General features: G+C 49.9%; 7 protein-coding genes across 9 annotated transcripts; 4 read left to right on the forward strand and 3 right to left on the reverse strand.

Annotated features, from left to right (window-relative positions):
- Positions 1-30351: 30351 nt before the first annotated feature.
- Positions 30352-41124, reverse strand: WDR93 (WD repeat domain 93; the record flags this gene model as incomplete). The annotated part of the gene is made up of 15 exons (XM_083870583.1): positions 30352-30481; positions 31574-31775; positions 31902-32058; positions 32901-32961; positions 33616-33847; positions 34360-34491; positions 34813-34899; positions 35373-35440; positions 35643-35820; positions 36411-36498; positions 37912-38032; positions 38881-38963; positions 39205-39269; positions 39925-40120; positions 40861-41124. The coding sequence occupies 15 exons, from the start codon at positions 41122-41124 to the stop codon at positions 30370-30372; spliced, it is 2046 nt and encodes a 681-aa protein (XP_083726709.1). The 3' UTR covers positions 30352-30369.
- Positions 41125-41894: 770 nt separating this feature from the next.
- Positions 41895-47238, forward strand: PEX11A (peroxisomal biogenesis factor 11 alpha). The gene is made up of 3 exons (XM_083870584.1): positions 41895-41999; positions 42535-42650; positions 44174-47238. Exons 1-3 carry the CDS (start codon positions 41944-41946, stop codon positions 44737-44739), a joined length of 738 nt encoding a protein of 245 aa, XP_083726710.1. The 5' UTR covers positions 41895-41943; the 3' UTR covers positions 44740-47238.
- Positions 47239-50427: 3189 nt separating this feature from the next.
- Positions 50428-56504, forward strand: PLIN1 (perilipin 1). Of its 2 annotated transcripts, XM_083871203.1 has the most exons (10): positions 50428-50507; positions 51130-51188; positions 51820-52018; positions 52145-52227; positions 52596-52848; positions 53033-53349; positions 53863-54009; positions 54689-54922; positions 55416-55706; positions 56248-56504. In XM_083871203.1, exons 2-10 carry the CDS (start codon positions 51144-51146, stop codon positions 56317-56319), a joined length of 1641 nt encoding a protein of 546 aa, XP_083727329.1. In that variant the 5' UTR covers positions 50428-50507; positions 51130-51143; the 3' UTR covers positions 56320-56504. The 2 variants fall into 2 exon arrangements, with proteins under 2 accessions (XP_083727329.1, XP_083727328.1); XM_083871202.1 differs by having other exon boundaries at positions 55416-56504.
- A 259-nt stretch (positions 56505-56763) lies between these two features.
- On the reverse strand, positions 56764-59700 carry LOC310914805 (ras-related and estrogen-regulated growth inhibitor-like protein). Its single transcript, XM_083871226.1, has 4 exons — positions 59529-59700; positions 59058-59111; positions 58717-58793; positions 56764-58165 (listed from the first exon to the last, which is right to left on the reverse strand). The coding sequence occupies exons 1-4, from the start codon at positions 59665-59667 to the stop codon at positions 57740-57742; spliced, it is 696 nt and encodes a 231-aa protein (XP_083727352.1). The 5' UTR covers positions 59668-59700; the 3' UTR covers positions 56764-57739.
- Positions 59701-60655: 955 nt separating this feature from the next.
- On the forward strand, positions 60656-71455 carry KIF7 (kinesin family member 7; the record flags this gene model as incomplete). 2 transcript variants are annotated; one of them, XM_083871270.1, is made up of 18 exons in its annotated part: positions 60656-60956; positions 62513-62713; positions 62958-63369; positions 63894-64410; positions 64812-64949; positions 65095-65319; positions 65728-65930; positions 66220-66326; positions 66632-66787; positions 67091-67293; positions 67411-67608; positions 67816-67941; positions 68413-68589; positions 68896-69111; positions 69310-69516; positions 69979-70177; positions 70270-70419; positions 70625-71455. In XM_083871270.1, the coding sequence occupies 18 exons, from the start codon at positions 60656-60658 to the stop codon at positions 71008-71010; spliced, it is 4122 nt and encodes a 1373-aa protein (XP_083727396.1). In that variant the 3' UTR covers positions 71011-71455. The 2 variants fall into 2 exon arrangements, with proteins under 2 accessions (XP_083727396.1, XP_083727397.1); XM_083871271.1 differs by having other exon boundaries at positions 70628-71455.
- Positions 71456-73155: 1700 nt separating this feature from the next.
- Positions 73156-90319, reverse strand: TICRR (TOPBP1 interacting checkpoint and replication regulator; the record flags this gene model as incomplete). Its single annotated transcript, XM_083870658.1, has 22 exons — positions 73156-73567; positions 73911-74015; positions 75201-77496; positions 77698-77855; positions 78596-78751; positions 79541-79602; positions 80133-80223; positions 80711-80851; positions 81592-81664; positions 81858-81954; positions 82376-82612; positions 82937-83016; positions 83183-83276; positions 83633-83727; positions 84418-84566; positions 85225-85437; positions 86114-86256; positions 86998-87133; positions 87646-87889; positions 88139-88380; positions 88838-89126; positions 89672-90319. 22 exons carry the CDS (start codon positions 90317-90319, stop codon positions 73449-73451), a joined length of 5868 nt encoding a protein of 1955 aa, XP_083726784.1. The 3' UTR covers positions 73156-73448.
- A 4712-nt stretch (positions 90320-95031) lies between these two features.
- RHCG (Rh family C glycoprotein) lies at positions 95032-103200 on the forward strand. Its single transcript, XM_083870962.1, has 10 exons — positions 95032-95374; positions 98930-99116; positions 99580-99730; positions 100055-100202; positions 100576-100742; positions 101376-101513; positions 101868-102004; positions 102494-102618; positions 102845-102918; positions 103007-103200. The coding sequence occupies exons 1-10, from the start codon at positions 95188-95190 to the stop codon at positions 103070-103072; spliced, it is 1380 nt and encodes a 459-aa protein (XP_083727088.1). The 5' UTR covers positions 95032-95187; the 3' UTR covers positions 103073-103200.
- Positions 103201-139537: the final 36337 nt, after the last annotated feature.

Here is a 139537-nt window from a genome sequence, read left to right on the forward strand (position 1 = left end):
TCCTAGTGAGAGTGATCCCTGTGTGCTGCTAATGCAGAGACTGATGGTGCAAGAGCATGGCAAGGGCAGGTCAGGTGAGTCCCTGCACCATGAGCAGCACAGAGCAGCCCTGCTGCACACACTGGGTGAGACATGTCCCACCCCAGGAACCCTCCAGGAACATCCCTCCACATCCCAACACATGCAAGTCTCAAATTCAGTACAGGCTGATCCAGCCAAGACAAGGAGCAGCAGTGATAGAGACACAAATAATTTTAGTTTTGTTTGACATAGCTTCAATTTTCTACTCCTCCTGAGAAGCTGAGCAGCAGCAGTTGATCCTAATACACACACACACACACACACACACATATATATATAGAACATATTCCTGTGATGGATGTCTCCTTTCCCTACCACATCTCTCAGTCAGCACACAAATTAACTTCAGTCAATCAATCATTCTGCTGCCTGCACCTATCACCATATATTAATTCCAGTGATAAGATAGTGATAAGATGAAGTTTAGATATAGGCCTCTAACCTCTGGCTGGTGCAAATGAGTTTACCCAGCCCACACTTTCACAATCCCATGAGAAGAAATAATACTTACTACCTCTGGTTTAATGATGAGGACAGACTGCATTTCTGTACTTTTATAGACACCCTGGAGAAAGGTGAGGGAAGGTGCACTCCATAAGCATATTGATGAGTTATATAGAAGTGCTCCCAGTACCCATTAGACACTCTAATATGTTGTACTCTATTAAGAGGAACACAGGCTGGACAAATCACTGCACTCTGTTACTTTACAAGTGATGGGCAGAGAGGCCATGGATAGAAAAAAGTTCTCTGACTAAAATTTAATCAGACAGGAGACAGTGCACAGCAGGGTTTTTGCTGCTGTTTTACCCATCATCCCTCAAGAGGAGAAAAACAATCTCTGCTTAGCTTTGGTGGCAAAGAAAAATTAATGCCACACTGGGGGAGAGGGTTGAAGGCCATTTCTCCACAAAACCATCCCTGAGAGCTGTTCTTTCTCTTTTGCCTCTTCCCAAAACCAGTCATATCCCAAGCCATCCATTGCACACACCCTCAAAATGGTGTCATTTGTTCCACTGCTTGGTAAAGTCCATTTTTTTGCCTAAAAAAGCAACAATTTAGCTAAGCAAAATGAATCCAACTTCTTTTGGTAGATGAAGTGTATCGGTCATAGAAAAGATCTGCAATTTTCCTCTCTCTGCCTGCAATTGCAAACTGTCCTTGGCCTCAGGTGGTTTGAAGCATTCATGTTTAGAAATCCTGGTTGTCTGCAATTAAAATTGTGCATTGGCATTCAAGAGAAAATGCAAAGTTTCTGCCCAAAGGTTTTGCAGGTGCCTGGCCGACCATACACCCCTCCAGACCATGGAGCCATCTCAGGAGGCATCACCAGTGACTCAGCTGTCATTCCCCCTCAGTTTGGTGAATATTCTCTATCCCAAGGTGGTAATAACCAGAAGAAATAACCCATTTCAGTTGTGTCACAGCAGAAAGCCTGGAGAGCATCAATTAAGGTCAAGGGAAAGAGCTGGGAGGGTTAAGAGCACAGGAGCAGTCAGCAGCAAAATATTGCCAATTAACATAAAAAGCACACAAGTTGTTCATTCTGTTTAAGCTTGTTAAACATTGAAATTAAGTGTTATGAACTACTAAATAAAATTAAAGTCAAAATTGACTGCCAGACATGCCATGCTTTGCCTTATAATGGCTCATTAGTGATGCTCGCCAAGGAGCATCACCCCACACACAGCACCAACGCTGCTGCCCCTGGGATCTGCCTGCAGAAAGTTCCTGTGCATCAGGCTCCCAGAAAAGCTGATGGGCACAAGTTGGACACTTGTGGATCAGAAGCCAACCTTGTCCTTCTGAGCCAGATACAGCTGGAGAGGCATAATAACCACCAACAACCTCCTGAACGTTTCAAGTGACAGCTCTTCTCAGAGCAGCTTTAAAATCCCCCCCTCTACGTTTGCTAATTAGTCACACCTAAAAATACATCACTTGCCCCAGAGACCAAGAGGATTAAGTCACTTTTTTTTTTTTTCTCTAAAGACATGATATTTTTATAAGAAGAAAATTTGGTAAATATATGGAAATGAACCAACTCTCCTAAAAGGTTCCCTGATTTTAAGTGAAGACTGTTCTGCATCACCAGCTGTTTATGTGCACTGATTGAAGGCATAATTGACAAGGGATAATTGCTTATTCTTCCTAATACGTGGTGAATTGCATTTTTCTGACTCAGCACACCATGCTGATGAGAAGCTTTGCAAAACACTTGCAACAGAATCAGTTTGGAGGGCAGGAGCCAGACACACTTTTCAACAGGAGGGGCCACTTGGCTTGAGCACCGGAGAGCCATGCTGTGTCCTCAAGAAAGCTGTGACACCACCCAGGAGGGCTGGATCTCCTCGGGACTACAAAATAGCTCAGTTTAAAGTGCTACAGAGCTTACCAGCACATCATTCCTGGTACAAATCTGCCATCAAACACAGATGTATTAAAAGTACAACAGGATCAGAGTTCAAAACTGTGAGAGGGTTTAAATATTGAGTATTCATTAATCAGGTGAATGTAAGATCTACTTAAGACCACAAGCATTTAATAATGCTGATAAAAATTAGCAAAGGCTGATAATTGCTTTGCAGAAAATACAGCCCAAGGAATGAGTGGGAGGAGGATTTAAACCCCTGTAGTATTTGAAAGGAGAATATTTTTGTCCTTAAAATGCTTCACAGCAGTTTAAAGGGGGCAAAGAGTTTTCAGAAAGGGTTTTGGGGATTTGAGAAGTACATTTGGAAGTTTCTCCAAAAGTCTTGGCAATTAAGTTGGAAGAAGGTATTATTGAATGTCCTCAATCCAACCAATTCCCCAGGCTCAGCCCAAGAGCAGAAAATGCCTTCTTGTTTTAGCACTGCTGGCAGGATGGTACAAGGTCTGGTCAGTGTTGACACAGGGGTTCTGTACAGACAGGACAACAAAACTCTCCCCTGATCAAACACTAATTTGCTCAGGCAAATGTTTCACACAAGCGAGGCCAGGATAGTATTTTATGGATGTTCTCACAACCCACCCCAGCCCTCCTGACTTCAGAGACTTTGGATGAGTATCTTCAGCTTTATCAGATAAGAAGCTTATTTGAAATTCAAGGCAAGGATATTCCAAGGCTCTTACTTTTCTGCCTGTTCATTCTGTTTTAATGGAAAGATATTTTATCTAGTGCTTTTTAATTCTGGCTACAGAGTATAATTGGCCAAGACTGGAAGATAAGCAGTTAAAAATCTCCATTTCCTTTTTAAATTAAGGCTTTCTTGAAAACAACCTAAATCACATTTAATGAACTCAAAATATTTCATGCTTATTCAGTAAATTTCACGGGAATTAATTTTTGGTTTATAACCAAACAACATTTCTGATTGTTGAAATACAGTGTGCCTTCAAATTAAAATCTGCTGGTGGGAGATTTCATCTAACATTTCCTTCAGATTAATACCAACACTGGAGAGAATATTTATTGAACAACCTTACTGCTCCAAAGAGCTAATAAAGGATGTAAAAGAAGTTACATATGCAGAGGTGCAGAGTTCATCCTCTCAGAGTGTTCCTCTTGCTGGCTCTTCCATCCCTGCACATCAGGGGTGGCTGCTGAGCACAGAAAGGTCCAGGTTCACTTTTCATCACCACAGCAGGACAGGGGTCTCTGAATGGCCAAAAACTGATCAAATCAGGGTATTTTTTCTAAATCTGCCTCAGGTGAGCAGCACCTAAATCATCAGGTGAGCTATTAGCTGATAGAAAGGGTTAGAAGATGACTCCAAGGCAGGCAGATTTGGCATTTCAATAAGGGACCTCTAATTAGGGCCATAGGCTGGGGACAGCAGAGGGACAGCAGCCTAAGACCTGGCACAGCAAATAGCTCACATCAAACTTGTGTTTACAGGGACCACTGCTCCTACCCAGGGTCATGGGAACCTGAGCAGAAGGCTCAAAACAGGCTGAGAAAATGAGTAAGGAAAGTGAGCGTGTCAGAGATGCAGACCATGTAATTACAGAGACACCTGGATGGCTTAACAGAGGTAAATGAATTTAATTTCATTAAGGGTCTAACACAAGATAGCCAATGATCTCAAGTGTCAGTACTAAATAGGGTGGAGGAATTCAGCTCTTCAGGTCCATCACTGTTTGTTTTGCATATCAGGATCCCAACAGGGCTGCTGGGGCACAGCTGGGAGTGGGAAGCAAGCAAGAACATTTTCCTGCAAGCTCATATAGAAAGGACAATACAGGGAGACCAGGAAAAACCAGGAGTTCAGCCAAGGCATGCACAGCAGGGACTTTGCAGTCACAAACCTCTGTCTCAGCTTTGCAGCTGCTGGGAGATGCCTTTCTTCATGCAGCAGCTCTGGCTTATTGTGGCAGCCTTGTGCCACCAGCCCCACAGCCAGACAGAAAATGCTTTTTCAGCCCTGAGCTCACAGCACTCAAGGGGCCACTGACCTTGTGCTGGCCAACCCTTACCTGATGGGTTAAAGAGACTGTGCAAGGAGCTCAGAGGGGCAGAAAGAAAACCCTCAGAGAGGCTCTGGGTTCCAAAAACACACTGGACTTTTACTACCTTCTTCACACTAGACAGCTGTGAAAAAAATTTAGACCAAAAGCTGGGCCAGCAGGATTGCAGCAGCACACTTTGCAGCAGCCTGTGTCCAGTTTGTGCTGCCTTCCTGCTCTGTCCTTACAGAGAGACTCTTCAGTGCCAACCAACCACCTAAACAGAACAAACATTGCAAGAAGGCAGAGAAAAATCCACTTTCCTAGATCATGTCAGAGCTGTTGGCAAAGAAAAGGAGAACCTGAGGCATCCTTCTCGCAGGAGGTGCTGAATAAACACCAAGCTGCCCAGCAGCCACACCACTGAGGGCTCTGGCTGATTTGCAGAGCTGGACCCTGAGCCATGTGCTGCCACCTCACCCTGGTGGCACCTGGTGTCCCAGAGCCCAGTGGGAACCTCCCCTGGTGGCACAGGTGCTGCCAGAGGAGAACAAGCTGCCTCATTCAAAGAACAGAACTTGAATTCCTGCCCAGCAAACCATCCCTCTTGAAAGGGAACTTTCAGATCAGCATTTATTAATTCTGGGGTGCGATTTTGTTTCCAAGAAACTTTCTGGGCTGAAACAATGAAAAAATCGCTGGTTTGGCAAAGTTTCTGATTGAGAATTCAAGTGACAGAGCAAGTGTTTTGCTGATAACGAAATCATATACATTTTTGTTTTACAGCCACTGCTATTTGCTGCAGAATATTTATGGGATGTGATTAAAAAAAAATCTACATGCTCAGCACAGCTCAAACTTGTTTCCACAGACAGGACTTTACCCCATCAGAAGTTCTGTCAGGACAGAGTGGTTATCTCTCAGAAGCCCAAACACACACATCTGCTGCACAAGTGGGACAACTCTCCCTTCTTCTGCATGGGACCAGGGCTGCCAAGAGCAGCTAGGAGCTGCACAAGACTCATCCACGTTCTTGAGTTCCTGTTAACCAAACAAATTCCACCTGGGGAAGTAATCTGAAATTCAGTTTAGCCAGAGCAACACATAGTTGGCCTGCACAAAGCACATAAAACTCCACTCAAGAGCTCTGTTTCCCTCCCATATTTTAATTTATATTAAATCAACAGTAAGCCAAATAGATGCTCTCATATGAGCTGTTCATAGGCAGCCTGGATTATGAGTGTGATTTTATATGACTTGAAATTCCTTTTTCTTTTCTTGTTTTTTAAACCTCTTGCTGTTAAGAATGGAAGCATAAGGAAATTTCCAGCTCTGGCTCTTGTCTCGCTCGGTTTGCCCAATAGATCTTCAGGCAATGGTGCAGATACTTGATTGTGGCTAGATCTCACACTGCCACCTCTGAAAAACTGTGTGTCGACAGACACCACTGACTGGAGGTCAGAGCAAGCAGCTGGCAGATGGCTACCAGCACTGCTGTGGGGGAAGCAAGACTATCAAGCCTGGAGTATTTATCAGACTGCAGGAGAGCTGACTTGCCTGCTAAACAGGGTGGGTTGGGTTTTTTTCCTCCATTCAGATGAGGAGGGAGTTGGAATCTCATACAGCTATTTGCTGGAAAGGAACAGCTTTCCAATCTAGCAGTAGCAGCCCTGCCCAAACTACTGCCCTGACAGCCAGGATATATTGCCTTACTACTTTTGCTAGGAAAAAAATCCAGAGATTTGCAGCTACAACCCCCACCATTAATCATCTGGGTTCAAAGATTTTACTTTTGTGCACCTCCAGCAGAGCCCTTTGATATGCAGAAACTGCCTTAACTCCCAGGTGATGGCTCTGATGTGGGGAGGTTCAAGGGCACAACCCAAGACCACAAGTTTCCATTTAGACGAATGGCCAGGACAGGAGTGGGGGGCACTGTGAAGAGCCAGGAAATCTCTGAGGCCTGCTTTCCTTAAGAATATGCACAGGCTGGAGATGAAGTCTGACTCAACTGAGCATTTAAGACCACATCCATCAGGTCAGGACCCCCAGCTGATCTGCCCAGTTCTGTGTTTCCCAGGTGAAAGGATCCCAGGCATGTGCAGAGAGAAGTTGTGATGTATCTGCCACCATTACTGAACACAGCTGGCTCCCTTCATTGCTCAGCTCATCAATCCATGGAGAGGCTATTACTGTTATTGATGTGCCTCAGACCTCAGGAGTCCTCAGACTTCCAACCCCAAGAGCTTTAAAGTCATGAATTAAGCCCTAAGAGTCATTATTAAAAAAGCTGCAACCATTGCATTATTTTCATCTGCCGTCTGTTTAAATGCTTTAGGCTATACTTAGCTCAAGGTTTCTCTCCACAAGAGCTAGAAATTTACTTGCTCTAAATGAAAAAAAAAACCTCCAATTGTCCTGGAGTTATGCAGTGATTTGAACTGAAGTTTTCATTACTGTGATACTTGCAGTATAGGCAAAATGCTCCAGTGCTTCCAACTTGTCCTTGAGAATGTATTGCTCAGGGTGGGGAAGGATGAAAATCCAGGATCTGGCCAGAGCTCATCTCACATCATTTTTTTTCCCATATGCCTTTGGAAGTCAAGTGCAATAATCCACATCAAGGCAGTGATTTCCTCAGGTGTTTTCCTGCCTTTGATATTAAACCACTAGATCAAGAGGAGCTTAGTTTACCTTAAGTTTTCCAGTTGGATTAATTTTCAGGTCATCACAAGTGAATTGAAAAGTAAACCACAGATTCAGTTTCCTAATCCACTCTGGTGGATCCACTCCATTCCTCACAAACAGCCTTCATTCACCTGCTCTCACCAAGAGCAACACTGATAGGAAAAAAAAAAAAAAAAAAAAAAAAAAAAAAAAAAAAAAAAAAAAAAAAAAAAAGAGAGAGAGAGAGAAAGAAATAAGAATATCCACCCCCAAAAATATGGCTTTTCTTTAAAAAAATTTTTTTCTTCTATACTGAATTCCCATTTCCCAAGGTCCTAAAGCGGAGCAAAGATCAATTACAGTTGATTAAAAGACATTCTGTTTTGCAGCCACAATATTTGAAGTCCTCAGACCTCAGCCAAATACAGTCCACTTAGATTTTAATTGCTTCTAACTCACATAGTAGAAAGTTTGTGGTTACAAATTAGGTATGGTTACAAACTCAGTGCTCCTTGAAATCAGTGAAAAAATGGCACCAAGATCAGACTTTGGCCATGCAAGAAAAAAATAAAAACCTTTTTCTTTAAGAATAGCTTTAATTTCTACATTCAGTAAGAATTCAAGAAAAAAGCCTAATATGCTTCTCAAGCCAGAGAGTGCTCTGTTTTATTTTCTGCTTTATAAAATAAACCTACTGGAAACATCTCTCTGCATACATTCAGTAACTTTCTTCCAAGAAAAAGGAAGCCCTACCCAATACTGCAGATAGCTTTAACAAATATTGAAAGGATTGATCTACAAACACTACAGCCCTGCACAGAATCCAGAGCAGCACGGGAAGGTGGATGATGCATCATCCCCAGACAGGAGGCACTGTCCTCCACAATTCCCTTGCTATGCAATAGTCCCCTCTATGGGTATCAGCTTAGCCAACAGCAATATAAAGAAGATTTATTGCAAGACACCCACAGAAGAAACTTAGGAGGAGCACAGACATTCCCACTGCTGGTAAAGTAATTGTTCCATTAGGGAATGAGACCTTTCAGGGAAGTCAGTGCAAAGGGTCTCATTTGTAAATGAGCACCCACAACAGCAGATATGCCTTGTGTATCTCACAGGGACTGACCCTTTAGGAATTGTGACATCTGTGGGTCCTTACACCCTTGAGGAGCACCAGGCCCTTTGCATGGCCCCCATTGCAAATTTTTGGGTGGCTAGATTCCAAGAGGAAAAACACAAAGACTAAGTTGACCTGGGTTAAAGTAATTTGCAGATTCAAAAATCACCAGTCCTGGCTGAATCAATTTGTATTTCCTCCTCCTGATGCCAAGGTTTCCTTTCTGAGATCACCAAAAGCTATAAAAGCTGTACCACTCACAAGGGCAATAACAATTCCTTTAATATGTAATTTTAAACCACCCACCACACTCAGTCATTCAAGTCTTTGATACTCATCTGCTGCTTTACTGAGGCCCTTTGTTTAGGCACAATGTGATAGACCTGAAGCTCTCTAGGGTGAGCCAATTTTCACAGAATGTGGCTTTAACAAATTCTATGTAGCCAACTGGAAAATTAAGAACTGTCTTTTTTTTCTCTGGAATTTATTAAGGTTGAAGTAGTCTTTATAAGTGTCTTCTCAACATGTCAGTACTGTCTAATCAACTGAAGATAAATTAAGGGTTTGATCAGATTTTCTTTCACAGGAATTGACCTGATGATTAGAGACAATACTTTGTGTGTTACTTCATCCAAGCCAAGAGGAAAAATCAACTGTACCTTGCTACAAGTGGCCAATTTTGGGTACTTGAGGCCACCTGACCTTAAGCATCATTCAGTACCCACTGTTGTCTAAGAATGACTGTACAACATACTTGCTTTGCATTTGACTCTGACTTTTGTTATTTAAATAGCTTAAAACTGGGACAGCTTGAAGTGCAGCAGGGCAGACTGGACCATGAACACCCAAGCAGTGCCACACAGCCCCCTGAGGTCACTAATGCCTCCTCTAAAGCCTTCTTGAGACCAGAGACAAAGGCTGGATTTCTTTACTCAAAAAGACAACACCACAGTCTCTGGGTAGTCAAGAGAGACCAGAGGTAAAGCCACTTTAAAATCACAGAATCCACTAAGGTTGGGAAAGACCTCAGAGGTCTTTGACTGCAGTGGTTGACACAGCACCACCGTGGTCACCACTAAACCCCATTCCTCAAGGGCCACATTCACTTGACTTTTGAACTCTTCCAGGAATGGTGATGCCACTTTCACCACTTCCCTGGGCAGCCTGTTCCACTGCCTGACTACCCTTTCAGGGAAGAATTTTTTCCTATCTACTCTGTAAACTTCCCCAGCACAGCCTGAGGCCATTTCCTCTCATCCTGTCACCTTCACACATCCAAATTCCCACTTCCACCATTTCTTAAACCAGGTAGGGAAAAGGTTGGAAGGCCCACACCAGTCTTCCCTCCAGCCAACCTGCAGGATTGGCAGAAATATCCCTAACAGGGAGGGGAAAATCTTCTCCACAGAGGCATCTTTCCAGAATCCCAGTGCAGTGCTTCCATCCCTCACCAGGCAGAGACACTGTCCTTAACACAGCTACTCTGATCTGCTGTCCAGGAGCCAGGATTGCTGAGCAATACTGACAAATCTGGTGAAATCCTTCACCCTGAGATGCTTCTTAGGCACACAATCCTGATGGCTGCCAATCTCCCACATACCCACAGAGATCCTGAAACAACCCGGTATTCATTTCAGAGAAAGAGATGAAACAAGAATAGTAAAAAATAACCCACAAGAAAAAATAGTTTCTATTTGAGTGTGATAGATGCCCTGGGAAGATGACAACCTTTGTGTATTTGTTGATAGAACAAGCGCCTGATGTGACTGGGCCACAAGAGAGGCTAATGAGTTTCTGCAATTATTACAGAAGGTCTGCTCAGGAGAAGCTGAAGATCAGTGTTATTGCTCAGGCCCAGGAATCCCAATTTAGGAGAGATCTCATTCAGACTGTAACAGGTACAAAGAACCATACATGTTTAGTTAATCTCACAAAAGAAGATTAAAAATAACTCATTTCAGTTTGCAAATGAAAGTCTAGTGGTACAATTGCAGTCTTTGAATAGATCAGGGAGATTACCAGCATCAGACCTTGCCTATTTTTACACTGCGAGCTGGAGTGACCCTTGAGTCCACCAACAATGTGCAAGACAAAAAGCAGTATGGGCACAAGAGGAATTTTTACATTTAATTTCCAGCACAAATACATTGGCTAGTTAAATGTCCAAGTGTTAGATGAGGACATAGCTGGAAAACCTTTCCCATAGGAGAGGGGAAAATAAGCATCCCTTATAAAAAGGACTCAACCTGTTTGCAAGTTCTCTGAACAGGACTGGGATTCTTCCTTAAGCCAAGACACTGAGTTAAACTTTCAGTCACTTCCCTTCTTCCCTCACCCCACAAAGCAATTTGTGTGGATACCAACAGCCCCAGTAGCATCTCCAAAGCTGTTCATGTATTTCAGTCTCCTCATCACTGAATATTTCCATGAAACATTTGCAAGTTTTCTGGAAGAGGGATGGGGGAAAGCAAGTTTAATATACTGAAAAATTAAAAATTTAGGGGCAGGATAAAACTAATTGAATCTTGTGTTAAATTATACCACTGCAGGGATGCCAGTGCAATTTTATCATTCATACTTAGTCTAATAAAACTCTCAGACCTTTAATTTATCTCCATTCCAGCACCATACTGCATCATGAGAGGGTTTTGCCACAGGGCAGAGGTCAGGCTGAGGAGCACCACAAGCTGTAAATACAGCAACTGGCTTCAGCTTCTTCCCCCATGGAAATTACATCAGGATGCTCTTTTCTAAGGATAAATCAGAGATGAGCACAGCACCTGAGAGCTGACTTGCTTTCATGTTCTGTACAACTGCTTTGCTCTCAAAAGTGGACATAAAACTGTGCAAAGCAAGGGTGGGGAATTCTCAGCTGGCCCCCAGCACAGTGTCCCCCACAAGGATAATTCAGAGCTTCTGTGGTTGGTGCTCATCAAGAGGACAGGAGAACAGCTTTACTTTCCCCAAAGCCATGATCCACCCCCTAGTTCTGAAAGGTGTTTAAGACATCCTCAGGATTTAAGCAGCTTCCTCAGGCCAGTCCCAAATTATCTGTTGCCACATCTGACCCCAGGAGACAGAGCAGATAGTGCTGGAGCTTGCATAGCTAGCAAAACATGCTGTACTTCAATCCTCAGGTCTAGAGGAATCTGTGACTGATATTTTGTGCATCTTCTGAGCTAGAGATTTATTGCCCAGCTGCCTGAGCTCAGTGTGCCAGCTGTTCCACATTAGCCCCTTGCCCCTGTACTCATTTGAAGCCCTGTTTTGAGTTGATTGTCCCAAGACGGGAACTCAGCAAGTTCTGGAAGATCTGTGTGGCTTCACCTGCCTGAGATCTGGGTGGATTTTAATTTCACACAAAGTTGCTCAGTGAAAACTTCCTGCTCCATATCTATTTCCCAGCAGGTTTCACAGGACCTTGCACTTGAAGGAGCAATGATCCCTGTCAGCCACCCACCCCACTCAGCACAAGCTCAGTCTGTGCACCAGTCCCCACAAAACAGGCAGGGTAAAATTTCCACAGTGCCTTTTAAGACAGTTTCAACTTTAGAAAGCCAACAAGAAAATGAACACCTGACTAAACTGTTCATGGTTTTGAGGAATTATTAATTTCCCTTATTGGTACAAGCTATGCATTCATAAGCAGCTCAGAGCCTCACCAGACTCCTGCCAGACTGAATCATTTTAGCTGGAAGATGAGAAACTGCAAAAGTTCAAGGTTGCCACAACAGCAATCAGGCTTTAGTTCAGGAAATGCTATAAACAAATATGCAAAAACCCTGCCAGCCTCAAGACACTGGAGATTCAATTCCATCTTACAGAGCCAGGTACACAAGATGGGCTGGAGGTGGGGATGGGACCTCTGCAGTGGCCCCATCCCAAAATGACAGAGGAACACAGGGATTTAGTGCCCGTGGGGTGGAAGGACCCACCAGGCACCAAAGGGTACCGTGGAGACATCAGTAATTTCTTTGCTCCAAAGATGCCCTTCAGGTAGTCCTTACAACTTTTAACCTACCCCAGGATGAAAAAAGACCATTGGAGCATCTTCCCCAGGCTGAGAAAAACAACACAACTGCTCTGTCCTGCTGCCTCTGCAGGGATATCTCAGACAGCAACCTGTAGAGCTGCACTGAGTAGGTACATATGGCCAGGGACCACCTTCAAAACACGGCAGCTTTAATTATTCTTGCTCCTGTGCCAGACATATGGCATTTCACCTTCAGTTTAAATGCCATCAGCTTCTATTCCCATATTGTTTCTTTCAAAAACTTGTCCTTTCTCCCCACTTTAATATTTTAAGCTGCAATGGAACTAGATTTTTCCAAAGGAAAAGTTTGTAGCCAAGCAAATATGTCCATGTCATAAGATGAATGACTATGCAGCTAAAGCAGTGATGTTTTCAGGATTAATCTTGCCTAAATATTTCATTTCTTCACTTTGAGTTATGAACATCTTTTTACATAAGTACTGATAGAGTTTATAGATCATTCCCAAAAGGAAAGCTTGATTAAAAAACTAGAAAACCACTTGAGGAAGAGGACTTCAGTCTTATCTGAAGGACAGTTTTTGCCACCTACTGAAGGGCCTATGATGAGATGATAGGCCGTTTATTTTTTATAGTGTTTTTATTTTGGAAGAAAAGGACCATCATAAGTCTTGTGCTACTTGGCCATTGTTGGATTAATATAATGAAACATTTGCTGGAGTCTAAAACCATTAGGCATTGTTGGAGAGTGTCTGGGACTCAGCATTCTGCCAAGATTTGGCACAACATGCACCTCCTTGTACTAGTGGAATTCATTGAGAGCTGTCGATACAATTTCCTTCAGGAAATCAGAAAGCATAAGAAACCCCGTGGCAGACAAGATGCAAGACTGATGAGCTGCAATCAGTATAAATTAGCACCTGCAAAGGATAAATCCAATGCACAAGGAAAGAAAATATCTATTATGACTATCAGAAAAATTCCAGGTGCAACATGAACTTGAGGAAGTCACAAGGTTGTTATTTACAGCTAGACCTCTTCAGCAGCTGAAGTTTTGCAAAGAAAAACAAGACAAAACAAAACCAAGGCTGCTGAGATCTTAGACACCCTGAAAGTGGGTGTACACCCATCAGGGCACCAACCTTCCTGGCTTATGTTATTTAACGTACCAGAACTCCTGGAAATGCTCAGCCCCAGCTGGGAGGTGGTGGAGGGCTGGCTGGACAGGGAGAAGTGTTGGATCTGCCAGAGGAACAGCTCTGGGGGAGGTTATTTGTATGTTCTGTAGGAACAACAGAGTCCATTTTCCTCCATGCATTGCTGTGTAGCCAGGACAGAGACCTAGAGTGGGCAAGAAAAGTTTTAATAGACCAAGCAGATGAGAAAAGGAAATTGGTGTCAAGGACAAGCAGAGCCCAGTGTCACCAGGCATCCCAGCAGGTCACATAAACCCTCTAAGTTACGGATTTCATTTAGAGCTCCTTGTTCTTCCTACACCTGCAAAATCCAGATACTGATCTCGTCCAAGAGCGCCTCTTAACTAGGAGATAAGCACCATTAATTACCTGCAGGCCCGAGGACATCTCCTTTCGCTGCTAACGCACTCTCCAGTGCTTTGATACATACCGAGTTTCCTCTTGCAGGGGGAGGGATCCTATCTGCAAAGTGTTAATAGTCTAAAGCCACTTTCAAAATAGCGTCTACCAGCTGATAAGTTTATCCTACATCTCAGCACTTCGCAAACAGCAGCTCCAAACATTTTTCCCCGACCAATTTATGAAGATTTATATCAGATTTGGGTTCTCTGCTCCAGCTTGACTTTCCCAATATTTCAGCATTCTGTAATCAAACCCCGAGAGGCCCATGACTCCTGGGTATGACATCTTCTGCTTTTCAAGATGCTCCTGTGCTATGAAATAAAGAGGTAACTGTGCCAGGCAATAAGCAGGAAGAGAATATTTCAAGAACACAAGAGAAATAATTAAAACTCAGCAATTTATTTGGGAACACATATGTGCTTTTGTTAGTAGGAGAATGTCATCCATGGCTTTTTTAATCTCGGGATGCACTGATGTATTGTGACACTTGGTGCTTTTCGGTGCCCTGCATTTCCATCCATTTCCTTCCCTCAAGTGGGGCAGGCTTTCCAATGGGTTGTCACCATTTAGTAATTACAAATATAAATGTCACTGCTGTCAAATAATATAACACACCTCACGCATCAGGACACAAGCTGTTTAAAATCGAGCTATTATAGCAAAGCCACCGCTGTGTGAACACGCCTTGATTAAATTCACAGACATTAATCATTTTAAATAAAAACTGAATTTTGTCAAGGCAGCAATGAACTTTCCAGAAGATATAGGAGTGAAGTGATGTTTCCAGAAGGCACTGTTCCTCCAGGCATTGCTTTAACACTGGAGCACAGTTGGAGTACATAATGTATAGCTGCAAAAAGCAGTTTTTAAGCACGAGTTCCACGGAGGAGTTCAGCACCACAAACCCCCTGAAAGCTGCAGCCCTCAGCATTATGGCAACTGCTCACCTGAGCACAGGCAGAGCCATCACAATCAGGAGTGTTGTCTATACAGGCAGAGCCCCAGCAAGCTGAGACCAGAGTCCAGGGTAATTGGTTTGGCCACGCTGTCAATCCCACCCCCAGGAAAAGATTTCCCTGCCAGCCTGCTCAGTGCCAAGGCAGTTTCTGTTTTCCAGACTGTCAGTCTCAAATCCTATCAGATTTCAGGCTACAGAAGACAGATTATCTGGGCAGCATTATGACAGATGCACTGCTGAAGATGTCCACTTACTCAGAGAGAAAAGGGAAGATTTCTCCCCCTGCTCCTTTTCTGTCCATGTCAGACCCATCTGCCATCCACTGCTGGGTTCATCTTTGTGGTGCCTGGGAACAACTCCACCAAAGGTCTGCACATGCATTAATCAGGTGGAAACCTAGTTTGATGGAAAGATTTAGTTTCTTTATCTTCCCAGAGAAGGGATATCCTGGGAAAACAATCTGTGATTATTTCCCTATATATTAAAGAAGTTACTCTGCATAGGGATCAAATTGCAGTTTCAGACTGGAACAGGCACTTGGCACAATGATAGATTGCTGTATCAGTCATACCTGTGAACCTTATTTACAGAAGCACCACAAAAATATTTGAGCTGGCAGCTGTTCCACTTTGAGAACAAATATAGCTAAAAAGGTTTTCTATTTTACAGAATTTCCAACTCTTTAAAAAAAAATCCAAAACACATGCAGAACACATCTCTCCTCACTGTCATCCAGCTCCTGCCCAGCCCTTTTGATGAAGGGTCTCCTAAGTAGGAAGCATTTGCTAAAATGCAGACAATGATGCTGCTGTCACTGTTCAGTCTACTTATGAGAGTCCAGAGCAAGCTCTGAGATCAAGAGCAGACTAAAGAGGAGAGAAATCTCATTTGGAGTCAGATGATGCTCAGCCCCAGCTTGCTGCATGTCCAGCCAAGTTTTTACTCCATCACTGAGTCACCTTGCATTTACTGATTTCCCAGGTGGGACTGAGCCTTGCCCAGTTTGGGGTGAGCAGACACTGGTGCCAGCTACAGGGACAGCAGAAGACCCCCAGGGCCACGTCAGAACTATTGCAGCAAGCCAGCATCAGACCAGCCTCAGAGACCAAATTTCTTACCCTTTCATTTCAAATGGAAGGAGAGCTCAGTGCCCTCACAGGAATTGAACACAGACAATACACGGCCCTGCTGAACCCTCCCCTGCCCTCAGCCCTGTGCTGTTCACTCCATCACTCAACTACAGCTGTACATGCAGCTGCACAGAAACGGCAGACTGAGTAACTGATCTGGGCTAAAAAAAGAGGCAACTCCTTTAAAATGAACTCTTAAATTTAGCTTCAAAATTTGCAGCAAAACTCTTCTTGATTGAGGCTGGTGTGCTGGGAGTGAGATGCCTCCTGGCATGGATCACCCAGCCTAGCAGGCTCAGCTCTTCCCTGGACATTTGGGATTTCTCTGTGCTGCCCTGGGACACATCAGCATCGTGCACTACACAGCCTGTGGTGCCCAGAAACACCATGGTCCTCCCTGGGCTGCCCCCACCAGGCACAGCCTCACCAGACAGATAAGAGGCATTGCAAGGCCACTTATCTAACTTGAGGTACCAGGCAGCATTATCACAAATCCTTAGGCAACAGTAAAGCCCCTAGGTTTTGGGGTTTGCTTTTTTTCATAAGCTGAAACACACATGCATATGTTCCATCTCTCTGTTGCCAAAAATAACCAGACAGGTAAAACACAAAAAGGTGAAGCTTGTTATAAATGCAAAAGCCAGAGCCCACAGTCCTTGCTCTTCTATCCCTCAAGCTGAGTCAAGCACATTAACCAGCCCTGCCACTCAGCCTCCTCTTCCTGTTACAAATGTATAACAGGAGAGAAATTGTGATCCAGAACACATTTTCCACCTACCAGAGTCAGCACTGCACTTTACACCAGAAAATTCTCTCCTGGGCACTCACTTCAAACTCACGTCAACATTTGACTCCTCCAGCATCAAGTGAAGCAGCTCTACTGAAAGTTGCTTGAACTAACCCTCTACCAGAACTTGTTCCCTGAAAGACCAGAGAAGCTCACCATACAACATCTTCCCCACCTAAAAGCTTTTACCCAACTCTCCTGGATTGCCCTGGGAGGAAATGTGTGGAATTTGTGACAAAACATTTGTGTTCCTCCACAGAAGGCAGAAGAGAGATCAACCTAAAGGAAAGGGATGGCACAAATGAAAAAGTTTTATGGTTTGGGTTCAGTTTCTTTTTTTTTTTCTTCTCTTTATGGATAAAGAAAACATTTTCTATGCAGAAGAAGTGTAAAAGTGTTAGGGGTCAAATCAGCAACAAAGCACACATCTTGCACAAAAAAAAAGAGATAAATACGTTTGTACAGAGATAATAAAAGCATCAAAGCCTTGCTTTTCTCTTCAGCAGTGGAAAAATACCCCTGAACTCTTCTTTGCCTCATAAATCACTGGCACAATTGTCCTGTGCAAAACACTCTCACTGCAGCCAGGCTTGGGGTGGCAGGAAGGGCAGGGCTTGGTGTTGTCACCCAGTGCAGTGGCCAGCAGGGCAGGTTTGCAGCCACAACCTGTGAGAATGAGGCCTCAGACTATGGTGTGCTGTCTTGCCCTTCACTTTTCAGCTCCTGTTTTCAGTAGGCAGGATTAAATTCTTTGCATCAGCTTCAGAAGCAAGAACAGGTCCCCAGCACTACACACCTGAGAGCACTTGCAGCTGGGTGCAATGTGACATCCCCAACTCTTATCCACACATCATGAATGAAATTCAGAGTAACAGCTGTGCTGTACAGTCAAAGGGAACCGTCTTGTGGACCATTGCAGAAACAATTCTCTGCAAAACATGTTTTTTCCTTGAACATGCAGAAGATGAGCTCACTCAGACCATACAGGCACTGGAGCCTCAAAGCCCCAGTGTGTGGCCAGCCTGGGGCAGCAGGGTGGGATGTGTGCTCAGCATGGATGTGCACCTGGATTCTCCCTCCCATGGCAATCCAGGGAGCACAGCATCCTGCTCAGGTCCATGACCCCTGGAGCAGGAGCAGGAGGAGGGAGCAGTGTGGGGCTGGGAGGGCTCCAGGAGGTACCAAAGCAGTTTTGCTGAAGTCACAGCCACACACAGCACGTCAGCAATGGCACAGCCACAGACCTGAGCTCTGACCTCCACAAACGCCAGCCTCCTGATGGGAATCTGAAACCCTTTAAAAACCCCTTTCATACACCTCAATTATTTTAACCACTTAACCATCACGTTCCAGTATTGATTTGAACGCATACAAATTATTTAAGTCAATTGCCTATTAAAATTCATTTTCGGTGGAAGGTCAAGCCTGCAAATTGAAACCAGATGCAGTACATTATGCCTATCAGTACTGTGATCTGCACACAAGTTCATTATAATGTTTCTGCAGATGTAATTTCTCTTGTCAAATTTTGCTCTGTATGCCACTGTGGCTATTACAAGCTCTATTAATTAAGAGGCCTCTTTACTCTTATTAACAGAAAGTTTTAAATACTGCAGTCTCAAATAAAGATATGTAAAAAAGCATTAGGGCTTACTCACCTTATAGCATGCTGCTCCTGGAATTCAGAGAGAAAGGAAAATGAATTTATTTTGTAGCTGGAAGTGCATTTCATTCAGTTACAGAAGATCCGAGCAGCTTTCAGGCTCCCTGCAGTGAGTAACAGTGACAAGTAGCACCCTCTCCTGAAGACACCAGCAACATCCCTGCATCCAAGACTGTCTTGCTTGTAAAGTGCAGTGACTTCTGGGCAGCTCTTAATCCACTTGAAGTCCATCAAGAGAAAAAGGCCACAGGAATGGCCTCTCTGTGTCACCTTGATGCCTGATGAAAGGCAGCAGAAGTACAACAAACCTCAAAGCAGCCCCTAAGTGTTTACACTGCTCTCTTCCTCAGCAGCCAGAGCTGGGAAATACCACCCTGACTTGATTTGGGTTGCATTTGGTTTTAAATTCCTTGAAAAATAAAGGCCAGTTACTCATGGCTTGCTCTGACACTGCTTGCATGAGTCTTGCCCCAACACACACACTGTCCTTTGTGTCTTTTTTTATGTCTTTCTTTGCTGCTTATGCAGCAAAGGGGGCAATGGAACACAGAGGGGAACATGGCATTTTCTCCCCAAGTCTCAGAAGTGTTTTGTTTTCTTTGATACTGTCCCAAGAGAAAAATTAGTTTTCCTCCAAAGTAAAAATCATTTGAAAGGAAGGCTGCCGTTCCTGTGGGAAAATGATGGGGTTCCTCTTGGGAAAACTGAAAACAAACCAAAATGGAAATTTTCATTTCATTTTAAAATGCCAGCTGGAAATAGGACATTTGCATTTCTGCCCTCCAATAGCAGGCATGTTTTCCCTATTAAGATGTTTATAAAAACATTGTGTTTTGGGAGAAGGAGGGGGTGTTTGATATTTCTGATAGGGAAAGCTGATCTCTGACCATCTCTGAACATCTGAAAGTGTTTTGAGCTCTTTGCAGCCTACATTGACATTTCAGAGTGTTGAAAGTTGCATAGATCAAGTCAACAAATTTCAAGTATCTTATGAGTAATTCAGTTCATAGAATCTTTCCCAGCCCAGGAAATCATTTCACTGTATGTTACACTAACACAGACCAAGGCTGTACTTTAATTACAGCATCTTCCAGAGTTCTTCCAAGAGTTCCTAACAGCTCTTTAAGACAATTGCCAGGGAAAAGTGGAAAAGAAGAGCCAAGACAAGAGGAACTGCTCTCAGTGCCAAGTATATTCAGCAATTCAGCAGACACACACAGACACATCTTTTCTTTGCCAAAAGTTAAACCTTTTTTTCTTAAAGTTCTCATTTTCTTGCAAAAGTATTTCTTTTCAGTGGAGCTCTGTAAAATCTGTCCAATTTCCTTATACTGTATTTGCTGGAACCTGTGAGTCCCCAGTGATTCCCCCCAGAGGCTGATGCCTCAGGATTTTAGTTTTTATATTTTTTAAATCCTGTACTGCTTTAGGGTATAACTCTAAACTCCATATAGAGTGTTAGTTAACTGTCTTCACATTTTGGTCAGATGAAACAATCCCTCTAGGCCTGATCCTGATCAAAGTGAGTGGGAGCCTGTGGGTGTCCCGAGGAGAGGGCTTGGGTGGCTGCACTCAGAGCAGATGTCTCTCTGCAACACAGCTCATGGGAAATGAGAAGGTGTCTCCTCCCCTGAAACTTTGATCATTGTGTGAGCAACCACAGAAAAGGGGCTGAGGATGGGGAAAGGCACCAAAAGCAAGAGTCCTGTTTGAAGAGATGCAGTGGTGGTCCTGCTTCTCGTTGAGTTGGGCTTAACTCGCCTCTCTCTAAAGTTATTTGAAAGTGATTCTGTGGACACAGCCTCTGGGAAGAGCCAGTGGAAGGGATCAAGCTGCTGTCTCAGCCCATCACGTTCCCAGCTCAGCTGCAGAGGTCTGCAGGCAGGGCAGGGCCTCTCTTGCCTCGGGATCTGTGACACAGGCACCATCCTGCTGGGAAGAGAGTGGCGTGGCCAGGCCAGCAGCTCTGGCAGATGGTGAGGATCTTCCATCTCAGCAGAAGCTGCAGGGCTCTCTCAGGAGGAGGCGAGGCTTGACACCTGCTCTTCCAGTCACACAGGGCTCTGTGCAAGCAAAGAGATGATCCACAGGGGGGACATGCACTGCCCAGGGTGCCACCTCCCCAGCTGTGGCTGCTGAGGCCATGGCAGGAGTTCTGCAGGGCCATGGCTTTTGGAGCACCCCACTGGGATTTGAAACTGCTCCATTTAGTCAGAAGAAATCATGGCAAGTGCTGTGGGGGCCATGCAATCCATGGTTTAAAGAACAAATTCCAGTATCATCCCTCCACCTCTCTTCTTCACTTTCTTGGAAAAAGGATAAGTAAGAACCCAGCCCTGGGCAGGGCTTCAAAGTCCGTGGCAGGCAGGTGTGGGCTCTCTGAATGCAATTCACAGGGGGGAGGCATCTCAGAGCAGCTTCCAAATGACCAACATCAGGGAGTTCTCACAACTTGGCTGAGCTCATCCCAGTACCAGTGTGAACCAGCTCCAGGGTAGGGTGCACAGCTGATGCAGAACTGATGCTACACTTGATCTCAGCTGAAAGGCCATTACAGAGAAATCAGAAAAGACTGGCTAAAAGCAATTTATGGGGTTACAAAATGATGTATTACATGCACCATGGCTCCAGGTTTGCAGTAATTTAGGCTGGTATTGATTGAGGAGAGACTGGGGCATATTCCACCACCTTTTTAATTTCAGTCTGATTTGGCCACTACTTGCAGGTCAGCAGGCAATTTGATGAGACAAAAACAAACGAAGCATTAGAGAAGCCTAAATCACAGGCTTTTAGAAGTACCTTGTAAATAACTTTTAAGGCTGAACAAGGAGAACAAAATGAAAGAATTGGCTATTAAGAAAATAGAGACTGAAGTTTCAGGCTCAGAAAAAATGGTTTCATGGCACAGCTAAGAAAGAATATCACTCACACCTACCATCATTGCCTGCCTGCATTTTCCCAAACAAATATGCTACCTTTTTCCTCATATTACAGTGCTAATTCTGTCTCAATGTGTACTGATTCAATTTTACCAAAACAAAGCCAAAGTTCATACAGTTTCTTACAAAGGCCCCTAATGATATTATTTCAACAATGGGATGGATGAATTGGTAGGATTCCAGATTATTCAAGCCATGTAATGGTGGAGTATTGTCTCTGCACTCCAATGAAAGGGACAGCCTGTAAATCTGAGTGTAAAACTCCTGTAAGGGTAAACCTGAGATGATTTTTTTCTCCTGGAGGTAGTGATTACAGTATTAGTACATGGAAGAGCACCCATCAGTACTTGAGGTGGGGAAATTGCCCAGTGATTTCCATCAGGGAGGAAAACTTGTCACATACCATGTGATATTGAGGAGAAAAGGCACAGGCAGAGGAAGTGGGAGGAAAAGGTTATTTAATTCTTCATTATTTCTTTTTGATTCTGGGCTTGAAGGGGTCCCCTCCTCACAAAATTACCTTAAAGTGCATGAAATCTCAGATCCTTTTCCTTTCCCTCCTAGGAATGTGCCCTGTAACTCATCAGGCACACCCACAGTGTCATAGGGTGAGAAGGTGGTGGAGGCACATGGTAAAGGGGGAATTGTTCCAAGCCATAGAATGTGTCCAACTGCAAACTGCCTGAATTCAGCCCCAAGCTCACCTCTGCTGTGTTTGCATATTGATGTTGTGTAGGACATGGGCAAAGGTCTGAGCAAAGCAGATTGATTATGTCACTTACACCAGCCATCAGGTGTGGATATAAATGGATTTTCTGAGTTTGCTGTGACTATCAAAAGCTTGAACTCTGATGTGCACAGGTAAAGAGAGATACAGGAATCTCTGATTGGAGTAATTAGCACTTTCCTGCAGAAGGCTTCTCTGATCTCTAATTGCATGTTCATTTCAGTCTTTTAATAGCACACTTGTGAGATGCTTTTCTACTTGCTGCAGGTAAAGGGAGACATGACCTCGTATTCCAACACACAAGCTGATGGAGCAGATGTGATGTCCAGGCTTGCTGAAGTTTGAGAGGGAGCTGGAAAAACCTCTGAATTTACTTCAAACCCAGCAACTTCTGAAGGCCCAGTTCTTAATTCCTGGCTAGCAGGGAGTTTCTTCAAATGGCATCCCAGGCAACATGAAGTCCCACTTCATGGTTTGTCTCATAATAAAATCAAGTTGAGTGATGTGAGGGAGGATAACCTCTCCTTCCTTGGGCCTGTGGGAAATGATAACCTGCTCCCAAATATATACAAATGTTGGCACAGTCAATCAGGCTCTATGGACTGTCACAGACACACAGAAAGTGCAGGGCTCGGCTGACAGTGAACCTCATTCCACCCTTCTAATAATTCATTCACAACTGAATGAAACCACCTGAGCATCTTCTTCCTTTGTCTCAACTCCAGAAGTCAAACCCCTCAAAAGTTATTGGCAGTTTTAATTAAAACTAGCTTTGAGACACAGAGCAACCTATAATGGTTATGGCTCATTCTAGATAATACTGTAATAACCCTCTCTCATATTAAATATAGCAGCAATATTGTTCACCAGAGATGAGGACATTAGCACAAATAATCAGCCTCACTGTTGTGGGGAGGGGACTGAAGCCAAGAGGGGGTCTAAAATGATTGCATAAAATGCATTTGCTCCTGAAAAAGAGACACCCTGCAGCTCCCTGCCCTCATCAGCATCCTTCCCAGAAGGCCCCTGAATTTCCAGTAGATTTAGTTCAAACTCCCCACTCTATCTCAGCAATGTGCTGCTAGTGGGAGGTCATTTCCAGGTTCCTGCCCCTGCCTGGGCTCTGCCTGCATTGTCTCTGCCTCATTCACAGGAGCCACTTGTCACCAGCACAGAGCTGTGCAGGGAGGGCTGTGGGCTCAATGGCTGCAGATGTGTTCACAATTTCAGTCCCATTCAGATTTTCTGATCCCAGGCCCTGGGCTGTGCCCCAGGAGTTGCAGCAGAGACAGGGCTCAGCTCAGAGAGCTCAGACAAACAGAATCACTGCTTTGCTGCATTTCAGAGCTGGGCTGGCCACGGCACTCCAGCAAAGGGGCTGTGGGTGGAAGCCCATGAGCTCTGCCTTGGGCTGGAGGTGCAGAGAGCCATGGCAGATTATCACACCTTTGTTCTGAAACAGTGAAGCCCAATGGCTCTGCAGGTGCACCCCTGATGCAATGCCTGAGGAACCTGCCTTCTGCTCACCTACAAATCCTCAGCACGGCCGTAATTAACTGAAGTTCCCTCCTGTTGATTTAAATAGGAAATAATTTTTTCCATGCTGCAAATCCACTGAAGTCAACACATCCAAGGAAGCCACACAAGGAGTGAGCTTGACCCGGGGCAGTTCATGTCACAGACTCAGGTGTACACTGAAACTGCCCAATGGCCCTTGGAGTTCAGCCCACTGCAATGCTAAGGGGCAGTGGAAAATTCAGTTGTTTCTTGGAATGCATGACAGCCAAATCTTCAGTGCATTTTCTAGAGAGATCTAAGGTTCATCTGAAAATCTCAAGCCATTCTGATTTGATTTGATTTGATTTGAAGGAGGCCTTTGGGGGACAGCGAAAATAGTCCATTTGAGAAAACTCTGGCTGAGTATGTGAGGTAAAGGCATCTGAAATCATTAATTTCTTTTGCAAACCACAACTCCTCTTTCTTACAGTACTGAGGATGTGCCTGAAAACACTGAAACAAGTTTTTCTTCAAAGATCATTTCAGTGAAAAGGATTGTCATTTTTTAAACTAATGAAACAAAATGCAGCAGTATTTCTCCTCTGAGAAAAATAAAAAAAAAAAAAACCTTTTTCCTTAGAGTTCTTATTTCTCTTTCACCCTGTGTCCGTAATTAGATAATAAAGACAAGTGAAAAAGTACTGGGCTGTATTCAAAATTTGAAAACCAGAGAATTTTTACAAACTTCTTGGGGAAATGTTTCGCTTTCTGACAGATGATACAAACCTTACTCATAGAACCATAAGCTCCTACTAACTTGAAATCCCTTACATATGAAATGCACTTCAGTGGCCATTCTGGTCAGGAACAGTTCATCCTTGGGAAAATATTATTGCTGGAATGCTACAGGAGTCCACAGCTTAGAGCTGGAGGATGCATTTAAATTCTCTAAAGAGGCTTTAGGAATTCATAACAGCCCTTGATCTACCTTTGGGGAAGGGAATAGGGGTTTTTTTTGTGCTGCAACAGCTGAAAGCATTAATTGGCTGATCCTTTCACCAACAATTCATTGTATTTCATTACGTGCCATTTATGTGTCTGTTGTGTTGCCCCAGTGCCTTGCTAAATATTTCCTAGATGCAGCATGGCATCTCTGAAAGAGGGAGAGGGGCTCCAGCCATCACTCTGTTCCCAGAGAATGAAAGCAGAATCAAAATTAAATGGGAAAACAACCGTCACCACAATGATAATCAAACTGCAGGCTGCATTAGCATTTTTCCTACAGAAGCTCTGGTATGAGGCAACAAGATGCATGTCTTTCCACAAAATAATTATGCTGTAATGAGACTGTCTTAATGCATTTAGAAAGAAAAACTGCTGTTGAGGCTGACTAAATGGAAGTACAAGAGCAGAACAGGTAGCCTAAATGGCAGCTAGGCTTTATAGTTTCTTTCCCCAGTCTGGAAGATTAGGATTAATGTGATCATAGCGAGATGCAAGTGTAAAATCCAGATCTGGATTTCAGGTTTTCCCTCAAGAGGTGGAGAATATACAGAGGAAGGCTTCTGATTCAGATTAATTTTGTAGAGGAAATGTGTAAGTCTCTATCTGTTCACTCTGGTTCCAAGTAAATAACTTCGGCCTCTCTGATCCCCGTGGAATGATGATTTACAACACTGGTAATGTGCACTGAAGAAAAATACAACTTGTTCCTGAAAACCACTGATTAAAGTGATCATAGCAAAGCCAAATAACTCATGGCTTCCTCCTTTTATCACTCAGAGCTGCCTTACCCCTTGTTACTCCACTCAGCAGCACTGACTCTGATTTAATCTGCTGGAAGGGGGCTTGTCTGCAATGCTGATCAACACAATTCAGTCTTTCCAAACATTTGCCAGTGCCAAGGGACCTTCTGGTAATGCTTTTAGCAGAAATAATTTTAAGAAAATGAATTGCTAAAATATGAACTTCCACTGAAATAGGACCAGGAGAAAAAAATGAGAAAACCATAATAGGCACTGCCTGCTCACTGGGAAACATGAAGGATACAAGTTATTGAACCAGGAGGGAAGTACAGCCTGGCAGATCTGTTTAGTCCTGTCTCATCCACCATCACTGCCTCAGTCTCTGCCAGGACTCTGTCACAGGGGAGATACATAAAGAGCAAAAGCTACTAGTGATGGAGCTGAACATTCCATTCCCATTTGGACAATTGCAGATATTTTTCCTGGTTTGTATCCCTGCTCCTGGTGCCTCTCTGCACTGTCCTAGGAATTTGTGAAATGCTTCTCTCATTTCCTTCCGTATGTCATAGCCTTCAAAGAGAGAAAGGACCCAAATGCAGAATGTGTGGGAAACACTTCAGGAACCCAGTCCATTTCATTTCTAGAAACTCGGAATCACAGGGAATCTGGGTGAGAAGGAATTCAGGGGTGTCCCAGGAGAGATCCCTCCACTGATGGATGCTGCATGACTCCCCAGAAATCTACACCTATGCTGCCTCCACAGCCAGTGCAAACTTCCCCTCACCTCTAACCTGAACTCACTGCTAAGGTCCCCCATGGACACTGCAGCCCGTTTAGTCTCCCTACAACTGCTTTACACACACACACATGGTTTCTGAGTCCCTCCACGAAATCCACACCTTTTCCTGGTGGGTTCTTCCATCTCCCAGAGCCTGGAAAGCTGGAGGCTGGAACGTGACCTATTCAGATCAGAAACAGAATGCAAATTCAAACAGCACAGGTAGTTTAACAACTGTGACGACTGACCACATGCTGTGCTGGCGTCAGTGATGGGCAGTTTAGAATTAGCATGCCAGATGTTTTTAAATGATTGCTGTGCTTCAAAAAGGAATTAATTCAGAAACATCCTCCACTTAGTGTTTACCTTATATTACTGTGCTATATTATCCTGTAATTGGTTGTTAGGTCAGGATTGCAACCTAGCAGGTTCCTCTTCCTTGCCTAATTAGCGTATCTTCCTCATTGCTCAGTGCAGGACTTGTTGTTTTCCCTCTACAGATCTCCTTTTCCTGTGAACACCCTCTCAACAACACAAATTTATTCCCTCTCCCTCTGACAATCCAGCCCTTCACATGCAGAAGAGCTGCTGTTTGCCTGAGCGGGCTGACCTGAAGCTTCTAACCAAACGAGCTGTTCAGTCTGATGAGGATTGAGGTAGTGGAAGTGTTTCAAACTTGGCAGCACAGCCAATTCACTACTCAGACACTGTACATTTCCCTCCTGTCTGATCTGCAGCCCTGCAGTGACATGAGTCATCCTCCTTCCCCTTCCCTTAAACCATGGACGTTCCTGGGGCCGAGCCAGCACATGGCCCTGCACAGAGGTGTGTGTGTGTCCTGGCTCCTGCGAGGACAAATCCTCCCGTGTGCCACAACAGGTCTGCTCCTCTACACCCCAGGCCCAGCACTTGGCTTGTGTAGGGTGTGAGTTCCTCAGAGCACAAGCACTGTCTGTCTTCAGCTGCATGGAGTGCCTGTAAATCCATGGAGCATGAGCCAAAACACAGCATCACCCTTGTCATTGTGCAAATCTCTTATCTCTTGAGCAAGCATCCTCAGCTGAGCTCAGCCAGCATCATCCTGTATCTTGGCCTCAAAAACATGGCTTGTTTCTCATCCCAGCCAATTGTCCTGCTCTTGCAAAATCTGGCATCAAGGCCAGCAGAACCTGGCTCCCCATATGAGACCACACATGAATATTGTACCAGGTCCTGGACAGACTCGACACCATCAAACTGGAATAGAAACAGGGACTAACTGGAAGGGTTTGCAGAAACCCCAGATTAAACCAGACTGAGATGCCTGGCACAGTGCATTAGGGAAGATTAAAAGAGTTGATCTGCATGGCTTGGCTGAACAGCACAATCCAACAGTGATAGCCTGGGCTCAGAGGATGATGAGAAACTGCACCCTGGTACAGGGAACTGGCATTAGGGGTAATGAGGCGACACCAGTTTAGACAAGGAGAGCTATTTCAGAAATTAGGAATGGGATGCAGTACATGGTCTACCTATATCTAGACACAAATTAGTAGAGCAGGGGAGTCAGCTTGACCTTCCCTTGCTACTTCCAGAGCAAACCGAGCAAGCACTTGCTGGGACTGTCCTGCCCCAGGCACCACTGCACGTCCCACAGTGTCTCGCAGGGACTTTATTTCCCACAGGTAGGACACAGAGGTCTTTGCAGCTTCCTCCTCTGGATGGCTTCATGTTTATGTGGTGAGACACTACAGGATATGTGGATTGTTGCATTAAAATTGGCAACACAAGCAACAAGGAGTGCAAATCCCAGAGCACACAGCACTTTCCAAGGACCACATTCCTCCAACAGACACAGACGTGGCTTATCCAAACAGCCCAAACTTTTGCTGGCCCCAGGAGCAGGGGAATCAGATCAGATCAGCCTCTGATTTCCTCTGCCTTCATAGCACAAGAAAGTATGCAAAGAAGTGAAATGACATTTGGCTTCTTGCAGAGAACAGCAGATAATTTAGCGAGATTAAACGACAGCCTCGTCTCCCTTCTCGCGCAGAAAAACCATCTCCGCCCGGCTGGGCAGGAATCTGTCTCTGCTGGAATGATGCTGCTCGAGCGCCTCTCTGTGGATCTGAGCTCCTCTTTTCCCTCACAGCCTTCTCTATTCATTAACTGATCTTTAAATTTTCTTTTCTATTTTTAAAATACAGAGCCAAATTGCTCCTATTATACCCCGAGCACCTCTGAGTTCACTGCACTTGGCACTGAGATTGGAGCTGGCCCAGCCAGAATTCACAGTTTCATCTTTTGATGGTGAGATGCATATATACATATTTATATGATACTACTCAAGGCCTTTCTATAGTTTCCAGCAACAGAACAGCTGAAATTGGAACAGACCTACAGCTGCCTATGGCACACAGAGTGACCAGGAATGAAAGCATAGCTGCCAAGGGCATTGTCTTTGAGCAAGCAATCAGGTGCCTGTGTTTGTCAGAACATGCTGTAGAGCTCAGCACAGAGCTCCATCACCAACACACATGTCAGCACACTGATCATGCCAATTTTTCTGTATCCCTCGAAGAAGCAAGAAACAAATGGTCCCCTGCTGAAATCATGAGTTAAAACAAAGGCTCTTCATCAGCCTCCTGCAGCTGCTTGTTGTTTTCCTTTCTCTGTGGAGCCTGCCAGCTCTTGGTTATCTTGGCCAAGGACATGATTAGAATCTTAGAGCAAATTCTAACTGCAAACAAACGAGTACATCTTGAGAGGAAAATACACAAACTGGTGCATACACAGTACATCTAACTGTTCAGCAGATCCTGTCCTGCCTCTTCTGATGCCAGGCAAGCCCTGCTCCTCTTCTGGATGGAAAGCAGATGGGGTAGGATTAATGGCACAGATCCCCAGGCCCTTTATATTTGCACAAATAGCAAGAACTAGACCCAGTGCTGTTCAAGGGGCCACATATTAGTTGTGCTGGCTTTCTGCAGCATGGGAAGAAATGCAGGAATAGGAATTTCTGCCCTGAGTAATCCCCTATGCCTGGCTATGGCAGAAGGTCTATTGTTTCTGAAAGCACCATAGAAACAAAATAATTAAGCTCTATGGCCAGCACAGCAAGAACAGAAGGAAGGATCAAGGACTGCTCCTTGATCACTTCAGTTCTGACCCAGGTGGCTCAGTTTAAACAGGCATTGAGGGTGGTTTGGGCTCACCCTCCTGACTTTGCACTGAGGCAGATGGCAAGAGCTCACACAGCCCAGTCCCAATATCCGTAACAATCAGATGAGCTGTGAAGCTGTAATCTGTGGCAGATGGAAAATGACAGCACAAAAGCTTTTACTACAGCCCTCAGAGCCTTCACAAAGGTAAAAAATAGGAAGGTTCAATGCAAATGGCTTGTTCTTCTCCAGAGCAAAGCCAGGCATCTGAGACTGTGAAGGAAATTGAATGCTTCTCCATTTTCCTACCTCCCCAACAGAATGGGGAGGAATTATTTCCAGAGGATGAGCTGAAACCCCCCATCAAAACTCAGTCCAAAACAAGACAAGTTGCTATGAAATACTGAAATGGGACCTTGGCATGGGAGAGTCTACACAGCACAGTCTGTGCTGAATCCCTGGCACCCTGCATTGGTGCTCTCCTGAACCTTTGTGGGAGGCACTAGAGTGAGACCACTAGAGTGTGGGGAAAAAAATGTCTCCCATGCAAACACATTGGAGTATTCCAGGGAGATTTGTCAGATCCTTTGTGGGTTAGGCAGCCATGCTGGAATCATGATCAGTTGTAAAAAGACTGAACCTTTCTCATGAGACTTCCAGGCTGCAATTCCTAAGCAGTCTTATCCCAAAACTGCCTGCTTTGAAGTCAAGAGAAACAACTGCAGAACATCCTATGTCAGGCCTGTCACACTCTGCAGTGTCACTGCTGCTTAGCACTGCTGTGCTGTGAGGGAAGACACCTCCACAGCCAATTTGCTGCCTCCTTTGAAAGGACCAGGTTTCTGGTTAAGCACAAAGATGCTGATGGCTGCCCATCTGGGTAGGAGCAGAAAATGAGACCCACTGGTGAGCTCCAGCAACACAAGGACAGAAAATCAGAGTCTGACAAAATGCCAATCCTATGAAGAGTAAGAGACTTTTAATGGGGGAAATGCTTTATTAAGGCCCACTGTATTATTGTAACATACCATATTGCTCTGATGCTCCAGGTCTCTGGGAGAGAGTTGATCTATCATAATGTCAGTGCTGGATCATGAACCTGGCCCTCAGGATGCAAGGCTGGCTACTGCTTCTTCTCTCCCTTTACTTTTTCTCTCTCAATGTCCATGGCAGCTGCTTGTGCCTGCAGATAATCCCAGTATTCCTGCTCCTCCATTTCCAGAAGTACCTCCTGCCTAAAAAGGAGTGTAGGGGGAAGGGCAGTTTAAACAAAAACAGTCCCTGACATTCCCCCAGTGCTCAGACAGCACCCCCAAGGGCCCCTGGGGCTCACTACCAATTAAGCAGTTCTACTTCATGTGTCCAAAAAACCTCAGTGATTCCCTCACGCCAATCAATACTCAAGTTCACTGTTCCTGACAGCAGGACCTCTGGATTTCTATTGTCTCTACATCTCTGTAGATACAAGTCTCACTGCAGTTGTATTTGCACTACTCTGGATTCAGCTCTCAGTTCCCAGGGAGCAAGATACCCCTGGAGGTGATGACTCCCCAGTTTTCTGGTATAAAGCAGACAAGGGTCTCTTCTCCAGCGTTTTGAGAAGGAGGGACAGAACTGCTGGCTGGTAGCATAGGATGGAACTTTTCTGCACTTAACTGGCCAGACAACTCCACAGGACTCACCCTGAAGACAAGGAATTAGGGAAGGCTACCAGGTAATATGTACTATAAGGTCACACCTGCACCCATCTGTTTCGTTTCAAACTGGAGAATTAAAGCATAGTGAAAAGATACAAAACACTGACACGTATCTAGCTCCAGGTTTCCAACAGAATTCCAGGCAAAGGATCCCAAAAAGAGATGTCACAGTGCCATCTAATGACGGTATCCACCCAATGCACCGTCCACGAAGCTGCCGGGGACCTTCTCAAAGCAAGAAACCTCCGATACAAACCTACTTAGACAGCACATGAACCCGGCAATGCGGGGATCGAGAGAGGTACAAAGAGATCCCAGCTCTGCCTGGCTGTGGGGTCTAAAGCAGGGTGTAAAGATGTGAGGATCATACTCCCTGACAAGCCTGCACAAACTGTGTTGCACAAATACACACTAGAACTTGCATCCTGACTTACAGCTGAAGCTGTTCTGGGGAGGACAGAAGGGAGAGGAGGAAGGGTTCTGGGTGGCTGTCAGGAATCCAGCTGCCTGAACACCAACCTTACTCAGACATGGATCTGTCACAGCACACAGAACAACCCAGAAGCTCCAGGGTGAGACCTTGCATGAACTCAGCAACACCACAGCTCACAATAATGCAGCTGCACTTACCTTTCAGGCAGAAAGCGAAACCTATCACGTAAGAAAATGTTACATCTCTCAATCCACTGCAGTTCCTGCAAGGGTTTGAGAGGCAAATCTGGTTTCTTTGGGAAAGCCTCCTTCAGTGGGTAGGAGTTGAAATCAAAAAGGAAGATGGTGCTGTGAGTGGCTTTGTCTTGGACCAAATCATCTTCCTGCTGGTGCTCATCCCCTAGACAGAGACAAGAACAGTGAGCTACTGCATCAGGAATCATCCAACAAGAACTATCAAGGATCAGTGCACAGCTGAATGCACCCAGTGATGGTGTACCCATGACCACCCCAAGGTGTCACCCACCTCGGAGCAGCAAACAGCAGTTCACATTATCCACAGTGAACACTGGCTGCCAGCAGGGCTCTACAGCATGAGAAGGTGGAGTGCAGAAGCAGTAAACAGCCTGTGATGTGTCAGTGTTCATCAGGGACACTGTGCCATCCCAGGAAAAGATCAGGACCTGAAGCAGCAAAATTGACACGTAGATGTAAAAGGAGTAAAAAACATTTTGTGTAAAGGAAATGAGATGACATCCAAGACTTCACATCCTCAGCTATGATGCTGTTTTCTTTGCCTGCCCCATAGTCACAGAGTGACAGAGATGAAGGGGAGTGGGGGTGTTCTGTGACCAGTGGCTGTAATTCTGCCAAGTCTTCACGATTCAGGGAAACGAGGACTTGGAAGGAGAGCTGACTCATATCTTGTAGGTTGATGATGAAGACGAAGAACAGCCCTTGCAGGGAACTTGGATTGAAAATGCTGAACGTTGGGATTGGAAAAGGGCAACAGAGCACATTAGAAATTAGCCAGACCCAACCTTCTGCATGGCAGCCCTGGTGAGTGGCTTTTTGTCCTTTCTTCCCCATGCCTCCAAAGTTTCTGAAGCCACTTGTAAGGTCTGGATGGACTTGTGTTTGTAACTTCCTCCCCAAGATTCCCTCTCTTATTTGACCCTGATGCCTGAGGCTTCATGGCTGAACCCTCCCACCTTCCAGATGGACCTGTCCATGTGCACCTCAGTGGCCAGTTAGAGGGCACAAGTGCAAGGGGATACTGAGTAAGATCATGGAAGAGAAATCCTTTGAGCATTACCAGCTACACACAGACCTGTAACTGGTGCAGGAAGTCTTCACATCAAAAATATTTGGAGGCTGGGAAAGGGTGTAAGGCAAGAACTGTATCTGATTGCCCTGCTCATTGTCTTCTAGGCACCCAGTTACTGTCCTTGCTGGAAACCAGATCCCAGCAAAGCTGGACATGTGTTCCCACCCAGCTGTTATGAGAACTGGCAGTAAAACTCACAGCACTGGGGAAGGCCAGGACAGGCATCACTGCACTGACAGTAAGATTTGGATTTTCAGGCCTGTAAAAGAGACACAGGTTTATGCTGCTGTTGCACATGCTGAGAGGCTGTGATAATGACAGTGGCAATTTGTGGTACACTGGCTGGCAAAAAGTCCCAGCCAGGCCCCTTCCTTATAGAGACAAAGCCTGTCTCCTCCTGGGCAGGAACCCCCAAGACCCATCCCCGTGCAAACCTGCCTAAGAACTACATTGGAGATACAAATCCCTGCCTGCCATGGAGGCATGAATCCAGAGTCTTCAGAGCAGCAGCTTCCCTCCTCCTCAAACCAAGGGGATAAGTGAACACAAAAAATGATAAAAAGATGGCAAGATATGTTTATTCTCACTTCTAGGGGCATGGTATTCTCTCAAGGGCAGGAGAGGGAAGAAAAAATTCCCCTGGGTACCCAGCAGAGACACAAATAGTTCAGCATCAGCCTTGGAACTGTGCTAGAAGTATTTGTTCTGGTGCACTGAAGAATGCAGAAACAACACCCCTAATTCTGGCAAACCACTGAATTTTAGTACTAGCAAAACCACACTTGCTGCTGACAGCAGCATGGCAGAGCCATTTGGGTAAAAACAGTAGGAAGTTCTCCACAGAAATCTGGGGTTCCCTGTTAGACTAGAACACTATAATAACCATGGCTTTTTTGGCTGGAGTCTACCTCACCTGTCTGCCAGGAGTGTTATGCTGGACTTCCCAGCCCTGGGTGCTTTCACCAAATAGAAAGAGCTGTCTGTACACAGCACTAGAAGCTGTATGATGGGACAGACAGGATCTGCACCACAAGAGACAGGATCTGTACCACATGTCTCCTCACTGGCAGCTGCAGAATCACACAGAAAGTGGATACTACGGATAAAACGTTCCTCTGGAATGGCAGTCACAGAGAACGGGTATCCTGAGGAAGGAAGAAAAAATAAACTGGTAAGTTAACCAAGCAAAGCTTAGTTTGGAGTGTGGTCCACTCAGAGGGAGAACAAGCAGATGGCAGAGGAAGAAGATTCTTCTGCCAGGAGAGTCCCCTCATCATGACAGGATGACACTAGCACTGATGGCAGTCTGAACTGTGATGCTACAACAGCCTCAAAAATGACCTTAGAGTGCAGTGGAAAAGAAGTGACTGTCACTGTCTCACAGCCTCAGGGCGAGACTGATCAGTCCTTGCTGCAGCAGTTCCAGCCCCTGCATTGCCCTGGATGGGGATAGTTCTGTAAGGGCCAGGGCAGTCATGCTGTGCTGGCAACTTCTGGCCAAGCATCCAACAGACAACTGAATCCAAACCATTTTCAGACTTCCTTGAAAACTCACCACCAGCCCTTGGTTCACACTAAGTCTGAGCCTCAAACTCATAGGCAAAGGTGCAATTTACCCACAGTGATCCCAATACACAGTCCCAAAGGGCAAGCTCACCTAGGTGTTTATCCCAAATAGTTATTGTTCCATCTTCACCTGCCAGTGCCAGATACCTGGAGCAGGAACTAACAGCTGAGCATGCAATTGGAGCTGCACATGGCCACACAACATCGGGTTTCAGATCAGAATCTAAAACAGAATGGCATGAAGAGAGACAACTGTAAGAAGGTGCAGAACATTCTCTCACATAGTAATAGCATCCATTTTCCCTATTAAACATGCACCATTCTGCAGCCTCTTGTCAGAGTGGCTTCACTAAAAACACCACCAGTCTGTGGAACACAGAGCCCCACACTCCAAATGCCAGCCTAATCCACAAGATATGAGTCAGCTGTCCTCCCAGTTCCTCATTTCCCTGAATCATAAAGACCTGGCAGAATGACAACCCCTGGCCACAGAACACTCCTACTCCCACAGAATGCTCTGATAGAGAAAGCAAAACTTTCTTACCTGCTTTCTCCTGGGGTGAAGGGTTAAGTAAGTACAAGCAGAAATTGTGGTTTCCATCCCAATGCACACCGATGCCAACTGGAATATCTGGTACAGAGAAGGGGATGACAAAAAGAGAAGAAGACTGAGGACAAAGAAAGGAACAATCTGGAACATCAAAACACCATTAGAAAGATCTCATTAGAGCTTTCATGGTACTCCTGATAGAAATTCTGCTTGCACAGAAATTAAACCAGAACAACCTCTCCCTTTGTTTTTTTGGTTTTTTAAATCTTGACTATATTCCTCCTTTTTTGTTTTTTGGAGGGTTGTTTTGATCTGGGGTTTTTTTCAGGGGGGAGGTTGTGGAGTTTTTTTAAATATGAAGATAAAGGAGTTTTTATTCCATGCCAGTAACTGACTTTTAAGTCTTAGGACTGACAGTTTTGCCCAGGTTTATGTCCTTGGAACAGGAACTTAGAGAGTGGATGCAAGCCAGACCCACTGAGCTCTCTCTGGAGCTCAATGTCATGCAACAACTGTGCTTCACAGATTAAGAGCTTTTTGTCCATTTGGATTACCTGGCTGTACTTTCATTTCTGGTCCCTCCAGGATCTGGCTCGGAAGGAGGAAATGAAAGATAGCATATCTGAAAAAAAGGAAGAAATATATGTAAAAGAAAGGCTTTGATAAGTAGGCAGCACTATGACAAGACCTGGAATGGCTCCAGCCCCCTGCCCTGAAGCCTTGGGATGAAAGTAGCAAAGCTAAGACAGAGGCTTCCATCTACACAGCTCAGTGCCCTGTGTGGATGACTCATGGACTGAATCCTGCTTGGTGCTCCCCCTCACCTGGGGATCTCCTCCTCGATCACACCCTCAGCCTCCAGATACTCCTGGTAAGTGCTACGGAAGATTGCTTCCTGCAGCTCCCACTGGGAATCCTTGATTAGGTGGTTGTACCCCAAGCCAAGCATGCTGCCATCATCCACTTCCTTCAAGGCATCCAAAGGGCCTTTAAAACTAGTGCCTGGATTGGGAACACAAAGGGAAAAGGCACAGCTCTGGAGAAGGACTAACCATGAAGCAAACACCATGGAGGCATTTAGGGGTGGCATGGTCTCGAAGCAGAAAACACTTTATCTTGTCTGGGATTCTCCGCATCACTAGTCCATCTTCCAGTATTTGAATGCAGGGATTAGGGCAAGACTTCTGAGGATCCCACTCATGTTGCCTTTCTCTGGCATTTTCCCAGCAGAAAGTCTGTCCCCTCCTCATCCTTGGCGTTTTTCTGTAAATCCAAGACTCAGAGTGATGACCTAGAGGTGCTGCTAGATCTAGGAAGCAGCCTCCTCCCTCTCCAATGACACTGAAGCCAAGGGTGCATGACACCCACTCTGAGACACTCTAAAGCATTTTGTGGTGGCAAAAGTGACATGTGAGATGGCCTGGGAGGAAGCAACTCCCACTACAGGATTACATGTAACTAGAAAGGCAGGTCAGGAAAAGACCAGGGATCATGTTACTGAAACTTTCTGACCTGTTCTGTATTTGTAGGAGCCAAGATTCCTTTGCCACCTGAAACAGGCTGCAGGCTGCACACACAGAATCAGTACTGACCTGTAATGGGTTTGGGTGGCCTCACTGTCAGCAGCAGCACTGGGGGATCCAGCTTTACATCAGCTTGGATTGCAGACACAGGACGCTCCTGGAACAGAAAAGTGCTCACCTGAGAGCTGTGTTGAGTGCTGCATTGATGAGTTTTCACCTGTTCATGGGAATCAAATGCTTCCTAAAGAATTTAGGAAAAACTCCTTTGTGTATGTAAAGGTTGGCTGGCACTGTCTGGGAGATGCTGAGTTTGGGCTCATTCTTCAGGCCAAAACACAGAAGCTTGAGGGTGTCACTACTTTCTCAACTACATTACAATGACGTCTTGCCCAGGCTACTGTCTTTGTGCCATCTCTCAGTTATTCCTGTTGCAGCACAGGCCTCACAACAATGAGTCACAGCAATGCTCAGAAAATAAAGGGGGAAAAAAAGCAGGACTAAAGGTTGAAGAATGTCTCCTGAAAGCAAGAACCAGATTTTACTTCTCAGGAGCTCCAGACTGGAGGGTATATGCTTGGCTGGGAACAGCAAAAAATTAACGGTAACAGTAACAGGGGGCCAACACCAGTGTGTGCCCAACACCATCACCCCACACACATTGACATTGGGTTAACAGAAAAGCTCTGGCTTTATAGTTTTTGGCTTTGCTAAGTTAAGCAGGGTGTTTGCCCTGAGGACAAGGCTGAGAAGCAGTTCTCTCTTAAGTGTCCAGGAAAATCTTGGCTGAAGGAAGAGGAAAGTGTTAGGAGGCTGCTGTTACAGAGGGTTAGTTCAAGGTGCTGGGCAGGAGGTGTGTGTGTGCTGAGAGGTGAAATCCAGCAGGGTGAAAGTGATAAAGGGGAGGGTTAAGCACTGATCTAGCATTTAAAATTCCCCATGACAGCTCAGGACAGTCACTGAGGCCAGTGACCATCTCTGCAGAACTGTGTCCATGCAGCTCCTTGGTTTTCTGCCAAAACTGAGCTGACAGTGGTTAGTGCACACAGGGAGAGACTCTGCCCTGCTCAGGTGGGTGAGGCTGTGACCCCACCAGGCTCCTTTAGTATGTCATCTAAAACACAAATGCTGGTTCAGGGCCTCCCAAACAGAGGCATCCCGCCTGATTCCCACTCCTCTTCACCTTCCCCCAGTAACATAAGGGAGAAGCGCTGTGGGAATACCCTTACACAGGGCTCCTTCGGATGGAGCAATACTGCTGAGAAATGAGCTGCCAGTTTCTGCCAGTTTCAGGGAGGGGCAGCAGGAACATTAACTCTGGGACCAGGGGAATCTCTTTGGAAAGCCTGTCTTGGGAGAGTAAACATCTCCCAATAGCACAAAGGCCTTATGAAATGTGGGATGGGCAGCTTCAGCAGATGTAGAGACACACACACAAACCATCCCCTTGGGCCAACAGGAGTGTTTAGGTTGTGTCTTGCTGTCACTGTCTGCAGCAGCAAGGCTTGGGGGAAGACCTGTGGGCAAAAAGGTGTAAGAAAAAATAACAGAGGGAGATGGAATTGTTTTGCACCTCAGATGAGTTGTTTGACTTCTCACTACAAGCCAGCTCTTCTGCAGCTCCTTCATTCTTTTCCATCTCTGTCAGCCAGGAATCCTTAGGCAACTGGTAGATCTCCAGCCAAGCTTTTGTGCTGTCTGCATTGGGAAATCATGTTAAGCAATTGGTAATGAGGAGGAAAGGTCTGTCAGGCAAGCAGCCTCTGTTATCTTTTATATCCTTATAAAAAGATTTGTATATTTTTTTAAATATAAAATCTCTGTGAACTCCATGCAGCCCACCTCTCCTCTCACTTAAGGCCTGACATGCTTGATTGGGACTGACATCTCAGCCTCCAGCTCAGCCCCTCGAGGTCCCACATCCACCAAAGAAATTCCATGAAGCTACTCAGTCAAAAACCTGACTTATGGCCTCTGAGTAGTAGAGTAGAAAGTGAGATATGGTCTCACATTAGTTCTCTGCTACATGTCTCGTTCTCAGCATGTGTCCAGGCAGATTCCACCAAACATAGGTCCAGAAAACCTGCCTGTCATGGATTCAGCAGCCATGAAACAGAAAAATGTTGTAACAAGGAGTTTCTTGTAGTGGTTTTAGAGATTCTCCATGCTCTCTGGCCTGTATCTGCAGAGAAAACTCCTCAGGTCTACATCTTTCCAGTGTAAAAGTGAGCCATAGCAAACCAGAGGAAGAACTGAGTTTGGTACTTCTGGAGAAAGGGAAAGCTGCTTTCACCAAGCCTCCTGGGAGCTGGGCACTGCACTGACCAGTTCCAGACAGCTCCCTTTTGGGATCAGTCCAGATCCACACCAAGTGTTTTGAAAGGGACAGGGAGTGGCAGGGGCTGTTCTTTAAGCTGGGGGAGGAACTGGGAGGATTAAAACAGGACCCCTGGGTACCCAGACCACTTGCAGCATTCTATAAACATTGCCACTGCCCCTCTGTTAGAACACAAGAGTGTCCAAACACAGCATGTTCCTGCACTTGCCTTGCAGCAGGATTCCTGCATAATCACCTCCTCGGGACAGCACCACCTCCACACAAGCGCTTCGCTGGCTGATGTCCTTCTGCCAAGGAAATACAGGCTGGCATCAAAGGCAGATCACTGATTCAGAGAGCTCCACGGGCTTACACAGTTCTCAACAGGATGAAGGCCAGGCAGATTGTTGGAAGAGCAAAAGTAAATATTGGGCAGCAGTCTTGGAGCACGACTGCCTATGAATAAATTTCTGAGGGCAATTGATACTCCTCATGATTGATTAGTTCCCAGCCTGTGCACAGTGTCTATGGAATTAGCTCAGTACTTACCACTTCATTCAGGATTTTAATGAGCAGGAAGCTTTCCTTGTAAAAGCAGAAGAGCCGGGCAAGCCCTGAAATAGAAATACAGAAGTAGCTGAAAGAGGGAGAGAAAAGTGAATTAATGTTAGTCAGGCTCTTGGGAGATAACTGTTACAACATGTGAAGGAGAGTGAACAAGATTATATTACTTCCTGGGCCCAAGGAATAATATCCCACTGTTTCTAGCACTAAACTTTTGCTGGCTTCCTTGTGCCAGCATCAGTGAACATTTGATTGTGCAGAGAGATGGATAAGTCAGTCAGGAAATTATCTCCACCAGAACTGATTGATAACTTTCAGATGAACCAGCAAACTACTACAGGTGCAGGAACAGGTCACTGGCAGGAGGTCATATCGAGCAATAGTTCCTTCTGCCCAGCCCAAGGTGTTCCTAAACTTTACTGTGCTTCACCCTCAGCTCTGCACTTGCCTCTGCTGTGCCAGAAGGGCCACCAAACCCACACCCTCTGCTAATCACAAGGCCCTAATTGTTAGCTGTCCAACAATCAATTTGTTAGCTGTCCAACGCCCTCTCTGCAGGGCTTTCTAGGAAACTTCTCAGCCACCCTAATGTTCCTCCTGATCTAGCAGTGCTCCTCCTGATCTAGCAGTGTTCTGTAGCAGTTCAGCTCCAGAGCACAGGAGCAGGAATCCCCAGTTGGGCAAGGAAATCCACATCACACTAACCCATTTCATCCACAGCAAGCAGGGCATGGCACTTGTTCCCCAGATCCGAGGCATGGATGGCACAGATCTCTGTGTTGGCTGCATCCCAAGCACAGACATCCTTGAAGTCACACATTTTGAAGGCAGCCAGACCCACGGACAGACCAACAAAGATGTATTTTCCAGACACTGCAAGGCAATTGGCTCTTTCAGTTACCTGCCAAAAAAAGAGAAGAGATGAGTGTACCCAACTGCCTTCTCACAGCAGGGTACATCAGCCATATTAATGATACGTTCCTGGCCTTTTCACCAGAAAATGCTGATTTCTTCTACAGGGGAAACATTTTGACACATTCTTTCTCCATAAGAGCAGGGAAGGGTCTCTTGTCTCTCTCACAGAGATTGGTCTGTGTTAGCAATGAGAAAGTTTCCTCCCATCTTTCCCCTTCCCACAAACAGAAGGGACTTTAAAGGCCAAGAACTCAGGAGCATTCAGCCCTTCCATTGCAGTGCAGAGCTGTGATGAGATGTGGAACTCCTGCAGGCAATCACAGAAGAGCAGCAGACAGCAGAGTGTCCTCCTGGACACCCCCACATAATAATGGGGAAGGCACCATTGTCATTCTGCTCACGGTGCTCCCATTGGAGTATTCACCACAACACAGAGCTGAGCTTGCCCACTTGTGTGCTACTGACAAATTACCTTCTCCCCAGCAAACATGGGTGGAGCCAGCCTGGGAAGCAGAAGGTGAATTTAGTGTTTAATACCTGCTTCTCTCTTTTCAGAAGAGGTGTGATAGTTGAGTGGGAAGCAAAACCTGTCAGACAAGCTTAGAAACTGCAGGCTTTTTAAACAACTAGTGAGATGGTGGAGCATTCTGAAGAAGGTCATGAACAGAAGAATGTCAAAATCTGCTATGGTGGCTAATGCTATCTCTGCTGGAAGAGGCTCTGTACCTGGAATTCAGCTGTAGGAAAGCATTTTTTGGGCTGGACCTTCAGTTTTTGTGCTTCTCGGAGCATCTCCCTTCTTTCAATGGTCTCCATAGCACTGTCAAAAACCTGCATCACCAGTTTGTTGATCATCCTGAAGGGCTGCGGCAGCACATCACGCTTTCGATCAGGATCCAGCAGGAAGAAATCTTCCTCGTCTTCCTTTGCCCAGTCCTTTTCAGATGGTGGGGGAATCCCCAGGGAATGTGTCCGGGTATTCAGCTCCATCGTTCTCCCCTTCCAGATGCAAAACGCACCACGATGCAAGGAATCAGCCTGGATGCAGAAGAATGAAGAGCACTTTAATAGTTTCTTTCATGAGGTAATGGGGGAAAAGATGATTAATGATGTCTAAGGGGGGATTCCTTTCAGTGCCGATAACCAGAGGAACCCTGTTCTGTACAGCTCATATCTCCTTTTATCGCCTCTTTCCCGGGGGTTTTGTCCTGCCCTGGGGATCTCAGCCACAGGGATCTGCAGGCTGCCCACAGGTAAAGAGAGCCCAAAAACTTTGTCACAAGCTTGTGTAAGAATTATGACAAAGCATTCAAAAATATTAGCTTCTTCATTAAGGGGCTTATTTGGCCTGGGTAAAATCCCAACGATTAACTTTAGGAGCGGGTGTTCCCACTGGAAGTTTTATACTTCATTTCCAAGACACCGGGTGGTTTCAAACTTCACCTGTGCGGCGGGGCCGGGGGCACCCCACCGCCGCCACCCCTCACAGCGGCCCGACCTCGGAGCGGGGCCGGGGGCCGAGGGGCCGGGCCGGGCTCCAGGGGCCGGGCCGTGGTCCAGGGGCCAGGCCAGGCTCCTCTGGCTTTCCCGGGACGATCCGCCGCAGGTCAGCCGGTGGCTCCCGGGCGGGGGAAGCCTTTAGGGGTGACACCGCCGCTGCTCCGTTGTTGACGGTTGCCGTGGTAACGGGCACCCTTGGTGCTGCGGTCCGGCCGGGAACGCGGAGCACAGCGGAGAGTTCCGCAGCGGGGCGGGGCCCGAGCGCAGCGGGGCGGAGCGGCCGCAGAGCTCCCGCGGTGCCGCCGAGCCATGGAGGGCTTCGTGGACTTCACCAACCGCTCCCAGGGCCGCGATCAGATCTTCCGGTGAGTGTGGGGGCAGGCGTTCTCCCCGGGAGCCCCCAGCACCGACCCAGGGTCCGTCAGGGCCCCGCGCCCATGCCCGTCCCGCCGGGCCCCGGCCCCGGCCCCGCGCCCAGCCCGGCCCGGCCGCGGGCCTCGGGCACCTCCCGCTCCTGGGCCGGCTGGAGGATGGGCCGGACTCGCTTCCCTGCTGCCTTGCCACAGCACGAGGAGCTAAACTCGTAAACTAAACTAAAACACAAGGAGTTTCACCTCAGCATGAGGAAAAACTTCTTTACGTTGCAGGTGGCAGAGCGCTGGGAGAGGTGCCCAGGGAGGTCCTGGAGTCTCCTTCTCTGGAGACATTCCACACCCACCTGGACACTTTCCTTGTGTCACCCGCTCCAGGTGATCCTGCCTTGACAGTGGGGTTGCACTGCATGGTCTCCTGCCAACCCTGACAATTCTGATTCTGTGAAATAAACCTGTCCTGCTGCTGCCATCCTGTGATTGTCTGTGTCTCACCCTTGTCCCCCTCTCCTCGTTTTTTCCCTTCCAGAGCCACTCAGTACACATGCATGTTGCTTAGCTATTTCATAGAGAATAAAGCCGATAAAAAGAAGCTGGTAATGAAACTCAAGCAGTTGGAATCTAGCATGAGCTCTGGCCGGAAAAGTAAGTACCCAGTGTCTAGAGGGATAAGACCTTCACTTGCTCCTGGCCTTGTGTTTCCTGTAGTTAACCCACCTTGACCCACAAAACCTCTTTTAGTATATTTCAAAACTGTCAATAGACTTTATCCTTGCCATGGCTTGCCAGGCTAGGTAGAGCCAAATAGACTTTTTTTACTCCCTCAGCCTCCTCTCCAGTTAGACAGTCGGAATTACCACTGGAAGGATGAGAGGAATAAGTTAACAGTCAGCTGTTCCTGTGGACGCCAAACTGTCACCTCTGTTCAAGGACAGACCAGGGTTACGAGGCAAGGCTGGCTCAGTGTGTGCTCATTAGTCCTTACAGCTGATGGGTTGAGACAACCCAGTGTTAAAAGGTTATCGTCCCTTGAAGGAAGGATCATCCTTCAATATAGCTTTTATATCGTACTTAACATGTTAATTTTCTTTAGCATTTATTTCTTTAGCATTTACCCTACTAAATCACACACCCTTCCATGCTTGTCGCACAGCCTGGCCATTTGCATCACCCCATTCTGTGTCACGGTTGCATTCACGATGGTTACGCTGTTACTATGTGTGTATCACTTGTTTTCAGCTTGATGTTCCACCCACTTGTCAATTGCTCAATCCTGGAACAACTGCAACATACTAGACAAATATTCTAGTCTGTCCTATTGCCATGGATTTGTTTATTATTCCATTAGCCTCAGAATATAGTAATTTCTAGTGGAGGGGCCAATTAATAATAATAATAATAATAGCCATAATTCTCGTGCTTCTGCTAAACAAATCACTATTAGACATCAGGCCTAAATTCAGAGCTCTTGTAGTTCTACTAGGCTTGGGTGCTGTCAACATCTGTCACTGTGATAAGGTGTCAGGGTGTAAAAAGTGTTTTGAATAATATTGTATTAACATTCAGGGGCCAAAACCCAAACAGTGCAGTGGGTGAAATCAGGTTTGCCGTATAGTTTGAAATGGACTACACTGTTCCACACAGTTTGCAGGAAGGGAATGTCCCTCTGACAGATCCATTGTTGAGGTACGGCTTTGGTCGCTGTGCTCAGCTGGTGAATCACCGGCTTTCACAAGACTTTTCATAGGAAACTTGTATCTCATGGTTGCAATAGGATTAATGCAGTAACATCTTCTGTGCACACAGTGATGTAAAGTCCAGTGCAATGTACGGCTGAAATTGGAGGCTCTGTTTGTGTTCTTTATTTGCTGGCACTGACTCCTGCAGGGCCGAGGGTGATGCTGGTACAGAGGCCCCCACGTGCAAAAACAGAGTGGCAAAAGAGGCTGCAAGTCCTGGCTATTGACAAAACATGTATGTAGGTCCTGGGCTGGTGATGTTTACACAGAACTGAGATGTTTACACCCCTCTTCTCGCCAATTCTAGGAAGTGTTTAAGCGCACAAATGCCCAAAGCCTTCCCAAGTTTTGTAAAAGTTCATGCAGACAGCGGCAAGCCGAGTTCAGCATGAGGCCAGGCCTTGCTAACCTTTGTGGGCTTTCTTGCAGTGTTCAGACTGGGCAACACGGTGCACGCCTTGGTGGCAGCCAAGAGAACTTCAGCACTGCCAGAGGTGGTTCCCTGCCTGTGCCTGACGGGCTCCCACCTGAGCCGGGCCCTGTACTTCCTGTGCGACACCGTGCTCTGGCTGAGGAGTGTTGGGCTGCAGCCACACATCGACAGGCCCAAGTGGCACACCTGGGCCACCAAGTGCTACTACTGCTCACTCCTGATGAACCTGGCCAGGGACTGGTATGAGATCTCCTGGAGGCTGGAAGAAGCCGCGCTGGAAGAAAAGACAAAGGAGAAATTCTTCTCGCAGAAAGACGGCAAGGAGCCGAACGGTGTGAAATGTGATGGTTTGCACAGTTTTCTCCACCAGCTGTTTCAGGTACTGAAAAGGAATCCTCCTTTGCTGCTGGACTTGGTGAAGAACCTCTGTGATCTCTCAGGCCCTTTGGATACGCTGGGAATCTACAAGACCAGCCGAGGAGTGATTGGTTTCTGCGGCCTCCTCTCCTCCCTGGTGGGGATCCTCACATTAGCAAGCCCACATCTGAAGCTGAAACAGTGACATAAAAGGAGCTGCATAGTTTGAGGCTGCAGCTTTGATCCTCTCTGATAGATTTTTATCTTCATATGGCACTTTCGAATGAACATATCTTAAAATTACCTCAAGGTTAATTTTGTCCTCTGAATAAGAGTATTCTGCCCTTTTTCCTTCCCTGTGCCTTTGCAGATTAATTTGGTGCCATGACACACTCCCTGATGGAGTGGAGAGAGGAAAAGGCTGAGTAATATTTCACAAACAGAAAGACGACTTGGAACTTGGCTGCTAGATAAGAAAATATTTCTTTATTTTAATACAGGGTTGTGAAATAGCTGCATAAGTAACTGTAATAGGTATATGACTCATGACTACACTAATCATGTTTACACTGGAAAGTTTCAATTCACTAATCCAAGGTCCCTACAGTCAGATTGTTTAGAGTGGGCTTAATCAGATTAGGAGCTGCACTTAGAACTGCCTGAAGTCAGGGGTGAGTTCTGATGGGTTTGGGTTGATGGATCCTGTGCCCTGCTGCAGGCACTGAGTGCGCTGTGATGGTACCTGGAAATGGTCTCTGTGGTGTGTGCACTGCTGATGCAGGAGTGCCAATTCCTGTCCCAAGAAATCTGCACTTTCTTTGTTTCCTTTGATACTATGAGCCAAGGACTGTTGGCCAGTGACTCTGACTGCTCCAGCAGGCCACAGCTGAGGGCTTTGGTGCAGGACAGCACATTAACTCCCAAATCCCTGTAATTGCAAGCACAACTATATTCCATTAATGATATTGTGATAAGGAGCTTGTTTTTCTCTTTTAATTTTACATGAAAAATTCCAGTATAATAAGGAGTTTGGAACATGCAGTTAAGGGAGAAGCCTGGCTTGGAGCTCGTTGAGTCAGAAAAACTGCAAGGACTTGTTTCTAGTTGTGCAGGCTCCAGGAGGGAAGAGAATGGAGTTGGTCATGATAGCATCAGAATCCCGTGTGAGAAGAAAGCTTTTTACTGGATTTGGGCATTCATGGTTTAGACTTTCCTATCTGGTGCTCCCTACCCTCCCTGCTCATGACCACGTGATTTGTTGTGCGTTTCCCTCGCTGGCTGAATGGGTTCAACCATTTGAAAATGCCTCATGTTTGCCCTGCAAATGTGTTATTGTTAATCACTGACCTCACTGGCAGTGATGGCTGGCAGTGTAACTGGGTTAAAAGAGAAATGCTGTGTCCAGCTGTCTGGCATGGCACGCAGTTTTTGCTGCTCCTGACTTCGCAGTTTGACACCATCTGAGACAAAATTGCACATTATATAGGAGATAAATTTAACTTTTTTCTTTGTCAGAGTTAGGCCTGTGTGTTCTGCTGCTTCCTGGTGTAAGAAATCCTTGTTAAATCTGTCAAGAAGATGTGAACAGACTACTCTAGCCTGGACCAAGGTGCTCTCTTATTATTTCTGATGCTATCTAAAACCAGAAAATTACAAGGTGTGAGTCTCCTTTATTAAAAGGCAAAGGATGTGGAATTAAGTAGGAAGGTGAGGCAGTGCTCCAGTTTACCTGAAGTTGTGGTTGGGCTTGGAATTACTTCCAGTGATAGCGTGCCAGTGAAGTGTTTGAAAAGAAAGAGGTTGCTGGGCAGGTTAATTAGGTGTGTTTAAAGACCAGATGTGGCCTTCAGCAGCTTTTCTTTTTAATATGGAAATGAGTAGCACTAAAACTAGAGCATACTGACAGTTCAGGCCAAAACGGAGCATTGTGTGTGGGATATATATTATAGGCTATATTCTAGGCTTCCTCTCCTTTATGACCATGGGGTTTCTTTCTCCATTTGTTTTTCATCTCCTGGCAATGTGGAATCCATCCCTACCTTCATCAGAGTTGATCATTATCCCAATATGTAGCAACCCCTGGAAGAAAGGAAGCAGAGTCTTGATCATCTGACAGTGGAGGTTTGACCAGTTTCTGTCTACAGAATTCCATCTTATTGATAAAACTGTGTTTTCAGTCCCACTCAGAAGAGCTCTCGGATGCAAAATACTTCACAAAATAGTTTCACTGGTTTGCCAACTGCCTTCTCTTTCTCTCTTACACTTTTCAGAGAAAGCCATTGATACCGAGGTGCTGAGTCCAATCTCCACCTCTCTGTGCCCTGCAGGCAAACACTGTGCAAAGCCCTGAGCCAGGCTTTTATGTTCCTCCCATAGGGCCTGGTGTGGATTAGCATGTACAGCCTTATTGAGGGAAATGGGGGGTGAGTTTTCAGCCTTTGTCAGCCCTACCAGTCCCATTCTCCATGATGTAGGCTGGAACACACAGGAGTACCTCTGTTTACTGCATGTTAAGCACTAATATTTGCCTTCTGCTCCCCAGCTGGAGGCTGGTGATTTAAGCTACCTTAACATAATGAAGCCATAGGATTGTGATCATATGGAGAAAATCCTTTAAGTGCCTTTTTTTGTATCTGTTTCTAATACAACAGTTGGAATAAGAACAAGATGTTTGAACATAAGCAATAAACTGTGATGAGTGTGACACTGTGTATTACTTGGAATGTGGTGTAAAGAGATGCCAAAGGGAGGGAGGATTCCTCACATCTCTGAATTTTATGAAGGGTGACACTCTGAAATAAGAGACATTGCCTGTAGTTGGGTTCTAGAGCTTTCCTTTTGCAGTAGCCAATTGGGAGCTAGATTCATCCAGCTAATTTAGAATCATAATTTCAGCTGCAAAAACCTTATGAAATACATGAGTATCAGGCAAAACTGCATCCTGAATGCCCTGAAACAAGGTGGTGTTTTGGGAATTGCCATCAGCTGCCTTTGGGTACCAGCAGTGAGGGCTGGGGCCTTATGGCCAGTGTAGGTGGGTGAAAGGGACAGGACCACCTGCATTTCAGTATCTTATAAACAGCTTTTCATTTGGATGGTCATAGTTTAATGACAAATGCCAGCTCAGGGAGGGAACAAAGGGTAACATCTGGGGCAGAGGTGGCAAGGGATGGAGCCAAGATAACCATTAAACTGAGCTCACTGTTAGCTCCTACCCCCTGCAGTGAGAGTCTTGCAAACTTGGAAGCTCCAAAATGTCAGCTCCTGAACAATGTATAAAGCATGGCATTCAGGAATGCTTTAGCAAGAGTTTCCTTCTGGATTAGTGGCCTCATACACATTCTGTAATGGAAACAGTAGGAGAGTGGTCATCTCCTCTTCTGCTTACAGACAAGGACTTCTGGACATTAACACTGTGCTTGGCATGACATTTTAAGGAATATGTGAGCCATTGGGGATTCCCAGGTGAGCGTCCAGAGCAGTCAAATGTTAAAAACCAACATCTCCAGGGAGATACCAAAGAAGCCAGTTTTGTAGAGGAAGTGTGACTGGGGGAGGGTGTGAGTAGTCTTCCAAGTATCTAAAAGCTTTTCTGCCAAAAGCAAGGCAATAAATCAGTCTCTAAATCCAGGAGATAATACTTTCATGTTGCCACAAAGAATTAAATCACATCTTTTTTTGAACTGAAAGTAAAATAAAAATCTAAATAGATTGCCCAGGAGGGTAGTCCTTAAAAAGAAACTGGGCAGACAGCAGGGTTATAGGGTTGCTCATCCTGCACAGAAATGAATTAGGTACTTCTCCAGCCCCTTCCCAGACCAAAGTGTAAAAGTGCCTTGCAAGGCTTTGGGGATCTGGCTCATTCCCTCTCTGTGGTTTATTAATGAGTACGGAGCAGAGTGCAGAGACAGGGGTGTGAAACTGCTTCCCTGCACCCTGTGGATCTGGTGAGCTCTAAACATTGCCTGCAGGAGCACAGGAAGTGTTTCTGGTGCCAGCTGGAGTGGTGGGGCAGGGAGGCTGTGGTACCTTTGTCCTGCAGAGCCGGGGCTGGCACAGCCTTTGCCCCAGAGGAAGGGGAGGGGATGAGCACAGGCATTAGTAGGGCAAAGGCTGTGTTGGCTCCTGATTCCAGCCAAGGCAGAGAGGAGGTTGCTGTGCCCTCTGCACTTTTAGCCAAGCCAGCAGGGCTGGAAAAATCTCAGTGCCAAGAGAGCAAACTTTCAAACAGGCTGGTGCCCTTTGTCCCTCTGTCTCAAGGGCAGTGACTGACCCCAGCACCAGCTGGAGGCAGCCCAGCACATCCATGTGCCTCTGTACTCAGCAAGGCAGGCACAGCCCTGGGCTGGGAGTAAACTCTGGGCTCTTTGGGAAGGAAAGGGGGTATTTGCTTTCCATCTGTTGCTTTCCCATGCCCCAGGGAAGCCTCCCACCCCCATGTAGGAGCAGTGCAGCCACAAGCAGGGATCCTGGAGCTGTGTTGGGTGCTCACCTCCATGTCCTGAATGGGAGTCCTGGCAGCTTGGGCATAGTGAGGCTCCCTGCCTCACCAGCTGATCCAGGACACACAGCAGCCCTGGACCACTCATCTGCACTGATCTCCCTGATTATTGCTTTGTCCTCTGGCATTTGTCCTCTTTCCACCACATTGTCCTCATCTCATCAGTGTGGCTCATCTGTAGTCAATAACAAAGGCTTGGCATAGCCCCATACAGGTGGTGTGTTCTTTTCACTCAGTACCACAAATGGATTTGTTAATGATGGTGTGAGTCCTCAGCATGCCTCCTGTGCATCAAGGCCATGGAAGAGCAGCATTTTAGTGAGAGCATTGCTGGCTGGTCAAGGAGGGCAATTGTTTCTCTACAAAGCATTTGTCAGTCCACATTTGGAGCACCATGTCTTGTTTTGGTCCCTCCATAACAGGACACATCTTGAATAGTCTGTCAGAAGATCAGTGAGAGGGTAAGGCATTCAGGGCCATGGAACAGAGGCTGCACCAGCACCAACTGGAGCACAAACTCTGCTCAGAGGTGCACAAAGCAAGGATAAGAGACGTTAGGTACAACAAAGAAAATTTCAGCTGGACATTAGGAAAAAAATAGTTTAACCATTAGTATGGTTAGCACAGGAACTGGGCCCCAGAGAGAGGGGAATCTTCTCCCTGGAAGTTTTTTTTGCTTCTCCCTAGAGCAGCCTGATCTGGCTTTGAGGGTAGCCCTGCTTTGAGCAAGAGTTGAATGAGGTGATCTTCAAAGATCACTTCCAAACTGATCTTTTTCTCCATCTACCCCAAATGCCTAAAGCTTTCCTAATGTAGTGTCTGCCCTGACCCTCAGCTAAAGCCTTCTCACCAAAAGCCTCATGAATAATCTTAGAAATTGCAGACCTGGCCAAACTAGATTGTTTCAAGCAGAATATGTCCCCCCACATCTGCCTTCTGCTCCTTGTGCTTAGTAAACCCTCTTGGGGAGAAACCATGTTCTTAATCTATGTTTGGTTTCCCAGCAGGATCATACCCTGGTCCATCATGAGGCATAACAGGGCTTACAGAAATACAGGAAGGCTTTAATTTCTTAGGAAACCCTGTCTGACTCTTCACCTTCTCCCTATCTGCTTATGATCTGTGGCTTTCGAGGTGGTGAGGTCCCAGGGCAGCTTCTTCTCATGTTCTGTGGAAGGGGTGGTGCTAAACCCCAGAACATTTCAGCCGTGCTGCGGCTTCTGGACTCTGCAGGGAAGGCAACAAAGGGGATTTTCTGCCATCATCTGTTCCCAATTACGGTGGTTTCAGGGAGCTCCTTGGCCCGTTTCCACCACAATCCGTCAGCTCCCGAGCCCACGCAACTGAGAGGTGGGGCCTCGTGGTGGTGGTAGTGGCCAGAGCACTGTGCATCACCCTCACAGGACCAGGGTGAAGGGACAGTGCAGACACCACTCTCTGCTCCTGCTCTGCTGGGGACAGGCTGGCCCTTGGTGAGTAGCCTGTGCCCACTGGGTGCTCCAGGACAGCTTCAGTGGGACCAGGGACTGAGAGCAGGGATCACTCCTCCTCTCTAGATTTCCAAAATTTCATCTGCTGCTAAGAAAAAGAGGTCTCTGCTGGGGCTGGAGCTGTGTTTTCACAAGGATGAGTGTTGGCATTATGTGCAGCAGATGTGAGAGGGAGATGCTGACCTCACCTGGACATCTCACCATATCCCTACCCACTGCTCTTCTGTCTGCTCCTGTCCTACCTTACCCCTTCTCAGCCAGAGTCTATTCTCATGCACATCTGTTAGCATCCTGGTCACTCTGAGTTTGCTTTCCAGCATACTTTATCCTGCCCTTACCATAACTTCTCTAACTAGATGCCTCTCAACTAATTTTTTTGTATCTTTGGGCGTTAAGGGACACGAGCAGGGCAGGGCTGCATGGAGGCTTTGGTTTTACAGTTTAACTGGTAAAAAGTCAAGCGTTGGGCAATGCCATGTCCATTGCACCCGTGGGAGGTGTGTGTCAACCCAGTTGCTGTGCTTGGGGGGGCAGGAGTGAGGGGGGAGCCCAAGCCCAGCCCTGCTTTCAGGCAGAGTCTGCGGTTCCCAACTTTGCTTTGCAGGTGGGTGCACCAAAATGACGGTGAAGAAGACTCAGGCTCTGCAGGATGGAAGTGCCAAGGTGGGTGCAGGGAAAGGGAGAGAGAAAAGGGCAGAGATGTGTCAAGGGGGGCTAGTTAGTGTGTACTGACTGTGCTGGATGAATACCAGCCACACCTCACACTGTCCCACATGCTCCCATGTTCTCTTTATATGCATTTTTACCTGCAGTAGTATGGAGCATCATCTAAGAGAAAGGATAAATCTTTTTGCTTGCTTGAAATTAAATAGTTCAGATTCAAAAAGGTTAACCTTGAGCTGATGCAAGCACTGATAGGTGCCAACTATGCCTGTCCTTCATCTGTGCCCCATTTAGTCCCCAGACCTCCAGCAGTCATGGAGGTTTCCATAGGGGGGAAAGCCAGAGGGAGCACCTAAATATTTGGGCTTGGGACATTGGAGGAGTGGGGACTATCCCCCTCAGACACTGCCTGTCATGTCCCTGCTCCCTCAGTGGCAGCAGCCAGCCTGCTTGTCCTTACTCAGCATACCTGGGAGACCCTCAGTGGGGCTTGAGAAATGTCCTCCTCCTCTTCCCGTGCAAGCCGAGATCCCCTAGTCCCTGCAACCCATCAAGAGCCACTGGTGTGTGGGCAATGGGGCATTCCTCAGGGCAGGGCTGTGGCTCACCCGTGCCCATCTGCCCCATGCAGGAGAACGTGCTGCAGAGGGTGCTGCAGCTGCCCGTGGTGAGCTCGACCTGTGAGACCCTGCAGAGGAAGTACAGCAGCACCAAGGAGTCGCACCCGCTGATGGCCTCGGTGTGCGAGGTGTACGAGCGGGGCGTGCAGGGTGCCGGTGCCCTGGCCATGTGGGGCATGGAGCCCGTGGTGCGCCGCCTGGAGCCGCAGTGTGAGTGTGTGCTGGGGGGACGTGGCAGGGGGGACACCAGAGGCTCCCCTTGTGGGACAGCGCTGGCACAAGCATGTGCCTGGCACAGCCCAGGTGCTTTTCTTACCGTGCTTTTGCCCAAGGCAGTCGCTGTGGCCAACAACCTGGCTTGCCGGGGCTTGGACCACCTAGAGGAGAAGATCCCTGCTCTCCAGTACCCTGTGGACAAGGTAAGTCACAGGCAGGACAATCTGGGACACCACAGCCCCTCTGAAGACCCCACAGTACATCTCCTCTAGAGGTCTTGTTTCTGGCTGGTGAGAGGCTGCTGACTGGGAAACAAGGCAGCATCTCCAAGTGAGGGCTCCTCCAAGGGTTTCTGCAGCCTAAATGATGGTTGGAGCTCCCAAATATAAGTCAGCAATGTCCTGTGTCCCATCCCTGGCAGCTACCTCCAGCCCAGGTTGGAGAGAGCTGTTATGCCCCTCCTGAAGCTGTCTACTGGCATGGACATGGCTGGGGTCTCTGTGGTCCCTCTGGCTGTCCCATGCCACCCCAAGCACACCAGTGGGGCTGTTCTCCATCTCTCTGCCCACAGCTTGCATCTGAACTGAAGGACACCATCTCCAGCCCCCTCCAAAGTGCCAAAAGCACCATTGGCAACTCCATGGATAAGATCATAGAGCTGGCAGCAGAGGGCTATGAGGCCACCAAGAACACAGTGGAAACAACAGCCAAGTACACGAGGAAGAACTCAGTGACCCAGATGGCAGCTGCAGGGGTCGACACAGCCCTGGGAGGGCTGGAGAAGCTGATGGAATACCTGCTGCCAGAGGAGGATGAAGAAGCAGGTAGTCCTGATGGCCAAATCCCCTCTGACGGGGTCTGGTGACAACTGTCTGGGTGGCTCCTCAGTTGTGGGGTGTATGGGGCAGGAGGCAGCCCCTGGATTTTGGCATAACACTGCCTAGGAGGGTTGCCCCACCAGAATGTAACCCTCTCACCATTCTTCTGCCTGTACTCTTCTACCTTTAGATAAGAAGCCCAAAAAGAAACAACTGTCAACACCAAAGGCCTGCCAGCGGCAGCCCAGCACTACCACCACTCCCAGCACTACCACCACTCCCAGTGCTTCCAGTGCTCCCAGGGCTCCCAGCACTCCCAGGGCACCCAGCACACCCAGCACTCCAAGTACTCCCAGTGCTGCCAGTGCTCCCAGTGCTCCCAGCACCCTGGGCCGGATTGGTGCTTTGGTCAGCACCATGTCCCACCGCGCTTACCAGCAAACCACCCAAAGCCTCCAGCGTGCCAAAAACAAAGGGCAGGAGCTGGTCTCCTGGATCCCCATCCTGGTGAGTGCCAGAACCCACCTGCTGGGTTCCTGCTCCCCTATATCCTCTTTTGAGCTGATTTTGCTTTTAGATGAGATATTTCAGGCTCCTTGGAGCAAATCTGAGCAGAGTGCATTTCCCCTGCTCAGCAGGACATGCTGGGGCTGGCGGTTCCTGCATGATGTTCACACATAACCATGTACCACATTAGTGGGACAAGTTATTTTTAGCAGGCTCCCAGTGTGTAATTGTTGATTTATGGCCCTGCCATAACATCCTTCCTAAAGCAAAAAGCCCCTGCAGAGACCCAGAGGGGATGGGGAGAAGGAGGTGCTTCCCTTACCCTATGCTGCAGTGGGAACATCTTCCCTGGCCAAAATCCCAGAGCTCCCATCTGCCCTCAGGATTTCTCCCCAGATGCAAAAATGAAGTCCCTGCTTTGTGTGCACCCCTGTGAAATCCTCAGACTAAACAGGATGGAGTGGATGGGACCAGCCATCTCCTTCTGAGTGGTGGCTTTTTCTCCTCTTGCAGGGAAGCCTGGCCAAGCCGAGTGCCCCTGTGGCCCCTCAGGCCCGCAGTGACAGGCAGGGCAGCGTGGGTTGGCTGACACGGCGCCAGAGCAAGGCACCGGAGCAGAAGAAGGAGAAGGCAGGGAAGAAAGACACCAACCACACCAAGGTATGGACAAAAGCAGAGCAGTGAGCTAGGAATGCTCCAAAGCATCCTCCTAGCCATGGACCATGGAAGCATGGAGCTGTTCCCCTATACCTTTGGGGACCAGGCTCCTATCCCTGCTCAACTGCAGCTTGAAGGATGCAAGAAGGGATTGGCAGTGGGGCTGCCCCTTTTCAATTCCCCAAAGCTAGGGGCTGTGGGCAGCCTCTGTGCAAGGCACAGTCACCCTGGTTTGTATGTTCAAAACTCTTTTGGAGTTGTGGAATGTCAGCACTGAACTCCCTACTGAGCTTCTGAACACCCCCCCAAAAATTCCCTGCTGTGGTCCCAGCAGCGAGGGCTGGTGAGAGCCGGTGGGGCTGGGAACAGTCTCCAGCATTGGCTCCGCTGGGACCTGGGGACGGGAAGCAGCAGGTTGGGGTCAGTGCCCTTTGCCTCTGCCTGCAGCGGAAGCACAGCCTCAAGCAGAGGATCTCCCGGGGCCTGGAGTGGGGGGAGATGGCAGGGACAGAGAGAGACCCTGCTGCAAAGAGCCGTGGCAGCTTTTGCAGAGCAGAGAGCTGAAATCTCTCAGGCTTAGAGCTACAAAGGGGATGGGGAAACCAGGGCCATCTCTGTCCTGCCTGGAGGGGCTGGTGGGGCACAGGCCCTGGCCAGGAGCTGAGCTGGTTTCTCTGGGCAGGCGGGACAGGACCCCGGGCTTGTGGGCAGCGTGGCTCAGAACCTGCAAACTGCCTGCGCCTCCGGCATCTCCAGCATGAAGAAGGTCCCGGCCGTGGCCTGGGATGCGGCAGAGGGGTTGATCCTCTTCACCCCCCGCAGGCTGTCCAGGGCCATGGAGACAGTGGATGCTCTCGGGGGGACCCTGGTCAGTGCCCCTAAGCATCTGCTGGGCACCCTGTACAGCTATGTGCCGGTGAGTTCTCCCCCAGCCAGGCCCTGTCCATCTCCAGCAAACCCCATTTTGCTCAATCTCCTCCCATGAGCACCCCAGAGATGCAGGCAATGTCAGGGGTACCAGACTGGGGAGATGGGGTGCCATGAAGACACCTCAGTCCCACCCTCCTCTTGAGCATCCCCAAAGCCATGACAGCAAGCCCCCCAATAGAACAAATGGGTCAGACACCTTCACACAGTTCATGCCCAAGCTGAAGTGTGACCACATTCCTGGGAAGGTGAAAGTGCAGGCTCAGACCCTGTTCTCTCTTCTTTACCTCAGCCTGTTGTTCCCCTGGGAGAATTTCTCCACCACAGCTGCTCAAGGACTGCAAGCTACCCATTCGCCTCCACTCTGGGGGCAAAGCAGCTTCTCCTGAAGTTTTTCCACTTTAAGGGGGGGCTGTGCAGCACAGGTGGAGCAGGGCTGGCAGGTGGGTGCAACCTCGCTGGGTGCTCACTCCATCTCTCAGCTCCGCAGGCAGTCAGTGAAGGAAGAAGAAGCATCCAGGGCCAGCAAGACTAACACAGAGAAGAAAGAGAAGAAAGAGGAGGAGGAGGAGGAGAACAAGCCTGCTGCCCCCTCCAACGAGGAGAAATCCCAGCTGAGGGGTGACTGGCGGCTGTACCGTGGCCATCACCCCCTCTCCTTCCTGGGGCTGGAGGACCCCCTCTTCCTGCGGCACAACTACTACCGCAGCCCTGCCTTCGACCCCGACTACCCATTCACACGGAAATCCGCCTTCTCCCCCTACAACAGGCGGGTGAGTGAGGGCTCCTACCGCTTCAGCCCCGAGCCCATGTACAGCCGGGCCTACTATGGCAACTTCTACAGTCCTGTCTTCAAGAAGGACTGAGCCAGTGGGTGGGACAAGCACATCCCAGCCCCTCTCCAATCCCCTCAGCACGCTTTGCCTGGGCCCCTGCCAGCTGCCCACACACACCCCTGTTCCAGGACAGGAGCTTGAAGTGGTAGACAGGCCATGGGATAGCTTATTCTGGAGTGCATCAAGGCCAGGATGGGGGAATAAAGGCAACCAAAAGCCCTGCTGCTGGTAGGAGAAGGTAGGGGAAGGTGGGACTAGGAAGGTGAAGGAGATGGGGAAAGAGCGGTGAGGTCAGAAGAAGGGACCACCCAGGACTGCCACTGGGCTACCTCGGAACCTGCTCAGCAGACAGAGTGAACTTGGATGGGCTACACATTGAGAACAGCAGTGAGAGAGAGCAGGGAGGATGGCAAAGCTGTCAAACATCACACAGTAAGCGGGTTTCCCCATCCTTCCTCCCCCTCATTCCCCCTTGCAGGGCTCACCCCTAGGCACAGATTGCTCCTCCATGGAGGGGCTGAAGATCCCCACCAACCAGCAGGATTCATGAGAGGTAAAGCCCTGGGCACTTTCCTCCCAGCTGGTGGTGGGATGGATGGTGGGGTCAGGAAAAAGGCTGGTGAGAACAGGTGGAGCTCCTGGAGCCCCTTTCCCACAAGATCACCTGGCTTCCTACAACACCTTGTTGTATCTGCTGCAATAATAAACCTGCAACAATAAACCACCTGCCGCTCACCCCATCTGCTCAGCTTCTTTGTGGGAGTGAGACATCAAACCAAGGGAACAGAGTGCGGTGAGACCCCCAGCTCAGGGCCAAGGGTGTGGGTGTGGGAAACATCCTATTACATTCCCCGTGGGCAGCTGCCACTACAGGAATACTGGGTGCTCATGCCCAGCACAGTACGTGTCTCTTCCCATGCCCCAAGTACAAATTCACAGCTCCAAGGAGCCGGGGCTTCCTGCCAAGACAATTTATTGCATTTCCAGAAGAACACAGCAGAGAAATCAGTGTCCCTACAGCACGCACAAACCCTCTTCCAATACACTGCTTTCCCAGGGCAAAAAGAGAAGAGTTTGGGAGAGGCAGGAAAAAGTCTCCCAGAAGCAGAAGGGTTCAGCGGGGAGCCCAGCGACCCATTTCCCCACCTCCTTTCCTCCCCGGGGACAGGCAGCCTTACAGAAGGAGTGGCTTGGGAAGGCGCGTGGTGCAATTCCCATGCTGGGAACGAGCCCCGCGCCTGGCTTTTCCCAGGCACAGCCTGTACAGCGCTCGCCCGCACAAGGGAAACGGCTGTGATCGCTGAAAGGCTGTGGGGGAGAGACAGGGCTGTGAGCAACACTGTTCAAAAGCACGGCAGGGGGATGGGAGGCACCAGCCCTCACCAAAGTCCTCCAGGATCGCCGTGCCCTGGGCTCTGGGACACTCTCACACGGTGATACACACGTGGGGACTACCAGTGCCTCCCCAGTGGAGAAAGCCCCACGTCTCCAGCTCATGGGTGCTCCAGGGTTACTGAAGAGGATCCTAATGAGGGTTAGACAGGAATAAGGATCTCAGAGTAGGAATGGAGAGACAGGGAGTCATGTGCTGTACAAGAGCAGGATATCCTCCCTAATCACTGACAGCCTGGGCAGCTCAAGGCTGCAGGAGCTAGGGATGCTGCTGCCTGGAGCTTTGGCAAAATCCCCCCATGGTTTCCAGTGTTGGAGGATAGAAGGAGAAAGCAGGAGGCACCTCAAGAGCTGGTACAGCGAAGAGATGAGACTGTCCCATGGCAGAGCCAAGAGTAACACACTACAGTCCTCAGCTGCACTGGCTGTGCATGGCAGGACACCCAGTCCCTGGCACAAGGAGGACAGCAAGGAACCTGTCACACTTATGGGAAGACACACACCATCTCCATGGGCACCCAGCAAGGAGGCCTGGCCCAGCTGGGCAGCACAGAGAGCAGCAACATCCGTGCAGCAGCTCAGAGAGAGTCTGTTCGCTTACGGGCAAACACGGCCGACATGGTCTTGACAATGCCACGGATCCCTGTACCCTTCTTCAGGCCCAGCTTGGTGTCTGGGATGAGCTTGGCCAGTCCATGGAAGACCATGAGGGCCCCGTGATAAGCCTCAGCTGCAGAGACCTCATAGAAACCGCAGTCCAAAGAGAGGGCCAGGAGCCGCCCCTCCTCGCTGGACACCACCCGTTGGTGGTGCAGGTCCCGTTTGTTGCCCACAATGACAATGGGCACCTTCTCCTGGCTCTGCCCCTCCTTTGCTGCCTTGATGAACTGGACTTTGAGGGGCAGGATGTTGAAGCTGGCACGGTCACAGATACTGTAGACCAGGACAAAGCTGTCTGCCCATTGGATTCGCTTCTCCTCTGAGGAGCCATCCTCTGCCTGCTCCTGGGGAAAGAGAAAAGGAAGGGTTGTTTTATCAGGCTCCCTTCCTCCAGGCCTGCCTGCTAGAAGAGGGCAATCCTGAGCCTGTCAGGACAGGGACAACTAGAGAACAGCGAAAGGGTGGAGAGAAAGAGGAGTACTGAGGAGGGCAAAGCAGCACCTGGCAGAACTAACCAAGGGGGGATGATTCAGCTTCCAGCATCACATCCTAATCCTAACCCTCACTCAGCTCCCAATCACAGCAGGCTGTAGGTGATAACAGTGTGGGGATCTCAGAGCAACACTTCTACTTCTTTAGCACAGTCCTGTACTAGGATCAGTGCTTCAGCTCCAGTGTACTCAGCCAGAGGGCCATGGGCTGTAGTAACTATTGCTACCCTGTCAGCAACATTGCTGTCCTGTGCTTGGCAGGTGAGAGGAGTTCAGTCACTTATGAACTCTCAGATCTGAGAACCTTACTCAACCAGACCTCCCAGCCTGTGGTTCCCCATAGGTAACTTCCAGTAAAGAGATTTTTTGTCCCTGGGGTAGAAACGGGAGTGGAGCCCTCTCACCTGGGAACTGGGGACATCCCAGATGTGTAAGAGAATCTCTCGGCCATCCACAGTCAGGTTGTGGCTGTAGATGAATTCTGCCCCCGCAAAAAGAAAAAAAAATAGTCATCTTCATGGTATCACCAGCTGCCACCCTGGACCTTTTGCACCCCAGAGAAGCAGTTCTGGAGCAAAGAGATGGGTCACTGAACAAATACAACATCAAGCCCCTGGAGGCAGACAAAGGCTCTGGAGAAAGGCAGGAGAGGATGGGGTGCAGTGAAATCCCACAGGCAGAAGCAGGGTTGTCTCTCGACCCCAGTCCCTGTTGGGAACTGGCCTGGCCCTGGCCTGGCACTCACCCATGTCCCCGTACTCTCCAATAAAGCGCCGGGTCAGGAAACGCACGGTCAGAGCTGCAGAGGGAAGGATAGGAATCATCAGGATAACCCAAACCCTGGAGGATTCACCTTTCTAAATCCAGAGCAGAGTCAGACACGACCTCCTTGTAAACTCCTACAAGCACGGACGACCTCTGAGTTTCCCCAGCCACCAGCAGGTCTGAGTGCAGCAGAGGCACAGCACAAACCAAAGCATCTGCACGATCCGGAGCATCAGCAAACTGCAGCTCAGTGGAAAATACCTTTCCCTATCTCTCCCCAGCTGGCTTCAAGGTTGTGCTCACCTTCCCCACCTTGAATCACAGCTGCACCCCGGGGCTCAGCCCCATCTCACCAATTTGCTCCATTGGGCCGCTCCCTGGCACTAGTCCTCCAAACACTGCAGTTTTCAGCCTGGGGGACCCCCTGTTCCAGTTCACGGTCAGTTCTCACCTGATTTCCCTACGTTGTCAGCTCCCATGACAAGGACGTTTGCTTCCATCTTCAGGGCTGTGGGGCCGGGCACCTCCATCAGGGCAGGGTGGTCGGGGGTGAAGCTGGTGCTCCGGCGCAGGGGAAGCCGGAGCCCCATGCCGAGCGTGGCCGAGCCCCTCGGGCAGCCCCAGCCGTGTGTAAACTGCGCTCGGCACGGCCGGCAGCCCGGCGCTTCCCACGGCACCCAGGGGACCCGCCAGGCCCATACCCCTCCCCGCAGCCGCAGGGGCGGTGCAGAGGGAACTGCAGGCAGCCGGATGAAAAACTTTGTCATCGCTCAGATTGTCCTGGACATACGTCAGCGGCGGAGCCGGCCCTGCCAGCCCCCAGCACGGCGGGCGGCGGGAAGGACCAGCTGTCGGCACCAGCTGCTCCGCAAAGCGCATCATCCCGGGAGGTGCCCGGGCCAGCACCGCAAGGACTTTGTGCCTCCAAGGGGACACGCTGCCCCTTGTCCCTTCCCCACGGTGATGGTGGGAATGTCTGCCAGGAGTGGAGGAGTGTCACAGGTGCTGGGGTGTCTCGCCAGCGATGAAGCGGCTGATGAGGGATGTGAGTCCCCTGTGACTGACGGACCATCTCACGGGCGGTGGAACTTTGTTTCACCAGGGACGGAAAAGCCCGCGATTAACGGAGCGCGGCCCCGCACGGGACCAGGCACCTCACGAGGGACCCTTGGGAGTGATGGAGCATCCCACGAGTGATGGAGCATCCCCCGAGTGATGGACCATCCCAGGAGTGATGGAGCATCTCCCGAGTGATGGACCATCCCAGGAGTGATGGAGCATCCCCCGAGTGATGGACCATCCCAGGAGTGATGGAGCATCCCCCGAGTGATGGACCATCCCAGGAGTGATGGAGCATCTCCCGAGTGATGGAGCTTCCCTGGAGCACCGGGGCGCCGCCGCGCAACTCCTGCAGCCACGGACGTCCCCCGCTCCCCGCGGCGGCTCTCCCCGGGGTGCAGCGAGTACCGGCCGCATCCTCCCTCCCTCCCCGTATCCTCCCTCCCCGGCCCATCGCATCCTCCGTGCCCGGCCCGCGGGAGGAGCCGCTGACGCCATCGCGGCGCGCCGGGCGCGGCCATGGCGGCGGAGGCGGCGGCGGTGCGGGTGGCGGTGCGGGTGCGGCCGCTGCTGCCCCGGGAGGCGCTGCGGGGACACCGGCCCTGCCTGCGGGGCGATGCCGCCACCGGCGAGGTGGCGCTGGGCCGCCGCCGGTTCCGCTTCGCCGCCGTGCTGCCCGAGACGGCGGGGCAGGCGGCCGTGTACCGGGCCTGCGTCCAGCCGCTGCTGCGCGCCTTCTTCCGCGGCTTCAACGCCACCGTCTTCGCCTACGGACAGACCGGCTCCGGCAAGACCTACACCATCGGGGAGGCCAGCGTCGGTGAGTCTCCCCGGGACAGGCGGCTGCGTGCCCGCCAGCATCCCTGCTCCGCCGGCATTCCTACTCCTCCAGCATCCCTGCTCCTCCAGCATCCCTGCTCCTCCAGCATCCCTGCTCCGCCGGCATCCCTGCTCCACCGGCATCTCTGCTCCACCCACATCCCTGCTCCTCCAGCATCCCTGCTCCTCCAGCATCCCTGCTCCACCGGCATCCTTGCTCCACCGGCATCTCTGCTCCACCCACATCCCTGCTCCTCCAGCATCCCTGTCCCTCCAGCATCCCTGCTCCACCAGCATCCCCTGCTCCGGCAGCATCCCTGCTGCTCCGGCCTCCCTGCTCCTGCAGCATCCTTGTCCCACCAGCATCCCTGCTCCACCAGCATCTCTGTCCTGCCAACATCCCCACCACCTCCCTGCTCTCTCCACAAGCCCCACATCGCCACCTCCTTCCACCCCCATCTCCTTCCATCCCCAGCCTAGCCACCCCACCATTATCCCAGCCATCTCTCCCAGCCCACCAGCTTCACCAGTGCTGCTGTTCACACCCATTTCAGCACCTTTGCTCTCTCTACCCAAACCCAACTGTATCATCAACTCCATCACTTCCAGTTTCACTCCCAAACAACCCTTCCACCCTGCCAGCCTCTCCAGCTCAAGCCAACCTCCCCCTGCCATCCTAACCCCCAGCAGCCTTGCCTTTCCCCCTTCCTATGTTACTGTAGCCACCTCCCATGGACCCCTTTGAGATCACAGTGTCTAGGTTTCTCCTCTTTAACTGTAGGACAAGTGACAGGACCTGGTTCTCCACCAGCTCTGGAGGTGCTGGTGATAGTCCCAGGTCCTGAAATAAACCTGAAGGAGAGGGAGGTTTGGAAGTGTTAATCCTGTTAGTTTTTTATATGAAGGAAATGAGGAAAGAGACAACTTTTATTTTCTGGTTTAATGGCATTGTGATTTCTTACAGAGGATGTACTGTAAACATTTCAGTCATCTTTAGTTAATTGCATCATTTGTAAACACTAAATTGTTTCATACTATTAATCTACATCTGTTTTCAGTCTCCCAGTTCAGGCTATCATTGCACCAAATTTGGGAATTGCCATTTTACATGGCTGTTGGAGACAAAAGGAAAAACATTTGAAATCCAGACACGAGAGTGTTGTGGCCAGATAGAAGCAAGCTGCAAGCACCAAAAAAAGAGAAAAGCTTTTCAGAGCTGGGAAAGGCTGTGGAGTCATGCTGGCTTCAAAGTACAGCACACTGTAACTGCAGGCATGGTGTTTGAGTCTCACTGAAATGCTGAGGTGCTTTTTCCTCATTGGGGAAGGACTGGAAACAAGCAGTTTTGCACAGCACAGCACTGGGCTAGGATTTGCCCAGAGATCTTGTGGGATGTTTAACCCAGGCTGCAAGGGCTGAGCTGTGGGAGAGTTGTGAGGCTGCTCCTTTCCAGCTGACATGTGTTGCAGGCAGTCCTCTGACCTCAGCTGTGTCCTCAGCCAGCGTTGGCTCCCTGGACATTCCCTGCTCTCTGTGAGCATGTCCTCTCTTTGCCAGCTTCCATCAATGAAGATGAGCAGGGCATCATCCCACGGGCCATGGCTGAGACCTTCAGGCTCATCGATGAGAACGACCTGATCGACTACACGGTCCGAGTGTCCTACCTGGAAGTGTACAAGGAGGAGTTTCGTGACTTGCTGCAGGTGGATACAGCCAGCAAAGACATCCAGATCCGGGAGGATGACAAGGGGAACATTGGTATGTGTGGCTGCACACAGGCTCTTTTTCTCCCCTTGTTATAGGTCACAGCTGGGTTATCTATCCATGAAGGCAGAGCCAGGTCTTCTCCCTCCATCCCTTTGTCTCCTGCAGCAGTTTGCTGTGCTTGAAATCTGGTCTGGGCAAGGCCCAGTAGGGGCAGGGTGACAGCAGCAGGCTGTGCAGAGGAATTGCATCCTTGGGCAGCCCGTCCCTCCCAGCCACAGCCACCTTTGCTTTGCAGTGCTCTGTGGTGTGAAGGAGTCAGAAGTGGAAGGGCTGGACGAGGTGCTGAGCCTGCTGGAGATGGGGAACACAGCCAAGCACACGGGAGCCACCCACATCAACAGGCAGTCGAGCCGCTCGCACACCATCTTCACGGTGACCATGGAGCAGCGGCGCGGGGCCGGCCGGCTGCCCCTGCACCACCGCCCGCCCGCTCTGCCCGCCGCCGGACAGGTCCTGGTGTCCAAGTTTCATTTCGTGGACCTGGCAGGCTCAGAGAGGATTGTGAAGACAGGAAACACAGGAGAGAGGCTGAAGGAGAGTATCCAGATCAACTGTGGCCTCTTGGCCTTGGGCAATGTCATCAGTGCCTTGGGAGATCCTCGGAGAAAGACCACCCACATCCCATACAGGGACTCCAAAATCACCAGGTACCAGTACATCTCACAGGGTCAATTTACAGGTCTGCCCTCTCTGCAGGTTTTCAGGTAGGGAATCTCGAGGAGCAATGAGGCCAGGATAGAAATGCAGACCTAGCGTGTTGCAGTGCTGGAGACAATGAGGCTTGTGTGAGTCATGGTGCTGAAGCTGAGATGAAGTGTTGCTGTGGATTATCCTGCCCTTCCTGCCTGGCTGGGAATAAAAAATATTCCCAGTAGACTTGTTTAATGGTCCACAGTTAGTTCTTAGCTTGAGCAGGTGGCCTTTGCTGACTCCAGCAGGACCCCTGGCAGCACATACCTAGCAGTGGTCACAGAGTCAGGGAGCTCCCAACCTCAGGAGTTATTTGGATGGAGACTTGCCATGGTGTGAACTGTTGATCCTCTGCTTAATGATTCCATTCACCTCACTAGTGCCAAACCAACTACAGAGCAAGTTGGTTGGGCTTAACCTCTGAAAAGGGTTGAAAATGTTCTGTTTCCTGCATTTTTTAAATCCCTGTGCTCTTCCTTAGGATCCTGAAAGACTCTCTGGGGGGGAATGCCCAGACCGTGATGATAGCCTGTGTCAGCCCCTCATCCTCTGACTTTGATGAGAGCCTCAACACGCTGAACTATGCCAACCGCGCCCAGAACATCCAGAACAAGGCAGTGGTGAACTGCCGCAAGGAGACGGAGCACATCGAGGAGCTCCACCTGCAGATCAAGAACCTGCAGAAGGCGCTGGAGCAGCGGCAGCGCTCCGAGACCCGCATCATCCACCGCTCGGCCAGCGCCAAGCGCCGCGCGCCTGACGCCACGGCCCGGCTGCTGGCCGAGTGCGCCCATTACCGCACCTGCACCGACGCCGCCTACCGCCTGCTCACCGAGCTCCAGGAGGACGGCAACCTCACCGTGGAGCAGATCCTGCGCCTCAAGGAGTGGCTGTGCGCCGTGGAGAGCGAGAGGAGCGAGCTGACCTCAGCCGGGCTGGACAGCGGCATCGAGAGCACCTCCATGGAAGACCAGGGGCCGGAGGCGCAAGGTTCAAAGGTGGCAAAAGCTCAGGTGATAGTGGGGTGTTACAGATCTGAGGGTGGGTTCATCTCATGGCCACGGCAGCCCCAGCACAGCATGAAAAAGTCCAGGGAACAGTGGGGTGTTACAGCTCTGAGGGTGGGTTCATCTCATGGCCTCAGCAGCCCCAGCACAGCATGATGGAAAGGTCAGGAAAGGGAGAGGAGGAGAAGTAACCTGTCCAGAAGGCCCTAGGGAGGCAGAAGGACATGGTCCTCCCAAGCAGGCAGGGAGAAATTAGATTCAGCTGCAGCTAGAGAGATTTATTGCAGAGGAAGAATCTGGGTCTGCAGAGCTGTTGTGTCCTTGCAGAGTCCAGCATGGGAAAGGAAGGACAAAGGTGGATGCTGATGCTGCCTCTCTTTTATTTTGGGGAGCAGGTGACTGAGAAGAAGTGTGAGTCCATCAAAGATGAGCAGTTGGCCAAGCTGCAGAGGCAAGTGGAACGCCTGGAGGAGGAGAACCGTGATTTCCTGGCTGCCCTGGAGGATGCTATGGAACAGTATAAGCTGCAGGTATTTCTGGGCTCTGCTCTCTTTGTAGGGACCTGCCCCACTCCTCTCCTTCCTGCCCAGGGGTGCTCAGCCCAGCTTTCAGGTTCCTCTTCAGTGGGTCTCAGATCAACATGTATGTAACCACATTTTTCTCATTATTTCTTAGAGTGACAAACTGCAGGAGCAGCAGGATAAGATCTCAGAGCTGCACGTGCGCTTGGAGATGGCAATGCCAAACTTATGTGTGCCAGAACTGCTTGAAAATCTTCACCTGGTGACTGCCAGCCAGAGACCTCACACAGCCCCACTGGATGCTGCCCCGTCCCATGGCCTTGCTGGGGTTTCCTCGGGGCTGCTTCCTGAGCAGAGTGGAAGAGCTCTTTGCAAAAAGGTGAGGGCATAAGACTGTGCCATTGAAGAACTGCTGCCTCTTCACTTGGCTGCTCTCCACTGTAGGAGAGCTTTTGCCCTGCATTTCAATGTGATCCTTGTCAGAAATGTAGTCCAGAGAACTATGCTCAGTGTTCAAATCCAGAGTTTTACAACCCTGGCAAAAACAGTCCAGTTTCAAAACTGAGGCTTTTGCTTTCATGTTGTGGGTGAGTCCCAGTATTGTTCAGTGTTTGAGCAGCAGAAGCACAGGCATCTGGGTCTGGCAACACACCAGTTCTCCTGAAAATACACTCAATCTATTTTGTTGTTTTCTTTATGTCTAGCAGTGATGCTCAGCTGGGAGCCACTTTTTCTTAAGCTGGCTCTCACATAGCTTGTTTCCTCTCTTTCCAATTCTGTGCCCCAGAAGCTCAGCAGCAACTCCTCCCTGCAGGAGGAGGAACCATCAGGCTGGCACCCACACCATGCACAGTGCCCAGCTGGTGATCCTGAGGTCAGAGATATGGTGCTGAGGAGGGAGCTCAGCCAGGACTCAGAGAAGCCATCAGAACTGTCCTCAGGAGAGGAGATGGAGGAATGGGAAAGGAAAAGGTCCCTGTCTCAGCGCCGGTGAGTTGGGGCTGTCCCAGCCAGCTGTCCCTGTGTGGTGACCTGGCAGTGACCTGGCTGTCCCATCACTGCAGCTCAGCCTTCATGTCTGATGTAGGGGCAAATGCTGCCTGTGGGGTCTGTGGTGCTGCTGAGACACCTTACTGCTCCCTGGGGAGCTCATTACCATCATTCCTGGTCACAGCTGTTGTTTCCATCTCCTTCTGAAGCCTGTGGATCATGAGGGTCTTTACTGGGAACAGCTTTAGCAGTGCCCAGACCAAACTGATTAATTTGCTTCTCCTTCTAGAAATGGGATCCAAAATTTGAGCAGGAAAGAGATTTTCAAGTTGAGTGAGGAGCCAAGTGGAGACAATGCCCACTCAGTTCAGGAGGAGCAGCTGGAGCTGTCAAAAGGCAAGTAGCAACCATAGCTTGTTGGACAATCCTCCATGGGCTGGTGGTGCTTCACTGGGTGATCTTGATGTCCCACCTGGATGGTGCCCAGAGGACAAAACTGAAGCAAAAATAGAGCCCAGCTGCTTTTGTTAGGGAGAAACTTGAACTCATAGGGTCTGGCAAGGGTGTGTGTTTTGGTGGAAGCTTCAGGTGATTCTGGGCAATGCTGTGCCAGACTCCAGCTACAGATCCAAGATCAGATTGTCCTTCTGTCACCTGTCTGCTAAGATTGGGCTTTCCTGACCTGGGAATCTGTGTTCCAGAGGTCTGTGGGAAGCGGGAGTCACTGCTTTGTTCCTGGGAGCGCCTGTCAGGGAAGGACTCTGAGTGGAGGCTGGTGCAAGCACAGCAGAAGATTCGAGAGCTGGCGATCAACATCCGCATGAAGGAGGAGCTGATCACAGAGCTCATTAAGACAGGTGCAGAGCTACTGGCAGGAATATGCACCCATTTCCCATGAAACCTCCTCCTAGTCATGATGCTTAGTCTCTTCTTCCATCCTCATCTTGTCTCCCTGTGTTGCTAGTGCTCAGTCTCTTCCCCTATAAGCAGCAGGGCCTTGTTTCTCCATCCCTCCAGCTGACAGAAACCCTTCCCACTGGTTTGTCCCTTCCCTGGAGTGGCTGAGGGAAAGGGAACATTCAGTCTCTGCAGCCAAAAATACCTGGGGAGAGGGAAGAAGGGTCAGGATCTTGGCTGTGAGAGAGGGGGCTGTGTTGCAGGCAAGGACGCCCAGGCTCTGAACAGGCAGTACAGCCAGAAGATCAGTGAGCTGGAGCAGGAAGCAGAGCAGGTGCGGGCAGAGCTGAGCGACAGCCAGAAGCAGCTCCAGGAGCTGGAGGGCAAAGAGCCGTGGGACCCTGGGGAGAAGCGCAAGCTGCAAGAGTTCCGCACACGCGTGGCAGCTGCGCAGAGCAAGGCACAGGTGAGGAGAAGGGCTCTGCCCACCCCGGTGCTGGGCAGGGGCAGAGTTGGGGGGGAAAAGTTGAGGCATCTCTGCAAAGAGAAGCCGAGGCCAAGGGTGGCTTTCGCCCTCTGGCAGGTGCTGTGCAGGAAGAAGCAGGCGACGGAGAGGCTGGTGTCGCTGTCGGCGCAGAGTGAGAAGCGCGTGCAGGAGCTGGAGAGGAACATCCAGCTGATGCGGCGGCAGCAGGGGCAGCTGCAGCGGCGGCTGCGCGAGGAGAGCGAGCAGAAACGGCGGCTGGAGACAGAGGTCAACAAGGGACAGCACCGAGTCAAGGTAGGAGAGGGCAGGAGCAGCTGTGCCACTGTGGTGTTTGTGAGGGTGACAGTGGGCTCTGATGTGGTCTGTGATTGTTCTTGGAGAGCAATCGAGACGGAGAGTATCCAGAGAGCCAGAGGAGAACATAATGTGTCCCTCAGCCGCTGGCCATAGGGCAAACGTGTCCTGCTCCCTCCATGCTCATGGCTGCTTTTTCATATGCAGGAACTGGAACTGAAGCATGAGCAGCACCAGAAAATCCTGCGCATCAAAACAGAGGAAATTGCGGCTTTCCAGAGGAAGCGGCGGAGTGGCAGCAATGGTTCTGTGATCAGCTTGGAGCAGCAGCAGGTACAGACACCAAGCCTGCCTCTGCTTTCCTGTTCAGAGGGGATGCTTGGCAGACTGCAGGCTGATGGGAGAGATCTGAAAACAGAGACCTAGGCCTACCCTGTCCTTGAGAAGGACAGTTCATAATGTCATCTGCATCTAGTAGCAGAGGACTTAAGATCTTACTCCCAGAAACAAGATCTCATGTAAATCCTAGCATTGGTAAAGAAGCTTTGAAATTTTGTTTGTTAGCAGAAGGGTGGTGAGAGATGTGCCCTCCAAGAACTCCTTGACACCTGGGAATTTAGTTTAGCTCTGCCTCTTAGAGAAGCTGGAAGGGTAAAACCAGTGAATTATGGGCTGTGGAGGTTAGCAGAGATGGAATAGAGACTCTTGTTCGGATCTCAACCCCACTCATCTTTAGTCCAGCAGTCCTGGGCATTGCTGCTGCTGTCTGCACACACACATGCCTTTTGCTTCTCCCTCCATCAGAAAATTGAGGAACAGAAGAAGTGGCTGGACATGGAGATGGATAAAGTTCTTGAGCAGCGCCGGGCCCTGGATGAGCTGGAAGATGAGCTGAGGAAGCGGGAAGCTATTGTGGCCAAAAAGGAAGCCCTGCTGCAGGAGAAGAATGGCCTGGAGAGCAAACGGCTGCGCTCCAGCCAGGTAGGACAAGAGTGTGACACCTCAACCCTTTGCTTGATTTCCAGCAGAGGTGGAGGCTGGAATACCTGGGTGCCATCCTGTGTCTGGCAGAGGGCTGCAGGCCAGGATGAGGTGGTGTTGTGAAGTGGGTAGGAAATCTTGTCTCTATAAAAGAGTCTGGTTGTGCTGTGCCTCTGGGCTTGTTGGTTTGGTAGCCCTTGGCTTATGTCTGCCTGGGGGGGTCACTTGACCTAGAGAGGGAGTAGAATGGGGCTGAGGGCCCAACTTGCCTTCAGAGCAGATCCCCTTGAGCATCCTCTGCTGCAGGCCCTGACAGATGACATAGTGCGCGTGTCCAGCCGCCTGGAGCACCTGGAGAAGGAGCTGAGTGAGAAGAATGGGCAGCTGCGTCACGGCAGCGCCCACGACCAGCAGCAGATCCGCCAGGAGATCAACAGCCTGCGCCAGGAGAAGGACCAGCTGCTCAAACAGAGGCTGGAGCTCGACAACAAGCTGCGTCAGGGCACGCTGCTGTCCCCAGAGGTACCTCTGCTGGGGCTGGGGAGCAGGAGCTTGTAGGTGAGAAGTAAAGGCTGAGCATGAGGTCGTTGGCAGATGCTCCCCTGCATCCCAAACTGTGCGTGTCCCAGCTTCTCACTAGCACTATTGACATGACAAGGAAGGTTAAGGGCAGAGTGAGACAAAGCAAACCCTTTGCTAATTACAGCTCTGCCCTGGCAGGAAGAGCGGATCTTGTTCCAGTTGGATGAGGCAATCGAGGCTCTGGATGCAGCCATTGAGTACAAGAATGAGTCCATCACGTGCAGGCAGCGAGTCCTGCGGGCCTCGGCCAGCCTGCTGTCCCAGTGTGAGATGAACCTCATGGCCAAGCTCAGCTACCTCTCCTCCTCCGAGACACGAGCTCTGCTCTGCAAGTACTTTGACAAGGTGGGAGACAACTGGCCTCTGTGCTGGTGGGAGCTGTATTTCATTTACTGGCTGCTAGTGATTGCATTATTAGCCAGCCAGAACACATGATAAACACAGCTTGAATGCACTTGTTAACAGAATGGATGATCTGACCAAACTCTTGTTTTCCTCAGTTTCCAGCTTTCTCCATGCATCATCCTGTAGTTTTGCCCTGTACTCAGACCACAAAGCCACAGCACCATGATCCCCACCTGGGAGAGGGGCTTTGGTAGTCATAGGATGCATGGATCCCTGCAGTGGCTCTGTCACATCAGTGCAGCCACACTTTGCTCTTCTCTCCACAAGGCAGCTCTGACATCCCAGCACTACTAACCTTTGTAAGCTCTACCAAAAAACTAACACGACTGGGGCTCGGTGGGACAGGAACTCTTCCCGGGCATGAAGGATCTGAAATGTTCCTTACTCTTGGGCCCTGGCCAGGTGGTGACACTGCGAGAGGATCAGCACAGGCAGCACATTGCCTTCTCAGAGCTGGAGATGCAGCTGGAGGAGCAGCAGCAGCTGGTGTACTGGCTGGAGGCAGCCGTGGAGCGCCAGCGCCTGGAGATGGACCGCCAGCTCACCCTGCAGCAGAAGGAGCACGAGCAGAACATGCAGTTACTGCTGCAGCAGAGCCGTGGTAACCCTCCAGCTCTCCAAATGGGCAGCAGTGCTGCTGCTTTTGTCTTTCACAGGGCTCCCAGGCTGAAATAGCCTTGTTTTCTCTTGTAGAGCACATGGACGAGGGGCTGGCCAGCAGCAAGCTGCAGTATGAGGCAAGGATTCAAATGCTGGAAAAGGAGCTGAGCCGTTACATGTGGGCAAACCAGGAGCTGAACCAGAGACTGAGTAACATGAACCTCCATCCTGGACAGACCAAAGGTGAGAGGAAACACAGGGAAAAACAGCTTTGCTGTTCCTGCCAAGTTAAAAGGGAGGTTGTGTTCCCGTGACTGGCAGTGAGAGCTTGGAGCAGTCTAGAGCAGTGCATGTACAGGTCCTTCAGCAACTGCTGTACAGGCACCAGTTTTGATGAGGAAAGGAGAGATCCTGATACTCACTTCTCTGTACTCTCAATTTTTCCCAGCAGGAATGGAGAGAAGCATTCATGGGGCTGCGGACAGAGCTGCCCCTGAGCTCGGCACCTGTGAGGAATTCAGCCTCAGGGAGCAGCCCATGCCTGCTGCTGAAGAGAGCCCTCGGGCCAGGGAGGAGAGCAGGGACCTGGTGCACGCCCCTTTGCCCTCGACATGGAGGCGTTCCTCCCTGCCCAGCGACAGCCCCGGCGACCCCCGGCAGAGAGACACAGAGCACTCCCTGAGAGCAGGACAGCCCCACGAGCTGCTCCCAGCACGGGGCCTGCCTGCTGCTGCTGCTCCCAAACCCCGCCGGGAGCTGCGCAGGGCCAGCCTCAACATGAGCCCAGTGCCTTATCACCCAGCCATGATCGATGTGAGGAAAAACCCTCTCTAGAGCCAGGCTCGACACTCACCTGGCACAGGGCAGGGAGCAGCAGGGATTGCTGACCTGAGTTTGAGAGCACACCTGCCCCACAAGCCAGCCTGGCTACAACCTTGGTACATTTCAGAGGCCTGAGGAAGAGAAATGTGACTTGTTCCGAGGGAGTTGAGTGTGTAAGGTGTGGGAGCACCAGTCTACATGCTCCATGTTGCTGCCAGTCCAGGCAGCAGTGACAGGATGCTTTTCCTCTGCTCTCTCAGCAGCTTAAACACTGTGAAGGAGACACTTCCCTTCCAGGCCTCTTAACACTAAAAACTTGTTTACAATGTGGAATTCTCAGCTGAAGGGCTCGCTCAGCCCTGCCAGCCTCGGAGAAAGATGCTGTGCAGTCCTGCAGAATTTGTACATAGATTTTTGTAGTAACTTTGGGTTTTTTACATTTCTACTATAACTTTTCTAATAAAGCAGAGTGAGTTTTATGAAATGGTCACTTGTCAGAAGGGCCACTTACTCTGGGTATGTAGGAAAGGAGTTGTATTTAAATCTCACTGCATGGGGAGTCAGCTGCTGTCACACTGTTGGCCTAATTTTAAAATATCTGCTTTAAGTAGTCCCAGACACATCTAGTAGGCCTCCTACATTAAATTGCCACAGGAAAAGCATCTCCAGCCAGCAGCAGAATTGTCAGAAACATCTATGATAAAAGTAACTCTGGTTCTGTTCTCTTGCAGCCTCTAAGCTGCTTAAAGCAGGGTTTTCATATTCTTGAGAGAAGTTCCTGTCTGGATTTAAGAGAGACTAAATACAATCCTGCAGCTGAACACTGACAGCTCAGGAAGGGGGACTAAGTTCAACTCTGGCAGAGCAAGAAATCAAAGCCCAGATATCTGCTTTAAGAAGGGCAAGGGGCTGCTTGACCACTTGACCCTAAGAAACAAGCCACTGCTTCAGCCTGAAATGAGAACAGCCCCCACAACCACTACTTAAGGAGTAAAGCATGAATTTAAAAGCCAGCATCTGATATAAGAACCACCTTCTGATCTACATCCTTGACCTTGTCTGGTGTGACAGTGAGAGGGGGATATTATTGAGGGCTCTGTATGTGGCTGAGCTGTGCAAGATTAAGTTTAGACACTTTATTTCCTGCCTTTGAAAACAAAGACTTTTGATAGGGAAAATAACAATTCACCCTACCTGGAAGTAAGTAGTAGATTTCAAGCTCCAAGCTTGTGCCACTCCATATCCTCAAAGCAGGTACAGCTCTCCCAGAAGCAAAACAATCACTGTTAAGCACAGGATTCCCCACCCCTTTTCCCAGTGGGAAATCAACAGCTTTCCTGCAACAAACTCTGTGTCCAGGAAACAAGCTCCACTCAATCCCATCTAGTCCCTCAAAGCCTTAAAGCCACCTAACAAACCTCTGATTTCTCATGCCTTAAGGATGATCTCACACAATCTTCATTGCTCCCCACCTCCTGTGCAGTCAGTAGACACAGTGGGGTGAGTTCTCCAAGATCCTGCTATGCACAAACAGATCACTATCCCAAGGGAAAATTTTCAGCCCTTCCAATATAATGCACAGCTTTAGCCCCTTGTAGGCTACATCTCAGGCACTGAACCACAGCTCTTGCTCTTATCATGGGGTTAGAACACAAATGTGTCACAGGCAACTAAATCACTATTTAATCCATGACTCAGTTTGGTAAAGAGTAGTCTTGAAACTGTCATTTCCAGTTATTCCATCCAAGTTTTACTTCTCAAGGACATTTCCCCAGCCAATTCTCTCTGGCTTACTGCAAGTTTGCAAAAAAGGACAATGAAGTCATTCCATCAGCATCTGCCTATCGAGCAGTAGCCAGGAGCGGATACACCAAACCATTCATGATCTACAAAGATGTTCCCAGTTAAATTATCTTTCCCTTTTCTGTACTTTTGGCACTTGACTAATTAATTAATCCACTTATTTTCCCACTAAGCTGTGGCAAACTGGATGCAATTAACAGAGGGATCCATTTAGTATCAGGACAAGACACAGCAGGAGCACACAGCTTGTTCTGTACCCATTCGCCTCCAGCATCCTCCTTCCTGCAGCCCCCATCTCTCAAGCCAAAGACAGATTTTGGATTAAAGGACACAATGAAAAATTCATTTCAGTTTATTTTACAAGAAAGCTGTAGAAAAGTGACAATTCTCCCTCTTGGCCTGGGAGAATTGGACCTTCACTGCAGAACTCTAAGCTTCCTCTAGTAGAAAGACCAAGCAAGGCTTTGAACGGATGGAAGAAACGATAAATTTTTAGAGTGGTCCTTATTTCTACTGCCATGAGCTTGCATCCAGTCTCCTACCAACACATGGCAGCACCAGTCCAGCACCAAACACCAGTCTTTGTTAAAAAAGTGTGTTGTACAGCTGGGATAACACAGTTTCCCATGCTGGTCTGGCTCCAAACTTCAGCTGAGCAGCTTTTTCCGTGAGTAAGTCCTGCTGAAGCGATGCCTCCTGGGAGCCATGACGTGGAATGGAGACAGTTCCTGGCTGGCAGTAATTTGGACAGCATCAGACTCCTCTTCTATAAAAAAAAGAAAGAATACATGAAAGCCACAGTTTACCAGAATTCACTGGTGATTCCAAGAAGCCAAACACCAAGTGGAGACAACAAGAACTGATGTTGCACTTCCCCTGTAGCTACTCTCTCTTCATTGCTACCTCTCCTTCCAAACTTCCCAGTTCATACCAAGCTTCTTGTAAGCATGTGAGACTGAGACACTGAACAGAGCAGTGGCAGATACAGTCACAGGTTTTCTGCCCAAAGCCCAACCCCCAGCACAGCATGATTTTGCTCTTATTAGCTTGAGGCAAGCAGAGAGCACAGCCAGTCTGCTTGAGCCCAGGCTTTCCTCACTTGTGCTTACCTCGAAGGCGCTTTCTCCGAGCTGGTGGTGGGGACAGCAGGGGAGACTGGGTCAGGGCTAGAAGGCTGCTGGCAGATAGTCCACTCTTCAAGGGTGGAGTGGAGCCTGGAGAAGCACAGTGAGATGCTGAAGCAAAAACCACCCAACAACTCAAAATGTTAAGTCTCACACACAGCTTTTACGCTACCTCAAAACTGACATAAGTAAAAGTGATACTTTGATATCACTTATCAAAGTTATACAAACTCTAGGCTGTCACAGTGGTGTTTTAGCATTTGAGAAAGGTAAATGGCAGTCTAGAATCAGCTCTCAGCACACTTAACTTTCTTAGCTGGTTTAGCAGAAAACCACTTCACTTGTATTAAACACAGGTAATTCACATTTCCTGAAGAAAACTGTTATAACCACAATAATCTAGAAATACAAACACAATGTCTGTAGGTACAGAAAGTCCCTTATAGGACCATCTTAAGGCTAAGCACTGCTATTATTTCATGTCCTGAATATGGACTAATGTTCCTTCAAGGTTTCGCCTTTTTTCTGTGATAATGTTGAGTAAGACACTGCCTTTGTGTACAAATCCTCCCTTGCAAGAGAAAACAGACACCAAAGCTCAGTGCAATGACTACAGAACACCTGCCACAGCCCCCTGTAATTTCTACAACAATACCTGGATTAAGTATTTGAAATTCACAAGGCCTTGTTTACAGAGCCTGTTTCACCAAGGTCAGCTAAATCCTCTGTACCCACAGCAAAAGCAAAGAGGCAGCTTAAAGCTATACACCCACTGATCATTATTGCCTGCAAGGGCATCATTTCTGGCAGCACTTTCAACAGGCCCACCACCACGGGTAGAGAGCACCAATAAACACCAACATCCACAGGACTAACCCTGCTGAGAGTCCAGTCTGAAGCACTGAAGCAGCCAAGCTCTACACTTAAGACTGTTGGCCTCAGAGCTGGATGCTGGGCAGAAACCAGTGGCATCAACACAAACCTGAACAAATCACCAGCTGGATGCAACTGGGATCTTCTCAAGTTCCCAGACTTTCCTTTTAGTTCCTCCATGTTCCTGCTCTTTCGTATTTCTCTGATCTCTCTTCCATCATTAATACTCCTCATATCCAGTCTGCCTATCCACATAATTATCTTCCATGTCATCTACAAGCCACTCCTCTTTCACCTCATTCTCCTTCAGATAATTACACAGAAAACAATTGTGTTCTTGTTTTAGTCTGAGCCCCATTTTTAACCACATTTAAAGGAGTGTCTTTCATGCCATTTAATTACCTGACAAAAGGAAGACATCATCATCCCCGAGATTACTGTGCTGCTCCAGTGTTTTGAGAGCACACACTCCTGGTTTCTCAGGAAGTACAGAGTCTGTCCTTGATTTACTTCTGTTGCCCTCATCTGTGGAAAAGCCAGTGAGATCCAAGCTGCCCCTATCAGCACATGATCTCTTGGCACTGTGACTCTCCTCCTTTTCTGGTGACAGGTAAGTAAAGACCCTCTTCCGAGACTTCAAGCCAAAAGTTCCCATGGCAGAGTCCTCATCAGCCCTCAGTTCAGAGTCACTGGGAGATGCCTGATCCTGGAGCCTGCAAATCCCTTCCAGTTCAAATTCCCCAAGAGTATTTGTTACTTTGCTGCTGCAGTGTTCTGAGATCCTCATCATTCTCTCTCTGCCTGCTGACACCCATGTCCTGTCATCAGCATTCCTCTCGCTCTGACCACAGCTCACATTAGCAGTGCTGCCTGCTGCTCTCTTCCTCCGAGGCCAGTCATTGATGGCATCAGGAGTAGTCTTCCCCTTCTGCTTTGGAGAAGGTGTCCGGAGAACTCCTGCATCCAAAGGGAATGGGGAGGTGACAGCAGAGGCACAGCTTGTTGGGGTGTATGACTGGCATATGTAGGTCTGTCCTGCACCTTTCCCAGGGGTACTATGGAAAGAACGGCAGCAGGATGGAGACACACAGGCAGCTGCCAGCTTTCCTGGGTGCTTGCTGCACCAGGTCATAGCAAAATCACTGAAGGGGCTTTCTCCTCCCCTGGGTTTGCTGGCACTTGCTTCAGGTTGAACTTCCAACGACGAGCAAGAGCCAATTTTCTTAATGCGAAGCTTGGGCAGGCCTGAGGCTTGCATTTCAATTTCCACCTCGTACGTCGGGGGGCTGGCAGAAGGAAGTTTGCCACGACTTTCAGGAGTGGAGAACTTGGCTACAAGCTGAGGCTCTGCCATGCGTGCCGCAGCCTCCCGCTGCCGCCTGTCTGCCGTGCAGCGCAGGGAATAGGCTGGAGGAGACTTCTGCAGAGGAGGAGAAGGATTCAGGGCAGACCTGGAGCGTCTCTTGAGACTTGGAGCCTTCAGTCCCATATATTCTTCCCTCTGCAGAGCTCCTGCTTCCAAGTCGTCGCTGACTGTTTGCAAATCATTCAGGAAGGACTCACAGGTGTTTGCACTGCAGTTCTCCCCCTTAACTGATGGCTCACAGTCTCTCTCAGCATTCTGTGCATGTTCCTGCCCTCCAGCAAAAGACTTTGGAGACAAATGGTTTTCCAAGTTTTCCAAGTCCTCCCTTGAAGGAGACTTTTGAAACACTCTATCCATCTGTTTATTTTTCTCAAACACTGAAGTATTTTCAGTAACTTGGGACTGATTAAGCCGAAGGCTTTCTGCAGAACAGTTACCACCACTGTCAGGATGACTGTCCTCATTTTCTCTAAGTGCGGCACATGTGAGGCTCTCTGCTCCAGCACTTGGTTCACGTTTGGCTTGCTTTGATGTGTGAAGCAGGGACCTCAGCGAAGTGCCAGTAATACCTGGAGTCTTTTGAGAAGATGGTTTAGATGCATCAGGTTCCCAGTCAGACTCCCCAGCCTGTGTGTGGGAAGCAGAGCAGCTTGTCAGAGTGTTAGTGGAACTTTCACAAAGGGGAGAACTGCAGAGAGGCTCTGGCCTCACAGCAAGTTGAGGTATTTCTGTACTCAGTGGGCTGGTACATAACTTCGAACCTGGATCTTCAAGTTTCCTGGGTGTCTTTTTAGGTGCTTGAAGTGACTGATCTGACTGTACCTGAATTTCTTTTGTGAGGATCTGCCTCCGAGCACTAACTGGAGATGTTAATTTTGAGAAGTATTTCAAGGAACATCTTGGAGTCTGAAGTTCTGTAAAACACCTTTCTTGGGTAGCAGAGAGGGAAGAAGAAGCAGCTGGATTTGAATCTGCTGGAGGTAACACAGAGGCATTAAGCCCTGTGAGCCCTTCACGTTTCGGTGTTTGCAAGCCAGGCTCTGTGCAAGGAGGAGAAAGTGTCAGTGGTGCACAACAGTCCTCAGCAGCTACTTGCACTAAGTGAACCCTCTTGCTGTCAGTTAGCGCAGATGGAGACTTGACCTTTTGTGCAGGATGAGAAAAGTATTTTCCCAAACATTTAGCTACAGGCTGCTTAGCTGCTGGACTTTTGCCAGGTGTCTTCTCCAGCTTCTGTGGCGTCCTATGGGCAATGCGAGGCGATCTCCTTGGGAGCTTACTGGCAGAATTTAGTGCCTTCTGGGCAAATTTATGAGGTGTTTTCGTAGGAGTCTGCAGGGAAAAAATAATAAATTAAAGAATAATGCTTGTTCTACTCCAGGAGTATTAGCTCTCCATCTTCATATTTACTTCTCAAGATTTGAAACATAAAAAAAAACATTGGAAGAGACTTAACAAATGCTAAATTTAAGATGCTGATGAATAGAGAAAATGAGGATGGGAAGAAAGAGAAAGGGAGGTAACTGTTTCTACCTGACACGAGGAAAGCTCCTCTAAGTGTAAGGAATCTTTTCTTGTTCTCCTCCTTCCAGGTGAATGCTTCACTGCAGGACTACACATGTCAATGACTGCACCAAAGAAAAACCTCTTGGGAGTCTGGACAGGGGGGCTCTCTGAATGCTGGTTAAGGCCTATAACATGGAACAGCACAATTTAACTACTACAAAGTAACCTGCCACAATTGTCTGAATCATGTCAGATGTGTGGAAAAGTAGTGTAAAAAGCTCATATCCCTGGCATGTTCTTTTCTAGCCAAGTGTTAAAGCTTCAACAGAATTATTGTTATTTCCCATTATGAAATTAATATCCATCTCTAGAAAGAGTGCTCCAATGGTAAAAAAAAATACAAAATACCTCGGCCTCTTATTCTATTTATAGCTTGCAGCTTTAGATAGGTTCTGGTTCATGACTAAAGATTCTAATAAGTAGAATATAAAGAACTAAGTGTCACTATTTTTAGCTGATAATCCTACTAAGAAAGCCTGCAAAGAAGATCCCATCAGTCATTGCTTTATGCTGCCACAGAGTAGACTGAAAGTAAGCTATAGGATTTCTGCCCCATATTTTACATGGATTTCAGTGCATTTAAGGAATGCAGACTGACAATCAGTGGTATTCTGTTAGATGGGCCTGACTGGTTTGTTAAGTTGGCAGTGAATTCATCATAGAAATAGCTGCCTTACCACCCTCAAAATTCAGATTATCAATTAAAAAATAATTACTGAGGATGAATTTCCATCTACAGAGGGTATTACATGACAGCTCTTAGCTTCTTACAGTCTCTTGTAGAGCCAAATCAAATCAAACTCAGAGCTATCCATGCCAGCCTTTTAGATCAGCAGTATCAGTCTGCTCAAATCCCACTCAGTACCTTCTACATCCTGCAGTTTAGAGCTCTCCTTTTCTTGTCCCTGGTGGAGGTGCTGTGAATTTTTCGAGCTGGGCTGTGTAGTGGAATAGAAAGCACCAGAGCAGGTCCTATTCAAAGACAGCTGTTTGATGCGTGGGCTTCTTCTCAAACCTGCTTCTGAAAAGGCAAGGACATTGGAGACTGAGCCTTCTTTCCCCCTCTGCAATGGGCACATTATCAGGAACAGTTCAACAACTGCAGGGAACATACTCTCAGAAGAAACCTCTCTACAGATACCCATCTCACCCAGGAAGGCAAGCAGGTGAAGAAAAGGTTCAGTTTTCTTGAGGATTTGGAACATTTATGCATACAAACCACCTTCTAAAGTATGATGCCCCTCCTCTAACTCATGATTACTCTCATTCCTCTTCAGCAATTATATGGCAAGGAATGCTAGAAAAGCCATGTTCAATGCAGGTTACATTCAAGTTAAAAGAGGGGTTAATACTCTTGTCTCTTTGCCAGAAAATTTCATTCTCCTGCTTGCCCAGACATGCTGGTTTTTTCTTCCCTTCTGGGGAAAAGGAACAGCAGTAGCCAATATAAGAGACACTCCCCAGAGCCAGGTGGCTGTCTGTTACAGCAGAAATCACAGTAGGGTCACAGCACAACATGGTGAAGTTACATTAAAAATAAGCATGTGCTGGTTTGACAGTAATTATAGCAGCTCAGAATCTTGTTCACCCTTCAAATCCTTCACGTTTTTTCATTTGAAAGACTTACTACCTACCTCTCTTTCTTAACTTCCACTGTCCAGAGCTGTTAAAGCAGTGAGCAGCAAGTGGTTCTGTCAGAACAGAACACTACAACACTTTTGGACTGACTTCTCATGAATTAGCCAAATCAAGACTCATCTGACAAGCCACAACATGGCCAAACCACCTTTAAGGAACAATCAGTGCTTACCATATATGGCCTTCTCTGGAGATTCTTCTACAACATCAGTGTCACAGCCTGGATCAGAAGACCTTGAGAAACAACAGACACTTTGGGCTTAGCGTACTGAGCACATTTTCAGGAAAATAACTTGTCACAGGGACTGAAAAGCACTGCTCTATTCTACACCAATATATTGCTTTGTGGGCTACTCTAAGTGAGCAATTAATGAGCACTCTACCTCTTATTGACATGTAATTAAGTATGGATAGCTCCCTACATGTACAGGTAACAGTTGTACAGGTAACATGAAAGAAAATGCTACAATTCAGCCTGGACTCCACAAAATACTGCAGGAGCCTTTTCTTCAGAAGCCCTTGAATCAGCAACTGAACCTAAACAGACATTAGCTGCAGGAATTAAAGCAGCCTGACTTACATGATGAAGCAAGCACTATTTCCCCCCACTTAAGCAATGGCATTTATCCTCCACTGGGTCTCTTATCGCCTGAAGTGAAGATCATCTTTGACCATGATACCTGCTAATTCTGCTCACAGCCACTAATTAAGCATCCATTAATTAGACCACCAATACTTACTGAAGAAATTCAGAAAGAACTCACCGGCCTTTGATCTGCTTGTGTATGAGTCTCCTGGACACCTGCTTATGTAGTGGTGTTTCTGCAACTCTCTTGGTCAACAACTTGCGATGATCTAAAAATCATGTAAGAGCTGTAACATCACACAATTATAAAGCACTTGGAAGAAATAAATAAATACAGTTTTGTACAGGCTTAAGAATGACACTCAATATAAAATCTCTCTGCTGTTTCCCAGCACTCACAAGGTATCATTATTTCAGTCCAGTGTCTACACCTCCCTCCCACTCCCTCAATATTATTAATAGTACCATGTCAGACATAGTTAACCTACTGAGATAATTTAATTCCTTATCTTTATTTCCCAGATCCTTTTTTAACCAAGCTTTTTAAATTTTTTCTTTATGAGATGTAAAGAGTTCAGTAAAAACAGGTTTCAGTTTCTACCATCATCATTCACCCTCCAAACACCACAGCAATGACCTCCTTTTATGCTTTATTAAAAACAGATCATAATTGCTTCATAGAACTGAGAACACAAAAATAGGAATTTTAGCAAAAGCTCTTCCACAATAATCCTACAGGTGCAAGTCATATCCTACCTTTGTTGCCCTCACTGGTACATTTGTATTTTAGGCCTTCCACGGCAGATACTGACTGGCTTCTAAGCATCTTTTTCAGTGACCTTTTTGATGGTGAAAGTATCTCTTCATTGAAGAGATTCCTCCTCACCTTTGTAACCTCTGTGAGGCAAGAAAAGCAAGAAAAGATTAAATTACAAGGTAAAGCAAAAAGAGGCAAGAAAAGCAAGAAAAGATCAAATTACAAGGTAAAGCAAAAGAAAAAAAAAAAAGAAAAGAAAATTACAAAGGTAATTTTGTCAGGCCACTAGGGATAGAACAATATACTAGCATAGAAAGACAACTTTTTAGAGGCTAAAAAGCTTTGAAAAGTTGTTTTTTCTGCTACTGGAACATGTCCTCCTCTAAATCTATTCCAGCCTTCTCATCTGAATTTGTATTATTTGCATTATTCCAGCAATGAACTACAAGCAGATGCCATAGCAGAAAAAGCAGACAGTCAGCGTCCCATGTGGAACATTAGGTGCACTACAAAATCTCAACCAAAGCACATCTTGGTTCAGAGAACACATGAGATTTATTTTTATTAAGTATTTGTGGGGATATAACCTATTTTCGGATATAGTTCATTCTTGCCCCCATTTTCTTTTCAGGACAGAGAAGATGGAAATAATTTCAAGAGTCAAGATTTTCTTTTGAGGACACAAAATTTAAGTTTTCAGCATATGAGTACACAGAATACGGCATTTTTTTTTCCCCTCAAAGTTTTTGCACAACTCAGCAAAACTTCCTTCAGATTTCCAGCATGCCTCAGCATAATTTCATCATGGCTCAGTAAAATTTACAGGGACAACATGTGCTGAAGATGCACCTTTCCATGATCAAGCCAGAAGTCAATATACCTTGCACTGCCTCTTTCTGCAACAAAGGCATCTGCTGGGACTTCTCAGTGGCAAGGTAAGAACGCGAGTTCTCCTGAAACAAACAAGAAATTAGCCTTAGCAGCAGTGCAATGTTATGTTATAAGCTCTGAAGTTATTTCAGTTTCTCCTTCCAAACAATTTCATCTTTGTACAGCTGATACAGGACACGCTTACTAAAGGAATACAAAGCAAGAGTTTTTGCAGTCAAGCATCACAACTCACACACAATCCTGGAAGAGTTTTACCTTTCTGATGGGGTTCTTGGCTACTTTGGGAACCTCAATTTGACGCAAGTTCTGTGGTGCTTCTGTCATGCTCCTGTGTCTGGTTAACACATTATTCCTTTAGAAAATACACAAAAATTAAGTTAAAATAAGATCAAAAGTACAGTTATCAACCTACTGACAATTAAACATAGGCGTGAATCAAGAGATAGGAAGTGTTTACCTAAATTTAAATTGCAAACTGCATTGATACCTCACTTACTACAACACTGGGATATGATTTGCAATATAAAAAGCTATTCCTAAGGCTGGTATTGGAATTCATTCACAATTTGCTAATAAGAAAACAGAATCCCCAACACAGGTCCCCAGTAAATCACTTTTAACTTTAACAATATAGATCAGTTATTGCACAGCATAACATGCTTTTCCTCTCATGGAAGATGCTTCTGAAATCTACTTTTACATAAAATACAAATAGAGAATCAAGACTATTTTTTGCAGTCAACAAAAAGCTGCCTCCTGTGTGGAACTACTACCTTCTCTTTCTGGCAGATCTGGTGCGCAGCTCCTCCAGCTGATCACTCTCAGTGCAAACAGCACTGGGAGTTAAGACAGATGACAAGGAGCGAGGAAGGCCTGGAGATTTGCTATCCAGAGTCATAGAGTCATCACTGAAGAAGTCTGAAGGCAGAACAGATGCCAGCTTCGGAGGTATTTGTGTACCCAGACCATAATAAATGTCTCCAAGAGTCTTCGGTATAGAATTCATATACCTGTAGCACCAGAAAGAACCCACATGAAATACATCCCTCTTCAAAACTGTTGGTATTTCAAACCCACGATGTGAACTAAATCCTTGTTCTTACATGTCAATTTAAATAGAACAAACTGATTATCAACTGGGTTTTTTAACTGGTTTACTTGCTTATCAGCTACTTTTTCTTTAACCAAATTATAAAGATAATAAAGAGAACATGTCTAAATTTTTGAGAATTACAAAGATGCAGTAAATCAAAGCTGTTGATTGCTCTCTATTCACAGACATCTGACCCAAACCACAGTCCCCAGTAACACATTGGTCATGCTAAAGAACTTACAATTCTAATATTTCCTCTAGAAACTTTGTAAGATAGGCTGGGTCTTCAGTCAGACATAAAATGCGCAGCATATCTGTCACCTGGAAGAAAAAGTCAGGTGGCAAAAGGGATTATGATTTGACAGCTGCAGCACCAGATATTTTAGTAAGGAATACAAAGTGTAGTGTAAAATCAAAAGAAAAGCAGGTTCCAGGTCTACATTTCTAGTGCCCTGCAGAAACACAACCTGGTTTATACTCTACTTGCCTCCTCTAAGAGCTGCTCCATGTCCTCAGCGTTGCTCTGCAGCGAAGGGCACTGAAGGCACAACTCAAGACGCAAAAATACCTGAAGTCGGCACCTAAGGAAACAAGTAATTATCCACCACCTCTTTTTCTAATGGAAACAGCAGTTTTACTGCAAAAGGTGTGCTCAAAAAAGCAATGGGAAGGGAAGTGGTTCCTTTTGACAGCAAAATTTAGTTAGCATTTCATTTTGGTGGCAAGGGCGATGCCTCATTCCAGATATAGGCTGCAGTGCTTATCACACAGCATGGGTATATTTGCATTTAATGAAATGATTTTACTGCAACCAGATTCCCCTTGAAATATTTGCCCCATGTGAACAGTTTTCCAATTCTACAAAAAAGCCACCATTAAAAACTGCTAACCAACTCCACAGTATCTCAGAAGCTGAAGTAAATACAGTGTCTCGTACTCTCTGACTTTGGTCTCCTTCTCTGAGCCATGCTGTTGTCTGAGCATTTTGCTGGTCTTCAGGAGAAGGTTTCTGACTCTTCCCACACAGGCCACCTGCAGACACAATGACAGCAAGAACTTCAAAACTGTTCCCTGTCCCCCAATTAGACCCCACCTATTCTTTTGAAAGTACAGTTTTTTCCTTTTCTTTCAAGGAAAGGAATTACTTTTCCTTTTAGTAGCAAAGTTATGCCATAGAACAGCTTAGAGCTTGAAATCACAGAGATCTCTTGCTGGCAGCTTCAGGCCCTCTTCATTCTGGATCAACTTTGGATTCGTCTCTCAGTGTTTTTGTTAAATTAATCACAGGTTTACCAGTTTTGGTTTCAGACTATTTTAAGCCTATAATAATGCTAAAGAAATACCTTGAAGAATTTCTCTTTCCTGGCAAAACCAGGCCTAGATTTGCCATTTAATGCAAAAACAAAAGCTGCACCATCTTTAAAATAGAGTTTGCAAGAATGTATTTTTTTTAAATAGTGTCTTTGAAATTAGAATTTGTAAAGAGGTCCACGTAAAGAAGAGACATCTTGCAACATTTAGCAAAATTGCAAACTGATAACTGAACGGGATTTTCCTACATTTTTTACAAGCACAGCTTTTCACTATTGAGTCCTCACAGATAGAAGCAGTCAGTGACCATGGTGCCATTCCACATAAAAACTTCAGGGAACATGAAGGTGAGGTAGCCCATAAAAAAATCTTCCAGATCATTAACAACCCTGCCCACATGCTCTTACCTACCTCTTTCTCTTTGGCATCTTGTATTTTCAAGAACGTTTTAATGGCCATGATCATATTCTGGGCACACACAGATGAGGGAATTCCCTCAGCAACAGCCTTTTGGTAGCTTGCAGTCAAGTGGGACTGCAGCTCCTCCTCTGTTTGGAAGTCTGCAAGGAAATGGTCTTTGTTAACTAAATGCATGTTCACCACACCTCACTGATAAAATACCCACCCCAGCTGAAGCAGAAAACAGAGGAGGTAATAATAAATATTTCCTCCAGCAATGATGCATCCAGACCACAGCACACTTAACAGAGGCAGTCCCAGGTCCGGGCCCATGACATATTGTAAGCTAAATCAATCCTATAACCAACAAAGTTTGCTTAAGGTCAGCAAACTTTCAGGCTACTGCAGCAGCCAAGAAATGCCCTTTATCTCTGCTTTATTAGTAAATAGGACTGCATTTACAGTTATACTTTAATGAGTGCTTCCTTCTATTTCTTTTGGTTAAAAAAAAAAAAAAAGTAAATCCTTACTACTTTTTTCAGACGGATACAAGGCAAGAAACTGACCCCAGAAGCATGTGTAACACTAGCTTGTAAAGAATCAGAAACTAAATGGCAGAAGGGTGGGAAAAAAAATGTCTACTCCTTGCCATGCTGAAGATAGAGAAACTCAAACACTGATCTGCTCCTTTGTACTGAATACTCCATTATTACCCTTTGCTCTCCCCTCCATAAAAATTCTCTATGACTCCTACACCAAGATATCAAGAGTTCATATGGGATCTATCAGGACAGAAAGATAACAGGACTTAACACACACCAATTGATATTTTAAGTGCTTTTGCCTTTCCTTCCATCTTTTCATCCAATCTTTTTGCTGAAAGCTTCTGTGGAACCTTCTCATTCACTGCTGGTGGCACAGCATCAGGTTGAAATTTCTGAGCTTTTACATTCAGTCTTGCTGCATTGAGCATCTGCAGGGATCTGGGCATGGTCTTCATCTTCTGCCTAACTGGAGTTCGGGGAACCCCACCTGCAAAGCCACAAGAGAGAGTTCAGGCACACTGGGGCAGGAACTCCATCCAAGGCAGAGAACAACACTAAATTCTCTATTACTGTGAACTTAGTAAACTCCTAGAGGAAAACAGCCCCAAAGGTTGGTATTTCTTCATGAAATCAACATACAGGCAGTGTAGCAGGCAGCTACTTCTCCAAATAAAAAGCCAGGTGCATATTGCTCTGCATAAGAAGTTATATAGGTTTAATCAGAAGTTATATATATAGGCAGCAATCTTATGTCACAGAAATAGAAACAGCTGACAGAGCAGGACTTGCAGACAAACGAGGCTGGGGTAAAGCCAACTGTAGTTAGTGTAGAGAAATGCAATGATCAAACTCTTCTAGAAGAAAGAGTTTTATTTCTCTAATCAGAACAAAATTGAGAGGTTGCAATATTTAATAGTAGTTGGAGCAGTGCCTGTTTCAACTCTGCATGCTGCTTTTAACAGCTCTGTCAGCCTTTGCATAGCCTTGACTTACAATAATTTGGGTTCTACTACAGGACAAACCTAATATTAATAAGTAAATGAGACTGTCCTTAAATAAAAAAAATAATCTAAAGCATGCTATTACTTAAGAGTACAGCTCTCTGGGGTTCATACATCATCTTTTATTGACAACATGCACACATAATCCTAAAGTATACATACGTCTCTTTTTGTTATTTCCTGGTCCAGCTGCAGCAGAGGTCTCACTGAATTTTCTCTGGTACAGCTCAGATAGACTTTCTGAGAGCTCCACATCAGACTGGTGTGCATCATCCTTCCTGTTAGCACAAGGAACCTGCAGGAGCCTATATGAAAGAACAATACTGTTAACAAAAAAAGGTGGGAGTAAGAGGCATATCCTTTCTTCCCTGTGGACAGAAACAAGGTTTTTCTAGATTCCAGTTTGCAGCAACATAGTGCAAGTAGCACACACTAGTAACACTTCCAGCACCTGCTCCCCAACACACTTAGGAGATGCGGAAAACCCATACCCTCTTAAAATGCTGGAAACAAGCACTACATTAATGTACAATGGATATGGCATTGACCTGCACCACAAAATTAAATTAGCAGCTTTGTGCTTTCTAAACTACCCTACATTAAGCTCTTTTGTTTCACTCAGCGAGCTCTTTGAAGAAAGCAAGCTTATTCATTACAAATAAATACCAACTGTGAGAACACAACCACATCTTCAGTATTTTCCACTGGATCTCACCATCCCATAAAAACGGAATTCTGTCATTTCACAAGTAGCTTAAGGTCATTTTAAGTGACCTTTATAACCCCTGAAACTAGCAAGATTTCAATCCATGCAAACTGATACCCAAATATCCTGTTCACAGTTTCTTTTGTCTGTATATCCCATGAAGAGATAAGCCACCAATAAACTGAGTATAATGAAAAATTAAAATAAATTTAAGATTAAATTAAAGAAATAAAAGCAGTAGAAAGGCACTTAATTCTAGAACTCTAAGCAAGGCTACAGCCATACTTCCTTAACAGGAAGCAGAAATCCTTGATTAGTGCTCAGATAGTCAGAAAAATACCTGAATGACTCCATCAGATCTGAGCTTGCTCCACAGGCATTGGATGTAGGATACCATGCTTCCAGCACTGAAGGATGCCAGCTCCCTGTATGGGACAGCTCCCGCTGGACCCACTCTGGCACTGGAGTTTCTTCTCCTGTAAGCACACACACATACACAAAAATTAGAAAAGCTGAACCAAGTGGCAGAAGGTCCCAGCCTTCACAGATGCTCTAAAAATTCCCAAATCTTTGATCCTGGAGAGACAATTTCATAGCCCATACATCAGAAGATGAGGAGAGTCACTCTAACACAAAAGATGTGTAAAAGCAGCCTCCTTGCTGCAGTCCCACCCAAAGGCTTCACTGGCCAGGGATGGCCCATGTGACACATTTTAGAAAGCCTTCTTCTAAAAGCATGCCCACAGGCACATGTAGCTGTGCTTTATCTGCAAGCTAATGGAAACTAACATTCTGTCAATAAAACAGAAAGCTACACCCAGACAGATTTCTTTCTGCATCATATCACAAGGCCTTGGCAACAGATGACACAATGAACAAGTCCCAAAAAAGAGACTCCTCAAGGAGAAAATCATTAACTTTAGATATTTTCCACTGCAGATCTGAAGATAATCAAAAGATGGCAAGTTTTGTATTTCTTGACACCTACCCAGACTGGCCAGAGAATCTTCCACTGACATGTCAATTTTACTCAATACACTGTTCACAATCTCTGGCAGGTGAGTAGCAGAGTTTTGGGAAGAGTCTTCCACTACAGCTCCTTCAAGGCTGCATCCCTGAATGTCAGCAGTCTTCTCAGGACCAAGCACAGTCAGAACTGCAGCATCCTCAGAAAGTGGTGACAGAACAGCACTGCGGGGGCACCAAGTTTCAGACAGAGATACTTCAGCAATCTGCATTTTAAAAGGAAAAAGGGGAATAGAGTTTACATTATCTAGAAATACAGAGACCTAAGGAGCACAGATACTTTACAAGCAGCTTATAGAGTTACACGATCTAAAAGAAAATATTCTGAATTTAGCTTCAAATGAGCAATTTGCAGTGCAGTGTCTACTGCTGTCTTCACAACATGACACTGCCACCCCTTTTGCCATAGTTCATTTCAGAGCAGGTATTAGTTTAAGGCAAAGAGGAAGATTTACCATGTGCAATCCTTCAGCCACCAGACTCCTCAATAGCTGATGAAACAGAGACCTGTTACATTCTCCCTGCTCAGCCTGAGAGCTCTGCACTATCCAGCTCTCTGTGAGGAAGTGGCCAGCCTGTGCCAAGCTCCAACCTGTCAAGCTTCCTTTCACCACAATGCTGACTGGACACTGTAGTTGTCTTTGGCTCATGGCAAGAGGTTCCAGGATCACAGCACAGCTTTCCTGCTTCTTCTCACCTGTGCAAGGATAGGATAAAGAAAGTCTGAAAGCAAGTAAAAAAAGTTCTTCCATTCAGGTGAAGAGACAACTTCAATGCCAAAAAAGCGAATTCCAAGATTAAACAGGGAATTTTTAATCTATGTTCTTATTTTAACAAAACTGAATAACTGTATGAGAAAAGGGAGTACACATCTATAAGGTGGGACCAGCAAAGAGCTCTTCATTGAAACTTCTAGGACCATGGAAGACTGAAAATGCTAAATCAGAAATGTGGGCTAACAGTTCTCATATCAGAAGAAGGAGAACACAAGCAGAACTTTAAAAAAGAACACAAAACACCTAGGCTTTTAAATGTCTGAAGTTACTTCTACACACAGTATTCACAAAGGAAGCTCATCAAGGACCCTGCATGAGAGATCAGTTACTAGCATGCACATTTATATTTCCCTTTCTTTTTTTTTTTTTTTTTATTACCAGGCATGCTGAGAAACAATGTTCCTTCCTGCTGGGGAAACAGTGACCGATATACGGATGGCCTGGAGAACAAACAGTTCAAAGTTGCATCCAGGGGCAGGAGCGTGGCCCAAGGCACAGGCTGTGGCACTGGGGACAACCCGGAGTCCCCGAGGAAGGCAGGAGCAGCACCTGCCCTGGGGTGACTCAGACAGTGCACCAAGGTTTCTGCCAGCAAAATGGTGCCTCCCATCTGACAAATCACTTCAGACATTGTCCAGTAGCCACCATGATCCGGGCATTCCATCAGCTGAAATGAAAGTAACAGAGACGTCTTCAAGTTAAGGTTGGCAGTGAGAGAACTTTTATGCAAACAAGTAAATATTACACTTTTTTCAGAACAGCTGGTATATGAAACATATCCATAGCATCTGAACACGGTGCTTTCTGAGTGTTCTTATGGACTTTATCAGCCTTCACAGGAACCCAACCAAGTAAATGCTATTCCCAGTGAATTAAAAGCTACCAATATTTTCAAGCTATTTTTTAAAATCTGGTATCTACACACCTGAACTATCAGGATGCTTATCTACATTTCTGAACAGCTGTAACACACCTCTGAAGCCAAAGCACGAGACATCACATCAATAAACACTGTACAGCCACTCCACTGCAAATATATCTCAGTCTCCACGAGGATAATTCCATCCCAGATTTCAGTCCCTTGCTGAAGATTATGTGGCAGCGAATGAACCTTGGCGTGGTTCCCCACCACCACCCAGAGATTACTAATCCACAAAGCCGCGTGGCGGATGTCCCGCCAGTGCTGAAAGCTGCGCGGTGTAACCTCGTTACCTGAGCCCAGTCGGCGGTGTCCACCCAGAACAGGGTGATTTTCTGCTCCACAAGCAGCTCCTGGACACTCTTGGGCAGGAGTTTCTCCGCCAGCTCCTGCGCCGTGGGCGGCTCTGCAGGGGAGGAGGGGGCATCGTTCCCGGACACGAACTGCCGGAGCTCCCTCCGCGAGTGCGGGCAGGGGGAGAACAGGAACACGGCGTTCACGAAGCCCTCGGGCGGCGCCTCCGGGGGCTCCCCGGCGGCCGGGCCCGTCCTGCGGCTCCTGCGGGGCGGCTTGGCGGGGGACGCGATCTCGGGGCGGTCCCACTGGAAGTCGAGCAGCGTCTCCTTGAGCCCGCTGTGCGTGAGGGCGGCGCGGGGCGCGGGGCCGGGCAGGGCGGCGGGGGCCCGCGCCCCGAGCCGCTCCGCCAGCTCCTCCTCGAAGCGCTCCCAGGCGCGGGGGCCCGGCGGGCGGAACCCGCCGCCCCGCGAGGCGCCGCCGCGGCCGCCGTGCGAGTCGAAGAAGCGGAAGGCCCAGCGGAGGCGGGAGAGGCCGAAGCGGCAGCCCAGGAGGGTGAGCAGGCGGAGGGCGCCGCGCTGGAGCCGCTGGCGGGGCGCGGGGCCCGCGGTGTCCAGCAGGAACACGGCGCTGTGCGAGCACGACATGGCGCGGGCCCCTCACGCCGCCGCCGCCGCCGCCGCCATCGCCCGCCAGGTACGGCCGCTCGCGCCCTCGCCCGGCGCGGGCCCCCATTGGCTGCTCCGCAGCGCTCGCCGCGCCCACTCTCCGCGCTTCCTTCTCCCATTGGCGGAGAACGGGGAGCGGGAGGGCGGAGCGACGCGGCGGAGAGACGGATGCTCACTGTTGATTGGCAGGCCGCGCAGCCAGCGCTGCCATCCCATTGGCGAGAGGCAGTGACGAAGGGGAGGGCGGGGCCAGCGCGCGGACCGAGCCGATTGGGCGCCGCCACTGGTTTAAAATTTAAAGGCGGGACGGCGCGCCTGGTGGTGACGTCATCGGGTGAGAGGTATGACGTCACCAGGGTGGCTGTGGCAGCGCTCTCCGGGCGCCAGGCGGGATCCCGGGGCTGGGCCGTGACACCGGGCCGGTCCTGCCCGCCCTGAGCCGGGCGAGCTCCGCTGGTACCGCTAGAGGTCCACGCCTACCCGCTCACCGGCACCAACCCACCCCGCTACCGCCCGCGGGCAGGAGGAACGGGACACCGGCAGGGCCTGACCGGGGGGTCCTGCCCACACGGCATCCCCCTCCCCGAGCCTCCCTGGAGGACAGCGGGGACAGCCCAGGGCCCCTGTGGGTAAAATTCAAATCACATATTACACAATAAAAATTACTGTTCGGGTGGTCAGGCACTGAAATATGTTGGGCAGGGAAGAGAAAAGTGGTGGGGTCACCATCCCTGGAGGTGCCCAAGAAGCATCTGCATCTGGGTGATGTGGTTTAGGGGTTGCAGAGATAATGCTCTTTTGATGGTTAGACTTGATTGTAAAGGTCTCTTCCAATCTTGACGATTCTGTGCCACGGTGTAGAGTCAGGGGACCTGGACAGGAGGATGAAAACCCTGGGTTGTCATCAGCTGCCTTGCCCAGGAGCATCTCCTCCCTGCAGGGCTCCCCCTTGCCCCGTGGTGTCATGGTCAAGGTGTGATCACACTGGGTAATGGCAGAGGAATCCCCACAGAGCAGAGCCACCCAGCTGTCCCCTCCAGCCTCGCCTCCAGAGCCTGAATGCCCCAGCCCAAACCAGTGTCACCAGCAGCCAGTTGTATTTATAGAGCAACAAAGACAAGCGGGCACCAAACCGCTCATTCAGCTCTGCTGGTGACTGTGAACACAAGTGGGTTTAATGAGCTGGAACCAGGGGCTGATCCACTCAGGTGGGCAGGAGTAACCTGCCACCAAGAGCGAGAGAAGGACAACAGGTGTCCCTGGAAAAGTGCAGAGGGCAGCCTGCAGCCCTGGGGGTGTGGGCTCCCTTTTCCTGGCCAGGGGCTGACATCTCTTGCTGCTTGACATCACTGTGCTCTTTGAGCCCTGAAGAAGAGCCAACCACACCGTGTCACTGCCATTGTCCAGCCACTGGCATCTGTCCCAGCAGTCTGCTGAGGACACTTAGCAGAGTGTGACCAAAACCTGCCTTATCACAGTCCACCTGAAACCTGAAACAAACCCAGGGCAAAGGGGAGTTTCCCAGAAAAATCTGACAGCTTCCAACACAGAACTGCTGCCAGCTACCCAAACTCCTTCTCCTTTCCTGCCCACTACAGTGTATTTGCTCTGGAAGCCTACCCAGCTCTTGGGAAAGCCAGCAGAGCTGTTGGCTGAGCCCAGGTGATGGTGTTTCCCTGTGTGACAGCCAAAGTTGCTCACACCTCTGCTTCTTGGGCTGTCCCATGTTTGTGCTGCTTTCACAGACATTTGCCCTCTCTGCCTGCTCCACAAGGACACCAACTTCCCTCTCAAACAGTCCTTGGTTTCTTTCTGGACAATCATTTACCTGCTGATAAATGCTGTTTCTTGGGAGGAAGGAGAGGGCACAAGAAAAATCATTTGTGAATTTGGCTCACGTGTGGTTGTCACTTTGATCCAGATAGGATTTTTTTTTTTAACCTAAAAAATTCTCACTTTATTTTGTCCCATTTCCAACATTTATCTCCAAGGGATTCTTAATGGTGGGGTGTTGTGTTTCAGCTGAAAAAAGGGATGAGAACACCCAGACCTAAGTGAACTGTTTGATCTCCCCTCATACCACCACTCTGTCCTGCTCCAGTGGAAAGTTTGTTTCCCTTTCTGCTGAGCCGGCCTGAAAAAAAGTTTTGTTTTGTATTGACTCAGATGCTTTGCTTTCAGGTCACTCCTCAAGGACCCGCACAAGCAACAAGTCACCTTTGATAGTGGGCAATGCCCAGAGTCTCACTTGTGCTCATCAAGGATTCCAAGACTCCCCAAATCCTCATTCTCCAGTGCCATCCACCCCATGTGCCCAAAGGCTACTGGCAGTGGCTGCTTTGAGCACTGATTCTGGGGAGCACCCATTCCCTCCTATCCAGGGTGAAGCTGCCCCAAGGCCTCCAGGCAAGAGGAAGAGCTTTCTGTGTGATTTAGATTTTATCTATACATTTTCAAATGTTTTTAGTGCTCATAAAAGTGAGAAATTTGGTGAGACCCAGCTGGGACCAGTACTGTACAACCCTCACCCAAGGTAATTAAGATCTGGACACTGCCAGACCTGGTTCCACATCTCTTAATCAGAAAGGCAAATGCTCCTTCTCCCTCAGCATCATCCCAGTGATTTTTTGGGAAAACCTTGGTCTCTTACAGGTGCTGGACATGATGAGCAAAATTCTGTAGTGGAGCAAGTCCACACTAGCCTGAAGTTTCCAACAGGACATTTAAGCACCTTGATATTTCTGACTGAGGAATGGTGAAGCCTGCCCTGTGTGTCCTACCACACAGCTGAGTACCTTGTAGGGTGGATGCAGTGGTGGTCTAACCCATCATAGGAAGTGCTCTGCCAGCACTGCTGCAGACACTTGTTCTGGCACAGCCCCATCAGCCTTCCCAGTGTTATCCTGGCCCTGAAAAGGAGCCTGGAGAGAAGCTGGTCCTTTAATGGGTTCTCACAGCACTGGCAGCCAGTGGAGCATGCCAGCCCTGATGGGACTGCAGTGACAAAGTGCTGATCTGCAGGTTGATAAGGAGGGGCAGCGCCAGGCAGTGCAGCAAGGTGAGACTATCAGGCCAGCAGAAAAGCCATTAGCCTTTGTTCCTGGCCTCCACACATGGGGAGAGGGGCTGGGGACAGCAGGTGGGGCAGAACTGCTGCCCCTGGGGTCTGCACAAGGGTTTGCAAGTTGCTTTTCTAGAGACCCTGCCATTTCAGTTGATGTCATAGATTAGAAGAGCTTTGCAGTTACTCTTTTGCTAGAGTAATCACAGAGTGTAACTTCTGGTGGCTACAGTACCTAAGCAAATTCCCTTTTGTTTTAAAATGCTCCTCTGTGCTGTCTTTTTCGAGGTGTCTAAGGGCTGCTGTAGGGCAGGGCAGAATACTGGTCTTACCACGCATGTTCTTCTTGGCACAAGAACATGCAACTGTCAACAGTGTTCCAGCAATTAGAGATCAAGTATTGTTTGGGGATTTCAGCTTCTTTCTAGCTACAGATCTTTTGTATCCTGGTGTGTACAGCTGAGACAGCCCTGAAGAAATCCTGTGTAATGGGAAACCCAAAAACACACCCTGAGCAGGATTGCTCGAGGGGGAGCTCGTCCTTCAGACAACAGCAACATCCACTTGCTTTAGGTGTCCCCAAAAAGTGACCCCAGTCACATGGAGCTCTGCTCATGCAGGGTAAGGGCTAAGGCAGATGGGCTTCTCTCTTCTTCCCAATTCTGTCTCTACCCTGCTGCCTGCACAGGGTTCAAATGAGGTTGGAGAACGATTTTGTGTGGCCGTCAGTCTCTTCAAGACCATCCACAGCATTTTTCTGCCATCTGTCATTTTGAGAAGAAAGCACACAAGAAAAAATAATAAACTCAAATTATTGCCTAATCAACACCAAAATCAGTGCTGCTTGCTCAGCCTGCGGGCCACAATTAGATGCCATCAGCAAATTTGGGCAGCTTGCCTGGGCTGCAGTCTTTCATCTCTTGAAGACTGACAGGCAGCCCAGGGATCTGCAGGCAGAGGAAGGAGCTGGGATCCATTTGAAGGACTTGCCTGGCTCTTTAGGGAAGGAGCACATAATTCAAAACAGAAGGAAAAATGGAGTTTTGTATTTATGTTTGTTAATTAAAAGAAAACCATACCAAAGGAGGGGGTGTTTAGGCCTCCAGCACCATCTCACAGTATTGCCCTGGTTATGCAGCTCCAGCTCAATTTGCCTTGCCAGGAGGATGCTCTGGGTAAATCACTTTAGGAAATTATGGAACATGTGTCACTTGAACATCCTTACAGCCTTGGCAGGGCCATCACATGTCTGTGCACTCATGCAGGATCCTGGCACCTGGTTTGAAGTGCACACCTTCCTCCTGTTCTGCACCTCAGCTGCTTTTCCAAAGGACAAGAGCTGGAGCAAAGGGCACCCTGCCTTGACCCACAGTGGCAGCTGGGGAAGGGCAATCTCAGAGCTGGGGAGGGGGTGAGGGGAACGCCCAGAGCCAGGAGGGAGGGGACAGCAGGGCACAGAGGTGTGGGACAGAGCAGAGCAGGGGGCTGGACACTCTGGCTCCACTCCCCAGTCACACTGGCCTCCACATCTGCTCGTCCCCGTGGAGGCAGGGCTCAAAGGTGCTCTGAGCAGCTCAGAGGAAAGGTCCTGAAGCCTGTCCCTCCTCCCAGGGAGGAAGCGCTCCCTCCAGCGCTCTGAAATGTGATCCTGCCCGAGGCACCTCCCTGGGCCCCACCTCGCCCTGTCCGACCTATATATGTGCCGGGCCCCGGGCGGGCACGGGGGACAGGGGCTGGCACGGTCCCCCAGGAGTCCCTGCAGGTGGAGAGGTCGAGGCACCAAGGCATGGCCAAGAACACGTACATGCGCTGGCGGCTGCCGCTGGTGTGCCTCCTCTGGGAGGTGGCCATGATTGTCCTCTTCGGGGTCTTCGTGCGCTTCGGTGCCGAGGCCGACGCACACTGGGAGGAGGAGAAACGAGAGATGAACCTGACCAGTGACATAGAGAACGATTTCTACTTCCGATACCCCTGTGAGTATTCTGGAAGCCTAATCCTTGTGCTGGCTGATCCCCATCCCAACCCATCCCATCCCACCCCACCCCATCTCATCCCATCCCACCCCACCCCATCTCATCCCATCCCATCCCATCCCATCCCATCCCATCCCATCCCGTCCCATCCGTCCCATCCCATCCCATCCCATCCGTCCCATCCCATCCCGTCCCGTCCGTCCCATCCCATCCGTCCCATCCCATCCCATCCCATCCGTCCCATCCCATCCCATCCCATCCCATCCCATCTCATCCCAACCCATTCCATCCCATCCATCCTATCCTGTGCTGTGGCAGAGCCTGTCAGAAGTGCTGTCTTCACCGATTGCTAGAAAGTCATGCTCTTGCCTTGAGGCTGGCTTGGGGTTCTCCAAAGAGCAAGAGAAAAGCCTCATGGCCCTCCGGTGCCTTGGGGCTCTGTCAGCAGGGTACCGTGACGTCTTTTTTTCCAGGAATAGGGCTGACGTGTTCCCAACACTCTGCAAGTTTCAGCTTGCTGCCCCCTCCCTCAGCTCTGGATCAGAGCAAGCCTTTCTGTGCACACAGAGGAACGGCTGTCGAGATCCTGTGACATCTTCCTCCTCTTCCTCCGTCCACCCCCTCACTTGTGAATTACCCTTTAGCTACTGGCATTTCAGTGCCAGAGTCCTCCTAAGCTTCCAGGTTCCCAGGGTTCTTGGGTCGCTGCATTGTAGTGACACAGAAATTATTCAGAAGGTTAAAGCTCTTCTGGCCAGGCAGTGCCTTTGGGTGGCTTTGATCTCCAGGGCTGGTCATCTTTGTGAGCCTTTCAGAACAGGCTGCTTCTGTAGGCAATTGTTTCCAAGGAAGCAACAGGCCTGAGTCATGCATCTATTTAGAACATTTCCATTAAAAACACCTGCTAAATCAAAGGAGCTATAGCAACCTGTGGCTGTTGAGGATTAGCTAGTTCAGAAAAGGATTTGCTAACAGAAACCCACTGCTCAGTCAGCCTCCAGGTTCATGTACGGCCGTGGCTGCCCTGGGTCCTCCCTGGACATTTCCCCTTGGGAACAGCCCCACACAGGTTGCTGTGAAGCAGCAGCAGTGCCTGAGGGCTGCTCTTGTCACTGGTGCACTGGGAGGACATCAGGAGTCCAAGAAAGAGTGTGTGGGAGCTAAGGAAGTGACATTTCTTCTGTCCTCATATCCCACTCCTGCTCTGCAGTGCCAAATATTCCCCCTCAAATGGCAGGATGGATTCAACACAACTAAATCAATCTAAGGGCAACTGCTCAGTTTAGCTTTGAGTTATGTTTCTGTTTCAGACCTGAGGAAGGGCTCACGTGCCCAAAAGCACAGCTGTTCTTTTTCCCTCATCTAATCAGAAATATTCTCTCTCTGCAAAGATGGACAAACATGACAAGGTGGCCAAGCCCTGGAATTTTAATCCCTCTGTCCATCCAGTGCTGCTCAGAAGAATGTGGTGGTTGAACACCCGAAGACCATTTGTACCAACATATCTGTGACCACTGCTGTCCTCAGCACCAGTCTGCAATGGCAGAGGGATAGCAGTGACAAACAAACAGGTCCTGCAAGCCAGAGAAGATTGGGAAGGCAGGCACAGGGAAGTTGTCCTGGTTTCAGGAAGCCAATATGTGGTTGTGTCAGTGGTGCCCATTGCCAGGTCCAGCCAGTGTGACAATTCCTTTTCATTTTGGATTGCACATGGATATTCTATAATCAGTGACTCATCTGCTCTCTAAGGGAAAAAAAAAAAGAGATTTTTTTTTTTTTTTTTTTTTTTTTGTCCCTGAAAGCCCAAACACTTATTCTCGATAGTTATGGCAATTGTCCTGCCACAAAAGCAGTCTTACAAAACCTTTAGGGCAGGGCAATGCCTGTGCTGCCTCTGAGTGATAACAATGTTATTCTTACTACGGGAAAACAAAGGCAAGACTTAGAAAAAGGTTTTAGACTGGGTGTGGTTTAAAGGAAGATCTGCTCTTCCTCCTGAGTTTGTACAGGGTCTAACACACAGTGGGATCCTCTGACTTTGGAAAGCACAGAGTCCACAGCTTTAACTCTGACCTGTGTATTTCTGCTTTTAGGATGGAAGAATGAATATATAATGCAAATAGCAGCAGATAAATCTAGATGTATATTGTGCTGCTTACACTGGAAAAGAGAAAGAGGAAATAAATACAGCTGCAGAGGGAAAGTCTATGGGATTGTGTGGTAAAAGCACAGTAAGACTGGTTCTTAGCCAATGTGGAGAAGTGCTTTTGAAGTGACCTCTGCTGAACAGTGCCAGCTGCAGATCTCATCTCCTTCCTTTTAAAAGAGTGATTTCATAGGCATGGGGGGCATTTTTCAGAAGCAATCAGATTAGCATGGCACTACTGTCCAAATGCTCATCCTTAAACAAGTTGCAAGGTCTTCTAAAGCACAAAAGGACAAAACTCACAGCTTCTGCAGAGCTACACTTCACACAAGTCTTCACCAGCCCTCAATGGAAGTAGCAGACAGAAGCCTTATGGAAATGGACCAGAAGCTGATGGATTTCAGCACAGGTTCAGGGTAGAGCAGACTTGCAGCCACTGAATTTCCTCTGCCCTGAGCTTACACTCTCTCTGAGTGCACAGATTTTGCTGGATATAGTGCCTATAATGATTTGTGGGCTGCAAAATGCAGAACATTCTTGTTTAGCTCCATCACTGCTGAATTTATCTACTCTCCAGCATGGGTTTGCTGGTGGGAACCTCCCAGGGGAGATCCCAGCTTTGGGTGTCCTGTTTTTTCTGTTGGCTGAGTGGCCTGCAGTGTGAGGGTTTGCATGGTTCAATTTGTAAGTATGCAACCGTTTCAGCTCACTTAATTGCACAGCAATGCTTATCTGATAGAAACGTGCAGCATTAAAAAGTACAGCAGGTTTACTGCACCAAGAAGGTCTTTCAAGAGGCTCACAGAGATCTGGTTTCCCCCGGGGAAGGGCATCTGAGGGGCTTGAGTGAGCAGGTCTGACCATTAGTGGGAGGAACTGGGTCTCTCTGGTTTAAGCACTAAAAATCTCACGAGGTGGGTTTCTGGTCTCAAGGGTGTTTTGCCACTGATTTCCGTGGCATTTAAAAATATATTTGTAAACTTTCCTTGTTCTTGTGCTCTCCTTGCTCTAAGCCATCACCAGGACCCAAAATGACCATTTACGTGTTTTAACAAAACTTTACTGTTCAATTCACATGATGTTTTTTGAGTTTTTTACCAAAGGGAAAAAAACAATCTGAATAGAAAAATGTTTTCTTCTGTACACTCCATTACTCTCAGGTCTTCTTTTGCACACAGCTTTTAGTAAACATTTACTTTAAAGGCTGAGCCTTTTAACAAAAAGCCAGTTTCTGAAAGCTGAGCCATTTTCAGACTTAAAAACATGGGGACATGAGGCAAACACACATTTTCTCTTGAATTTCCCCCCTACTGCTACTGATGTAATTAGTTTCTTTTCAACACCAAATGCACGTGGCATTTGCAGCCCTGCTGTCCTTGCAGAGCTGACAGTCCCTTTCCTTTGCACAGCTTTCCAGGATGTCCATGTGATGATCTTTGTGGGCTTTGGCTTCCTCATGACCTTCCTCAAGCGCTATGGATTCGGAGCTGTGGGTTTCAATTTCCTCCTTGCTGCCTTTGGGATCCAGTGGGCTCTCCTGATGCAAGGCTGGTTCCACTCTTTCAAGGATGGAAAGATCTTCATTGGAGTGGAGAAGTAAGGAAGAGCTGGGCTCTAGGATGGCACCTCTGGCCTGGCCAGTGGAAGAGCTGGAATGAGAGCCAAGCAGTTGGCAGCACCTGTCCCTCAGTTATGTCAAATACAAATCAGCCTCTAAATTGTTGTTTTCCCTCCACATGCTTCCACTTGCTTTCCACCTTTTAGTCCAAAGGTACCTGCTGCCATTGTGGTGGTACTGCTCAAAGGGAAACTTGAGATGAGTGGCATCCCTTAGTGCCGAGCCAGGCACCAAGGATGTCAGTGCTGAGAACATGTATCACCCACATTACCTGAATAGTGTGGGGGTGTAAGGATGGGAGGAAGGTCAGTGGAAAATACAGGGATGTCTCCTAATCACTTCTTTGTCTTCAGGTGGGATCTCTAGAGCTGAGGGTAGATAAGAGTGATTTGCAGAGAAGTATTTCCTTATTAAACCACAATTTTCCTTCCCCTTTTCCAGCCTGATCAATGCTGATTTCTGCGTGGGCTCTGTGTGCATCGCCTTTGGGGCCATCCTGGGCAAAACCAGCCCCATACAGCTCCTTGTTATGACTTTGTTTCAAGTCACGCTCTTTTCAGTGAACGAGTACATCCTCCTCAACCTTCTTCATGTAAGGCCTTAGGTAGTACCTGCTTTGTTCTGCCCCTTCCTCTCTGTACTTGTCTCCCTTTGCTATGGCTCCACTGAGCCACTGCCTTCATAAGCATTTAAAATGCAAGAATTCAGGCAGCAAAAGTAGGCAGATTGTGAAGGAGAGGAGCAGTGGGTTGTACTTCCCTGAGAAGGGAGATCTGGGGTTTATAAGCCTGGCAAGTCAGGAGCACTGGCTCCCTCTGCCAAGTGCACAGACAAGCTGGGCACAATGCAAATCAATCCTCAGTTCCAGAATGAGTGGCAATTGCAGAAGCAAACCTCTGTTTTCCCATGGCTGCAGGTAAAGGATGCAGGTGGCTCCATGACCATTCACACCTTCGGAGCCTACTTTGGCCTCACGGTGACACGGGTCCTGTACAGACCCAACCTGGAGCAGAGTAAGGACAAGCAGGGCTCCGTGTACCACTCTGACCTCTTTGCCATGATCGGTGAGTCAGCCCTCATCTCGGGGTGCTGCTACATGGGGACCAATGGTTCCTCCTGTGTCCCTGGGGAAAACTGAAACCAGGAAATGGAGTGGAGGAGCTCTGTATCCCAGAGGTCTTTCACCTTTCAGAGTTACTCAGCTCCCTTCATCAGTGGCTGGGCTGAGGTGGTGCCTGGGAAGACAAAGATGCATTTTGGTTCCCTTTCTCTGATGTTGGTCTCATCATGCAGGGTGTGAATCTGGGGAAACAGGACTATAGGATGTAACTTCCCTCTGTGCAGAAATATCTTCCTAAAGAAGTAGGGTATTTTTTCAATCCCTGTATTCTCTCTTTTCCTTTTCTCTTCCTCATCCCATCTGCCCCATCCCGCCAGGCACGCTGTACCTGTGGATGTACTGGCCCAGTTTTAACTCAGCCATTTCTGACCACGGGGATGCCCAGCACCGCTCTGCCATTAACACGTACTGCTCTCTGGCTGCCTGTGTCCTCACCACCATGGCCTTCTCCAGCATGCTGCAAAAGAAGGGCAAGCTTGACATGGTAAGATGGGAGCAGAGAGCCCTGCACTGCCCAGAGGACATATAATGAGGTTGATCAAAGGTCCAGGAAACAACTGGTACTTGTACTTTTCTGAACAGACACAGGGTTTCAGGGCGTGATGGTGAAACACTGAGGCTATACTGAATAAGAAAGTGGGGATGGCTCCTGCAGGGTTTGAGATGTGGTGGACCCAAGTCACAGCAGGAACTGGATTTGCTCTGCTGGGCGTGTTGCAGAGCCCTTTTTGGCAGCATTCCCCATCAAACAAGGCCTGCGCAGCAGCTCATGAGCAATCGGGGGGCTGACTTGTTAGATGTGTGGGTGACAAGTCTCTGTGACAGCAGAGCTTGCATGACACACGGGTGAGACAATTTCCATCTCATCACAACTCCCCACCCTTATCTGTGGATGCAAAGAACGTGTGTGGTACGGGGAGTGGGAGTCTCTGTGCACCTGTGCTACAGACAGAAGCTGCCTGTTCTTTTCTTGTTTTTCACCACCAAGTAGGAAAATGGGCCCTGATATTTCCTCTGGAAATGTTTTCAGAGCCGATTCTCCCACTTTGCCATTTGCACCGTCCCTGGGCAGTTGCCATCTCCCTGAGGTGCCAAGGCAGGGCGGTTGGTTCTGCAGGTGCACATCCAGAATGCCACACTGGCCGGCGGGGTGGCCGTGGGCACCAGCGCCGAGATGATGCTGACCCCGTACGGCTCCCTCATCGTCGGCTCCATCTCCGGCATCGTGTCCACCGTGGGGTATGTCTACTTCACGGTGAGTGCTGCTGCCTGAGGGGACTTACTGCAGCCCTGCTCCTGCTGAGGAGACCAGAAATGGATTGACTTCCCTTTGACAGTTCCTGCTTTCCAGAATCCCTTATGAGGTTCTCTCCTTTCTCTCTCCTTTCACTGCCCCAAAGTGCTCAGGAAGTTCCAGACTCACAACAGGAGGATATGTTGTTAGGTTGTCTTGAGCTTGGCTCACATCTTTGTCAACAAGCCCTTAGCTCTTTAATGGGACACAGTATAATTCCTCTTTCTCTGCTTATCCCAGTCCCCCATGGAAGGACTAATCCTTTCCAGGGCCACACTCAACTCCCTGATCTCTCTCTACTTCCCTTCCCCTCAGCCTTTTTTGGAGTCTAGGTTGCACATTCAGGACACGTGTGGCATCCACAACCTCCATGCCATGCCAGGCCTTATTGGGGGCATTGTGGGGGCCATCACAGCAGCTGCAGCCACAGAAGATGTGTATGGAAAGGAAGGGTAAGACGGCTTGAAAATCTTCCCTGAGAATAGATCTTACCTGAAGCTCTATGGGCTGGGAGCAGGGAGCAATTAACAGCTTTTGTTAATAGTTTAGAGTTGTGGAGAGATGTCCCTCAAAAACATGGGGTGCACTGACTGTGTTGGGCTTATTGAATTGTAGCTGACTCTTGGTGGCCTCATAAAGTGAGCCACAGTCCTGCTGTTTGGCATTATTCTGGGCCACAATGGGGAGGGAAGAACCCTGTTTTGTTCTGTGGGGTTGGGTAAGGCTAAAAGTCTGAATTACAAAGTGAATGTTTATATTTTGGGCTCCTCCTTGGTAAAGCTTTGCCAGGGGTCAGAGAAGGAAGTGAGCAGAGTTTTGGTCATTGCAGAAGAGGGATGGGGCTAGGGAAGATTTCCCAAGAGAGCAGGGCAACATGGTTCCCCTGGAGCCAGGGAATGTCCCCAGCCAGGGACAATCATCACCGTTTCTGCCCTCGGCAGGTTCATCAAGGCGTTTGACTTCACGGGCGTGTACCAGACACGGACACCCAGTGTCCAGGGAGGGTTCCAGGCCGCCGGCATTATGGTGTCTCTGCTGATGGCGTTTGTTGGGGGGGCCATCGTGGGTAAGCCGGAGGGGAGCACGGAGAGGGGAGGGCTGAGCCAGGCTGCAGGTGAAACAGGCAAGGCATCCGTGTGCTGGTCTCCACCGCCGGACACATCCCGGGGGGACAGCACTGACCACTGTGCCGGGGCTGGGTTTGCCCCTTTGGGTGGCCCAGCCTCATCCCTCCTGCGGGGCATCCCTCCTGCGGGGCATCCCTCCCCATCGCCCTGCCCCTGTCCTTGCAGGGGGCATCCTGAAGCTGCCCATCTGGGGGGACGCGGCGGCCGAGAACTGTTTCGAGGACGGCGTGTACTGGGAGGTGAGGGGGGCGCGGGCGGGGGGCACCAGGTGGCGCTGTCGGCCCGTGGCCCGGCCCGGCCCGGGGGGCTCAGGGGGCTCTGCCGCAGGTGCCGGAGGACGAGGAGAGCGACGTGTACCACATGCACAACCCCGACAAGCCCGCCTCGCCCTGAGCATCGCCCTGAGCATCGCCCCGAGCCGCCTTCCCGCCGCTGGACCTCGCCCCGCTGCCGGGGCCGGAGCATCCTCTTCTCCCCGTGACGACGAGGGCTCTGCCCTACTCTGCCGCTGCTGTGGATATAATAAAGTCGTGTTCTTCTTTCCGGGCCTGTGCTGCCGTGTGTCACGGCCGAGCGGGGTGGGATGCCGCCCAGAGCCGTCTCTGGCCAGGGGCACAGCGGCTGCCAGGAGAGCTCTTGGCTGCCCAGGGCAAAGTGGAGGTGCTGGGACATTCCCGGGGCCTTGGGGACAAAGTGGAGGCACGGACGGTGCCAATACAGGCTGGGTGTGTTAGACAATATATTAGATAGTGCAGTCTGGGAGATACTTGGTTTGAGAGCTGGCACCTTGAGGTGAGAATTGAGAAGGTGATGGGCTCCCGGGTGGGGGCTGAGCCCCTGTGGGAAGCACGGGCCAGGCTGGTTGTGTTTGAGGAGGGGACACTGGGGGCCAGCAGCTGACCCTCTGCTCATCCTGCCATCCACTGCAGGGGTGAGGGCCACCTGTGAGTCCAGCTACACTTCTGTGAGATGGCCTCTGCCATCACCTTCTCTTGAACTGCCCTGCTGAGGCCTCCATCAGCTCCTTGGGAACCTTGTTTGCTTGTACAGCACAGGCTGGCAGGGCCCTTTCCCCTTTTTGTTTCAGTCATTTCTTCCAGTGTCATCAGATGGTCCCTTCCACTGTCTGGTGCTGTTCTGATGGGAAGAGGACAGCCTCTGTCTCTTAGCTGGACCATCAGGCTTCAGCCAGAGTTGGAGGAAACAGGGATGAAAACCAGGCCTAAAACCCTGCCTGTTTTCCAGGGTGATACAATGTGAGGAGCAGGAAGGGAAAGGAGTGGGGGGGGGGGGAGGAAGGAGGTAGGACGGCTGATAGGTCTCTTCACCGCGTCTAGCTGTAATTCTTACACCTGAGGGGGGGAGTCAAAAGTAGCTATTCACATCCCCTTGGGATATGACACCCTCATTTTCCATGCTGGGTAAAGACAAAAACCCTTTACAACATGTTTCTGGAATTTGTCAGCGGCTGCCAGCAGCAGCATGTTAATTAAATGTCGGCAAAGATGGAAGCAAGAGGCTCTGCTCTAATTGGACACTTTGCTTGGTGGAGCTGAAAAACATTGTGACAGAGGAGGAGGTGCCGAAACGCCGTGTTCCCCTGCCATGGCGGGGACAGGGACAGCCAGGCACGGGAGACGCTCCTCCTGCACACGCCTTGCCTCCATTTGGCCTGAAACAACCTCACCATTGAAAAAAAGAAGAGCAATAAAAGGCCTAAAATCCTTCGTAGGATTGGTCTCAAGCACTGCAGCAGTGTGGGATGCAGGGAAAGGGCTGGTGGGCAAAGGAGAAATTCAGAAATATCGTAGCTGGGCCATCAGGAGCTCCAGCCCACTCGCCAGCAAGTTGTGGTGCATTGTGTGTTTAGTTTATGATGGCATAGACAGGTCTGATAGGGGTTAGAAATGGTCTCTGGAGAATGATCCCTGTCGAGGCTGAAATATATATTGAGCTGCATCCTTCCTACAGGACAGGGATGGGAAAATATAGGGTATTTGTGTTCCCTGTGCTGGGATCTGTGGAAGGAGGGAGATCTCCTCCCAGCTTCTCTGCACTGGGAAATGGATGTAACAGCCATTTTCTGCTCACAGCTCCATCCAGAGAGTGCATCAGAAACCACGACAGAGATGTTTACTGACAGGCACCATAGACAATGTAATTTCAAGGAGTCCTAAACTTTTCCCCACAAGTCTGCAAAATCTGAAAGCAGAAGCAGACCTTTTGGGCATTGCATTTCCTACTGTGTGACTGGACTGGTGTCCCTTCGTCCCACACCATTTGAGTTCTGTCTCTGAACCAGATAATCTATGTGTTCAACTTTCATGGCCTCTGGTCTTTCCTCCCAGCAGCTGCAAGGCTCCATGGGGTTCAGTAATGGCAAAGACTGGGTGACCCTCAATGCTTCAGCAAGGTGGCCAACCCACATCTCTGGTGGGGCAGGTCTGTGAGCCCTGGGAGAGGGTCCTGTCCCATGTGTAGGTGCTGGAAGAAGAAGCCCTGACCCAGTTCCCTGGCCCTCTGGGCTGTGCCTCCTCCTCGTGGGAAGACCCCTAAATTGCCCAGGCTGCTGGGCAGCGAAGCGTTTTATTGCCCGTGCTCTCGCGGGGCTCAGTCTGGTCTCAGTACCTAAATCACTCGCTGGGGCTGGCCGTGCAGTTTTAATTCCCTGGCAAACAATGCCGGGCTCGGGCTGCCGCGTTTGAAGTGCAGTCGCGGCCCCAGCAGTGGACGGAGGGTTTCTCAACGGGGGAGCCTGGAGAGCAGAGGATTGGGCTGCTCCAGCGGGCGGGAGAACGTGTGAGAAAGGGGCCGTAGATACTCGCGGGGATTAGGTGGTACAAATTGGCTGGGAAGCACCGGAGGCATTGACCAAAGTTGTCCTGGGGCAGGTTCCCATGGGGGGGGTGGCTGAAACAACCTGCCTTCAAGGAGACTGGAAGGCCCAGCCTGGCCGCTAATCCCCTGGGATCTCTGTGGCACGGAGCAGAAAAGTGGTTAAAAAAAGAGAGAAAATCTCATGTAAAGGTGGTGGTTTCCCCAAGGGGATGATGTTAGAGAGAGAAGGGAGGAGGTGGGGGGGGAACAGCATAGTTTAATCCCTCTTTTAATAGGCAGGTGGTGGGCTTTGCTTGCACTCCTGCTCCTGCAAGCTGCTGCAGAGATTTTGGCAGGAGGCCTTTGCTCACCTCTGCAGTCCCCCACTCTTGGTGGAGAGGGGCCCCATCTCTGGATCTGCCCGGGACCAGGGGGATTGCCTTCTTTCTACATCTGTGCCCATGTGTGTGTTGGTGTGCACAGGTGCACACTTACACAGTGCCAAGCCCAGATTTGGGCTGGAATGGGCTCATTGCACACCCCAGCCACTGGCCACTGCATATCTGCTGCTGGCAGCGTGCCCATGTGTATCCCCACGAATGTGGCCTCAGCCTTCTTGACCTTGCACGACCGGAACCCACGCTGCAGGTGCTGCTGGTGATGCTCACATGCTGTTGGCCGTGGTGCCACCGTGTACATCCTCCTACCTTTGCACATCCACCTACCTTTGGGCGGGAGGCAGCGCCTGCGTGTCCGGCCCGGCGTGTCCACGCCTGCGTGAGCACCGCTCCAGCCCCTTCTGAAGGAGCGCTGTACATTGTAATCAGATTAGGGCAGCCGGTCGCTTAGGGCCCTTGAAAAGGGCATACGTCCCCTCATCAGTACCTAGCATTGAGTCGCACAAAGGGTCTAAGTAACTCGGCAGGGGTCGGGCCCTCTGGAGCGCAGGGGAGGGGGCTCGCCTTTCTTTTCTCTCTGTCCCTTGTAATTATGTCAATTTGCTAGCCAAATTGTTTGCTTGAGTGGACAGTGGGGGCTTGCCCCCCTTCACACCTCCCCCCCCCACCCCTAACCCCATTCATGTGCTAATGTGGGAAGGAGCATGGCCTCCTGACTTCGGGAGGTGGCCGTCAGGGAGCAGAGCACAGGGGGGCATGGCCCAGGAACCCCCATTTTTGTGCCCATGGGCGGCTTGGCCTTGCAGCCCTGATGAGCAGGGCTCTCCTGTTTACTTTACCCCATGGCAGGGTGTGCAATGGCCAGCCAGCCCCGGCAGCCCTGGTTTTCTGTGGTCACCCCTCACCTGTGCCACATGCCCGCTGGGGCCATCCCCAGGGCCAGGAGCCGTGCCCTCTGCGCAGTGGTTTTCCCGGCACACCTCCCCACCCGCGCACCTCCCAGCATTTGCATATATTCTGCCCGCAAATCCTTGTCAAGGGGACCCTCTTTATTGCCTGTATAGATCACAGGGTGTTAGTTAAGAGGCTTCTTTGTATTGCCTCAGACAGCTGGGGTCATCAAAAGTCCTGTGGTGGGAAGGAGAGACAGGAGGAGGGGGGAAGCTCTGACAATACAGACTGAAGGATTAAAGGAGCATATAAAGTTCCTATTGAGTGAGACAAGAGGCTGTTCACTCCCAAGATTGACAGCAACCAGGAGGCGATTCCCAACACAATGTCCAATTAATTCTCTACCCTCTTCGCTGCCGTCTCCTCCTCCCTCCTCTCCTGGGCTGGGGCATGAGCAGAGAAGGGCTCAAGCTAAGATCCTTGAGAAGGTAATTAATTATTCCTGACTAAGAGGAGATTGCTGAGGTGCAGGCCAGTCCCCAGGCTCGCTGGGCATCCATCCCCCTCCCACAGGCTGCCATCAGTTTGGACCATTTCACAGTAGTTTTCCTCTTTATCACAGAGCTGTCCCACCAAAGGTCCATCTTCATGGCATGGGCTGGACAATAACCTGGGCTACTGCTGAGCCTGGAAGAGGCAGTTTTAGGGCTAAAGCCAAGCTGACAGTGGAATACAGCAGCACAAGGCAGCAGCAGGAAAGCCAGGGAGCAGGCAAGGTGCATGACCAAGATGTGTGGGCATGCAGAGCATCTGGGGAGAGGCAGAGCAGCATGTCCCAGGCCTGGAGATCAGATTTTATCTGTGGCACTGGTTAAAGCAGCTCCACCTACCCTGATTTTTTAGGGAGAAGTAATTTGTAGGGTTTCTGGCAGTGAGTGTGCATTGCCACTGTTCCTTGGGCTGGGCACACTCACTGGCCCCAGTGCTGGGCATAGCAGGACATGTAGGAGATATTGTAGGATACTGCATCCCTTTGATGTACCCCCATGTACAGGAGCAGAAATCTGGGCCACTATGTCAAATTTCTGCAAGCCACTGAGTACACAAAATTGTCTGTCTGGTCTGGTTTTTCCCTTACAAACATCTAAAACACCTTTGTCTGAGCTGGCCCTCTTTTTCTTGGTACTCTCTGCAGCAATGAGGCTCCCAGACATGAGTGGCCAAAGTCCTTCCACAGTGACAAACACCTTCAAACCACCTCGTTTGTGAGAAAAAGCCATGCAGCCAGGACAGCCTGTTCTCACCACAGGGACATTTTGGCCAGCCCATCTTCCAGGGCTCGGCACTGACCCCTTCCCCTCCACCACCCCTGCCCATGGCCCTGAGGATGCCCCGGTCAGGACGGGGTGAGGGACCAGTGCTGCCCTCCCTGCACACCTGACGAGCAGGGGATGCTCTCAGGATGCCGGCATGGGGCTGCCACTGGCTCGGCATCTCCTGCCCGCTCCCTCCCGCCGCACACGCTCCCAGTGAAGTTGTTTGAAAGTCTTCCGGCAGTTTTCACGGCCAGGAATAACAGATTAGCCATGATCTGATCAGCCCAGTATCTAAGCTGTATTCTCCCTGCTGACAAGTATTTGAAAGAGGGGAGGGGCCACTTTCAGCCCAACGATGAATCTTTCACCGACAAGAAAAGAGCCTTTTTTCTCCCTGCCAGCCGCGGGCTGCTCCGTGCCCTGTTGCTAAGCGAGACCCGGGGCTGCTGTTTGCACGCGGCCGGCTCCAGCCGCGCCCTCGGGTTAGCAGGATCAGGATATTCACACCAGACATCTTGTTTTTTAGGGAGGGTGTTTCTTTTCTCACCCACCTCTGGCTGGCAAATAACAGCTCGCCAGCGAGGCCCGGGGATGCTCCTGCTGAGGCAGCTCGCCCTGGGAGGAAAGGGAAAATGCAGAAGCTGTTGGAGGGCAGATTGGGGCGTTGGGGTCAGGCAGTCAGCCCTAAATGTCTGGGGTTTGCTGCCGCACATGGGGCTGTCCCTGTCTGGGCTGTGGAAGGGCAGCCACCCCACAGCCTCCATGTCATGGTGGTTTGGGGCACAGTGGGACCTTGGGGACATGGATTTAGAGGATGCCTGGGCTGGTGTCTGAGAAAAGCCTGGCTTGGCCTCATGCAGGGGTGGCTCTGGGCATGGTATTGCAGGGGAACATGTGGCGGGGGAAATAAAAGGATAATCTCCAGTTTGGGGATGCTTTTTTTAGTCCCCTCAGCTTCATTCTGCTGCAGAGCACCGTCTTACCCTGGCGGCACCAGCCGTGTGACCCTGAGAGAAAGAAGGGAAAGCAGTAAAACAAAGGCTTCCAGGCTATTTCTGGAGCTGCCAGCATGAGGTGCCCTCGCCTAAGACATGGTGCTCACATCTCCCTCCTCTCCTGCAAGGCAGCGGCACCGGCAGGACTGCAGGCTGCCAGGGCCTGGGCTGGCACCTCCTCAGAGCCCTGCCCGCCCTGCCTGCCCTCGGCCGCAGGGTGAGGGCTGGGGGGAGGAAGGAGACTTTTCTCCATTCGTGTACCCCTCCAGTGGCTCTCTAATGCTGCTGCCGAGCCTCCCTCGCCAGCCCCGAGCAAAGGCATCCAGTGTTAGTGATGCACGGCAGCTCAGGCTCTTTGTGAGCAGCCCTGTGCAGGAAATCTCCCCCTCCACTGCTGTAGGAAGCCTGGAGAAACCCACTCATTCCCACCTCAGTCCCGGAAATCTTGCTTGACCTCAGACTCCTGCAAGCCCTTGATCTCCTGATAGAGGTGACCAGGGTTCATTCCACTGACATGCAGGACTGTGGAAGAGACATGCAGAGAGGCTGTTTCCTTTTCCACGGGAAAGATAAACTACTCTGGCACAGCATCACAAGCTGCTCCCTCTCCTCAGGCCATACCCTGTGCCCAGCTGGTGCAAAAAACCCCAGGGAAAGATGCCAGAGGGGATATAGAAGTTACTGCCGCTTTGAGCAGCACAAAAAGGAAAGAAACCCTGAGCCTCCTGGTTTGAAACACAAAATGCTGGATCCATGGCTGTGATACAGCCCCTTTCTGGATCTCTAGCAGCACAAAGCACCTGACTGGCCTGTCTGGCTCTGTGAGCTCTTGTCCAGTTTGTGAAGGGTTCCTCAGTGACTGAAGGGGCAGCACCAGTGCTGATGTCACGGCCACCTCCAGTGCTATGGGAAATAGGATGGCTTTCCCAGTATCTAGAGGTTGTCCTAAGACATATCAGAGGCATGATCACTTCCTCCTGTCTTGCCAGGAACAGAAATACCTACGTTTGTCATTCTGGAGGAAGGTGGAGTTATGGGTGCAGGTGCTCTATCAGTTTGTGCTTGCCATGGGCAGCAATGGCTGCGTGGGCTGTTTTCCGTTCTTGGCAGAGGGCACCCACCCCAAATAAATCCCTTCTAGCCAGCAGCTTCTGGAGGACATGCTCAAATCTATCTAGGCTTGAGCCAGCAAAGCACAGGCAAGATCTGTTTACTTTTGAGGCTGTCACACAGTCCTACCTTATTCTGTTACCCTTTTTTCCTGGCTGTTGGCCATTCTGGCACGGGTGAGCTCTCAGCTTTGGGACCTTAGCAGTCCTCTGGTACTTCAGGCCAGATTTCTCACTCCTTTTGTGTGTATCTGCCAGCCATGAGTAATGTTCTCCACTCCACAGTCAGGTCTCCTGCCTTGCTCTGCAGCCAAGAATCACCTGTGTGAATGAGCAGCAAGAGAGTTGGGGGGTGGAGGGCTGGAGCACAACTCTCTTCATCCCCCCACAGGGAGGCTGAATGACTTTTGACATACATCTTAAAGCTTCTTAGCCCTTTGCTTGGTTAAACCTGCAAGTGGCCTCTGTTCCTCATGGATAAACTCTCTGACTCGTTGACTTCATCCTCTGCAATACAATGACCCAATGTTCACACCATGGACGTGAAGACCCATGTTTAACTGCCCCCGACTTTCACACTGTCATGGCACTGAGCAGGTTTTTGGGAGCTCCATGTGCTACGTACAGGAAATCCACAGCATCAGAATTAATTGCTCCTGACTTTATTCCTTTTGTCTCAATTGTATGTGCTGGCTTTTCTTCCAAGCCTTGGCTTTACTTTGGATTGTGCTTGGCAGGTGCTGGAAGGTGCCTTGTGGAGGAGAGCAGGAGCATCCTGTATGGTTTTACTTTTCTCTGGGGAATCCTGAACCACTAAAACCAATTTACTCTGTAACTCTGGGTAGTCTTTACACTGGAAATGCTCTATAAAACCCTTGTTTGGGAAGGATGTGGTCTGCAGAGAGATTTGACTGTCCTCCCGATGGTCTGATCAGCTGCAGGAGAGCACAAGGGTTTTTCCATGGCCAGGGCTGAGCAGCACCATGTCTTCCCGAGGAAGAAAGGAAAATTTGTCTTCAAGAACTAGCAGGTAAAACCTGATCTGAGAATTCATGTCCCAGTGATGAAATAAACCATTGTGCGGCAAAGAATAGTACACAATGTAAGCACTCAGGAAAGAAGAAAATAATTTTATCCTGATTTCTAGTGTCTTCCTGACTTGTGAGCACCCTTCCATACTCACACATGTCAGCAGAACACCATGGAGATATATTTATATGAAAATCCGTTTGTCTCCACAGCTATCTATAGCATTTCTTTCCATGCCCTTAGCTCCTGTGGCCGTGGCTTTGGTTTGCCTGTCTGGTTCCAGCACCTGGAGCATCCCTGTGCAAAGGGACAGCATCAGCACCCTGTGCCCAGAGAAAACCAAAACAAAGAGCCATCGTGGGATCAGAATGGGAGCTTGGATGGTTTGGGGAGCCTTGAGCATTGCAGCATCCATTTCTGGGGCGCTGCTGGCGGGGAAGGGGGTCCCCCCACGGGCCTCCCTGCAGACGAGGGCCCCGCTCAGAAAGAAGTGGCGGCACATCAGTATGCAGGAGTGGTCGCTGCTTGCCAATAAATTAGCATAAACCACTCTAGGAGGTAAATAGACATACAAGGCGCCAGTGTGTGCAGCGTGGGCTGTGGCTTTGTCTCAGCCCCACTATTGTCACGGCCCCTGCTGCACACTGACCGAGTGGGGCCGGTGTGGTGGGCTCTTACACTTTTGACTGCTGGATAAAAGGGGGGAACATAAAGAGAGGGGAGAACTTTTTTTCGGGTTTTTTTTATAAGTCCAGACGAAGTTACAGACGTCTGTTAAACGTCAATTACAGCTGAATAAAGACGTCTGCTTGAGGCTTAGTTATGGCTCCTTTCAGCCACCGAGATTTTTCCAGGGCTGGACCGGGATGCCTTCGGCAACCTAATTTGGAGATTGTAACTCTATAAACAGGCTCTGGCATTAATCAAGGCTGGTGAAAATGCAAATGACGGCATGGAGGGGGCTTGGGGATGGGATGGGGTCCTGTGCCTTGCACTCAGGGCAGGGAGTAAAAAGAGGGAAGCAAAGAGGAAGAAGAAAGGGGCCATGCAGAGGAGTTAGGGATCCATAAACAGAGAGCTTGGTGGGGTTTGCTGACTTTCCTCATGGTGCCCTGGGAATCTGGTCCCATCAAGGCTCATCTGTATCCGACTCTGCTTCCCACTGATTAACCCTTGTGGTTCTCCTGGCCATACAAGCCTGGTTGCCTATGTTTTTCCCAGGCTAAAGCCAAAACATTAAAAAACAGGCATTTAATGCTTTAAAATCCTGGAGGATCACTGGCTGTTTTGGAGCATCCAGACAATATGAGATAATGTGCCAGGACAGTTCAGAGGCTGCAAGGAATGGTTCCTTTTGGAAGGACAGCTTGTGCTCTGTGTCCCTCCCTGTTGCTTATTACGTGGCCTGTTGATGTTGTTTCCATTTTGTCATGGGAAAAAAGCCTCTGAACTCTAGCTGGGTGAGGGGGGAACGAAGCCCCTGGTCCGTGTTGTCCATGCCATTAAAAGACATGCTCACAGAGACCAAAACACTTCAGATGGGACAAGATACATAAGGACCTTCTTCTCTCTAGGATACATTCATGTCAAGAGGCTGAGGGTGGAGGGATGGAACTCCCCTTGGCCTCATTGGCAATATTATCTTCTGCCCTGGGATGGGTCAGTATCTGGTGGGAAGAACCATGTCCTATCGTATAGCACTGTCCTAGCCAGATGCTACAACCCAGAATATGCGGAATGAGCCTGAAAATCAGAGTGGCAGCAGTGCAGATGCTGAGGACTTGCTGTCTGATGTGTTCTGTGGAGGAGGCTCACTCCTCCCTCCCCTAGACTATGGAGCATCCTTCCCATGCTCTGCCCTGGGGCTCAGCACTGTGCTGGCCCAATGTGCCATGCCATGAATGTGGGATGGATGGTCCAGAGGAGCTCCAATCTTCATCCTTCCCCCAGATCTTCTGGGAATCTTCTGTTTTGGAAACATTTGAGAGGAGAGGTGAGTATTTTAGAGGTGACAGTAGCACGGGAACCCCCTTTCCATTCCACTTCCTTGGGAAAGCTTGGGAAAGCTCTCATTTCCATTCTTTGGAGAGCATCCTCTCCCCATCTTAACCCCACTTATTTTATTCTCTGTCACTCCCTCTCCTCCATCTCATATGAGCACACACTTCCCTGTCTCCTTTCTGTCTCCATGTGAGAAAAATCCAACAGACAGAGAGGCACAGAAACTCCCAAGAGTCCCTTCTCTGATTTCTTGGAGAACCTCTTGTCCATTTTCAAAAGACCCAGGTTCTTCCTTGGCCCATGGGAATGGAGGTTGCAGTCCCATTTATCTCACAGACCTGCCACGGGACTGGCTTGAGGGGTTGACAGAAAGGGGGATTTATTGCAGAGCACTGAAACAGAAACGCACATCCCAGGTCCTTCCCCTTGGGGTGATGATTAGGAAGGAGCCTGCCCCTCCCAAACCATTATCCTGACACTGCTGGGGACTGAAATGTAATGCATTTTTTCCCCAGTTTTTTACATCCACCCATGGCTTCACAGAAATGGGCTGAAAAACCACCAGCATGCTTCTTCTGGGAAACATCTGAAGGATACCCTCCAACCCAAAGAGAATCTACAGGATGGATTTAGGCCAGAAGACGTACTGTTGATTATGGTTTATACACAGCTGAGCAGTTTTCCTGATGAAGCATCCTGAGAAATCTGTAGTTGGTCCTGGGGAAGTGTGAATGAGGTGCTGTGCCAAGGCTGTGGAAACCCCTTGCAGGAAAGCAGCACATGTTCATGGGTGTCTTTTGCAGGATTTGAATTTTTTTTTGCCGCAGGATGTGGTTCAGAGGAAAGCCAAGGGAAAGACAGGAGGGTACAGCCCTGTAGGGCTGCAAAGGCTGGCTTAGGCAGAGATGCAGAGCAGCAGGACCTGAACAGGCATCTGGTTGTTATGGGCTGAACTGGGATTGCTGGTTCTCCAAGGCTGATGTTACCATGCAGTCACATCCTTTCACCTGGGAAGAGGGGTACAGGCAGATTTTTGGGGAACTTACAGCACTTCCAAGGAAAGGAAGGTCAGACCTTGCAGTGGAAAAGTGTCCCTGAGCCCAGGAACCAAGAGACAACAGAAAAAGAAGGGGTGGAGGTGGGAAAGGGATGAAGATGAGAGGATGATAAAGGGGGATGTGGATCAGGGCACAGAGCCAGCCCGGCGGACAACGCCCAGGGCTTCCCGAAAAAAAATGGAGGATGGGGTGGACCAGCGACAGCTGGAAGATTTAATTGCTCCTCTCCACAGACCTGTTCGGCTCCCTCCCTCTCAGATCTGCATTTCAATATGAGAGCAGCAGTAAGTGGGATGCCGCTGGAAGGGGTTAGAATGATTAATCATTTGAAAAGCAAGATCTTAATTACAGGGTGCAATTTTTGCTATTTAAGGAGTCCATTAGTTTCCAGAAAGGAAAATATATATATATATATATATACTGCAGGTTATTCTCCTTTTGAAGAAAATGGGAGGTGTGGGGGGGGGAAACCGGGGGGCCGCAGCACCCAGGCTGGCGTGGCCGCCCCTGCCTGGGCGAGGGCGTTGGTGTGCGAGGATGGCGAGGGGGAGGTGGTGTCATTTGTTCCCCGAGTGATATTTTTGAAGGGTGCTGGCTGCGAGCGTTCGCCGCGCTCAACCACGCGTTGGCACAATCTGTGCCGGAGCAGGCAGACGGCTTGTGCTCAGCCTCCCCCGGCACGGCTCCTCCTCCGCCGGCAGCGAGGGGACTGTGCGGCCGCTCCCAGCGCCGCTGACCCCTCGGCCACAACAGCTCCCAAAGGATGTTTTGGGGGGTAATCGCCGCGATAACATCTTGTCTGCCGGGAGCCGGGTTGAGACCTCGGAAGGCTCGTCTTTGCCCGAGGCTGGGGCAGCTCCCATCGTGCTGGGGGGGCGCAGAGCGCCGTGGGCCGCAGTGTCACCCGTGGGTGACACGGGGCATGGGGCACGAGGGGACACCAGCTCAACTGGTGCCGGGACCGGCGGCTGCGGGCTCGGCCCCGGCTCACCCCGCGCCGCAGCCTGGAGGGAGGTGACGGGGGTTAATCGCCCACCGCCTCCCCTCTGACCCCTCTGTGGGTTTTTCTCTTGTATGGTCATTTAGCCGTCCCCTGACACAAAAGGGAGCGATTAAACACAGCTCAGGCCCTTCATGCTTTAGTGGATTAATTTGCTGATCCCCCACGGATTAAAGGTCTCGACAGGATCAGCGGGAGCAGCGGGGCAGACCCCGGCGGGAGGAGGCCACTGATAGTCCCGGGCAAGCTCCAGCCCGCAGCAATCCCCCTCTCCGGGGACCTGCCGGTGTCACCGAGCCATGTCAGGGTTCAAGGCATCGGAAACTCGCCTAAATAGCGCATCCCCGGCCCTCTGCTCGCTTTGCCGGCGCAGAGTCGCTGTCGGCCCGTTGGCTCCGGAGCAGAGCGGGTTCCCGAGCCCCCGGCAAAGGGGAACGGGGCAGGCGGGATCGGCTCTGCCAAGGGAAAAGGGGAGAACTGGTGATTTTGGGGGACTGAGCCCCAATGAGGGGGGAGCGTGGTTACCCTCCCCAGGCCTGCGGGAAGCAGAGATTGCATCTGCCTTTAATTACTCCCTCTCTACATATCAGATGCTCGTGCACCTTCTGCACATGAATGCTGATTAATTGCAGGGTTAGGCTCCGAGGCAGGCCGGACCACATTATTTCTGATGTTTGCTCTTTTCACGAGGAGAATAAATGCCATGAATCCACAGTAATCAGTGGCTTTTAGCTTGTCACTCTTATGACACTCTTTACTTAGACCAGGAAATGGCAAATGTGGTGGAAATAAGAACTTTATTATCTTTTTTTTTTTTTTTTTTTTTTTTTTTTTTTTTTTTTTTTTTTTTTTTTTTTTTCCTACCAAAAGGGAGGTGTGTGGTGAGGAGGGGGAAGAAGGTGGTAGGGGCATCTCGCGGGAGAGGGAGGGAGAAAGCAGCTCCATTTTCCCTGTGCCTGAGGAGCTGAGCTTCACACCCTGTTCAGTGAGGGAGAGAGAAAAAGCAGCAGCATCTTCTTTGTGAAGGGAGGCTCGGGTGGCACCTCAGACTGGGGCTGTCCTGGAGCAGTGGTGGCATCCTGAGGACAGCAGGGCTGGAGGGCAGCGGGATCTCTGCTACCCTCCGTAGCATCTGTGGCCTTGTCTGAAATGCTGGGCCTGGGCGTGCACTGTACAGCCGCATCCGGGCAGCGGTACCCACGTGTGCTGCATCCAGCCCGAGACATCCCAGAGCCTGGCCGGACAGGAACAGGGCTGGGGAGAAACCCAGAAGGATCATCATGAAAGGTTTGGGTTGGAAGAGACCTTAAAGATCATCTCGTTCCAACCACCAGGTCCCAAGGATGGCTGGTCTCCCGGCAGGGATGAGCTCCGGGGGCCAAGCAGCAGCACCCACAGCATCTCCCAACCCTCACCCTTCGCCTTCCCTCGCCGGCAAACCCCGCTCTCCTCCCAGCCGAGCCCCATCGGCTCAGGTGGGAAACCCTTTCACCGCCTCCCTCAATGCCCTGCTAGCGATCTCATTGCCACCGCTTAGCTCAGTGCGAGGGCAGCCCTGGCCTTTTCAGCCGCGAACATCTGGCGTGCGGCGGGCGCCCGGCCCCGGCCCCCTCCCCGCGCCGCCCCGCCGGGGCTGCCCGCAATTAGACAGCCCCGAGCCCCCGGCCCGGCCCCGCTCAGGTGAGCGCCCGGTGCCGGGGACCGAGGTGTAATTAAGGTTAATCAGGGGGCCGGGGATCAGGGCGGTGGTGGGGAGACCCAGCGAGCCTAATGGCGGCCGTAATTAGGCAGCTGTGGAGAAGCGGTTAATGAAGACGGCAACCGTTAATAAAGCTCTTCCTGAGCAGCCTTCTGGCCCGGGTAATTGAGGGATTTGCAAGTGCCATCTCCCCCTTAACCCTGTAATGAGCAGACCCGTGGCAGCCCGCGTTAACCCTTCCGGGGCCGTTCGCGGCTCTGCGGGGCCGTGCGGGCGGGAGATGCGGGTCTGAGCGTCTCCCCTCGCCACCGGGTCCCCAGGGCTCCCTCTGCCCCGTGGCTTCCCCGGGAGCCCTTTGAGCCACGCTCAAAGCGGCTGGCAGAGACTTTTCTCGCAGATGCTGTGGTTTCCCACGCCTGCCTCGGCATTATGCAATCCCCCCCAGCCCTCACCGCCCCCCCGGCCCCACCACCCACCAGCGCCGGGATGTCATCATCAGCCCAGGCCCTGGGAACCCACATTGTTAGCTTAGTAAATAGAGAAATCCCCACTCAAGCATTGCAAATGAGGGCAGAGGGGGAGCCGGGGAACCGCGCCGGCGGGCCGCAGGGTCTCTCCCCTCTCTCTCTCTCTCTTTGAGTTGTCAGATGAATTCAGTGGTTAACAAAGAGCAAGGGAGGGAGCTGAGCTGCTGTCGCAGCTGGGCAGGGCGGTAAGAGGAGGCAGGACTGCAATGCCAGCACTCCAGCGAGCAGCCTCGGCCCTGCAATACCTGCTGCAGGTGGGCAGGAGCCCGGTGTTCCCCCAGAGCTAGGCCTGCCTGAGCATCAGTAACTCTGCACCCTGAGGCTCGTACTGCAGCAGGGGTGACAGCCAGGGAAAAGCAGGGGGGCTGGGGACACATCCCATCCTCGCTTTGCTTCTCTGCTGCTGGTTGTTACTTGCATGGATGCAATTCCCCAGGGAATCTTGGGACCTTGCCGAGGTGTGGGGACCCACCATACCAAAATGCTTGTGAGCATCCTGAATGTGTCAGTAAGGAAGTGAGGCAGATCAAAAGACACTGAAATGCTTTTATTTTCGTCTGAAATAAAAAAGGAGCACAATAGAGCTGCTTTTACAGAGCGATGGTTCTGCTTTTCTGAGTGGGGCATGAACATCACCTGGTGAGTGGAGCTCCCAGTGCTCTGGCAGCAGTGATGCTGCTTAGTCTGTAGCCCAGCAAAGCCTCTCTTGGCCCTACCAGGGGTTTTCCTTCACCTCTCACCAGGGATCCTCCTGTTTCCCTCCAGCTCTGTGTTTCTGTATGTGCAGGGAGGTGTGGAGAAGGGAACACAGCCCCCTTTGCAAGGTGCACAGGGGCTGAGAGCTGCTGAGTGAGTTCATCCCACTCGGCACAGGTGTCTGGAGCCAGATCCTGGCTGAAACCGCTGCCTCTTGACTCTGCCCCACAGCAGACAGGGAAACTGGGAGCCTTTAAATCTTGCTTAGGATGTGGAGGTGTGGGTGCCCTGCTCTGCCAGAGGCAGAAAAGGTCGTGGGCTTTCTGGCACTGTGAGCAGCAATGCTGTTCCTGGTGCAAGCAGTGCTTGAGGTCTCACTCCCTTCCAGAGTGCCCACAGAGCTGCTGTCCACAGGAATCCCAAAGATGGGCACAGCCAGAGGGTCAGGAGGAGCCACGAGCCCCTGACTAGGAGTTGGCACCCAGAGGTGAGTGGGTGAGAAAGGAGCACAGATTCAGGGCTGTTCTCTCTCCTAATAAAAAGCTTTTGCTTTTTTTTTTTCATCCACCACTGGATGGTCATAGAAATCTGCCTGGAGGGCACATTTTCCCAGGCTATGGTGATTTGCAAGGGGTTGAAAGATCTCAGTCTTTGATTTCTAATGCTAACCTGGCTTCGTTGAACTGTTTTGTTAAACTCTTCAAATTGTGTGTTTCCATTATAATAACATATTTGGTTTAAAATAAAAAAGACTTTTTAAGATGATAGAAAAAATGTTTCACTCTATGTCTTTCCCCTGGTTTCCACTGCTGGAGTTGGATTAGCAGTGGATGCAGGAGGCTTGGGGAGCCCCTGAATTCCTGCCAGGGTGTTCATCAGAACACTGATAGCTCAGCCAAGCTGGTAATTTGTGCCATCAGGTGCTCGCAGTACAGGAGTCCCTGTATGGGGAGTGAACCTCAAATTCTACCCCGTTTTGAGGGTACAACTGGCATCTGGCACCTCCATGCCATGAGTGCCAACCCTGTGCCTGTCCCCAGGTAGGGACAGTCTAGTGTGGAACACCAGCCCTTATCTCCAGGCTTTCCAGTGTGTCGCATGGTGCTTCAGCCTGAGACTTGATCACACTCTGACCTCTTCCCAAATCTCTTGGACTCTCCTCAGGTCATTCTCATAACCAGATTTACTGCTGGTTATACTGGGGGGATTGGAAGGAGCCAAAACCCAGCCCCAGGAGACAAACCCAAATCACGGACAGATGTTTGTCCTGCCCTGTAAGACAGTGTGTGTGCAGAGAGGTGGGGAAGAAGATGCTGTGATGAGAGAGGAGCTTGGAGCTGTGGTTGTACTCAGGAAGAATGATGAAGAAACCTCCTCTTGCAGCCCTGCAGTTTCAGGGCCCAGATGCTCCAGATGCTTCCTACCCATGCCAGCAAGCAACTGTGCTGCAGGGTCAGGAGAGCTCCCAGGATTTTCCAGGAGCACACCCACGTACCTTGGGAAATCAGAGGTGGCTCAACCTGCATCCCTCCATCCCTCCCTGGTCCCACAGGCTGACCCTGCAGGGACAGTCCCAGCCAAGCACTGCCATTCATCAGCTCCTTCAGTGCAGGTCACCAAGCTAGGAGTCACAGGTGAAAAGTCACTCCCAGGTATTTAGGGTGGCTTTCTCTTTTTTTTGGAAAAGAGCAAATTCCTATTAAAACATAAATAAAGAGGGAAAAAATGACCCAGTAGAGACCAAGAGGTCTCCAGTAGCTGGTGGCTCCTGGTGTTGAGCCCCTCCAAAACAACCTGATAACAAATATATTCTCTCAGCAGCAAACCTGCTTTGGCAGATCCCACATCAAATAAAATATGTAGATTTTTCATGAAAAGGCTTTTTTTTTTTTTTTTTTTGGCTCATTGCTCTATAAAACACATTTACTCAGTCACATACAAAATACATTTATCCAGTTTCTTTAAAACAAACAAAATAACCTGTCCTCTCCATCTGGCCCCTCTCTCTGCTCCTTTCTAGCCTGGTCTGCTTCCCTATTCCTCGCAATATGGAACATGACAGGGTATTTTCAATGCTATTTTTGTCCGTTGTGTCATAGCTTATATTTAAAATAGCATTTAAATCTGCCAAGTAGTGCGGTGTTTTAAACTGCTGTCAGACTGAATTTCTCCTCCTACATACCACAGATTTCAGCTACGACTTAAAGACAGCTGAGGGAAGCTTTTGAGGAAGGGGGGAGGTGGAGGTGGTTGGGGACCAGATTGTCTGCAGGTGTGAGGACAGTCAAGGGATATTAATAGGGTAAAGGGATGCTGGAGAGGGGACACGGACCCAAAGAAAACCAGGGAAGGTGCATGGGAATGAAATTGCCTTCCCAAAAGAATCTCTTGCTTGGGACAAAAGGCTGTGATGGTGGGACCAGGAGGCTGCACCCAGCAGCTGTGGAAATGGGGGGGAGTCTCTGGTCTAAGGGTGAAATGAGAGACCCCCATAAAGGGATATTTGCTCTGCATTTGGGGTTCACCTTTCAGTCCCAAAAATAGGGTCAGTTGAGCCTTTAGTAAGGGCAGCCCTAAAGGCAGGGGAGGAGTTGTGCTGCCTTGCCTACATTGGGGTTTATTCTCCCTTTCTTCATCATTTAATTTTTGGGACATGGCTGACATCTGAAAAGCCCTGAGGTGAAGTAGTATGATCACTGTCCACGGCCATGGGAAAGGGCACATTCCCCCTCTTTATGCTCTTGGTGATCTAAAAGTCAGCTGGTCCCCTCCTTCCCCACCATGAATAAACATTGCAGCCATCCCCAGCAGAGCTGCCTTGGTTGCAATCACGCTAAAAACATCAGCCTAACCTTTCCCAGGCAAATCTTGAGCCAGTTCAAACACTCACAACCCCTGTGAAATCATCTCCCACTGAAGGAGATGTTCCAGATATGGATCTTCTCTCCCATCTGAGCCCAAACCACCTTTGTTTCATGTGTTCTGTCTTCAGCCCTTTCCTTTAGGTGCTGTTGTGTTTCCTTGATTCCCTGTTGTCCCTTTCACATTTCCCCTTCTATCCGTGGGCACACCCCAGCAGCATGATGGGTCCTGAGTGGCACCTCCCACCCTCATGGCTCTGCTCTGCTCCAGGAGCATCCTGCCTTGCCTGTCCGTGTCATGAGAAGATGCAGCACGTCCCTGCTGGCACATGAACAGCACAGAGATGCCCAGGCTGTGGTCCCTGTCACTCCTGCTGCCCCCGCTTTCCTTCCCTCCCTTTCTGGCTGCTCATGTCTCTGCTGGGCTCAGCTTGACAGCCTGCATGGGGATTGTGGGTTCCACAGGGAGGGCCAATGGGGCTGGGAGCATCCCCACACCACACCTGGCAGGCACCTGCAGCCCCACCGCACTGTAGAGAGGTTCGGTGTCTCTTCTTCCCCATATCATTTCTGGCTGCAGTGGAGGTCTGGAGCACCTCACCAGAGCAGCTGATCTTCAGAAGGGGTCTCCTCCTGCACCTCTCTCTGCACTAAGAGCTCCAAGGTCAAGGTGTACAGAGTCTCTTGCAGCCCCTCGCTCAGCCCTGCACCTTCCACAGTGCTGATGGGACCCATGGCAGATCCTGGTGGCTGCTTGATGCTCCTGGATGTCCGGAGGGATGGGTATTTCATACGGTGTCCCCAGCCTGTGGGTGACCCTTCTTTCCAAAGAAGGTTTGGGTTTCTCTCCTGCAGCTGTCCAAGGCTCATTTCTTGCTCCATCTCTGTTGGTGTCTCACCCTCTCCTGGGACACGTGTGCCTGCCATTGAAATCTCCTACCCATCTTCTTCTGTCAACACCACCTAAGAAAGGGACAGATTGAAAATTTAGCAATGTGTCCTCTGTGTCAATAACTCCCCCTCGTCATCTCCTGGGTAGCACAGAGATCTGCTCACCCATCTTCTCCTTGCTCTGCATGCAGACTTCCTCTCCACCCTCTCTCCCTTCACCATTTCCCCTTCTGCTTGGAGTTTTTCACCTCTCACCCTTGTTCCCAGAGGGAGAGGTGACTCTTCCCAAAACTCCTTGTCATGTCATGCAGTGCCACAAGCCCTGACACATCCCTGTGCTGGCCTCAAAACCACCTCTGTCACCCGTGTGCCAGGATGGCAAAGGCATCTCTTACACCCCTCAGCTTTCTGGGCTGAGACAGGATGGGCATCAGGATCTCTTCCTTTGGGGTCACCTCCTGCCTCCAGTTCGGTGCCATTCTTTAGCTCAGTTCAGAATAGGATGAGGCACCGCGAGTGGGGGTGCCCGGTTGTGTTTGGTTATTTATTCCCCCGAAAGGCAAGGCTAAGGGAAGGGGTACGGCTGGCTCCACGATTACATCGTGCCGCGTTAATCAGCCGCATTAAAATTCCGAGACAGCTCCTGCCAAAGTGGCTGCGCGCCGTGCAAGGTGGCTGGGAAACGCCGGGAGCCGTGACAGGCAGGCGAAGGCAGACAAAGAGCTCGCTCCGTCACTCCGGGTCTGCTCCGGGAGGAGAAAACCAACACACACACACACCCCCCGCTCCACATCCCCACACAGCCCACGCCGCCCGGACACACGGACACTACCAGAACACCCGAGGCGAGCAGGCGATGGCCAGCGAGCCTGCCAGTATCCCAGCCCCATCCCAGCGGATGTCTGTGCTGGATGAGCATCCTGCCTGACCCCATGGGGATGGGTGGTACCCGCCGCGGGGCACTGGGATGTCGCGGTGGAGGGGACCACCGGCTGTTCAGCCCCCGCCATCCCATCCCTGTGTGCGTGGGGAGCGAGTGTCCCCGCGGGGTGTGAGCCCCCAGGGCGATGTCCCCCAGGCCGTGTCCCCCTCCGGAGCCCCTGCCAGCTGTAGTAATGCGTTTTGCCACAGGGTGCCACTATGGCAAAGCTGTAAGGCCGCCGAGCCCTCAGCCCCGTTGTGTAAGGATACCTGGCGTTTACTCGCGTTACTCGTGGTTTCCTTCTTCCCCTCCGTTCCCATCTCCTCTCATCCCCCCCGCAAGGAAACTGCGGCAAGAGCCCCCCAGATATTCATCGGAAGGGGACAGTGCTGCCGGCTGACCCTTGCACTGCAGGGCAGAGGAGGGGATGCTGCCACCTGCTCTGAGGTGTCCTGAGAGTGACACAGTGGAGACTGACACGTCGTGATGGCATTGCTCTGTCTCCACCAGACCTGGCAGGGAGGGGAGATTTTGGAGGCTTTGTGGGACCTTGTGCCGTGACAGTGAGTGAGGGGGATGCTGTGTAACACAGATGTCCAGGGACAATACTCTAACCATGCTCCTCTCCTGCATTTGGGGTGTTGGGGATTCAGCTCCCCAACAAAGAGGGTCTGACTCCATTGCTACAGAGCAAGCAAAGGGCCTGGCAATGCTACAGCCCCTCATGTCCTCCAGATTTTCTCCGAGGATGGATCTGGCCAGCCCTGTCCTCATGCAGCTGGGCCTGTGAACTGCCTGAGAGAAAGGGGATGCTGCAGCTGGGGCATCCCATCATCCCATCATCCCATCCCATCCTTCCTCATCCCATCCCATCTCATCCCATCATCCCATCCCATCCCATCCCATCCCGACACACTGTAGGAGTGAACAGGCTGGGTCCCATGCTCTGAGTTTCTCTTTCCCTGGCACATGCCAGTCCCTTCCCTGCCTCCCCCCAAAGAAGAGGATATGCCAGGGGGCAGCTCAGATCTGCACCCACAGGAGCACCCTGAGACACCCACTCTGCAGCCACGCGAGGGGAATGGCACAGCTCGCCTAGGAAACGGAGCTGATGAGAGATATGCAGGATCAGGCCACGAACCTGAGAATTTTTAGGGTGAAAAGTGCTCTGCAAATGGCAGGCAGTGGGATCCTGCGTGCTGCATCTGCCGCGGGCGGAGAGAGAAAGAAGATTCTCTTCTTCCCTTGCTAATAAAGTCTGGCTGAAATGACACAGTATAATCAGTGTTTACCTGGGAGTTTACATATGGTTTGTTGTAATTATAGTTTCAATTCCTGCTTTTGCTTTTTTTTTTTATTTTTTTTTTCCTAACATCTATTTTTCAATCAGTAAAAGTAAATACTATTTTCAGCCCAATGTAATTCTTCCACTCCCGTGGCCACAAACACAGCGAGGAGAGCGATTCCATTTGCACGCTGTGCAATTGAGCAGAGAGAGGAGCCCGGCGGCTGCGGAGCATCAGCGAAGCCACGGCCGAGCAGGGACCTGGGGATATGGGGACGAGCCTCCCCTCCCCACCACGAGTCCCCCAGGGCCTCCACCCCACCTGGCAGGGCCACCTTTGCTGGTAAAAATCAGCACCAGGCCCAGACGTTGCTTCTCATCACGTCGGCATCGTTAAAACCCCAAAGCTGCCTGGTCGGAGGCAGTGGGGAAGGGATAAGAGCCATTAGCTGAAGCATCATTTATTTCAGGGCTGGCAAAGCTTTGTTCCAGCTTGGGGATTGAGTTGGCACTAAAAGCACCACGATCCCCAAGATTTAATTCCCCCCCCCCCCCCATTTTTATGTGTGTGATTTATAACAAACCAAGGATGCCGGTGTCAGGTCCCCTTCTTCACCCAACTATTGTCACACACACACACACGCTGATTAAAACCACCCGGCCCCCGCCGGTTCCTCCTTGTCCATCCATCAGCCGCTCCGGGGACAAACTTTGACATCCCACTCTAGCCCACACCTCCATCCCTGTGTCTTCTGACACCCTGGCTTTAAACCAAAATCAGATATTAATTCAGCGCACACCTACCCATCTTTAAATGTATATAAAGAGGTGTATTTATTTATAAATAGGTGTATTTATTTATGCCATGCACCTAAATCCCTGTAAAAGCAATTGGGAGCTTTGTCTCAAGGAGGGATTGGGCGTTATTGGGATGCAGAACAAACACGTTGCCCTAGAGACACACGGAGTGTTTCTGCCTCGGCCACTCCAGTGGAATATTTGCCGGTTCAGGCAGGGTTTGAACTCGGTGCCAAGGCACAGCCACTGCCGGGGGCCGGTGGGCAGCTGGGCAGTGCTTGTGAGAAGGGGACTGAGAAGGGACCATTCTCCTGCCCAGAGGGTCTCAGCCCCTCAGGGGAATCGAGCAGAGGCCAGAAGCCTGCCTGCACCCCATCCTCATCATCCTCATTTTGGGGTTAAAAAATAGGTGATGAGGAAGCTTCTCCCAGAGCTCTGTCTTTGGCCTCCACTCTCCCACATGCCCTGCTCCCCATCAAGGGAATTACTGGGGGTTTTTACCTCCTTGAGAAAGGGCTTTTTTCACCCTGGACCCGCGTGCTACCCCTCTGAATATCCCTGGGAGCAAAGGGGAATGTTTCAGCAAGGGTTTTGGGAAGGGGCCCTTGCCCCCAAGGCCCCAGCACGGCAGGCAGGGAGCTGGGGCTGTGTGGGAGCAGAGCCACCCCACAGCAGCCGGGGCTCCCCAGGCCTTTGGAGTGCAGCTGCACCAAAAAATGCCCGTCCCAAAGCGTGAGCGGCTTTGGCCGATTTTAATTCAAGGGGAGTTTGGGTTTTCCAAAATACGAAGAAGGAGGGGGAATATTCACTGGGTCAAGAAAAGCATCCCCTTCCCGCCACTGCCTGACACTGAAAAGAAAATTAAAACCCAAGCAGTGTTTTTTAAAAATACAATAAAATAAAATTGTTTTATTTCTCGCAAAAAAAAAAAAAAGCTCTTCTCACAAATCCCAAGCATGAATATATTTTCTTAGTATATTTCTTAAAAGTCTACCACACTCAACCTTTTTCCCCCCAAATTAAGAATGAGCTGGTTTAAACTCTCACCCAAAATATTTATTGTGAGGAACAAAGATATTGGAATCGTCTCCAGTGCTGGATTTCAATTCTCTCTTTCAGGCTTTTATCTTTTCAATCCAAATTTCAGTGACAATTATCCGATTTTGATTGACATTAAAATTATTTATTGTCACATTGTAGCTGTTTAATAAATTGTGCCTGCTTTATTTTTTGGCTTATAAATACTGTATCTTTACTACCTTGATACTTAATTCAAGGGAAGAAACCACTTCTGAAAGCAGGCAGCAATAGTCTTCGCTCAGGCAAGATATAAAAATACCTTTTTACACACATGAACCTGAGGAAAGAGCTGATTCCACCTTTTTACTAATTTATATATTTTAAGTCTCTCTGGTTTATACAATTTTGCTTTATTTTCCAATGGTAAAATACGCTTCTGTGAGCTATGTGTAAAACGAAGATTATTTTAATCTCCTTTCAGATACAGAATAATTATTTGCCAGGAATATTTAAAAAATCAGGAAAACAATTCATGACACTTTCATGATCTAGATTTGAGACATTTTTCACCATCCTGGAAGTGAGTTCGTAAAAAAAAAAAAAAGGGCAAAAAAAACAAAGCCAGGCGACATCCATTTCAGAGTGCCATTTAAATCTGGGTCGCGTTGCAAATGATTTTCTTTTTTTTTTTTTTTTAATTTCCACAAATTACTGAAAGTTAAAAGAACCATCAGCCCATTTTACTATTAAAAAAAAAAAAAAAAAAAAAAAAAAAAAGGGAGAGAGAAAATTAAAAAATAACATGGAAAAATGTAGCCCTTGTAGAATAAACCTAAAGCGGTTCCTTTGCAGAAATATTTCCCTGAGTGAAAAATATCAAGCCTGTGTCCCACTTTTTTTTTTTTTTTTTTTTTTTTTTTTAGCAGGGGGGTCCTGCCTTCCTGCCTTTTTGAGCTGGATGCCAGGGGGGTGCCGAGGGGTGCTGGAGTATGCCAGTGCCCCAAGGATGTTCTAGGGACACAACATCTCTTTCTCCTGCCTGCAGCGGGCAGAGGAGGCTGTTTGCCCACTGTCTGAATGCCCTGGAAACCTTTCTGGGGGGAGGCTGTTGGCAGATAAAGGAGGTGTCTGCCAGGGGAAAGCGGGTTTGTTCCCTGTGCCTGGAACTGTGCGAGTCGGGGTGGAGAGGCCAAGTCCCCAGTCAGGCTCGTGGGAGCAAGGGAGGGATACAGGGGAAGGCAAAGAGCAAGGATGCTCTGCAGGATTCAGCTTTGGGGATCTCCTGTGCCCACTTCCCAATGCACAGAGCCGGTTCCACCCACCAAAACTATCCCAAAGCCCGAATGTACGCCTTAAATCCCCACAGATTTGGTTCCATTCCATTTCTGATGCTGCTATTTCAGAGCAGCGTTAGGGTCCTGTGGAGAGCCCCCAGGGAAAGGCGAGGCCTTTCCCGCAGGGACACGGGGTGGCCCTGGGGACACAGACTCTCACCCAGTGCCAGAAGGACAGTGGGGCTGCCCCGGGTCTCCCTGCTGATCTTCTGTGCTGCCTCTCCCAGTGCCAGGCGGCCGCAATGGCTCTGGCAGCCACATTTGTTTACGGGCTGAATGTGTATTAAAATGGTTCATTATTTTCCTGACTGGCAGGTTTCCAGGGTCTGTGCTAGTTAATAATTGCTGCCAATTAAACCTTCACAAAAATATGCATTGCAGGGATGGGGATGGGGTGGGGAACAACACGCGAGGATTTCTCCCGAGCCCACGGATGGCTCGTGCTGCTGCGGAGGAGCCCCGTGGTGCCTTGGGGACGCGGCATTTTATTGCTGCTTGCCATGAGAATCTTCCAGGGATGGGGCAACTAAGCCCCCCGAGATGGGAATCCTTGCAGGGCTGTCACTGAAAAAGAGATTTGTCTCTTTATGGGGCAAAATTTGCAGCTGATGGAGGGAACAGAGTAGGATCAACCCCAGTGGATCCTTTGACGTCGCAGGAACCGGCCTTCCCGTCCCAAGCCCTGACCTGCCCACTCACCCTGTGGATGGATGTTTCCAGGGTGGAGAGCCACGGCTCAGGATATTGCCCCAACCCCGAGCATCCCATTGCAGCTTCAAAAAGGTTTCTTTTTAAAGGACAGCTCCCTCTTTTCCTGCCTTCCCACTTGTTCCCTTCCGCTGCTGAAACATCCTCTGTCTCTGCAGGCCAGCAGAGCATCGCCTCTGAATTCCACCCCGATCCCATTCCGAACCCAGCTCCAGGCACAACCTGGAAATAAAGCTTTTCTCAGGGGTGAAACACAAGCAAATCCACATGGTCCAAAACCCACCTGGGGCTGGGTCTGCCCAGCTCCTTCCACCTGTGACCTCGAGTGTCTTTTACAAGCCATAAAGATACGAGCACGTTGCCCGACCACCGCTTGAAAAGCAGCCAAAGAACGGGAATAAAGAATCATTATTTAGTGAACGCTCGCCCCACTCTTTGAAGCTGGGAAGCTCGGCAGAAAGGCTGGGTGTTCAGGCGGGCTGTGGCTATGGGAAGGCTGGGGGGAATGTTTCTCAGATGCTAAAATCGCTCGGAGAGATGCGGGAGCGGGACTGCGTTCGTGGGAAGGACGGCTGACGGGGAACCGCTGCCTTTCAGAAAGGCAAATAATCGCAGCCTAGGTTAGCTCTTCTGTCGAGAGAATAATTGTGCTTCTAAAGGCTCTGATATGATGAGCAGCACTGCTTTGAAATCGAAATAAATACATAAATAAATCAGAGATCTTGGACTGATTAAGGCAATTGCTTCCCTTGCTTTTGCAACCCCTTTGGGTCCTGGTTCCCAGAGCCAATTACATATTTAAAAAGTTTCTCTCTGGAAAAAAAAAAAAAAAAAAAAAGAGGACTTGCAACTCTAAAATAAAGTTTCTTTGTGGTTGCCTAATGAACAGCAAGGGCCAGGACAGTTTACAGTTATTAATTGGTTTTAAATGGCTCCAGCTCTGTCTTGAACCATCTTTTTGAGCTGGCCACAATATGTCTGTGCCCTCCTGACTGCCCCACATGGGGTCAGGGCATGCTGGGCACTGCTGGTCCAGGCCCCTTTGTGCGGGTGAGCAGCCAGCCCACCTCCCCCGTGGCCTCTCCACCTCCTCCATCCCTTGGTCAGTCCTACAAAAGCCCCCCAGGGCCTGCCGAGCTCCCACTGCCTCAGACAGGGTGCAGCCGATGGGGAGATGAGCCAGGAGGATGCTGAGGGTGCTCAGCCATTAGTTTTCCAAATGAATTCACAATTTCTCCAGCTCTCTGCTCCCTCCTGTGTGACTGTGAGGGAGATTTGCTTTGCCACCCACTCCCCACTTTATCCCCCACCTTGGCACACTGCAAACCTCTCCTTGCCACCCAAACCTCAGCTTATTTCTAGGCTCCACATGGCCACGACATGTGGGAGCTCGGCAGCCGGCACAAGCCCAGGGACTGCCTAAGCTTCTCTTGGCACACCACACCTCACACCACCGAGCACCTCCAGGCACCAAGCAGGCAGAGAAAAGCTCTATTCTTCACCCAAAAAACTCCCGGGGAGGGGGGGTTAATTCAGCAAACAGCTTCCTTGCCATGAGGATAGGTGAAATAAATCTTTCTCCCAGTCCTGGGAAGTGCAGAAACATCGCCCCTAAAGGGAGAATGGGCTCAAGCCATGGGTCTCCTTGAACGTCTTCTCCCTGTAAACAGGCATTATTGATAGCAGAAATTATGTTGGATTGGTTTTGGGATGTAAGGAAACGCTGGAGAATATTGATATTTTCCCAAGTTGCTTCCAAACCTATTCTTGGGCTTGAACGTGTTGCCTGTGTCATCTCCAATGAACAGTTTTGAGCTTTAATTCAAAAAATAGCACGATGTTTATAATACTATATAAGGTTTTCTCCTGGCTGTACGCACGGGATTATATATGTGTCGGTGTGTGGGTGCGGATGTGTGTGCAGGGATGTAATGAGACAAACAACTCAATCTGGAGCTGGTGGGGAGGAGGGGCTGCACACGCAGCCCCGAGCAGCGGCTGGCTCCCTTTGGTACCAATTCGGGTTTCTTTTCTACCTGCCGTCAAAGTCATCTGAACAAACACGTTATCATCGGGACCGATCCGTAGGTAAACAGGCGGTGATGTTGTAGGTGCAGGAATACACCTGGGGGTGCGTGGGGAGGTTTGTTCTCCAGCTGTTGAATGCTGGAGATGGGGCTGGTGCATGACAAGATGCCAGACGCTTTTCAGCACATCAAATCCGCATCTCAGCACTTTTTCACGACGCGGAGAGGAAACAGTAATTAAGCGACAGGACTTACACCACTTCCGTGCTGGAGCCTCGCTGCATCCCTTTCAGCCCTGTGCACGTGTGTGCTGGTGGGCCCCACTGTTCCAGGTGCAGCCTCATCCCTTCCTAAACACAGTCTTGATGGTTTGGTTTTTTTATAAGAGATAAATTATTCAGCAGAAAAAGTGTTTCCCCCATTCCGGGATTTTCCTGCTAACACCTTATTGGTCATTTCTGTTGGTCCCTGCCCAGCTGTACTGGTTTTATAAAATGCTCTGCAATAATACTGGGAATAGCAGAGTGTGGGAAGGAGAAAGGTTTTAATCTGCATGGGGTCTTCCATCTCCAGCTCTGTTTCTATGGATATCTGAATAGAGTTTATATTTATCTCTCCCGTTTGAGCCATGTGTGCAACTTTGGAGGAGAAGGAGGAGGCCAAAAGCAGAGATGCCCTGCTGCTGGTTCAGCTGAACCCTGACTCCTTTTGGTCAGCGGTGAGAGCATCACCCAGGTGGTCAAAATCAGCCAAAATGCCACTAAGGCAAGGGGAAGCCGCAAAAATACTTAAGCTAGAGTTTAACACAGCAGCAGGCACTGTGTCCAGCAGGGAAGTGGCCTCTCTGCCCAACCCCAGACACCGGTCAGGGATGGCAGGGCAGGAGCATCGTTCCTGCTCCCCAGTCGCTGATCCCCAGTCCCTCATGCAGCTGCCCTGTAAATGGCCAAATTTCCTGGGAGCGAGGGATTTTCCATCTGTCACAGTGTCCTTTGCTGTCAGGAGAGAAGTCGGCACAGCCCTGGTGCCGGGGGGAGCGTGCCGGGTGCCAGAGCAGGTAGGAGTGGGAAGGCAAGCACATGACTCGGCCTGGCCCCAGTGCACCAGCTCCCAGAGCATTACCATGATGGCTCCATCATTAATTGATCAATCACTGGATGACAGTTAATTAAGTAGAAAATAAAGCTGCTCTGCCCAGCCTGGCATTAGTAGGCAGCGGCATTAAGATTTCTGGAGTACAAGGGGGAAATTAAAAAACAAAGGCACAGCTGGAGGAATAACCCCATTGCCGGTGGCTGGGGGTGTCAGCCTGGCACGGCGTTCTCTGGGTCGGGATGTGCAAGCAGCCCCTGCACAGCAGTGATGGCAGGTTTGTGGCTTCTCCCCTTCCCAAGAAACTGGATCTCACCTGCTGCCCTCCAGGCACAACCCCCATTATCAATGTGCCCCTTTCTCAACAGCTCTGCTGCACGGTTCTGCTGCCCTGGCACTGGCTACTGCCCACCAGACTCTCACTGGCACACAGACCTGCAAAGGGGCTTTTCCTTTCAACCCTGTTTTCTCATCCCTCTGTCCTGCCTTGTGAGCCTACCCACAGACAGGGTGGGGAAAGAGAAAGCCAGATAGAAAGCATCCTCCTGCCCTCCGTCTCATGTGCCCGGGATTGTCTTGATATGAAAAATTATGGTTTTTGTTAAAAACTATCACTAATGAGGCGTCTTTCCTGCCCTTAATTGTTGCCAAGGCGATGACCCCAGCCAGCCATCTTTAATTAACTTAGACTAGATCTCCTGAAATGAGTTCCTCGGGTAAATTGCTCACCACAGCTTTCAGGCACGGAGCTGTGTTTGCCAAGGCCACCCGCTCCGGCACACTGCCACAGCCACCAGCAGAGGTGATGGCACAGGCTGGTGTCCCCACCTCTGCCTCCCTCTTTGCCACGGTTTGGCAATCCCAAAGCCAATCTGCAGAAACTCAGAATAATATGGGGACGAGGGTGGAGTGACTGATGCCTGGCCACAGGGAATGGGATGAATGTGGGCTTCTCTCCATGAAATGGGAATTCACCCTGGCTGCTTGCTTCTCCCATCACAGGGGCTGTGGGACCGGCCGCACGGTGGCTGGCACCTCTCCAAGTGAAAATCACATTTCCTGCCTGACAGATAACGTCGGTCAAGAGAATGCCAAGGACGATTCCTGAAAATGCCATAATTGTTTTAATCTGATGGCGGATAAAAGATAATGATGCTAACAATATTTAAACGTAATTATAGTTTCCTGCGGCTGTTGGGCTCTCTGAATCCTCTCCACTCAAGTGGCTTTGTTTACGAGCGGCTCCAATAAGGCAGGGCCCATTTTCCTCCTCTATCGTCTTCACACCTGCCCCTCCATCAAGGCAGGGGGTGGACACATGCCAGGGGGCTGGATCTCCTCAGGGACCAGTGCTGGCCAGCTCTACAGCCCTTCCAGGTTCTCCTGTTTTGGGCCCACCATCATTCATCCTCCATCTCCTGGGATGTGATGCCTCTCTTGGAAAAGGGACTGGGATGCTTAGATCCTGGCAACTGCCAGAAGAAAGGGATTTCTCTTCTGAGTGTGGGGAGGTAATTTTAGGGACAGGTGGTAGAAGTAAATCCCCCCCATCAGGATAGGGTGGCTTGTTTCTACCAGGCATACATGTAAGGGCTATGGCCCCCTGTAGCCCCCAGATCCCATCCTCAATTCCTCTCCAAGGTGAACTCCCCAGCATCGACATAAAACAACAAAGCAGGACAAAGGGAATTTCTAGGAATGGTTTGCTGACGATAAACAAATATAAAGCACCAGAAGTGGATGTCTGGGGGCTTGCAAACTGCAGGAGAAGAGAATGGAGGGAGAAGAAAACAGTATGAATCTCTACACTGAAGACCCTCCTACAGTGGATGCTGTTACCATCATCTCAAAGAAAATCTCCCAGTCTTTTGGGGGCCCGGATGCCCTGGTGGCCCCGATAGCAGGAGGAGAGGTTGCAAAACAGCTTGATCGAGTGCACAGAAACAAGCAGTGAGAAAAGATGGGATTTAGGCGAGGCTTTTAGAAGAAGTTAAATATGAAATGGCTATTTCAGTAGCTGTAGTTTAGCCTCCTGTGTGAATCGGTCTTTGTAAATAGGAATGGAGGATAGCCAACTTCCCCAAAAGGGCTCTACGGGGGGTCCGGAAAACCACAACGTCCTGAGTTTAATGGGGAAAACAGATAGAAATGGTAACAAAGAATGGGGAGAAACAGCAATAAACCTGATTGTTTGGTAAATAAGGCCGAGCCTGTTGCCGAGAAGGGAAGTTTGAAAAGCAGCTGGGGAATGAATAACCGGTTAAAAGTTAGGAGACAAAGTGGCATAACAAACCCGAGGGGTTCCCAGCTCAGAGCAGCCAGTGCCGGAGCCCCCGCAGCAGGCAGGAGTGTGAGCCTTCGGAAGTGCCAGGGAGGAGGGAGGAAGCACCAACAGGACAATATCCACTGCTGCTCCAATGTGATAAGATCTGGCACCGTGTAGAGGGCTGTGGAAAGGAACTCCTCGTGCTAATGAACTTGGCCTTCAAGTGGAGGAGGAATTCAGTGTTGAGCACAGAGGAAATAAATCCATTACCTACATAGCAAGAAAACAGCTACATCCATGGAGGAAGAGTGCTCCAAGACATGGATATTGAAAAGATTAGCCTGGGCACTGGCAAGAGCCAAGAGGCACACAGCATGTCAGGAATGACTCGTGACAGATCAGAGAAGAGGGCAGGATAGGTGAGGAGCAGGCTCACCCTGTGCCATGTGGGTCCCTGCCTCACTGAAGGCATCCTTCAGGGACTGGGGAGGCAGTGGGGCAGGGCGAGGAGGCATCTGGGAGTTGTGCAAAATATAGTTGTGCAAAAATTCCCTCTGAGTAGGAATTAAATAGAGTCCAGCCTGCAGAAAGAAGGGCTTGGATGCTCCAGAGGATGCCGGCACAGGAAGCTGCTTTGGGAGCCACTGGGGTGCTGCAAACACCAAAAGTTTAGAGGTCTTGGAAAAGTAATTGGGGAGAGCAGAGAGGTGCCTGGCTGCTGGACAGGGAATGAATGAGCTGGGGCTGAGGGCTCTGCAGAAAGTAGGGCAGGAGCAGGAAAGAAAGTGTCCCCTCCCTGTCACTGTCCTGTGCCCTGGCCTGGTCTGGGACACCTCGAGGGAGGGAGGGAGTCATCTCCAGAGCTGACATTGGTTTGGGCATGGCCCAGAATCCTCCGCTTTTCCCTGGAGCATCTCTGTCCTCCAGAGCCAGGTAACAACCTCTGTTAGGGACCTCTGCTGTAGCACCGGGAAGGATCTCCTCCCTCCCAAAATGCACCTCCAGGTTTCCCAGCGTCTCCTCCCCACCCCGCCGGGAGGGATTGTCACCAGTTACCCCGTTCGCCGTGGAAATCCACGTGAGACACACAGGGACGGCTCTTTACACGACACCCATCACAACCACGAGTGCCCACCCTTTTCACCCATGCAGGACCCAGATGGCCATGGCGGGGCTGTGTCCCGGGGAAGTCCTGGCCCTGCCCTCTCCCGGCCCCGCAGCCCCAGCCGGGAAAGCGCGGCCGTGGCCACGCGTGGCGGGCGCGGCGCGTCTCCACGGGCCCGGCGCAGCCTCGATGGGGCGCGTTGACATCTGTAACCAACACTCCGGCTCCGGCAAAGGCAGGGCTGCCCGGCCAGGCGGAAAATTAACACTGACATTGAGTTTAATTAAACAAAACAACCAGGCTGCGAGCTGGAGCGGGGACGTGGCAGCAGCTGGAGGAGCCGGGCTGGGCGCGGTTCGGGACCGACACCCGCCGGGACCAGCCCACGCCGGCCGCCCGGAGCCCGGCACGGCTCGGGAAGGCGAGCCTGGATGGGCGGCTCTGCTCCCCCGCCGAGACTGCCGGCCAGGGCCGGGAAAAAGCTTTTTCCTTCCCTGTTTTGCCCGTCTCTTTACCAAAAGAAGCGCGGGGCGCAGCACGACGGCGGAGGCCGCGCTGTCCCTGCCCCGGCGGGGAGCGGGGCGGGTGCCCGGCGCTCTGGGCTGCGGGGGGAGGCCAGGGACGCTCCGAGGGGCGGATTTCGTTGAGTGGGGTTTGGGGAGATGCTGACCGAGTGACGGCCACCCCAGCACCGGCTGCGGCCCCGCGCCTCTCCCCGGCCCTGAACATCAAAGTGGGGAGCGGTGTGATCCGCCCAGGGTAACCCGGCAGAGCATTTCCCGGCCCGCTGTTCCCCGGGCGGCACCAGTATCACCAGCATCACCAGTATCACCAGTGGCACTGGCGCCTGCCGCGCCCGGGCACTGGAGCTCCGGGCAGCGCCGGCACAGGGGAGCCGTGCCCAAAGGAGCCGTGCTTTTACTCCGCTCGGTCCCACACTGTTCATACGAGGCAGAGCTGCCCTGCCCGGTGCCCTGTGCCCTGTGCCCGCCGCTCGCACCGCGAGTTCCTCCGCGGAAAAGCTGAAAATCGCGCGCAGGGAGAACATGGGGCGGCCTCCCCCGGCCCCCGGCAGCCGCAGCGCTGCTGTCCGGACTTTGGGGCTGTTTCTGTGGGAACCCCTGACAGCTTTGTGCCCCCGCTCCGGGAACTCCCTCCAGCATCACAGACCTTCGTGTCCTATCCAGCCCTCTGCGCTCGAGTCCTGAAAACTGAGGGCTGATCCCTCTGCCGCCTCCCAGCTCCCAGGCCGTAGCTTTGGGGCTTTTAATCTGGTCATTTTATTTTATTTTATTTTATTTTATTTTATTTTATTTTACTTTTTTTTTTTTTAATTATTTTTTTTTTCTGGGGGGAGGGAGGGCATGTGAAATGTCGGCTTTGAAGGATATTTGTAATAACATAACCAGCAAAATGAATGTCATATTTTTGCTCCAATGAATTGGATTTCCTGAAATATTGTCTCCGTAATGATGCCTTTAGGCTCCTCTGGATTAGATAACTCTCCAACCACATCAAGAAGGCTAATTATCCCAAAGCCACTTTCCCGGCGTTTCCACATCCATTTCACACACCTATGTGTCTGTATTCGGGGGCGCGGCGCTCTCAGGGCTCGGCCGGGAGGGGCCGGACCCCCCGCCCGGGGGAGCCCCGTCGAGCGCCCGTGACGACACCGGGCCCGAGCGCCCCGCCAGCCAATGGGCGAGCCCCGCGCGCGCCCGTCAGCCCCGCGCTGGCCAATGAGGGGCGGGCGGCGCGGCCCCGGCGGGATCCCCTCGACGGCTCGAGGCTCGCGGGGGCCGCCCCGGGACCCCCCAGCCCCGCCGGGCGCTCCGGGGCCGCATCCCGGGTTGGGGAGTGGGGGACACCCGCGGGGCCGTGCAGGACCGGGGCAGGGCCGGGTGTCCCGTGGGGTCGGGTCACGCTGTCACTGGCGCGGGGGTGGGAGGGGGCGAGGCGCAGAAGGCGCCAGGAGTAGAGCCCCGAACAAAGGAAGGAGCCAGGGGTTGTCCCGGTGCCAGCGAAGCCCCATCGCCCCGGGGGGGCGGCCCTGGACACTCTCGGGCGGAGCCCACGCGTGGGTGCCCCCACTGCCTCCCGCCCCCCCGCTCCGCCCGGCCCTCCCTGTCCCGGCCTTTCCCTGGCCCAGGACTCTGCACTTCGGGATTATTCAGCTCCTGCAAGTTTTTTGTTAGGCGGCCCTGAAAGGCCTCAAAGGCTGGGAACACCATTCTAATTACGGGGAAGCACAGCTTATTTAGAAGATAAAAAGAGACTTGTAGTCTCATAACAGCTTCTTATATCCGTCAAATAAGGATCTCTAATGACGGGGTGAGAGCCAGTGAATGCCTAAAACAAACTAAAAAAAAGGAGTGAAAATAAAGCAGCCAGGGGCTTAAGATATATTAAATTACCCTGATTAGGAATTTAGGCCGTGGCTCGAGTCTGCTGGAGAGGCTGGCGAGGGGGGGGGACGGAAAGTGCTGCTATTCATTTCTGGGGAGAGGGGTCAGTAGGTCGGAGGAGTTCACAGGGCCTGGCTCTATTCTTATGCTAACAGAGAATACAAGCGCTGGCCTGGAAAATAGAAATGAATTTGCAATAATCCGAGCCCCTCTGTTTGCAAGGCGAGCGGCTCTATAGCTAATTGCAGCCCGGCCTCCCCCGCCTCGCTGCGGACAGTTGTAACGATGCATGGGAGATTAGAGCCCGAGGGGCTCGGGGGGGTGGATTTAAGCCGTCTCCCCCCCTCCCTTCCCTCTGCCCGACGGTGAAATATTCCGGGGCAGGCGCTGGTGTTTGGGCTGGCCCTGCTCGGAGGGAGCGGGGCCAGGCAACTTCTTGAACTTCCCCGAAGGCGCGCAGGGAGCGGCGGGCGGGCAGGGCGGGGGCCGGGCCGGGGGCGGGGGCGGGGGTCGGCTCTGAGCGGCCCCGGGGGCGGGAGAGGGGGAAGGCAGCCCAGGGCCCGGAGACGGCGGGACCCCCATTGAGCCGCCCATGACAAGCAGTAAATCGGGGAAGAATAGCGCATGGAAACGCGCCGTCGGGGCCGCTGGCCGGCCCTACAGCTGCCGGCCCGTCTCGCCGCCCTCAGAGCCGCCGTCTCCTCGGTGGCGTTCCCGGCTCCCGCCCCAAACACGGACCGTCCCTGCCCGCAGCCCAGGGGTCCCTCCCCGCCACAGAGGGGTCCCTCCGCACCCCGCGGGCTCCCGCCGCCCCCCGCCCCGAGCCCGCCCCGTCGGCTGCTCGGCGGGCTCGGCAGCCCCGGACGGTTTCAGGACCCTGGACAGGGGCGGGGCCGCCGTCGGGGCGCGGCGCCTCCGGGTCCCGTCGCGTCCTCCGGCCACGTCCCGACGGGCCGAGGGAGGAGTGGCCCCCCTGTCCGGCCTGATCTTGGCCTCTCGCCTCTTTTCCCTCCGTTACCGGTCCGGGATCCCCCGTGCAGCGGCCGCCCAGCCCCGGGGCCGCACTGCGGGGACGGGCCACGGTCCGGCACCGCTCGGAGCCCCCTCCAACCCAAACACACCCACCAGTGCCCGGAAACCGGGGAGAGAGGACGCCAGAGCAGCCGAGGGGCTGCTTCAATGAATATCGAGCGGTCGGTCAGCCTCGGCCGCCCTCGCCGGCCGCTCCCGGAGCTGGGGACGGTGTGCACTCCCCGCCGTGCCCCGACGGTGGAACGGGGTGCCAGAGACTCGGGGTGGCCCTGCCCGGTCCTGGCGACAAAGAGGCGGCCCTGCAGCCAGAAATACAGCCCTCTTTCGTTAACTGCATCCCCCTTCTCCCGCCCGGGGCTGGCCCCGCAGCCCGAGCCAGGGATGCCCCGGCTGGGGGCTGTGCCCGGGCCGGGCGGCACCGAGGGGACGGTGACACACCCGGACCGAGAGGGGAGCGGGCCCGCAGAGCCGGAGCTGAGCCCCACACAGCCCTGGCAGCAATTCTGCCCAGCGCTGCAAACTTCGCCCGGCGGCTCAGGGCTGTCCCTGCCCTCCTGCTCCGGGAGGAATCGGGCACAGGGCGCTGGGAGCGGGTTCGGGCCCGGCCGGGGCTGCCCCAGCGGCCGCAGGTCTCGGGGTCTCCATAAATCACTTTTTTCAGACTCTCGGAATTCTCTCACTCGAGAGTGAAATGAAAAGGATGATTCCCGTGAGTGGCACACGCCGGACAGAGCCACCCCCGCCCGGCATTGTCCGTGCCACGGGCTCCTCCACAACCTTCGCCTGACACTGCTGTCGTTTCAAAAGGCAGAACCCCCGAATTTTATCCGGAGTGCTCTTCTGAAAGGCTGCTTTAGCTTAAGAAAATTATATTTCAGGTACATTAAAAAACAAAACAAAACAAAACAACCAACCCCCAAACTTAAAAACCCTCACTACACACAAAACAAACCATATAAATAATATCATTAATAATAATATTAATAATTATTATAATAATGCCGAAACAACGGTGTTTCTAATTTCAAATTGTAGTCGCTGAAAAAAAAAAAAAAAAAGAGACGGCATTATTTGTATTCATAATCTATGAACTGGGTTTGGGAGGAATTTTCAGCAGAACAAAATTCATTACGGGGCTGCTCTGTGAATTTTCGCTCTCCCGAGGACACACGGGCAAAGGATGTACTCGAGGTTTTTAAAAATTGTGTTAGAAAACAAATTCGCCGGGGCTTTCATCTCCTCTGCGGTGGGACACGGAGATGAGCCAGGGCGAATTAATTTCTCAACGGCGGCCGGAGTTTGGATTCTCCCCTCCCCAAAACACTGCCCGGTCTGGCCCCGCGTCCTCTCCCCGCCTTGTCATTCCCGGCCAGGAATAACCCACCGGGGCGGAGAAAAGCTGGCTTCTTTGCTAGAATAAAAATCGGGCTTATTTACAAGATTTTTTTTTTAAAAAAAATCGTGTTTATTTGGAAGAATGAAAAGTGTGTTTCTTGGCAAGGATAAAAATCGGGAGAGAGCAAAAAAGCGGTTTGTTTGCAGAGCGAGGAGCGGCTGCTCCGGGAGGGGCGGGACG

This window comes from Zosterops lateralis (genome assembly GCF_965231275.1).
Source record: "Zosterops lateralis genome assembly, chromosome: 13".
NCBI classification, from domain to species: domain Eukaryota; kingdom Metazoa; phylum Chordata; class Aves; order Passeriformes; family Zosteropidae; genus Zosterops; species Zosterops lateralis.

What these genes read in the sequence shown, in the direction of transcription:
- PEX11A (XM_083870584.1), top strand. Translation starts at nt 41,944, where the DNA reads ATGGAGGGCTTCGTGGACTTCACCAACCGCTCCCAGGGCCGCGATCAG. An exon ending in GGCCGCGATCAGATCTTCCG is followed by an intron (nt 42,000 to 42,534) that starts GTGAGTGTGGGG and finishes TTTCCCTTCCAG; the next exon opens with AGCCACTCAGTACACATGCA. An exon ending in CATGAGCTCTGGCCGGAAAA is followed by an intron (nt 42,651 to 44,173) that starts GTAAGTACCCAG and finishes GCTTTCTTGCAG; the next exon opens with TGTTCAGACTGGGCAACACG.
- PLIN1 (XM_083871202.1), top strand. Translation starts at nt 51,144, where the DNA reads ATGACGGTGAAGAAGACTCAGGCTCTGCAGGATGGAAGTGCCAAG. An exon ending in TGCAGGATGGAAGTGCCAAG is followed by an intron (nt 51,189 to 51,819) that starts GTGGGTGCAGGG and finishes TGCCCCATGCAG; the next exon opens with GAGAACGTGCTGCAGAGGGT. An exon ending in TCCAGTACCCTGTGGACAAG is followed by an intron (nt 52,228 to 52,595) that starts GTAAGTCACAGG and finishes CTCTGCCCACAG; the next exon opens with CTTGCATCTGAACTGAAGGA.
- LOC310914805 (XM_083871226.1), bottom strand. Translation starts at nt 59,667, where the DNA reads ATGGGGCTCCGGCTTCCCCTGCGCCGGAGCACCAGCTTCACCCCCGAC. An exon ending in TGACAACGTAGGGAAATCAG is followed by an intron (nt 59,112 to 59,528) that starts GTGAGAACTGAC and finishes TTCCCTCTGCAG; the next exon opens with CTCTGACCGTGCGTTTCCTG. An exon ending in TGGAGAGTACGGGGACATGG is followed by an intron (nt 58,794 to 59,057) that starts GTGAGTGCCAGG and finishes TTGCGGGGGCAG; the next exon opens with AATTCATCTACAGCCACAAC.
- RHCG (XM_083870962.1), top strand. Translation starts at nt 95,188, where the DNA reads ATGGCCAAGAACACGTACATGCGCTGGCGGCTGCCGCTGGTGTGCCTC. An exon ending in ATCTTCATTGGAGTGGAGAA is followed by an intron (nt 99,117 to 99,579) that starts GTAAGGAAGAGC and finishes CCCCTTTTCCAG; the next exon opens with CCTGATCAATGCTGATTTCT. An exon ending in GATGTGTATGGAAAGGAAGG is followed by an intron (nt 102,005 to 102,493) that starts GTAAGACGGCTT and finishes TGCCCTCGGCAG; the next exon opens with GTTCATCAAGGCGTTTGACT.